The sequence below is a fragment of the Silurus meridionalis genome, chromosome 12 (genome assembly GCF_014805685.1).
Source record: "Silurus meridionalis isolate SWU-2019-XX chromosome 12, ASM1480568v1, whole genome shotgun sequence".
In the NCBI taxonomy this organism is placed as follows: Eukaryota; Metazoa; Chordata; class Actinopteri; order Siluriformes; family Siluridae; genus Silurus; species Silurus meridionalis.
Window position 1 is genome coordinate 19,121,405 of NC_060895.1, and position 144,179 is coordinate 19,265,583.

A 144,179-nucleotide genomic window follows, 5' to 3' on the forward strand; every position below is an offset into this window, starting at 1 on the left:
GACTATAATTCAGGCAACCTGAGCATACTAAGTATATTGCCTCCAGGACCTAACAGTGCTCGGTCTATTCTCGGAGTTCAACTTTTCACCCTCTATAACATACAGAAAACTCAGTATTTTTACCACAGGACCACACAAAGGTTATTCATCTCATGGATATATAGACACTTCTCTTCTTCACTAATAATATCTATAGAGGAGACTGCATCATGTTTTTAAGTGCATGAAACTTGCTTTGCAGCATTTGTCCCAAGTTTGTATAAGGAAAAGACAAGACATGACTATAATGTGAAAGATTTCTATTTTATTTTCTAGATCTGCTATTTTATAGATTATAAATATATATATATATATATATATATATATATATATATATATATATATATATATATATATATATATATATATATATATATATATATATATATATATATATATATATATATATATATATATATATATATATATATATATATATATATATATATATATATATATATATATATATATATATATATATATATATATATATATATATATATATATACACTATATTGTCAAACGTATTGGGTCACCTGACCTGACCTTTTTATGGTTCTTTTCAAAACTGTTACCACAAAGCTGGAGTCACTCAATTGTATAGGACGTCTTGTATTTAAGATGGAAACCCAAACCTGTTCCAGCATTGCAATGCCTCTGTGCACAAAATGAGTTCCTTGAAGACATGGTTTATATGCTTTTGGAGAGAAAGATCTTGAAGATATATCCAAACTCATCCCTACTGAACACCTTTAGGATGAATTGGATTGCTGACTGCACCCCAGGCCTCCTCACCTTCATCAGTACCTGCCTTTCGTAATACCTTTGTGGTTGATAAACACAAATATCCATAAGTACACTCCAGAATCTAGTGGAACATCTTCCCAGAAGAGTGGAGGTAATTATAAGAGCAAATTGGGAATAAATGTGGAATGCAATGTTAAAAAATCACATACAGTATTTATGACCAGGTGACCCAATACTTTTGGCAATATAGTGTGTGTGTGTGTGTGTGTGTGTGTGTGTATATGTCAGGGTGGCCATCATGAAACGGAAGCGGAAGTAACTCATGCTTAATTCGTCAGTTCAACCAAAACACACAAGTCGTGAAGAGTCACAAACTGAAAGTATCCGCTAGGGACCAGTAATCCACAAAGGAAAGAAATATCCAACGGAAAGGAGTCATCCCAAGCGACGGGGTCAGGAGACGGAACCAGCAGGGAATGCTGGCGGTCGAGGATCCACGAGATCACCAGCATGACCTTCTAGAACGTACAGCCTGTGACTCAAGAACGTGAGTTTATATAGTTGTATCCTTAACGAGTCACAGGTGTCGGGAATCAAAGCCGGCAGCGGCAGAGCGAAGGCAGTGTGACAGCTACCGAGGGGGGTGTATATATATATATATATATATATATATATATATATATATATATATATATATATATATTAAATTTTTTCCAAAAAATACTTCAATGTTTTTACAGTATAAAAAAATAAAGTGGCAAAAATAAAATATAAACAACACTTTAGCATCAGGCACGAATAATGCATATAAATTCAACAAAAGCACTGCTCAACACTGTGCAAAAATTCATGAAGTGTAAGGCCATTAGGGGCGTGCAAACAGTGACATCCTTTTTATGAAAGAAATCTTGTACACAGCTTTGCCTCTTCCTGAGAAAAAACAAACAATAATTAACATTAGGAACCAATTTAAACATGAAATCTAGGAATGCTAACAATATATAAACTACTGTATTTCAAAGAGGGTAGTAAATCTGCATATTTTTAAATGAACTGAATGTGAATAATTACAATGTTGATTACTTTGAATAGAATATTAATTGTATTTCAGAAAGTGTAGTGAATTTGTCATTTTATTATGAAATACAGAAAGCATTTTAAATGTAATTTAATTATTGACCAAAACACAGCAGGTTAGAACACAACAATTACTCCCAAAACTAATTGTAATAATAAATACTTACAAAGATGACTCGTCCTTTTGAGGTCGGAGAGCGCCAGGATGTTTTCTTCTGAGGTGCTCGTGCATCGCAGTTGTGCTGCCGTGGTACGAAATTTCGGTTTTGCAAAGGGAACAAAGGACCATTTTATTTGGCCTCTGTTTAAAGTATTCCCATACTTTTGGTAATCGTGGTCTATCTTTTTGTGACAGACTGGCACTTTCTCCATTCCCAGGAGCAGAAGCTGCCATTACACGAGATGAATGTAAACAGTGTGATGCGTTGACACATTTCACGCATGTGTGTGTATATTATTGAACAGTTTGTAGACACCTAACTATATTTATATATCTATATTCCCTATATGCTCTTATAGTAACCTACATTCTTCTGGGAAGATGTTCCACTACATTATTCATTACATTTGAGGTCAGAGCTCTGTAGCACGTCGCTAAGATCTTCCCCTCCAACACATGTAAACCATGACTTATTAATTTCCACCTGGTTTCTTATACAGGGGCATTAGCATGCTGGAACAGGTTTGGGTGTCGTAGTTTAGTTTTTCTTTTTTTTAAACCAGATGTTATTTGTCAGTAGATAAATACCTTTTACACAGACGCATTAATGACCAAAGAAGGCAGTGAACCTGTAAATAAAAGAATGTCGGATTCTTCCTTCAGATCTTAAACCTACGATCAATCATTACATATTAAACAAGTGGCAAGAATACTAGGTCATGTGTACCATGTACCAACATGTCCCAAAAAAGGGGTGCTGGTAGCTTAGTGGTTAAGGCGTTGGACTTTGGATCTGAAGATGATCAGTTGAAATCCTAGCAACACCAAGCTGACACCTTTGGGCCTTGCTCAGTTGAATGAATTAGCAAGTCACTCTGGATAAGTGCATCTGCCAAATGCTATAGATGTAAATATAAATCAACCAACTATAGATTCAATTATGTTCTTCCTAAAATCTGGTATTAAATTAATCAAATGTTCATTAGATGTCATAATCATTTTAAAACTGACATATCTTTCTGCTTAAAGGTGACAACCCTGTGCATGTTCTCCATCTCTAGTAAACATATTTTACTGAACTCTCCCTATTTTAATGTCACTAGGCAACACTTACTATGTACAGTACAGACCAAAAGTTTGGACCTTCTCATTCAAAGAGTTTTCTTTATTTTCATGACTATGAAAATTGTAGAGTCACACTGAAGGCATCAAGGGCTATTTGACCAAGAAGGAGAGTGATGGGGTGCTGCGCCAGATGACCTGGCCTCCACAGTCACCGGACCTGAACCCAATCGAGATGGTTTAGGGGTGAGCTGGACCGCAGAGTGAAGGCAAAAGGCCCAACAAGTGCCAAGCATCTATCGGGGAACTCTTTCAAGACTGTTGGAAGACCATTTCAGGTGACTACCTCTTGAAGTTCATCAAGAGAATGCCAAGAGTGTGCAAAGCAGTAATCAAAGCAAAAGGTGGCTACTTTGAAGAACATAGAATATGACATTTTTCAGTTGTTTCACACTTTTTTGTTATGTATATAATTCTATATATAATTCCACATGTGTTAATTCATAGTTTTGATGCCTTCAGTGTGAATCTACAATTTTCATAGTCATAAAATAAAGAAAACTCTTTGAATGAGAAGGTGTGTCCAAACTTTTGGTCTGTACTGTATATATAGTGAGCTCTCTCCAGAACTTGTTTGGGAAGATATAACCAAAAAAGTTCTGTCATATGTAAATTCAAACAGCTTGTATAACCGTTTATGCCACGAGGTCTCAAACACTGTCATGACAATAAAATCTATACTGCTACTACCACCAAGATAGTAAAGAAAATGATGTATCAGTAATAATGTATTATTACTATCTACAATTAAATGAAGCAGCCTTTACGTATTTTTGTAACAAATACCTTATAGCGGAGTAAATATTTTTCTTGTACACGGGCCAAAAAGTAACAGGTTTGGGTTGCTGGTGCTTGGACCTCTGACCCTCTGATCACTTTTCCAGAGCGTTATCCATTGAGCCACCAATTCCTGGAGCAGTGTAGCATTAACAGAGAGACTGAGGCGGATAAACCCTCATCAGACTGTATCTCGGGTACAGTGAAGCGGAACGCACTGATACTATTGCGTTGGCCCATAGCATTATATTTATTTCATTGGTAGTGGGAGAAAGTTTTTTCTGTTTAGCAAAACTTAAACATGTCTAAACCCCTGGACATACACTGGGAGTCCTCCATGAGCTTAAGGTGTCCAACATTGGGGAATGCTGGAAGCTTCTGCCTCTGTCTTTTTCTTAATTCTTCTCTCACTTATTTTATTGTATATATAAAGTTTAAACCTAAAACTCACCTCTGTGACTTACTAAGTGTCACAAACATGTTCATTTATTTATTTTTTGAATGATGAATGATTTTACAATGGGCTGCAGAATTAATATTTTTGAAACCTTGAGAGGAACTCAAAAGAGGAACCCATCCTCATTTGGGTGGTATCAACAGTGTGATTAGTCTTTAAACAATAAAAAACATCGGAACTTCCGTGAGAACTACAATGAATCCTGGAGTGTGTGATTGAGTAATGTCCTTTCTACAGTCTTATACAGTCAGTTGACTTTGTGGAACCAGGAGCTACTGAGCAACTTATGAAATAGTTCAACATTTGATCATCATAGATCCAACACCAGCTCCTCTATGCCAGAGCCTTTAAACAGGTGGGTCTCTAGAGGGTTCGGGATGTTTGCGGGGCATCTACTTCTTGGAAGGTCCATAATCTTCTTGAGGTGGGACACAACTGGAGCTGGCGCAACCTCGGGGTGCCTCAGGATGGGTAGAGAAAGAAAAGCATTAAAGAGGAATTAGTGTAGCTGCTGTTTATAATATTAACAAGCATAAGTTGATAATGTGCATTTGATCAGACAGTTGAAATCTTAGTTTACACTTGTTTTGATTTATTAGACTAAAAGTTTGTTTACAGAAGGAGAAGGTGCTGAAGATTTGGCAGGACATTTTTTTTATATTACATGAAATGAAGGTCTGCGTCAATAACATTTTTTTAATTGTTTTTTTTTATATAGCATATATGGCATGGTGGGCCAAATCAAAGTTTACCACAGGCCAAATTTGGCCTACAGGTCCTAGTTTGGGCATCTTTGTTCTAAATAATACTAATATAGTTGTTAAAATATTCTTGTTGTTATTAATAGTAGTACTACGGCTTTTCTGATCCGGTAATGGTAATCATAAAAAGCAGTAATTTCAAGCATCAAATCATAAAGCAAAGCATTTCCATTTTTTTGTTCCTCAACTAATTGACTTCCCCATCCTTAGCCTCAGTGACCTCAGACACATGTGTAAAAAGTTATGTAGGTCATTGGTTGTTCTTTTACAAAGCATCAAAGACACAATTAGAAGTAAATTATGATACAAAGCAATGGTGTGCATCTTCAGCTATTTACTTCAGGCTTGTTGAAACAGGAATGACTGCAAGATGCCAATTTTGAACTCAAACCAGATTTGCAGCTCAAATAAATGCCTCAGGTGGGGCTGATGCAGAAAAATGTTTGGAGCCTTCACCCTATCATAATGCTACTGCCAGTTCTGTCTGTAACAGTAACAGACTGTAGGGAAGTCCCTGTTGAGTTTAAAGCTAGCTATTATCAAGCTAAATACATAAGAGGTAGCTAGCACCCTTCTCTTAGCAACTGACAATAAGCTACTTTTTAGGTATATACATATTGCCACTGGGGGGGCTCTTAAGGTTATAAAGATAGAGCTGAATGAGATTGAGTTAGCATTAGTGGATATACGTTTTAGGGTTTTGTATTAGCAGTGTAAACTACATAATAAGTCAATCACCTGCTTGAAAGCCACATAATAGCATAATTATAATGTTAGAGTACTTTCACTGTCCTGCTTTTCTTTGAATTGAAAGTTTTAGGGACTGCTGCTAGTAATGGTAGCATTCTAAGCTATTTCCTAGGCTATTCAGGTTCTTGGAATACAACAGCCCTATTACCACATTAAATAAATCTTATACTGATTTATGAGAATGATTAAAAGAACCTGCTGCGCCTTTATTTTGAGAAAAAAGAAACCCAACACTGCATTGTTGTTGTGTTTTCCTTTTCATACTGCACTAGACATGCTAGCAGAGTTTTTAGACTGGTGATATTTTTGCCCCTGACCTGCATGTGGAAGTGTTTTTGATAGAATCTACAAATAACTTTTGAGAATCTTGTCTACTAAATGTAAACTTTGTAATTTTTTTTAAACATTTTTCTGGTTGTCTTTGAGTTTATGGCTTTCTGCTTTTTTTTATATTTTATTTTTGCCAAACAGACGGCAGAGTGAAGGAGCTTTGAAACGTCTTTATATCATGACTGAGCAGGAAGCACACACAAGCATTTAGGACTGGAACACAGTTTTTGCACTCGTGCTAAGGCGTCAAGAACATACATGTGCTTTGTACATCCATGCCCAGGGGCTAATTCTCACAAATTGCCACCCCTCCTCCTCCGCCCAAGATGGTTATTTTCCCAAAACAACATGCACCAAGTGTTTCAGTAGTCAAGTTGTAACATGTTGTCCGTGGGAGCTTATAACGAATACAGTGTCTTAAGAATTTTTGGCTGAATGTGTGTAGGACTTACATAATGTTCATTGTAATGAGCAGATGAACTGATTAGATTTCAGAATTGATCACAGAAACTACAAATGTCCAACGAAGTTTTTTTCATTTGTGGCATACAGATTAAAGTATAGAAGGCCTGGACATGTTGAAGGTGGAAGCCTCCTTGTTCTCCAGTATATGTTCCTCTTATAAAACAGCATTATTTTAACAATGTTCCTGACAGCATTGGGTCCAATAACAGCTGTGAGCTGTGTCCCTGCCATGTCTAGTCTCTCTTTTACACCACAAAAAAACCCCAAACATCTAAATATAAGAAAAAAAGAAAATGCATGATTTAAGAAGATGCAAACTAGAAACATGTCAAATTATCAGACAGGAGGTTTTTTTGAGGAGTTTTTGCAGAGTAGGGTGTATTTACAGTGTTCCCTGCATGGGCTGTGGATTCACTGTTACCCTGAAAGAATAAAATTACAAAGATAAATGAAAGAATGAATCATTTTAATACTTAAAAAAAAAAAAAATCAGAACAATAGTATGCACTAAGAACGATTAAGCAAGTATGATGTACAGTAATCCCCCGTTTACAGCCGCCATATACGGAAAACAGCAATAAACAGATTTTTTTTTTTATTGTTTATGTCATAAATCGTCCTCCCACACACTTTAAACACACACAAAAAACATTTGCAAGAATACAGTAATTATATATGTTTTAATAAATTTAATTATTTCAACATACACACACACACACACTTTCTTTCGGCTTCTCCCATTAGGGGTCGCCACAGCGGATCATCTGTATTCGTGTTCCGCGTGTTCGATTTGGCACATGTTTTATGCTGGATGCCCTTCCTAACGCAACCCTCCCCATTTATCCGGGCTTGGGACCGGCAATAAGAGTGCACTGGCTTAAAAATTAGTAATTAAAAATAAAAAATTTGTAAACCGGTAGAAATGTCTAGAAACAATCATGTATTTGGTTTTTAGTGATCACACAATAGGAAATAATACCTATATTTACACTAAACTAGTGTCATTTTCCAAACCTGTACTTCACCCCTATGGGAACTCGAGCGTGAACTTGTTTGACTTCTCTTTTTGTTGCACTCGCGGCGCTTGTGAGGCCTTGTGAGGCATGATCCGTCACTGCCGTGCCATAGTAGTTTTCCACATGACTGGCGCAGTAAATAATCTCTCTGCTGTACTCGGAGCTTGACGCTGAAGATGTAATAATGGAGTCGACCAGTGATCTGGTTTCTTTTTTACATGCACCATGTGAGTGTGAGACGAGATAGGCTCCAGTCTCCACAGTGTCAGCCCTGTCAAGCCAAAAGTTTTTGGACAGCCATTGGTGCTTTCTGGACATCCCAGTTTGGTGTTCTAATATTCCAATCTTCTGGGAAAGCTTTCCACTAGATTTTGGATTGTGTTTTGGGGATTTGGGATTAGGCAGTGAGTTCAGGCATTGATATTGGATCACTAGGCCATGGTTTGTTCCAGTTCATCCCACGGTGTTCCTTAGGGTTTTGGTCAGAGCTCTGCGGGTGACACTCGGTTCTCGGTTTATTATCATGCTGGAACATATTTGGGACTTTCAATTTTGTGGCAACGGTTTGGGGTAGATGTGATAGTCAGGTGTCCACGTACTAATGAACATATCATGTATCTGCAGTGTGACCTATTTGGTAGTTTACTGAATAAATTACCAGTAAGTGTAGCTACAGAGTACAGCTTGCACTGGTAGTGTTTATTTTAGTATTTAATTTTGTTTTCAGCTGAGTTGGTACTGGTACAATGCAGGATGTGAGTAAACTTTGGGTTGGTGTGGTTTTGATTTATGCATCCTGTAGTCTCATAACCTGAGGTACTGTTATGAAACTACCTAATGTTGGGGATTGATTTTGGCTATCATGTCATAAACTACAAAAATTTTTATGCATTTGGCAAGGTTGACAAGAGAGACCTTATCTCACATGTTATTTAATGTTCTAAAAAAAACAAATGAGCTAGCAGGCTGGGAAATCTGAACAGTTATATCGTATCTCTCATTTGTCTAATGCACATACTAAGCAATCTACCGTGTTCAAGTGGGGCATGACTGAAATGTCAGACGTCAAACTGAAAAGGTGGACTAGGAGTCGGCACATAGCATTCTTTTACTCGGTTTTAATGTGTTTGTATGAATAGACCACCTGTGACAAAATCTTTATCCTGGAGTCAGTGAACGCAGGAACGCAGGATCCCTAAAAGAAGAAGGGATCGAGTCAATGAAGAGAAAAAGGAACGTTTCAATGAAGGCAGGAAGGAAAGATTCAATGAAGAGAGAAGGAAATGAGTCAGTAAAGGAAGGAGGGAATGAGTTTGTGAACGGAGAAGGGAAAGTGTCAATGAAGGGAGAAAGGAACGAGTCACGATTCTTTATGAAAGTTAGTAAAAGTATTAATAAATAAAGAGAGGAACATTGAGTAAATGAGGGGATGAAAAATCTCAACAAAAAAAATCAACAAACAAAAAAAGCAAGCATAAAGAACTAATGGAGAAAATCAATGAATCAGAAACAAAAACAGTATCATACACTTGCCTATGCAAAGCTATAGTGTCTATAAAATAGACCTGGTTCCAAAAATGTATATTTAATATGCAAATGTAAAAATTTTAATTCAAATATATATTTTATAGAATTATATTTAGAATTTTTTGTATTTTTAAATGTTTGATCCCCCTCCAATATAAGGAGTACCTTGTCACGTGTGAGAGGTAAGTTTTAGCACCCTCTGCTGACTGGGGATTAAACTGTAATTCTAATAAATCATTTACGAGCTGCTCCTTGTCCCACTTGACTGCCACTTGGTTAAAAATTGGGATTTATTTCTTCTTTTTTTTTTTTTTTTTTTAAGAAAATGAGGTGGAGCCAAGCAATAATGTTCAGGCAGTGTGTTTAGAGAACTATCCACTGTAAGATAACACACATATTTCAAATTGTTTGGCCATATAGGTTCACAAACATTATAAACTGCACCTCTTTGCAGTAAATAATGCATCCTTTTTTTTTTTTTTTTACCTGCAAAACAATGACACCATTGAACAAATAAGCTAAAACGCTGATCGTGCTAATTCTTTGACTCTAATACAGTCTTCTAAAGAACATGTGCAAATGTTCAACAATCCTCTAATTCAGTCTCAATTTCCCTCTGACTGAAAAGCCTGTTGAACAGGATTGTGTGCGCTTGCTTCATTTCGGTTGTGTCAAGTTCGCTTTTTGACAGCCACTCCCTCTGTCCTGATTTACCACCAGTTCGAGTTTTAGACAGTTTTCAGTGTGGTGACAGACACCTCTTAGCGGCAGTGTCAATAACATCACGTAATGAATATGGTTTGTGTGTTGTGTCCTGTTTGTGTGGTCTCATGCAGAACCTGATATAATCAAGAATGATTCGGACCCATAACTCTTGTGGGATATATTTAGACCATTTGGTTCCTGATGAGATTTTCTATGTACATGACACCACATCATGTATGAAATGTTTGATTTTAAGGTCTAACATAATGGAACTAATGTAGTAAATAGGATTTTACCATTTAGAGAACTAAAATATAATAATGTGTAATGTTATTTACTATAACGACTCAAATGTGTAATCCGGTTGATCAGCGTTAATTAAATCATTAGCAGAGAGTATAATGGGGAGGTTAAATCATTGGACTCATTTGAAAGTTGAGTTCAAATCCCTGCCACACTTCTGGGCCCCTGAGCAAGGCCCTTTACTCTATAGCTGCTCAGTTTTATGAATGAAATAGTTGTAAGACGCTCTGAATAAGGGCTTCTGCCAAATATATAGATAGATTCAACTTTGTCATTGCATAGTGCAGGTACACAGCAACAAAATGCACTTTGGCATCTGCCAGAAGTGCAAATAGTAGCAATTGTGCAAATAGATAATGCGTAGCATATGTACAGCATGTAATATACAGTGTGTGTGTGTGTGTGTGTGTGTGTGTGTGTGTGTGTGTGTGTGTGTATATATATATATATATATATATATATATATATATATATATATATATATATATATATATACACACACACACACACACACACACACACACACACACACACACACACACACAATATTAGAATCGCACTTTATTCCATTGTATCCTCAGATAAAATTGAAGGTCTAAAATTCTTGCCAAAGGTGTGAACTGCACTTTGGCTTAAGGTTTTTTATTTATTTTTTTTATTGTAGCAAATTCCATTATTTTCCCTCCAAACACTCCCTCTTGACTCAACTCAACACTGCAGTTGACAATGACGGTCCTAACTTATCTGAAAAGCTGGAATGCAAGAAATTCCACTCTGATCAACTGATAAGATGATCAAATATGATAACTTTTTTTTCTTTTCACACCGAAAAGTGTGTATGTAGGTTTTACGATCACTGAAAAACAGGTTAAATTGTTAACCACTTAAACTTCCCACAGTGAAAGTGACATTTCCTTTTAATCAATTTATTATTATTTTTTTTATATAATCTAAATGCAATTTTAATAGCACAAGTGTATTCGAATTTGATATATTATTGTATTACTGAAAAATGTTTGGTCAAATGTCAAGTCTGTCTATCTCTTAAATTTTGACCATTTCTCTCTACCTCTCTTTCTCTTTCTCTCTCTCTCTTTCTATTTTAGTGTCAAAATGGCAATGAAAACGTCACATTTCTAGGAAAGGACTCAAAGATGCCATCGAAGCAGAAGAGGACGGGGCTGGTGGTGGGGCTTGTGCTAGGGCTGCTGGTGCTGGCGGCTGTGGCTGGTTTTCTCATATGGTGGTTTGCTGGTATGAACATTTTCTATATCTTGTGAAACAATTCAGCAATTTGGACAAATCCTCTGAACTTCTAGTCTTTAATATTTTGTCTTTAAATAAGTGATTTGTAAAGTATTTGTCAGGCATATGGGCCATGCCACCTTTACTAAGACTGGTGTAGAACACACCTAATTTACTAAGATTGACAGGCTGCTAAGCCACACCCCATTACTGAAATTAAGTAGGTATGCCTGTCAATCATAGTGAACAAGATGTGTCCTAAATGGTAGTCTTATTAAAGTAGGTGTGACCTCTGTGCCTGTAAGTCTTAATGAAGGAGATGTGTGCTATATGCCAGTCCGTCTTACTACATCAGGGTCTCCTGTGTGCCTGTCAGGCTTAGTCTTAGTAGAATAAGTGTAGCTCATCTGCCTGACAGGGTCACAGGAGACACCTTCACTAAGACTGACAATAAAGGATGTCTGCCAGTTTTATTAATATGGGTGTGTCCTATGTGCCCCTCTGTCTTTGTAAAGGAGATGTCTACTATATACCCATCAGGTTTGGCAAATAAGGTGTCTCTTAAGTGCCCCTCAGTCTTAGTAATGGAGAGGTGTCTCATATGTGCCCATTGGTCTTAGTAAATGAGATGTTTCCAGTCAGTCTTTAAAATGGAGGTGTTTCCTATGTGCTTGTCAGGCAGATAAGCTACTCCTCCTTTATACTAAGACTGACTGGCACATATGACACATCTTCATTAAGACCTTCGGGTCACAACCTCCTACTTTAACACTGACTGAACTTATTTTGGGTCAGGAATTGTTGATCCGTCCAACTCTTACATATATTTCCGCCTGCTTTCACAAACTGTCATTACCTGTCAGGTTAACAATTTGCACATTTCACTTAGTTTACAGAGAAAAACTTCTCTTCCTCCAGTCAGACCCAATCAGCTCCAGCAAGACTCGGTACCCAAAATGGGAGCCCAGCGAAATTTGGGAACGCTAGTCTTCAGCGGAGAGATGACGCTGGTAGATGCCACCTACAAGCCTGAGTACAACGATCCCAAAAGCTTGGAGTTCCGAGAAACAGCTGATGCACTGCAGGACATTGTAAGTTTTTCTAATGAACCATCATGTACACATTGAAGTCCAAAATTCAGATAAATGTCCTTAGGGGGTGGTTCTAGATTCTATAGGTTGTGGTAGGTGGATTAACCTGATAAAGAAGCAACTAACTGTAATATTCTTTAGGCTGTGGTTTTATTTTTATAAGATCAACCTGTGATCAGCGTGTGAGAAGTTTATTCAAATTCCAGCAGAGGGTGCTACAGATATTACTTAGGAACTCCAGCATCCTTTTTTTTTCATTACATATTTTATTCTGGATCACAAAACATATGGGTCAAAGACGAAAAGGGTAACATTTATGTATATTAATACTTTTCTGTAATATGAACAGGCTTTGCAAGCAAAAGAGACATGACTTTGACCCACATATACACACAGTATCAGTAAGTGTTCCACTAAAATACTAATAATAAAATAAAAATAATTCATTGTTAATGCATAGATATACTGTATACACACATACTCTACAGACAAACTTTGTGGACACCTGGATATAAGATTGAACATTTCATTCCACATGTAGTCCTCATTTGCTTTTATAATAACCTCCATTCTTCTGGGAAGATGTTCCACTAGATTTTGGGGTAGTGTTCTTATGCAGATTTGTGCTCATTAAGCCACAATAGTGTTGGTAAAGTCAGGTACTAATGTAGGTGAGATGAATTTATCCCAAAGGTGTTCAATAGGGTTGAGGTCAGAGCAGGCCGGTCAAGATCTTCCACTCAAACTCATCTAAACCATATCTTAATGAAGCTGGCTTTGTGCCCAGGGGCATTGTTATGCTGGATCAGGAAAGCAACAAATGAAATGCTACCACATTGAGAGACATCCTAAACAATTATGTGCCTTCAACCTTGAGGTAACAGTTTATGGAAGGGCCACATATGGCTGGAAAAGTAAAATGTCTCAGTATCTTTGTCTGTATAGTGTATAGTTTATCTCTAATAAGATCACAGATGAAGTCTCTACTATTTCACGTTTACTTTTCTCTGTTTTTGGTCACTGAGTGTTTCACGTCTCAAGTTAAAAACAAAACAAAAATCATTCAACCTGGGCAAAAATCATTTTAATGTTGAGCCAATTCAGATTATCCAAGTCTGATGGTATTAACTGACTTTGTAACACTATGCTCTGTGTAAGGCTAGTATTATTTTAGTGACTTCTATATCAATCTTGATTGCAAACACAACAAATTTGTTCAAAGAACTTGGGTTTTACAAATGCACTTATTTTTGTTCATAGAAGGATGAAACGCATGTTCAGTACACAAGTCGCATATTATGATTTACTGGAAGAAAGAAAATGGGTTTCCAAAGCAAAACAGGTCATGTAATTTCTGCTTTGGTTCATTGGTTCAGGTCTGTTTCACAGTAATATAAACTCAGATCTTTTGGGTTAGGTGTTATTGGACTGGATTTTAGGTCCATTTGTGATTGATTTAATACTATATAATTTTACACTAATACAATATTTATTGTACTTAAATGTAAAGCAGTATCTGTGTTTAAATGCAGTCTATGAATGTAAAATCGATAATGATCGATAATACAATTCATTGTCAACGAATGCCATTATCTTTTAGTTGGGCTGCTCGAGTTATGGGTTAGCGTGAATGTAAGATAACCGGCATTAGGAAAAATTGTGTGTCCCAATTCATGTAAGGCATGGGAGCATTTTATATTAAACACAATAAAGAAAACTGTACCTGGAAGTTATGCAAAACAGAGCTGGCGTGGCATGGAAGTACCACAGTGATGCACCAGCATGTAAAAAAGAAAACTGGTGTCACACTGGATCTGTTCTGTTGTGAATTGTGAGCATCAGGTTGCACAATCACCTCGCTTGCAACATAGTGAAGGATTCAATTATAACGGTGCGAACGAACAATAAAAAATGTTTTCACTGTTGTGATTTCAGCGAATGATTATGCATTTGTACACCAATGCATTTTTTTTTAATCAAACCTGTTAACTTCCTGTGTTTCTCTGTTCCATTCTCTTTTTATAGCATTTGTCTGCTACAACAGTAACTAATCTGTTTTCAAATGTGATTTACTGCGGCTTTACTACGTTCAAATGCTTGTTTTCAATGTTTGTCATTTTTAATTTATGCATATATCATTTAATTATTATACAAAATTTGTTATATATTTTAGATACTTATATCTTTAAAATAAACAAAATCAGTTTTTTTTAAATAAAAAATGTCAATACAATATTATAAATAAAAAAATAAAATGTATTTTATATAGGTTTTTCAAGCATAGTTGTCAACTTCCTATCTGCAAAATACAATACAAATGTTGATTTACACAAATTGCTTCAGCTTGCTTACTCATGCTGTATTTTTATTATTAATATTTTAAAAATTACAGAAGGAAACAACAAAGCATGAGTGAATTTGTTCAAAGAAAAAATCCCCTATGTACTCCTCAACAAGCAGCCACTACTGGTAGTCGTTGACTTACGACCACAATTGGGACCGACATTTGGTCGTAAGTAGAGTAGGCTATATGTACAGTACTGTGAAATGATGCCGGAAAAAGCCGTGGCGATTGGTCATGGGGATCGAGATAACCAACGTTAAGTGGCAAATTTGCTCCCCTTGTGCTCGAGATATTAGGGTTCGTCGACATAAAAGAATCGACATAACCGCTTAAAAAATGCTAAGACAAAGCGAGAATTTGGCGGTTCCACTTCAAAAACATCGACTTAATAGGGTTGGCGAGTTAACCGAGGTCAAGTGGGTTTGACTGTATATGTGTGTATGTATATATATATATATATATATATATATATATATATATATATATATATATATATATATACAGTACAGACCAAAAGTTTGGACACAACCTTTTCATTCAAAGAGTTTTCTTTATTTTCAAGACTATGAAAATTGTAGAGTCACACTGAAGGCATCAGGGGCTATTTGAGCAAGAAGGAGAGTGATGGGGTGCTGCGCCAGATGACCTGGCCTCCACAGTCACCGGACCTGAACCCAATCGAGATGGTTTAGGGGTGAGCTGGACCGCAGAGTGAAGGGCCAACAAGTGCCAAGCATCTCTCGGGGAACTCCTTCAAGACTGTTGGAAGACCATTTCAGGTGACTACCTCTTGAAGCTCATCAAGAGAATGCCAAGAGTGTGCAAAGCAGTAATCAAAGCAAAAGGTGGCTACTTTGAAGAACCTAGAATATGACATATTTTCAGTTGTTTCACACTTTTTTGTTATGTATATAATTCCATATATAATTCCACATGTGTTAATTCATAGTTTTGATGCCTTCAGTGTGACTCTACAATTTTCATAGTCATGAAAATAAAGAAAATTCTTTGAATGAGAAGGTGTGTCCAAACTTTTGGTCTGTACTGTATATATATATATATATATATATATATATATATATATATATATATATATATATATATATATAAAATACACACACACATGCATTTATATGTGTGTAAAGAGAGAGAGAAAGGAAGGTTGGATGATGAGGCTGAGACTGATGTTAAAATCATTACTTGTGTTACTTGGATGCAACTATTTTGTACATTTTCCATTTTGAATCAACACTCAACATAACAGAAAATTGCAGTATTCTTATTTATACAGTATACAGAATCATATTTCTAAGGTCTGTATTTTCTTACACTGTTTTGAAACACCATGAACATCTGTGAATTCGCAGCTCATTAAATGTGCATAAATTTGCGAAATAAAACTGCGACAACTACAAAACCTGTCAGTTAAAAAAATATAAACTACTTTCTGGAAATGTATTAGGGGCCATGAAACTGAAAAAGAAAAATGTATTTATATAATTTTTCATTAAATTCTCTGTACAGGTTTGTAGGATATGGGACAGAGAAACTGTATATGGAGTCTGACCCAGTGATCTGAACTGATCCCTAACGTTTTTTAAATGGCATGTGAAATGAATTCTGACAGCACTTAATTGCATGCATGTTATTAGCTGATCATCTAAATTAGTCACCCTTCTTAGCACCAGTGAGCACTGAAATAGCAGTAATTAGCACTCCTCTTAGTAATTATTTCCTCAGTATGAATATTTCCTCTGTTCAGAAGAACACCAAGGAGACTGTTTTCTGAAGCATTATTTAGCTAAATTGCAAGAAGTGCATTTCTCATCCTATGCTGATTTGAGAGTAATTTGACCCCTTCCATCCCCTTTACATGTCAGCATCCTTAATATTGACAAGGAAAGTGTGTATGCAACAGGTACCGTACGTATCTGTAGTGCTCGGTGATCCACTAGCTGACACACACAGCTCTGAACAGGCTCCATAATGGATCCCATTATGCTGATGTTCCATTTTTATGGCCAACTAGGATTGTGTAAAATCTTGAAGTGCCGCTGAAGAGTCAGTGGTTTGAATTATCATTGGCATGAAGGGCCTTGTTAGGAATACACCATCTTGATTTATCTGTATTTAAAGATGAAATCTTATGAAAGTGTTTAATGGCTGATTTTAAATGGTCATTTTAATAATCAAGCCTATTTTAGTACCTGTACCTATTTGAGGAAGTGGTGGGTTTTTTCTTTTTGTTTTTGTTTTTTCTTGACATCACAGTCCCAGTCATGAAGGGCCCAGATCAAGGAGAGTATTGCTTAAATACTCACTAAACCCAGCAGTTAGCTGCTCACATGAAACTAGTGTCTTTGAGCTGGGAAGTAAATAACCTAACTGTGCTAGACTCTGCTCTGTCAGCAGTGGATTTAATGACTCCACTTATAGAAACTGCAGACATTTGACTAAACATTCTGGATTATGAATAAAATATTAAATTGATGCACTCGTCTTGTTTTCGTTTAGGCGTGTACTGAAGAGAAGTGTACTACTTTGCAATCTTTCATGTTCTGTTGCCTGCTGTTTCAGTTTATTTTTTAACAGCACATGGAAATGCAGATATATCTTGCCTCTCAGATATCTTGCCAGGTTAGCTCATACTAGTCAGTTAATATCTCATGCTTGTTACAGCAGTAAAGATTCTAGACATTTTGAACCTTACAAATCCTCTCTGAACCCGTGACAGGGAGACCCATGCTAGGTAGTTAGTGATAGCAATGAAAATGATAAAGATTGTGAGTCAGGTTTCTTCCTCATACAATCTCAGGGACAAATCATGACATTTTATATTGTCAATCTGTCCCAAAGCAGCTACAGTATCTAAAAATAATGTCCATTATTAAAATGCTAAACAAATAGCATTGATTTGATTCGAATTGATTTGAATGCATTAAATATTTTATGAGTATGGCTTAATTCCCCTCAGGTTAGCCTTTGTTAGCTGGCTTGCATAACTTAGCAGTAAACAAATTAAGCTTTAATATTTCTTAGGAATCCACCCAGCTAGCATTAGTGGTTCCGATTGTGAATATTTATAAATATATCTTAGAAACTTTCACATAGTTTCAGCAGAGCTAGATCATGTCTGTCAGCTTGTGTAGCGTAGCTGGTGAAAATTGTGAACCTGTGTTGATAGCCTAAAATATTCACACAATATATATTCTGATTGCCTCATTTTAGCCTGTTAGCTAGCATAACCAGTTTTTTGTTGTTTATTTATTAAAACCTTTTAAAATTGTAATGATTATAGACATGTATTAACATGGGTTAAAAATCATCTTAAAAATCCTTTCAGATTAGCTAATGCTAGTCAGCTAGTGTTAGGGGTTACTATTGTAAATGTTTATGAATATAGCTTTTTTATTTTTTACAGAAATCCTGTCAGGTTAATTCACTGTAGCTAGATGGCATACATTTGTTAAATTACTGAAATTATTAATTACATTTCCAGTGGCTCATACATAATTTTTTTTCTCTCTCTTTTGTTCTATGGTTTCTCAAATCATAGTTTATGCACATGCATGGGAAGGGATACGATGGCTGATTTGAATCAGCCTGTCATATTTTAACACTCTTTGTTAATTATGCCATTAGCTCAAATTATGTTCACAGCGTGATGAAGAGTTGAAGCAGCTCACAGGCCTGTGCACCAGTGAGCAAACCCCACCGAAATTAAACGTTAATTTCTCTTTTCAGGTCCTGGAGCACAAAACTGCATAAAAATCTCTGCCAATTTAATCAACCTTTTCACCAGAACATTTGAAAGTGTGTATAGTCATTTTTTGCATATTAGTATAGGGTAATATTTAGAAATCAGGGCAGCTGATGGCCGATATATGGTGAAGATTTTTTTTAGCCAATATGTTTAACAGATTTTAATTTTTTCCCCTCTTCATCTGATAAGATCTAACAGTTAATTAGTAAGATGTAATACAGCAAATTGATTGACCAACACAAGCCTCTACAATCAGTGCACTTGTTACCTGGTTTTGGTAAATGTGCCTACCTGTGGCCTAAACTACAACCGGATAAAAGGCTCGCTAGCAATACAGTTAAAAAAAAGTGTGTTCCACATTGTTGGCTCTAGTCAGAAAGAGCCAGCTGTTTTTAGCAGATTCTGAGTGTCGAATTGGTGGCGGAACTCATCGGTGAGAAAGAGATCTCAGATTAGCTATTCTGCTTAGTGAATGAGCAAACGAGAAAAAAAATTAACTGAAGAGAGCTAACAATGACTGACTAAAGAGGGAACACAAACACTTGTTTCCTTTCTTGCCACGTCTCTTTGCAACTTAGCAGACAATTAAAAACAGCTACACGTATTCGTTAGTAATGATAGGTGTCATAGGTGACTACTGCCACCTGCTGGTATTGTTTTGTTCTTTCACACAAGTGCAGAACAAACACACATTGGTGTGTCAGATGCGCCTGCCTAATATTAGGCCTAATTTGCAGCACAACCGGCCCATACCGATTACATAATGCTAATTATCAGCCCGATTAAACGGCTGTCAATCAGTCGACCTTTTTAACAGTATATCTGCTAAATTGTTGATTTTTTTAAGAAGGTGTTTATGTAGGATGTTTGCAAGAAGTCACCAGTATCAGGACTTTATTTTTTACATTCAGAGTTAACCCTACGTTGTTTGACAAGGCTGATACCATTCTCATCATATTTATCTGTTGCATTGTAAGTGTAGCTTGTTCATGGACATTGAACAGCATTATATGCTATACTATAAATGGATAGAAAAACAAATCTGGTTCAATAATATGTAAAAATTGTTTGGCAAATTGTTCTGAGGAATCAAACATGCCAAGGTTTTCTGATACTGAAAATAAAGTGCTTTTGACCCCATATTGAGCACTGTTCAGTAGATATTACAAAGAGATATACTGTTATCAGTTATGGTCACTGACAGCAGCAGTATTGTTGATTTGTATTCTTTTCAGTGATTTTGGGGCTCAGCAGAATTTGACACGCGTCGCATCGCACATTTTGACATCATTACGTGCCTTCCGAATGATGTGCCCAGATTTGCTGTTGAAGTTTTACGGCTAGATCCTGCTCTCACTGCACGCTGCCATTGTGCTGCTTCAGTTCGGTTTGCTCTCTTAAACATGGACTCTTTCATCTTAAAAATGCTGAGCTTCAAACAGACTGCGCTGTAATTTGATGTGCTCTGACGTGCATTTGGAAGGAAAAAGAAACTATAAGTAGGCTTGCATTAAACCTGTCAGTGGAGATCTGATGGCTTATGTAAAATTTAAACCCGGTCTTGAAATCCATCAGTGTCAGGGTTTTTTTCTCTTCTGGTTTTAAATGAGGCAAAGGCAGGCAAGTGATGAAGCGTGAGGGTATAAGTGAACTTTGAGGTGAGCACTTGGACTTGCATCTCATTTCCTTGGGCTGAGCCTTGAGTTCAGTGCTTAAAGAACCAAAATGGTAATTTCATGAATTATGCATTACTAGTAATTCTAAAACTATAAGCCAACAAGATATATTTCTGTTTTTAAACCTTATTTGCAAAGTAAACATAGTCTACACTGTTTTTTGGAAATATTTATCATGTGTATATTCAGCAACTCGAATGATCCAATTGCTGGAGAGCTCTGTAGTATAGACTGAGCACTATCATTTTTATTATTTATTCATGTAATTGTCTAATGAGCAAATCATAATGCAGCTGATCTCCTCGACCTTTTATGACATACTGAGTTTACAGTAATTAAAATAATCCAGACACCAGCAGTTCTTCAGTTGATTTGAAAAGTCAAACTGGTTTAAACTAGCAGAAAGGCTAAGTACCTCAGGTAAACACTGTTGGTGAGCAGAAACCCATGTCCGAATGTGCAACACCACAGACCTAAAGGCAGGGGGTTACAACAGCAGAAGACTGCATTGGTTTTCAGTTCTCTCACACAAGAACAGAACTCTAAAGCTACTTGGGGTACAGGCTTGCCAAAACTAGACCGTTTAAAAACTAGAAAAAAGCAAACCTTGGTCTGATTATAATCTCATCATGCTGAGGGGCAGACATGGTAGGATCAGAATTTGGTATCAACAGCATGAATTTATGGACCCAGCACACCATGTGTAAACAGTCCATGCTGGTGGAGGTGGTGTAATGGTGAGGGGAATCTCAATCATTGCATGAAAACCATAGCCTTACGAGTACTGGTGCTGAATATGTGAATCCCGTTATGGCCGTACCCCTCTCAAACTGGGGTCATGCTCATGAAGATAAGTTCAATGTACTTTAGTGCCCTCACCAGTCAAACTAAATCCAGTCATTTGCATTTATGGCATTTGGCAGACGCTCTAGATAAGTGTCTTTCATTCATACAACCGAGCAGTACTAATCCTGCATAGCACTGATCCTGATTTTGAGCCCAGGTGAAATGCAGAAGCCCACCAATTAATGTGTTCTGGTCTAGAAACTACAATATCTAAGCATAAAATCTAGTAAATAAAAATGCTAAATAAATGACATCAACTGAGTGTAAACACGATATTAGAAATCATGTCTTAGTAAAAATGTTTAGGCAGTTCTCATAAGAAGAAAGTTTTCTACTGTTAGATGTATAAAACGTCTACACTTATTATTGTAACTTTCTTTGTTTGTTGTATTTGTCATATCTCCATCCACAGTGTGTCCCTTGTTCCCTTGAGGCATGTTGCATGAAGCGTGTGCAATCTCTCTTTAATACGTACAGAGCTTTCTGTAGGTCGAATAAGACCAGACTATGCATTTCCATATAAACCCTGTGTCAGACTTATAGTCGAGGCTCTCTTTTATCATTTTTATCACTTTAAGCGAGCCATCACTTCAAACCCACACTCAGATCGTATTATACGGCCGGGAGAAACTGCCAATGTCAGCAAAACCATTTTGATTTCATTGCTATATATGCTGTATATTTGTGTGTATGTGTGTGTGATTGTGGAGTGGAATTTTGAGTTGTCCCTGATTTCATTTAGTATCGAGTTTTACTAGCATCTTACATCGAAATGGAAAACATGAATAAAATGGTTTATAAATTTTAACCACCAGTGCCGCTGGCGTGTTTGATACAGTTCTTTATATCACTCATATATATATATATATATATATATATATATATATATATATATATATATATATATATATATATATATATATATAATATCTTTTTTTTCTTCTTCTTTTCTCTCCGTATTCAGCTGAATAAGACGATCGCCAACGACAATTTTCTCTTCAAGTACTACAATAAGTCTGTCATCTCTGCCTTCAGGTAAGACCGGTATGTGAGCAGATCTGCCAGAGACTTCTGTTAATATTTATGAGATCATCAGTGCTAAATGCTCATGTGTATTCATCAATGTAATGTTACTGTACAGCAATTACAGGCACATTATTGGTGTCAATGGATCTTTAATCTTTAGCCTCATGCATCATCTTCTTCGGTTAAATCAGATCAGTATTTAAGTTTATGGGATTATACAAAAACCCTAATAAAGGTTTACAATGAGATTTACAATGCCAAGATATCATTGTAGTGCACACAGAGAACTGTTATATAAAATTTGATACCACAGCAATCTTGATTTCTTGAATATGATAATAAACATGGTTATTCAATGGTTAAATTTAATCAGCAATATGAAATTTACATGAATACAATTTATATTTATGCAAATTTAAGCCTTTTAGCAGACAATGGCTCAGAATCCCATGCTCAATCTACAGTATCTATGTATTGTGTTCACAGGTAGTAGTGGTGTACCTGCTATTCGCTTTTTATTTTTTTTCCCCTGTTTTAGGTGGGGGAGGTCTGGGAAATTATTTAAAAAAAATTATTTTTGTTTTTTTATTTTGTAGGCAATTCAGATTTCATAATAAGTGTTTGTTATTTTGGTCCACTCTAAAACTTACCCTGGTTCAACATATTACCCTTGTTGTACGCTATCCCCAGTGTTTGTGCGTTATTTCTATATCGATCATGATACCATATACTTCATATAGGCATCTTACATCCAGCACCATGTGCCTTTTATCATGCAGTGTGGCCCCAACCCTAGATGAGCATAAGAAAAAAAACAGGCTGTCACACATTTATAAAACAGAACATTTACCAAGCAAAATGGAGCTTAATGGCTAAATAGCTTAAATGTATTCATGCAAATTTCATTCTGCTGATGAAAGTGATTACCAATGAATAACCATATTTATTATCAAATTTGAAAATCCAAGATTGCTGTGGTATAATATTTAATAATATAGCAGCTCTCTGTGTGCACTTTCATATGGTATTAGAATTATATTATAACCGAATTATCACCATTATCTAGAGCGACTCGTAAGTAAATTAGGTAAAAGTAAAAAAAAAAATGTTTTAAATAGCTAAAAAGCACAATGTGTTTATTAATCAGTTATAAATCGCCATTGTTGTCAATCGAAAAGAAATCCGATACTCTGTCTTGTTCCACTACCATACTGAAATTGGACACAGACTTCAGATATAAAAACAGACTTGAAAGTGTGTTCTGTTAGATTAATGATTAGGTCTGCAATGGTTGAGTGAGTTTGAGGTTTGAGTGATTTCCTGATTATTTTCCCAAAGCTCCACTCACAGGATCTATGGTTGCCTTTATAAAATGATTGACGGTAGGCAGATCCAAACACAAACGAGAAGTTCTGGACCGAAGTCAGTTTTCCGGGAATGTTTTTGTCATTTTTATTCATTTTTTTAATGTTATGGATGGATGGATGGATGGATGGATGGATGGAACGAACATTGTCATTGCATAGTACAGGTACGCAGCAAAGAAATGCAGTTTCACATCTACCAGAAGTGCAAATAGTAGCAATTGTGCAAATTGACAAGTGCATATAAATGTATGTTTATGTAGAGCATATAAATATATGTATGTAAACATATGTACAGTAAATAAATATAAAGTCTATGGCAGTGAAAAATGTGCAGACATATATATATATATATATATATATATATATATATATATATATATATATATATATATATATATAATACATAAATGTGAAATAATAGGCAGGTGTGTGTGTGTGTGTGTGTGTGTGTGTGTGTGTGTGTGTGTGTGTGTGTGTATACATGGATACACATAAATAAAATAGAAGTGCAGATGTATGTAAGGGACAAAATGTGTAGAGAATGAGGGGTATAACTGAAGTTATACACAGTGTTTATACAGTGTTCTAACATTGTAGTGTAGAGTTCAGTAGGGTGATGGTGGATGGAAAAAAAGCTGACCCTGAACCTGCTGGTTCTGGTGCGTATGATCCTGTATCTCCTTCTTGATGAAAGCTATCCTAGACTAGTATTTGATTGTGTCATAGAAATGAGTGAGGAACAGTACCATATTTGACCACTATGTCATAAACCATGTAAGTTAAATTTTTTGAGGCGTGTTTTACATGTAAAAACATGAAATGCAATTTGAGACTATTAAATACATAAATATGAACTGAGCACTTTGACAGCCCCCTTCCTTATGTCAAGAAACACATCTGTCTATGCTTTCTGAATTCTAGAAACGATTCATTTTGGTCCTATTGAGACCAGTAAACCGCCAAATGTATGGAGTACATGTATCAGTGTGTAGTCATGGTGCTGACACTGTTAAATGTTTCTTCACGTGTGCAGTGACGGATTGATCGCCTATCACTGGATACGTTTCGATATTCCTCCAGAGCAATCGGAGCTGATTCCCAAGCTGACAGCAGACCGGGTGCTGGAAACCCTTCGGCGAGGAGTCCGTCAGGAGGGCAAACGCAGCATTCAGGCCTTCACCATTATCAATATCACCGCCTCAAGTAACACACACACACACACACACACACACACACACACCTGCATGACTGCCATTAAACACCTCAATATTTACTGAGCACCAATATATTATGCATTATATCGCCAAAAGTATTGTGACACCTGACTTTTTCAGCCATACGTGCTTAATTCCCGAACTGTTACCACAAATCATTATAGGTTGTATAGGTGTTAATTAAATTGTGTAGGATGTATTTGGATGCGGTAGCATGTAATTAACCCTTCCTTTAACTAGGAGGCCCCATGACAATGCACCTGTGCACAAAGCCAGCTCCATGAAGATATGCTTTACATAGGTTGTAGTGTAAGAACTTGAGTGCCGTGCTGTAGAGCTCTGATCTAAACTCTATTTGGGATGAATTGAAACACTGACTGCACCTGACTGAAATGTCCATGAATGTTCTCACTAAGCACCTTGTGTATAAAGCACAAGGAGCAAATAGAGCACCTTGTCTTAGACATGAAAGTAGCTATTGAAATGGTTCCTGTTTAATATGATTGTTATTAAGTGGAATAGGAATCGACTAAAGAGGTTAGACTTTGGCATTTAAAAGTGCATAGACATGCACATCAGTGTAAAAACAGTACAGCGGCGATAATGAGAAGATGATGAACGCATGATTGAGCTGTCGACTCGTGCAGTTTACAAACGACCTTAAGTCTGGGTAATAAAAAGGTCAGGATGTATTTTCATTTTCCTGTGCCAGAATGCCTGTTTTTTCCCTCTTCTAGTGAGATGAAGTGAAATGTTTCATCAGCACATTATTCATGCATTACAACTTTACTGCTGTTGGTGAGAATTCAGCTGTGTGGGAAGTAATGAGATTGTGGTGATAATTATATTTATAAATGCTTATTAGGGCAGTTATTCTAAAACTCTAACATCCAGGATTGGTTTCATTATTTGCGTTCCCCCTCTTGCTTTGGCCAATTACGTAGTAATTTCGATTTCCAGTTGTATAAGGGATTGGAAAACCCATTAGGAAGTAACTGCACTGGTGGTTGTGGCTGACAGCACCGGTTGTTGCTGTTTGGTTTCACAGAGCACATTGTAGAAAGTACAGTATACAATAAATAATGCACTAAGCTAACACTGAATAAAATAGCATAGTACATGAAAGGATGGAAATTATGTTATTGGAAATGATCAACAATGAGGTGATATAATGCAGACATGGCAGAAACAGTTATATATATATATATATATATCTCCCAATAAATGCGAGTGTTTTATTTCTCTTCTACTACAGCATGCTTAAGTGACAAATGTATAGTACTATATAAATTAGAGGATGACCAATTAATCATTTTTGCCGTTTAATCTGCACGATAGTTGATTGCTGGAACTTTCGGCTATTTGGCAAAAGAAAAAACAGTATGATATGTTTTCCGGGTCACTTAATCCAGTATGAGAGCGGCCTCTAGAGTAGAATTACTGACACCATGTGCTGTTTATTTAAAATGTCATTTTTTATTTATTTTGGATGATTTGGAGTGTTACTTTTTGTTTCAGTTTGAATGAATGTCTTCTAGTTTCCTCAGTATTTCTTAATATTATTAATATATTCTTATTTATTTAATTTAGCAGATTTTCTATTTATTTTCTTTTTGTAATAAAGTTCGGTACTGTTTTACATGGAGTGTAAGATTTTTTTTTTTAATCCAGTATCCATTTTCAAAAACAACAATTGGTTATCGGCAAGTACAATTCAACCTAATAGCTATCGGTATCGTTAAAATAAACTATTGATCGACCTTTGATGTAAATGGTTAAGTTTATCTCATGATAGTTACCTTTAATATCATGAACTGTCAATAGAACATGTAGCTTGTTTGTGCCGTACTTGGATTTGTGGTACGACTTCATTTTAAGTTCTCAGAAAGCCATGTTGATGTGTGTCTCAGAGTTCTGACTTGCTTGCATTAGATTTACTGTGGGAGATGTTTGTTACCGTCTGTGGCAACCAGGATTTGTGTGTGTGTGTGTGTGTGTGTGTGTGTGTATTTTTGATAGTGTGTGCACCAAGGTGAGATAAGATATTAAAGGATCTGCAGTATTTTGGACACTCATATAGGTAATGTTGGACAGAATGAGTGCAAAGGTGTGATCACATCTTCTCATTCTCTCTTTTCTCAATCTCTCTCTGCAGTTACAGACCCCCGGATGGCCAGGAACCCGAGAGACTGTGAGTAAAGCATGTCCTATTTCAGTCACTGCTGCTTTGCAATTTTCCACCTGGCTTGGCAGCTTCTCTCCTGCCAGTCACTAAAAAATGGCTTCCCTTTTCCATTCTTCTGCTGCTTTCCTGCATGAACATGTAAAACACTATGCACTTGTTCAGCCCCAGCACTTATTCCTGCATGTTTTACCTTTAACCTGCACAAAAGTCATAGAGGACCAATCTAAGTTTTAGACACACCTACACTCTTCAATACAGGATCCCTTCAAGGATTCTGTGGATAGTTTTTTTTATAATTTAGTTCATGTGAAATCGAACTTCAGATCATGTGAGTGATATAAAAATGAAAGGGTTTAAGGGCGGCTGTTTTTAGACCCATCAGGCCCTCAGTCAGATTCAATTCTATTATGTGAAGTAAAAAAATATTGAAAATAATAGAAAATTCAATAAAAGTAGTCTTTTTTTTTTTAGTATTCTTAGTTTAATACCAATGTCTGTACATGAACAATAAATAGAGAGGGTGAGAGGAAATGAGGAAAGAAATGTAAGAAACGAGAAAAAGAAGGTAGGAAAGAAGAAAAGAAAGTAAGGAAAAAGGTAGAAAAGGAGAATGGAGAAAGAATGAAGAAAAGAAGGAAGGAAGGAAAAATGCAACAAAGCAACTGTACATATTAATTAAATATTTTTAAATAACTTAAATTTGATCATGATGTAATATAAAATTAATTTAATAATTTTAAATATAATTTTTTTTGAGGCCATAACACACATTTTCTCTGTATACTTTTTCTGAAAGCTTTGAATGTTAAAAGTCTTTTTTTATATATATAACTTACTTAGACATCTAGATTTAAAGTTCATCTTAATGTATTTAATATATAAATTCCCAAGTTTGACTGCAGTTTATCTCTGTCCAAGTAAACATTTCTATCCAGGGTTAGTCTTTTTTTAGTTGCATGTTTTGAAGCATCCTCTTAGCCTGCAGTTTCTCTGAGTGACAAATGTTTTTCTCTCCAGCAGCAGAATGTCTCTTTCGTTTGGATGCTACTTCCACCATCCAGAAATTCCAGTCTCCTGGTTACCCAAACGAGCATCCAGTCCAGACGCGCTGCCAGTGGCAAATCCGTGCTCCTGAGGGCAGTGCCATCATGGTCAAGTTCCCTTATTTCTACGTTCAGGACTCCTGCTCCACAGACTATGTGTTCATCTTTGACTCTCTCAGCACTGATACAGCTCACGCCATCACACAGTGAGTAGACGTTCCACAAAATGTGTTTTGCAAACAAGTATGGAAACTGTATGCCTTTTTTTTTTTTGCCATGGTCTACTTGTTGGTTTGTGTACAGATTTTAACTTGTTGCTTGTTTCTTTAGCACTTTTTTTGTAAAATGGTCGCCCTGAAGTAATGTTTCGAAGCTGCTTTATAGATATTTATTGAATCTGGTTGGTCAGAAAGTGTTTATTCATTTTACCATTAAACTTAAATTGCTTCAAGACAATGTTCATTGTGAAAATCTCTATAAACCTGACTTGACTTGACAATCAACATGGATGGATAAATCACATGTACCCAGAGATTTAAAGCTAATCACATGCTCCACTTCCCATCAATGTAGATAGGAGTGTGTGTATGTGTGTCATATCCTGGTCCTGGTTGTCCACCATCAGCTCCTTGTCTTCTCAGTGTTTAGTGCAAAATTGTTGTTGGTACACCACCTCTCGCCAGACTCTCGACCAGGTCACCAGGTAGCAGTTTAGCTTTGATGGGTGATCGTGTTTTCACGATCGAAGCTATCTTAGAAGATGTAAATTTCTTCTGGAAGGATGGTCTTGCTGGTAGGGGGTGGTGTTTCATGGTTTGTAGTTCATGATGGTATTAATGCCTGTCCACATACTCCAGGGGTATGGGTGATTTGAACGATTGATACATACATACATTCATACATAATGCACATTTCATTTGACATCAATGCACAGGTTGCAATCCTGGGACATCAATACACACCTGAAATGCTTAAAATTCTTTTGCAGGAATTGTGGTCACCGACCCCCAACCAACCCCCTGGAAGTTATATCCTCTGGCAACCTTATGCTTATTAACTTCATCACTGATAGTACGGTTCAGAGACCCGGATTTGATGCACGTTATAATGCCATCTCCGCCATTACAGGTATTATTATGAAACAATGTTCTCCCATTATGTTCTTATGCCCACACTGCATATAAATAGCTAAATGGAATCCTGCATATAAATAGCAGGAACGTAGCATGTTCCTGATCAGGCACTTACATAGAATCACCAGATATGAACACAAATGAACCTGGTCTTTATCCTGCAAGCTTCAAACCTGAGTTCTTGATTATGCTTTGAAGCAATTTTCTTTAGGTTGGATCTCATGGGTTCTCACATATGCTGTATATTAAGTGTGGCGTTGAACCTAAAGGTGATTTTAAAGTATTAAATTAGATTTTTTTATCTGGTCATGCAATATTACACTTAATAACAGAATGGCTATTCGATTGTCATGGCATTATAACTATTTTTTGGTGCTTTATTCTTTAATGTCGTGCAAAGTGAGTTGAGGTCTTTAATCTTAAGCTAATGTGGTATGATTTGTCTTCTGTAGCTGCGACGTGCGGAGGCGTTCTGAACAACCTGACCGGAAACTTCACCACCCCATTCTATCCGAGCTTCTACCCCCCCATGGTGGACTGCACATGGAACATCAATGTAACCACACTTTCTATTCTCTCATAACTTCTGTATCTGTATATTACTTTATTTGTAGTCGCTTAGCTGAGTTGTTGATGTACAAATTCAATTTCCTCATCATCAAACATATAAACCGTAATATAATTTTATCTCAAGCTATGGACTTTGTTTTACGGATACTCTGTGGCACATTGTTATCTATAAGAATTAAATACCATCATACTGTTGATGATCAATAGTGGCATTTATATAAAAACAATTTAGACAAATCAGTTTATCGTAAATATGGGTTGGTCAAGTTCTTTTTGACTGTTCAGTGAGGATGTAGCACAGAATGGTGTTTAAATCTGTCCTTTACTACACCTCCAGTGCTGACGCTGTGCTTTGTGATGTGCCCAGGTCCCAATAGGTATGAAAATCCGGGTGAAGTTTACAATGTTCCGCCTGAAGGAACCGGGCGTCAGCATCCGCGTTTGCAACAAAGACTATGTGCAGATCAATGGCACAAAGTAGGACTTGCTCTTCAGTATCTTTTAATGATTACACAAGACCATTATGTTGTTTTAAATCATAAAATATTTACATCAATGTACATTAAAGTCAGATAATCTTAATTGTGGCCTAAAATATGATCTTTTTTTTCTGAAACTCATCCAGAGTGACATCTGAGATTTTACGTTTGGTTTCAATTGATCCAAAATTTTACATCTACAGCATATGGCAGATGCCTTTATCCAGAGTGAATTACAGTTATCTAATTTATATAGCTGAGCAGTTAAAGGACCCAAAACTAGGTTCCCTGGTGGTCTAGTGGTTAGGATGTGGCGCTCTCACCGCTGTGGCCCGGGTTCGATCCTTGGTCAGGGAACCAACCCCAGCCATTAAGGTTGCACAAGCCTTAGTGCCGGTCCCAAGCCCGGATAAATGGGGAGGGTTGCGTTAGGAAGAGCATCCAGCGTAAAAACGTGCCAAATCAAACATGCGGATGATCCGCTGTGGTGACCCCTAATGGGAGAAGCCGAAAGAAAGTAGTAGTTGAAGGACCCAAAACTGACAGCTTGATGGTGCTGAGATTTGAACTCACAACCTTCCAATGAGAATTCCAACATTTCCCTTGTTTTATTGTAATACCAACAGCATTGTAATGAGTTAATAGGTCAAATTCTTCAAGGTATTTAATTATGAATGTTTTTATTAACTTTGAATTTATTGCAAAAAAGGAAAATGTTCTTTTTATAGAAACCTTCGCTTTATTTTGTTTCTCCAAGTATTGTGGCTGTTAGCTTCATGTCTATATGTTAAGTTTACATGTGCGCCCCAACTGATTAGGAATGCGCGAAGCATAATAAAGAAAGGTGGTGTTTGTTTCTGCTTGTGTGTAAGGTACTGTGGCGAAAGATCTGCTCTGACTCTGAACAGCAACTCCAACAACATGGTAATAACCTTCCATTCGGACAGCTCATACACAGACAAAGGCTTCAGCGCCCAGTACAATGCATACGACCCACAGAACCGTACGCTGCTCTGATTTCCTTTCAAAAATAATATATTATATAGATCATAAAATTTTAATGTTCATATTATTTTCAGTGAGTTGTTGAAGATTTTCAGTGCTGCTTATGTGTCAAAAAAGCGGAATGTTTCCATTTATTGGCAATGATCTAATGTGTGATCACTGTCCTTGTGTCTGTCTCTCTGTGTGAAGCTTGTCCGGGTCAGTTCAGCTGTGCCACAGGTTTCTGCATCTCCAAAGAGTTGCAGTGTGATGGCTGGAACGACTGCGGAGACATGAGCGACGAGAAAAAGTGCAGTAAGTACTAGAAGGATGTTTCTGTTTCTGTTTTTCAGTAATATTCTAACACTAATTGTTTTTTTTTTTTAACAAATTAGTTATGCATGCACACGTAGAAGCGATAGCAGACCTGCCAATATTTACGCATGTTGAGAGCACCACATTTCTTTATTTCTTCCAATTCAAAAGGCACATGAGCCAATCAGCAAATTAATCTGGAATGATTGGTAATTATGCTGATGATTTGAACTCTCAACTTCTCATTGGAATTCATCTCCATTTACCCAATCTCAATTTAGTCGTGTTGACCAACATTTAGATTCTTTTCCCACAAGAAAAAAACAGTAACACTAAACCCATGCTTTTTGTTATGCTAGAGATGGAGATTTTCCATTTTTCTCCTGATGTCAATTCAGTCAAAAAAATTTTCACTGTGGCGACCCCTAATGGGAGAAGCCGAAAGAAAGTTTATATATAAATAAACATAGTATAAAATCAGTGGCTATGAAGTTGATCAGTGGTAAGTTATGCCTGGTCGGTGTATACACAAAAGAATTATATATATTACACATCCGAGTGTATGTGTCTTCTCATTATCTTCCAGAATGTGAGGAGGGCCACTTTGTATGTGATAATGGAATTTGCAAACCTATGTACTGGGTGTGTGACCAAGTAAACGACTGTGGAGATGGCAGCGATGAACGACAATGCAGTAAGTTATTTGTTTGTTTGTTTTAAATCTGGGATGTTAATCTGTGTTGGGTTTTCTTTCTGAGCATAATTCAGCATTTCCATTATATCTGCCTCATAGTCTTCTGACTAGATTATGAATGAATGAGTGGTGGAACAAAAAGACCTAAAATAAAAACCTTGACCAAACCCTTAATATAGGAGGTCAGACATATATTTACAGTTTTTGGTGTCCATTTACACACTTTGATACAGTCAGGCACCTTGATTTGGGGAATCTGTGAAGGCCGCCTGCCTTTTTTAGAAGGTCTTTGCTAATAAAATGCAGAAAGAATGTCTGTGTATTAGGGATGTGCTTCTCCATAACTGAGGCTGATGCGATTCGCATCTCAATGCATAGCCAATAATACGATACATTAAAGATACACATGAAGTAGCTAACGATGCGATGTGTAACGATTCAAACCTATAACGATGCAGTGTAAACCGATTTTGAAAACAATGCGATGCAAAGAAAAAATATGATGCTATGCAACTTAATATGGTACAGATAGTTCGACTTTATTCCTTTGGTTTAGACAAACAGCAAATCATCAATTTACTTAAGAGCCTTCTGACTTCTAATGCATGGCCCTTTTACAACAGGCCTCTGTAGTGCAAAAAATAGTAAAAATTAGAATTAAATCCAGTATACGGTAGTATACTGTAATTTGTTAATAATACAATTTTATTTAACTATACAGGATATAGGTATGTGCCAGCGAGGCATGTGGACAAGTGCTGGTTTGCGAATGGAGGGTGGCACATAGGCTGCTACATTTGCCTGCCCCTGTGACCCGCGAAACTTAAAATATTTTTGTCCCATATGTCGTTATTTTGTTGTATTGCTGTCATCATCGCAAGATCGAAAAAGTTTAACCACTGTAACTCTGATACTTCATGTAGGTCTGTGTAGTGTTGTGATACGTCGCGATACAAATGCTAACTTGTATCCAGTTCACACTTTAAATCGATGCATCTCATCGTTGAATTTTAGTGGCAATGCACCAATGCGAATCTGTAGATTTTACCATCCCTCAAGTGTACTGTTGACAGTATCTCTCTCTCTCTCTCTCTCTCTCTCTCTTTTTCTGTAGGCTGTCAGAAGAATCAATTCCGTTGCACTGATGGCACTTGTTTGCCCAACACTGTAACTTGTAACGGGGCAAGAGACTGTGCAGACGGCAGCGACGAGGCCTCCTGTAAAGAGTGTAAGAGACATTCCTGATATCTCTATCTATTTCATCACATTTTTTTTTTTTTTTTAATGCTGGAACATCAGAATATTCACCCAGACACATCCAGATTGTTTTGCAGGCCAGAACATTTCTGTATAATATTTCAATGATTGTCCTGATTTTAAATAATTATTGCTGATGACACAAAACTTGGTTCGACACGTACCTCGGTTTTTAAGTCACAGTTCGGTTGAATTTCGGTACATTTATGGGAAAGTAATGCAAAACATAAAATTGCTTGTCGTTTTTTTTTTTTTTTATTAACGCAGTTTATTATTATTATTATTAACATTTGTAAACATCAGTTTACATTTTTAAAACGATTCTAAATAAGATGCCTATATATAATATTTTGTAATATTTTATAAAAATTAATATATAAAAATAATATAGAATCAATCAAATTAACATAATACACTTTATTATTAAATTGATTAAATTGACACATTAAATTGATTAAATACAATTAAATAAAAAAAATAATAAAATTCAAAAATTTAAACATTTAATTAAATAATTTGCATTTGTTAGACCCCATTTGAAATACAGACATGTATGTAAGTGTGTGTGTGTTTTACATTTACTATTTAATTTTGCTGTCTTTGTGCTGCCCATTTCTAAATGAGCTCATGAGCTGTTTCTGCTGGTAGGCGTATACCTGCTGCCAGTCTGAAGTTAAACTAAATACTGATTCAGCTATGTACCGCACAAACAGACAGGTGGTAAAAGCTTACTGCATTCTGAACCGAATCCTCCTGAATCATCCTTCAGTTTCTGTCCGTCTTGCACACTCCATCCTGCTCTTCAGCTTGTTTAGTGCATAATTTAAAGCTGATCAGTTGCCTCGCCCTCTATCGACCAGGAGTTGTGATTGATATCGTAGCTCTGGCTGTACTGTAAGAGAGCAGCGTCCAGTCTTTAGCTAGCTGTTCAAACCCGCACTTTATTTTAACGTGGCCTTTTGAAGCGCTCGTATCCAATGCATAATAAGTGCAGGGTTCCTTAAATCTCCACCAGCAGAATTATTCGCTTCTGCTTTGACTAATAGATTGAAGTATAAAGTATTAAAACATTGAGTTAAAAATGATCAAAAGTAGATTTTACCAGCTGTTTTGTTTTTCTTTTGCCCTGTTAAAGCTTAGCTTCAGTAGAACTTGACAAATAGATTTCAAGAAAAAAGGTAGAATTCATGATGTTTGAGAGGGAAGGGAAAAGCGGAAAAGAAAGAAGGATTAAAGGAATGAAAGATAGAAAGGATTGAAGCAGGTAAATGCACGGGGAAGAAAAGCAATAAGGAAGGAAAGTAGTAAGAAAAGGGGACGAATGGAAGAAGAAAGAAATAGGATGGAAGGGTTAAAGAAAGGCAGACAAGTAAAGTTGGAAAAGGGAAAGAACAGCAGACATGAAGGAGGATAAGGCAGAAGAGAACAAACAAAGAAAGGAAGGACAGGCAGGCAGGAACAACAAAGAAAGGAAGGAAGGAGAGGAACAAAAATTAAAGACTGAACCAAATGCAGGAAGGAAGAAACAAAGGAAAATGCAGACAGAAATTGAGTTGGAAAAGAGAAGGAAGGAAGGAAGGAAGGAAGGAAGGAAGGAAAGGACAGAAGGGACTGGAAGAAAGGAAGGAAGGAGGAAGGAAGGAAGGAAAGGACAGAAGGGACTAAAAGAAAGGAAGCAATGAAAGGCACGAAGCAACAAACAAACAAAGGAGAGAAGGAATGAAAAGCAGGAATGAACAAACAAAGTAAAGAAAGAATGAAAGGCAGGAATGAAAACAAAGAAAGGAAGGAAGGAAGGAATGAAGGAAGGAAAGTCAGGAAGGTACAAACAAAGAAAGGGAAGAAAGAATGAAAAGCAGAAAGGAAGTAAAGGAAGGAAGGAAAGGCAGGAAGGAACAAACAAAGGAAAGAAGGAAGGAAGAAGAGGCATTAAGGAACAAAAAAAGGAATGAAGAAAAAGCAAGAAAGATGGAAAATATGGTAGAAAGGAGTGCAGAAAAGAAGGGCGTCAGGGGAAAAGGGGAAAGGAATTTCATTGCCCTGGTGCTAGGTTTCTTCTTCGACATTTATCATCACTTCTCTTTCTCTTTCTCTTCTAGCTGCGGGAATGTGCACAGATTTCAGCTTCAAATGTGGAAATGACCAGTGTGTGAACAAACTCAACGCTGAGTGTGATAAAGTCACGGACTGCTTAGATGGTTCTGATGAGAAGGACTGTGGTAAGTCACTGTCTATCGCTGCTTTGCCTGTTAGCCTGGGCATCAACTTTAATGATGATTTCTGAATTAATAAACACACAGGAAAAAAAAAAAAGAATATAATGTCATTAAAGGCAGCTGACGTCACAACATTATATTCTTGTGGTAACTAATGAGCATAGAAGCCAGAAATTTGTGCTAGCTAATTAGCAAGTGTTTGTAGAGCTACAATAACAACCACAGTAGTACTGAAACAGCAGGCCAAAATAACAGCTTATTATTTAATTGACTTGACACCAATTTATTATTATTATTATATATATATATATATATATATATATATATATATATATATATATATTTTTTATTGGTTGCTTGGTTTCAGACTGTGGTGAGCGACCATATAAACACAACAGGATTGTCGGAGGGCAGAATGCTGATGTGGGGGAATGGCCATGGCAGGTCAGCCTGCACTTCCAGACCAGCGGGCATGTCTGTGGTGCCTCCATCATTGCCAACAAATGGCTGCTCAGTGCCTCTCACTGCTTTATGTCTGAAGACCTTTCGTAAGTGGAAGCACATGAAAAATCGATACTGGTTAAATTTCCACATGGTGAGATGACTGATATAATGGGGGAAAAAAAAAAAAAAACTTTGCTTGCGTGCAGAAGTGTCAATTGAAAAGGGTCATTTTCATCCTTTATCATGGGAAAAACATTTGAAATAACTAAGAACATGCTCGGGTCCGGGAGGTTTGTTTTCCAATATGTTCCTAAACACAAAATGTGAATGAAAATGCCTTCATTCGTTTTTTTTTTCTTTTGAAGAGAAAATGATTAGAAAATACATGTATTTGTTAAATGTATTTGTTTTATAGGGGTGGTTAAGTCTCTGGGTTACTGATAAGAAGGTCAGGGGCTTAAGTCCCTGTATCACCAAGCTCAAACTCTTGGGCCCTTGAGCAAGGCCCTTAACCCTCTGTGCTCCCGGGGCACTGTATCATGGTTGAACTTAAGTTCTGACCACAGCTTTTTTACATCACTGAGATATGTGAAGAAAGAATTTTACTATGCTGTAATGTGAATATGACCATATGATCAATGCCTTGACTTGTACAATATTTCCAATCTAATGAGCCTTAACCTCAAGTAAATTTCATTTGTGGGCTTCACTAAGGAAGGTTTGTCCACTCTGGAGTCCCCAAATGACAAATAATATGATCAAAAGTAGAGAAAGCTATTCCGAGACTGCACACTGCAATCACGACTAATTTTTTGATAGCTGATCAGTTATTTTACACTCAGGTTGTTTGAGTCCCACCAAACGCCTAATTATAAGATGGCAAGAAATTATACTTTTTTTTATTGTGAGAAAAAATATTGTATATTATTGTATATTGTATATTATTATTTTCATAATTAGATTTTTATATAAAAAAATTGAATGAACACAATGTACACAAACGCTCCTTACATCAAATTTCATCAGTGGTTTTGAAGGTTTTTATTATTATTATTATTATTATTATTATTATTATTATTATTATTATAATCTGTTTATTTTTTGCATAAAATAATGTCCTTAGTCCCTGCAAGTATCTCCCTGCACTGTGCATTATATGAGAATTATGAGGTACACAGCAAGTAGTTTGCTTTGTCTTGTAACAATATTTCTGTCAGGTTTTCAAGAATATCGCAAATGATCCCATACAAAGATTATCCCAAAACTTGTAATTCCCCGAACTCTCCAGCAGGTGGCGGACTAAAGCTGTATTTCCACCAAGCTTTCAGCCTTCCTGCCTTGTTATTTACCTGTTCCCAGTGCTGCTTTTCAGCTCATTACCATGCTGTGCCACAAGAGTTTTTGAGCAGAGAAGTACAGAAATATGCAGTGTAGAGGGACTCGAAAACCAGGATTGGGAAAACAATGCACTAAAGTGTGACAGTGTGAAGCGGTGTGCTAAAGTGTGAAATGCATTTAAGTGTTTCGCTTTGTTCCTGCATGGGCCTTGGAGGGAAAAAAAATGCCATGCTACAATCTATTGAAAACAAAGGTCTCAGGGGATTTTAGCAGGAAAACTTGAACATTAGCTCAGGAAAACATTTAGGATTGTACACTTGGATTAAGAGCCACTAATAATATGAATCAGTCTCGCTTTCCTTTTTTTTTCCAGTCCCATATTTTTCCATTGTATGTAAGACTAATTGCTTCTCTATGGCTCTGTAGTTACCGTGAGCCAGGGAACTGGATGACCTACAGTGGAATGAACGATCAGCAGAAGGAGGAGAAATCTGTGCAGATACGTGGGGTGAAGAATATCATCACACACACAGACTACAACCAGATGACATACGATAACGACATTGCACTACTGGAACTTACAGAGCCACTCGTGTTCTCCAGCACTGTCCATCCGGTGTGTCTTCCCTCCAATTCACATGTGTTCCCCCCTGGAATGCCCTGCTGGGTGACTGGCTGGGGTGCACTCAGGGAGGGAGGTGAGTGAAGGGATGTGTGGATGGAATAAGTTGTGTGAAGGCAGGTGCTTATGAAGGGAGGTAATTGAAGGAACGTGCTTAGAGAAGATAGGAGGTGAGTGAAGGGAGGTGCTCAGGGAAGGAGGTGAGTGAAGGGAGGTGCTCAGGGAAGGAGGTGAGTGAAGGGAGTTGCTCAGGTAGGGAGTCACGTTATAAGAGGTGCTCAGAGAGGGGCCTAGTAATAGGAGGTGCTGAGGGGAGTGAGTGAAGCAAGGTGGATATCTCAAGATGTTTAGGGTTGGAGGTGAGTGAGAGGAGATGCTCAGAGTAGTTGTTAAGTGAGAGGAGATGATCAGGATGGAACCTGAGTGAAAGTAGATGATCAGGGTAGGAAGTGAGTGAGAGGAGATGATTATGGTAGGAAGTGAGTGAGAGGAGATGATTATGGTAGGAAGTGAGTGAGAGGAGATGATTATGGTAGAAAGTAAGTGAGAAGAGATGCTCAGAGTAGAACCTGAGTAAAAGGAGATGGTTAGATTAGGAGATATTTTTATGCGGAACCTGTAGCACACACCACTGGACATATTTTTGTACATTTTCCTTTCTGTCTGTCTTTCTTTCTTTTTTTTTTACTTTCTTTCTCTCTGTCTAACTTTTTTATATTATGTCTCAGCTTATCTGCAGTCCATGTTTAGTCATCTTTATACTGGTCATACTAAAAGCTCCTTGTCGAAATATGATCAAAGCTGTGTGCATGTGTGTTTTTATGGCTTTGTTCCAGGAAATACTGCGACACTTCTTCAGAAAGCAGAGGTGAAAATCATTAATGACACAGTATGTGATACGGTGACGGAGGGTCAGGTGACCTCGCGCATGTTGTGCAGCGGCTTCCTTTCTGGAGGTGTGGATGCTTGTCAGGTATAGACGCACACATACAGTAATCTTTGTTAAAAATAGATCCATTTACTGTACACATACACACATTTCTTTCTTCCCCTCAGTCTTTTCACTTAAGCTTTGAGCTCGATTGGAAATGTCATATTAAAACTTACAAGATTCCAAAAAATCTGTGAAATGACCAGAAACACGGGTTTATAAGAAATGCCAGCTTCAGTCTGAAATAATCGAAGGACATCCATCTCTGCTACACTGCTGACACATTCTCTGCTCTTCCTCTTTTCCCCTCATGATCTGTAACTAAACTCATATCTTTCTTACTTATCTAGTTTCCCTTTTCGTCTCCCTCTGTGTTAAACTAAATGGTCATATCTATACATTTGAATGGTTGTATATGAACATTACTACTAAACACAGTCAAATGTAATTTAATCAAGACTTTCTTGATTTTGAGCCTTAATAGTGTAAGACAAATGTTATCAAATTCTAGCTAGATTTAAGACTCTGTCACACAATTTTACAAATGATTTTAAAGTCATGAGTTGCATATTTGCTTTTCTGAGATTTTGGATGTTATGGGCATTTTAATAATAATAATAAAAAATAAAAAAGAAATACCGTATTTTCCAGACTATAAGCCGCTACTTTTTTCCCACGCTTTGAACCCCACGGCTTAAACAACTAATTTATGGATTTTTCCAGGGTTTTTCTCGGTTTCACAAGCGTCATGCCAAAAAACTGAGCCCCATAACATTAGACCAATGAAATTCCTGAACGGGTTCAGGTGAACCAATGAAACTCTTTATATTAAATCAGATGCGCTCCCACTGAATCCGCACCACATCATAAATATGGACGATGTTCCTCTGACGTTTGACCTGCCGCTCACTCGGACTGTCTACAGGAAAGGAGAATCATTCGTCACGCTGAAAACAACCGGGCATGAAAACACGCACTTCACCCGTGTTCTGAGCTGCACGGCATCGGGAGAAAAGCTTCACCGATGGTGATTTTTAAACGCACAACGATGCCAAAAGATAAACTCCCGAGAGAAATAGTTGTGAAAGGAAGGAGGAAGACAGTGAACAATGACTTTCTTGGTAGGCTACTGTTTAGATACAAGCCGTGTAACAGACACTGTCTTTCGTTAAAGCCTGTGTAAAGTTCATTAGTTTCACTGTAGACATACACTGCGGTTTATAGACAGGTGCGGCTTATTTATGTTCAAAATAAAAATCTTTGTAAAATTCAGTGGGTGCGTCTTATATTTGGGTGCGCTTAATAGTCGGTAAATTACGGTAGCAATAAATTAAAATAAGTCCTAGAAATCAGTAGGGGGCAACCCAGAGGAGTCGACATTTCGATTGGAAGAGCCTGATTCGGCTACCAATCTCGCATTCACTTCTTCACAGAGGAGTTATGGGATGAGGATCCTGCCATTCTGGTGATGTGTATGTGCTCAATGTCTGATTTCACGTAGAACTATCGGTTTTTTTCTCAATAAGTTAATATGCAGTGGTGATGGACAGGTTGACGGACGAGGTCAGACAGGATTCTCTGTCGACTATGATGTTTGCGGATGATATTGTTATTTGTGGTGAGAGTAGGGAGCAGGTTGAGAAGAGCCTGGAGAGGTGGAGGTACGTGCTGGAGAGAAGGGGAATGAAAGTCAGTAGGAGTAAGACAGAGTACATGTGTGTGAATGGGAGGGAGGGCAGCGGAGTGGTGCGGTTGCAGGGAGAAGAGGTGGAGAAGGTGGAGGAGTTCAGGTACCCTACCTCCAGCTCCACCTCCTGTCTTTTACTCAATGCCACTGTCTCTAAGCCATACAACATCGCAGGTCTCACCACAGTCCTATAAACTTTCCCTTTCACTCTTGCAGATACTTTTCTATCACAAATCACTCCTGATATCACTCTTCTCCACCCACTCCACCCTGCCTGCACACTTTTCTTCATTTCTCGAACACACTCTCCATTATTTTGCACTGTTGACCCCAGTTACCTAAACTCCTTCACCTTCTCCACCTTATCTCCCTACAACTGCATGTGATGTAATGTGATACATTAAGTGTTTTAAAAAAGATCCGAAAATAGGCCACACCTCAATCAGTGGAATTGACACTAACAGAGGCCATGCCGCAATATGCTGGAATGTATGTTACAGTGAAGGAGGTGTGGCCTTCGTTTCTATACAGGCAGAAAGTCACCGAAAGATTCCACCACTGTGATAGATGGCCCCATAGGCCACACCTCCTTCCTTGTGAATAAGGTTTAGTGGTTAAAGCATTGGACTTTGGATCTGAAGGTTGTGAGTTCAAATCCCAGCCACATCAAGCTGCCATTCCAGGGCCCTTGAGCAAGCCCATAGCTGCTCAGATGTGTGAATGAGATAAAAGTAAGTCAGGATGCTGTAAATGCATTGAACATAGATGAAGCCACAGCAGAAGCCTCCATTGTGAAAGATAAACATGAAGAAACTCCTTTACTGCGACAACTGATTTTAGAAGCCACACCTTCTCCACCTGTCACAAATGAATGCAGAAGCTACACCTCCTTCACTCCATATTATATACACAGTTACCATGAAGTTTCTATTAGGACAAATAAACCCTGAGACTGCACCTCCTTCATTGGGATGGATAAACAGAAGCCACATCTCTGCTGTGACTGAGGAACATTGAAGCCACACCTACCTCCCTGAAAGTGACAAACACAGCAACCATGCCTTTTTCACTAGGGCTGATGAGAACAGAAGCCACGCCTCCTCCACTTTACCGAAAGGGGCAAAAGCCACACCTGCTTCATTGTGAGCAAGGTATAGCTTCTGTGACAAATAAACAACACCTGCACTGTGACAGATGAACACAGAAGCCACGCCTCTCTTGCTTCAAGTGATGAACACAACAGCCATGCCTTTTTCACTGTGGCTGATGAAAGTGGAAGCCACACCTCTTCTACTTTACTGAAAGGTGCTGAAGCCACACCTCTTTCATTGTCAGATTTAATATTCTGGCCTTTTTGAGAGATGAGAAATGCTTAATTGGTTGTGTTTTGTTCCTCAAATGTAAACATGACTTAGACTTTGTATCTCCTGCAGAGTGTGTTTGTGCGTGTGCTTGTTCACAGCTCATGCTGCAGGAGTATAATTGTTGTCCTCTGCTCCCTGATATGAAAATCGGACCAATTTCCATAATTCCTTTTGCTGTTGTTCATCCTTTCTTCCTCATACTTGTCTACTCTTTCCACCCCTAATCTTCTTATTTTACTCCGCTTTCCTCAGACAAACCCTTCCTGCCTTCGCCTGTCTCTTCCCATCTCTCTGTATCTCCCCAGTCGCCCTGTCTTCTCTAATTCACACTCATGTGCTGGCTCGTCCTCTCTCACGTTCTCTCATTTCAGTTTCCAATCCAAACAGGCTTTATTGCCTGCGCTGTTTACGCAGCGATATTGGCAAAGTAATTAACGGCAAAATTGTATTACGCCTAAAACAAATCATTCCGGAGTAATGGCGGCGAAATGAAATGGAACAATAAATAATACGGCTAAATTAGAAGTACGATATGATTGATGACAAGTGATCATAATAATAATTAAATTCTCTATCTGTGTCTCTCCCACCCACAGCTCCTCTCACTCATTATCGTCTCTTTCGTTATGTTTTCTTTCAGATTCTTGTCTATTATTTTCTCCCTCGTTTTCTTTCTTTATTCATTTATCTTCCTCTGTGTCCTTCTCTTTTTTTATTTAATGCAACGTCTCAAAAATCAAATGTCCACAATGTCCCCCTTAAACAGCTAATACACCTTTTGTACAACCTCTAAGTTAATTATTTTCTTACATCACCCAAAATATATTTGAATGAACATCCACCTCTAACCACATCCATTTATTTAATGCTTCCACACAGACAGGATGTAAGATGTATTAACGTCACATCAGCTGTATTGTACCTGAAACAAGCGGTCACTCCTTAGCGGACCTTTCAAGACCTTTCTTGCAGCACTAAAATCGCATTTTGGTGCGGAAAGACTGTAGGCTGTAAGGCGATGCATTAAAAGAGTTTCTGGAGCCTTTCTGTGGTTTACATCATGCACCATTATCTAGAAAAGAAGCTAATGAATTTTTTTTTATTTCCTCCAGAACGAATGCAACACTTCATTATGAAACTTTTATTGTTTTGTGGTTTTAAATAAGTATATTAAAGTATATTGTTTATCAGTGCAGGTTATTTTTTTTTTACAGATTTTTTTTTGGTGCTTTTAGACCTTTGCATTTAATGCTGTTGAGCATCTGTTAAAAAAACAAACAAAAACAAAGTTTGTCAGAAAGTGTCAAAAATTTAACTGACCCATTGCACCACTTCCAGAAATGTTAAACAATTAACAGTTAAACAATTAAGAGTTAACTGTCTTCCTACTGAAAAATTATACAAATTAATGATTATACACTATATGGGCAATACACTTAATCATACGACTATTGCTTGAACATCAATCCACCAATCCACGTTTAGTCCCCTCCACTCTTCTGGGAAGATGTTCCACAAGATTTTAATACGTGATTGTGGAGGTTTGTGGTCATTCAGCTACAAGTGTGTTAGTAAAGTCAGGTACTGATGTAGTGTGAGGAGGCCAAGGGTGCAGTCAGTGTTCCAATTCATCCCAAAAGATTTCAGTAGGGTTGAGGTCCGAGCTCTATAGCAGGTCACTCAAGATCTTAAAGTCCAACCCATATAAAAACCATATCTCCATGGAGCTGGAAAAGTCAGGTGTCCCAGTACTTCTCCAGGTTTTTCTGTTAAATAACAAATCATTTTTTAAACTGATGTATTCGTACTTTGAGGTTATGCAGATGTCATTACTATAGAAACAATGATGTATTAAAAACAAGTTAATTAATATAAATCTAATGTCAGAGCTAGATTCTAGTTTGGAATGTAGGGATATTGCAGCAGAGCAGTTTTCTGTAAATAAATAAATAATTTTAAATATACACACAGTGTGTATATACAGTGTGTATCTGTGTATGTGTGTGTATGTATATATATATATATATATATATATATATATATATATATATATATATATATATATATATATATATATATATATACACTACAGACCAAAAGTTTGGACACACCTTCTCATTCAAAGAGTTTTCTTTATTTTCATGACTATGAAAATTGGAGAGTCACACTGAAGGCATCAAGGGCTATTTGACCAAGAAGGAGAGTGATGGGGTGCTGCGCCAGATGACCTGGCCTCCACAGTCACCGGACCTGAACCCAATCGAGATGGTTTAGGGGTGAGCTGGACCGCAGAGTGAAGGCAAAAGGGCCAACAAGTGCCAAGCATCTCTCGGGGAACTCTTTCATGACTGTTGGAAGACCATTTCAGGTGACTACCTCTTGAAGTTCATCAAGAGAATGCCAAGAGTGTGCAAAGCAGTAATCAAAGCAAAAGGTGGCTACTTTGAAGAACCTAGAATATGACATTTTTCAGTTGTTTTACACTTTTTTCTTATGTATATAATTCCATATATAATTCCACATGTGTTAATTCATAGTTTTGATGCCTTCAGTGTGAATCTACAATTTTCATAGTAATGAATGAGAAGGTGTGTCCAAACATTTGGTTTGTACTGTGTATATATATATATATATATATATATATATATATATATATATATATATATATATATATATACATACACACACACACACACCCTATTTTCCGGACTATGAGCCGCTACTTTTTTCCCACGCTTTGAACTCCGCGGCTTAAACAGCGAAGCAGATAATTTATGGATTTTTCCAGGTTTTTCCCGGTTTCACAAACTTGAAGCCAAAAAACTGAGCTCCATAACATTAGACCAATGAAATTGCAGAACAGGTTCAGGTGAACCAATGAAACTCTTTATATTAAATCAGATGCACTCCCACTGAATCGGGCCGCACCACATCATAAATATGGATGCGGTTCCTCTGACGTTTGACCTGCTGTTCACTCGGACTGTCAACAGGAAATGCGAATCATTCGTCACGCTGAAAACAACCGGGCATGAAAAAACGCACTTCACCCGTGTTCTGAGCTGCACGGCATCGGGAGAAAAACTTCACCGATGGTGATTTTTAAACGCACAACGATGCCAAAAGATAAACTCCCGAGAGAAATTGTTATGAAATGAAGGAGGAAGACAGTGAACAATGACTTTCTTGGTAGGCTACTGTTTAGATACAGTAACAGACACTGTCTTTCGTTAAAGCCTGTGTAAAGTTCATTAGTTTCAGTGTAGACACCTGCGGCTTATAGATAGATAGATACTTATTTTCCTCACTGTATGTGTATGTATATATATATATATATATATATATATATATATATATATATATATATATATATATATATATATATATATATATATATATATATATACACACACTAAGGAAAATAAGTATTTGAACACCCTGCTATTTTGCAAGTTCTCCCACTTAGAAATCATGGAGGGGTCTGAACTATTTATTTGTATGATACAGCTGCAAATAAGTATTTGAACACCTGAGAAAGTCAATGTTAATATTTGGTACAGTAGCCTTTGTTTGCAATTACAGAGGTCAAACGTTTCCTGTAGTTTTTCACCAGGTTTGCACACACTGCAGGAGGGATTTTGGCCCACTCCTTCACACAGATCTTCTCTAGATCAGTCAGGTTTCTGGCCTGTCACTGAGAAACACAGAGTTTGAGCTCCCTCCAAAGATTCTCTATTGGGTTTAGGTCTGGAGACTGGCTAGGCCATGCCAGAACCTTGATATGCTTCTTACAGAGCCACTCCTTGGTTATCCTGGCTGTGTGCCTCAGGTCATTGTCATGTTGGAAGACCCAGCCTCGACCCATCTTCAATGATCTAACTGAGGGAAGGAGGTTGTTCCCCAAAATCTCGCAATACATGGCCCCAGTCATCCTCTCCTTAAAAAACAGCTCTTTGGTCTTGGCCATGTTAGTAGTTGGATTCTTACTGATTGTATGGGGTGGACAGGTGTCTTTATGCAGCTAACGACCTCAAACAGGTGCATCTAATTTAGGATAATAAATGAAGTGGAGGTGGACATTTTAAAGGCAGACTAACAGGTCTTTGAGGGTCAGAATTTTAGCTGATAGACAGGTGTTCAAATACTTATTTGCAGCTGTATCATACAAATACATAGTTTAAAAAAATCATATATTGTGATTTCTGGATTTATTTTTTTAGATTATGTCTCTCACAGTGGACATGCACCTACGATGACAATTTCAGACCCCTCCATGATTTCTATTTCTATATACACACGCACAAATATTGTTGTGCACACACACACACACACACACACATACACGTGTGTTTGTTTTTTATCGTTTTTTGTTTTCCCGAACACATTTACCTTTTTGTCCCCTTTCTCCCTTTATCTCTTAAACTAATACTTTTTTTTTTCTGTGCCTCATTTTTCTTTTTCTTTTCCTGCACTCTCTTCTTGCATATTAATTTTTCAATCTACTACCTTTCCTTTCCTCTATTAATCTTTTCCCCTTATATAGCTGTTTACTTCTCATTCTCACATTTTCATTCTTTTTGTTTATCTTATCTATTTATATTTATCTGTATCCTTTTTTTGGCTCCTCTTTTACTGGCTTCTATTAATCTTTCCAGTCTCCTGTTTTATTTATTTATCTTTTTTCCACCTTTGTTTGTCTTTTTTAACACAATTTCTAGTCTTAGCTTTGTTCCCTTAGAGTATTCTATTTTCTTATTAATTATAATGTACAGTGCAGGTCAAAAGTTTGCGAGCACCAAGTATTTTATTGTTTTTGAGACACATGCATGTTCCTTTTATATATTTAACGAACTAGTTAAAAGGCAAACACACACGATTTGGACAGTGAGTTACTAGAAAAATGTTCTGTGGATGAGTCCAAATGTGAAGTTTTTTTGCTCTAACAGAAGAACTTACTAGACAGAGAACAGAAGAGAATATGTTGGCAGACTGCCCCATCTTTATAGTTAGACATGGAAGTGGAAGCTTAATAGTTTGGGGTGGTTTTGGAGCAGGGAATGTTGGAGCATTATTCTGGGTAAAAGGAAAACGAATCCAACATAGTTACCATTCCATACTTCAACACCATTCAATTCTTTCTGTGGCTCATTGAAACCAAATTCACCGTACAACAAGACGATGACCCGAAGCCTACGTCTAAGCTCTTTAAGCGTTATATAGAAAGCAATTATCCTGAGTGTTATTTATCATGGAATGAGCTGTCCAGTCATCATACCTAAATCCTATTGAACTGCTTTGGGTCAGAATGTCAGAAAGAAATCTACAACGATTGAAGAACACATTTGGCAAGTTTTTACTAAAGGCATCACAACGTATTTCATCTGAATGTTTGTCACTGTCCAGATAACAAGAGTGTTTAGAGCTGTTGTTTATGCTAAGGTTGGGTTTTTCAATGAGAATAAACCGTAATATCTGTGCCTTTATATATTTGTTTGGTCAAAGTAAATCTTCATCGCGTTAAATGACCTGGTGTGTTGCAAATAAAAGGAAAGAGCATGTGTATCTCAAAAACCTTTAAAGTTTTTCCAAACTTTCGATAGGTTCTTAACATTATATCTTAAATGTTCTTGTGTGTTTTGTGCAGGGTGACTCAGGCGGTCCTCTGGTTTGTCTCTCCGAAGCTAATATTTGGTTCCAGTGTGGGATAGTGAGTTGGGGAGAAGGCTGTGCACGTCGCAACAAACCCGGTGTCTACACACGACTCACAAAGTTCCGTCAGTGGATACGTAAACACGCTGGAGTGTAGCAACATCAGCAGCTTCTGGATGCTTTGTGTATTATACATAAGTGTATAAGTGTAAAAGTATAAGGGTGTGTGTGTGTGTGTGTGTGTGTGTGTGTGTGTGTGTGTGTGGGTAAAGATCTCAAATATTTACCAAATGATCCTTATGGACGCTTCTATTTTTAATTTTATGTTGTTTTTTTTATAAATATATACATATATATATATATATATATATATATATATATATATATATATATATATATATATATATATATTGCTAAGCCTAAAGCTTGACCCAGCTCTAAAGTCTTGACTGTCAATTTTTTTTTATCATTATGAACTTATAAATATAAAACTTTAATAATTAAAAAATATATAATATATTAATGAATAGTGGACACCAATAGTTTTAAATAAAAAAAAAAACAATTGGAGGGATTCCAATCCAGACTCAAGACTGTTACATTTGAGCATTTATTTTTCTTCTTCTTCTTAAAAAAAAAAAAAAAAAAAAAAGCAGCATGTACATCCTGTCCAAGATCAGTTTGGAATTTATAAAAGTGTTTCTGAACTTCTTGTATTTATCATCACTGGGGACAAAACGCTTCTAGAAATTTCACCAGCTCTTCTGTGAAAACTGTTGCACTTTTTTTCTTTTTTTACTACTTTTAAACTGTGTGTTCTCAGGACTCTCAGCCAGTAGAATACAGGATTAGCCAAAAAATGGGTCATTTCACACATCCTTTTGCCCAAACACTCAAGGCCATGTTGGGTCATCTGGCTCTCTGCATGCTAACACCCTGACTAGCGAAGCCGGAGATGCTCTGAAAACAAAGTGAACTTGCGAATGAATCTGCTTCTCCTACTGCACAAGGATCGAGTACTTCATCAGACTGTTTCACACTCTTTCCCATCTTTTAAATTGATTGTTGAAACAACATTTTGGAACAATGTAATACAACTGTTCATATTTGCAGCTCCTTTCATGGTAATTGATGAACATTTCCATTTTAAGCTTTTATGATTAAATATATGCATTGCAGTTTTTTTTCTGTCTTTAAGTGTTATATAAAGTCCGTCTGTCCAATATAATCCAGTAGTTTTTTACCCAATGAATTTTACAAAACGTAGAAAATTCCAGAATCCCTCATTCAGTTATAGTACTCGCTGATGAGGCAATATATTCTCTCTCTCTCTCTCTTTCTCTCTCTCTCTCTCTCTATATATATATATATATATATATATATTTTTTTTTTTTTTTCTCCACAGTTTTATATTTATAGTGTAAGAAAGTGTAAAGGAATCCATAGTTTTTTTTTTTGTTCCCTAGATCCATTTTACATCACTACTACTAATAAAATATAATTATGATATTATGCATCCCATGTGGATTAACACTACCAGGTGTTCGCAATCTGCCTTTCATACAGTCTTATCACCTGAAGGCATATGAGACCATTATTTTATAAGTTATACTTACAGCAATGTTTAAATAAAAAGTATATGTAAGAGGTAAAACACTTGAGGGTGTACTGTTATAGGAAATTAGTCAATGTTGTGTCTGTATGTATGTATGTATGTATATATATATATATATATATATATATATATATATATATATATATATATATATATATATATAATTTTTTATTTATTTTTTTTATAAAAAAAATATTTTTTTCCATTAAAATTTTGTTAATTTGGCAAAAAAATGGTGGTAATGTACTAGCGTTGCCTTGCAGTAGGCACTACAGGTTTATGATGGAAATGCATAGCAATAACCCCATAATAACTTGAAAATATTGTAAGTCGAGATATGTAAGCCTAGACTACCAGGGGTCTTTGAGAATGGTGATCAGTATGGGGTGTATTGTTGGGTGTAAATTATTGTTATTAATTTAACAAAACAGTAATTTACAGTACAGCACCGTATAAACTTTACAGTAAATATGTATGTGGAAAAAGGCGCATGCCCAAGCAAGTGGAAGCTGGACCCTCTCTATTTCTGTATTGGGCTTTAAAACCCCAAAAACTGAAAAAAAAATTATGCTAACTAACACAGAGACAACTGAACTCTGAGGAGAGTAAGGCATTTCACAAGTTGAAAGCATCCTGGCAGCGTCCCAAGGTATGATTAAAATGCTGTTTAAAAATTCAAAGATTTTTACCTTTTTCGTTTGTTTTCAGTAATGTCATAGTAAGATTGAAAAATCACAAGTCGAACCACCGTAACACAAACTTTACTGTGATATGGTTACAGAAAATGAATTAACCCCTACTGTACAGAGCAGTCAAATATATGACGTTCAAACTAATGTGAGAAATGCCAGAGAGGGTGTCACCTAATATTCCAATTTTACACTTTCATTTCTTTCAGAAATGGGTAGCATATAAGGCTTTGGGTTATTGATTGGAAGGTTGGCAGTTCAAGCTCCAGCACATCAAGCTGCCCCTGTTGGGCTCCAGAGAAGGCCTTTAACCCTCTCTGCTCCAGGGTTAAAGTGAAAGGTTATATATAATATATATATATATATATATATATATATATATATATATATATATATATATATATATAGCTAAAGATGCCATGTTATAATAAGCTGGGATATGCAAAGAAAGAATTTGTGCTGTACTGTACATGTGACAAATAAAAGCATCTTACAGTGCATCCAGAAAGTATTCACAGCGCTTCACTTTTCACATTGTTGCAGCATTATTCCAAAATGGAATCTCAATATCTATATCCCATAATGACAACGTGAATATATATATATATATATATATATATATATATATATATATATATATATATATATATATATATATATATATATATATATATATACAGTAAGGAAAATAAGTATTTGAACACCCTGCTATTTTGCAAGTTCTCCAATTTAGAAATCATGGAGTGGTCTGAAATTGTAATCGTAGGTGCATGTCCACTGTGAGAGACATAATCTAAAAAAAAAAAAATATCCAGAAATCACAATGTATGATTTTTAAACTATTTATTTGTATGATACAGCTGCAAATAAGTATTTGAACACCTGTCTATCAGCTAGAATTCTGACCCTCAAAGACCTGTTAGTCTGCCTTTAAAATGTCCACCTCCACTACATTTATTATCCTAAATTAGATGCACCTGTTTGAGGTCGTTAGCTGCATAAAGACACCTGTCCACCCCATACAATCAGTAAGAATCCAACTAACAACATGGCCAAGACCAAAGAGCTGTCCAAAGACACTAGAGACAAAATTGTACACCTCCACAAGGCTGGAATGGGCTATGGGGAAATTGTCAAGCAGCTTGGTGAAAAAAGGTCCACTGTTGGAGCAATCATTAGAAAATGGAAGAAGCTAAACATGACTGTCAATCATACATATATATATATATATATATATATATATATATATATATATATATATATATATATATAATAAAATCACATGTACATAAGTATTCACAGCCTTGACACTCAACATTGAGCTCAGGTGCATCCTGTTTCCACTGATCAACCTTGAGATGTTTCTACAACTCCATTGCAGTCCATTTGTAGTAAATTCAGATGATTGAATATGATTTGGAACCTGTCTGTATAAAGTCCCACAGTTAACAGAGTATGTCAGAGCACAAAGCAAACCATTAAGTCCAAGGAATTAGACCTTATAAGACAGGAGTTGTTTCGAGGCACCGAAAAAAATCTCCAGCATTGAAGGTCCCAATGAGCACAGTAGCCTCCATCCTATGTAAATGGACTAAGTTCGGAACCACCAAGACTCTTTCTAGAGGGTATTAGGGCCTTAGTCAGGGGGTGAACAAGAACCAGAAGGTCTCTGTGGAGAGAGAAGAACATTTCAGAGGAACAACCATCTATGCAGCACTCCACAAATCAGATCTGTATGGTAGAGTGGCCAGACGGAAGCCACTCCTCAGTAAAAGGCACATGACAGCCCACCTGGAGTTCAAAAAGACTTGAGGCTGTAATTGGTGTCAAAGGTACTTCAACTATCAAGCAAAGGCTGTAAATACTCATGTACAGTACATGTGATTAATTAATTTTTTTTTTTTTTTTTTATCTTTAATAAAAAATCTTTTTATCCTTATTTGCAAAGATTTCAATGTATTAAAGCTCTGTGAATTCTTTCCAGATGCACTGTACACTACTTATGCTATAGCTAGCTTCACCTTAGTTCAGCTTTTAATTGGGTGGTTATTCAGGTCATTTTTGTAGCTGGTGAATGAAACATTTAAAATTTTTTGCCAATTTAAAACTCCAGTCTCAGCACACATGGCCAGTAGAATGCTTAAGCAAAACTGGTTCATTTCACTCATTTTTTTGTCCAAACACACTGGGTAAGGTTGGTTTATTTGCCTGTCTGCATGCTAACACCCTGACTAGCTAGGTGCTTTCTAAGCAAAGTGACCTTACAGATGAATCTACTTCTCCCACTGATACCTTGCAGTTTGACTGCAGTGTGAGTGATGCAGTTACAGACAAATAAATCAACCCATATCATGGTGACCAATCAGATATGTGAAATCTGAGAAATGTCAGACAGGGAGCGGCCTGATATTTTAAACCTGATTGACCACAGTCTCTCTCAGGAATAGAATTGTGACCTCCTACACTACTCCGAGGTTACTCTGATTCTTTTTGTGATTGGCAAAAAGCTTTGAGCCATATTAGCCCCGCCCACTTTTCATGTGCTAAACCAGTTTTGGCTAACCGAATTAAAAAGCAATTGGTTCCCAGGTGACCGATCCAAGACAACAAATGACATCATGCTCACTTTTTATTGTTACATTATATATATACTTACCGGCCACTTCATTAGTTACACCTTACTAGTACCGGGTTGGACCCCTTTTTGCCTTTAGAACTGCCTTAATCCTTCGTGGCATAGAGGCAACAAGGTACTGGAAACATTCCTCAGAGATTTTAGTCCATATTGACATGATAGCATCACACAGTTGCTGCAGATTTGTTGGCTGCACATCCATGATGCGAATCTCCCGTTCCACCACATCCCAAAGGTGCTCTATTGTATTGAGATCTGGTGACTGTGGAGGCCATTTGAGTACAGTGAAGTCATTGTCATCTTCAAGAAACCAGTCTGAGATGATTCGCGCTTTATGACATGGCGCGTTATCCTGCTGGAAGTAGCCATCAGAAGATGGGTACACTGTGGTCATAGAGGGGTGGACATGGTCTTCTGCTGCTGTAGCCCATCCGCCTCAAGGTTCTACGTGTTTGCGTTCAGAGATGCTCTTTGCACACCTCGGTTGTAACAAGTGGTTATTTGAGTTACTATTGCCTTTCTATCAGCTGGAACCAGACTGGCCATTCTCCTCTAACCTCTGGCATCAACAAGGCATTTGCACCCACATATTTGTCGCTTGCTGGATATTTTCCCTTTTCGGACCATTTTCTGTAAACCCTAGAGATGGTTGTGCGTGAAAATCCCAGTAGATTAGCAGTTTCTGAAATACTCAGACCAGCCCGTCTGGCACCAACAACCATGCCACGTTCAAAGTCACTTAAATCAACTTTCTTCCCCATTCTAACGTTCTAACTGCAGCAGATCATCTTGACCATGTCTACATGCCTAAATGCATTGAGTTGCTGCCATGTGATTGGCTGATTAGAATAATCAACCTAATAAAGTGGCCGATGAGTTCCATCCATTCCATCTTCCATGGTTTACTGTAATCTTATTAAATACTTGATTGATTTGACTTTATTCAAGAGATTTGTCTTTGCTAAAATGAATTATTTTATTTTTATTTTTTTTAATATGATCTCTTCAAGCCTGATATAATGTACATTTGCTCACTATTCTGGATTTTGTATCATTTTGTACAGTCATACACCCACAATACACTGAAATTGCAATTTGTCCATGTCAAAAAAATAAATAAATAAAAGCCATTTAAATATTACTGTTCTACAGATATTTCACTGAGATCTGTCTTGCTCATCTCTGGATAATGAAAATGTATTGAAATTAAATCAATACATTTTTTTTCCCCTGTTGAAACAATTCTCTCTAGAGAGTTGGATAATTAGCACATTTCTTGTATTTAGTAGTATGTGTTCTGTCTTGATCTCTAAAATGTGGAAGTTGAAAAAGATGAAACCTGATGCATGCCGTATGGACAAAAGTTTGTGGACACCTGATTATTAGATATGTATGGGCTCTTCTCATCCTGCATTTAGTCCCTATTTTCTGTTGTAATAACCTCCACTCTTCTGAGAAGCTGATCCAATAGACTTTATAGGGTGATTGTGTAGATTTGTGGTCAAGTCAGGTACCGATGTAGAGTGAGGAGGCCTGAGGTGCAGTGTTTCAGTTTCTCTTAGTATAAATGAAAGACAAGGTAATGCTCTCAGGTCCAAAGACATCCTATGCGATTGTGTTCCAACATTGTGGTAACAGTTTGAGAAGAAAAAAATCACATATGGCTGGAAAAATCAGGTGTTCAAATAGTTTTGGTTCTGTTTTAAAATCTCAGGACAACCAGCAAGTTTTACCTCATTAATCAGGTTTGTTTGTTTAGAATTGTCCAAGTTACTCAGACCAACGTCTAAACTGGTAGCTTATCGATTCCAGTATAATTATTGCTTCAGTAAACCTTTTTTTTTTTTTTTTTTTTTAATCAACAAGATGTACAAGATGGCAAATATTGTACATGCTAGTGAAGATGATTATTTATTTTGTTCAGCTCAGCCTGTGCTTGAGCATCTACTAGCTCATCAGACCATGCTGGATCTAAAGCAGTGGTAGATGACTTGCAGAAATATATATGCAAGCATCTCACTGTAGAAGAGTGTATATTTTATTGACGGTAACAAATGGCAAGCCAATATACACTCAAGACTTATTTAAGACTTGCTGCATAAAATCTCTGCTAGGGAAATAATTATCTGATGCAAATCTCTAGAATAACTTTGATGATTAACAAGAAAAAAATAAATGCATCATTCTTTTTCCTATTAAATGTACAAGCTCTGATCACTTGTACAGTGCTAAGCCAGTGTTTATTTATCACCATTTTCTTTTTCTTGCTCAGGGTTTGTTAAACTTTATTTCTAGCTTGCCAGCTCTCTCTGAGTTCTGTGGGTGTTGGCTTTTTGAACATATTGTCATTAATCAATGTCCTTGATTCAGACTGCTTTCAGAACATTAGCAACAATACTAGGGAGATTTTTAGACCTCAGACTGTTGTGCGAGTCAATAAACAAGAAATCTAACCCAAACCTGACTTCTCCGAGTTCTTCGAGTTTCCCTGAGCGAGAGCAAGTGACTTTTTCTACTTTCATACTCCTGACCTTATAATGTCACTTTTAAATCCATTAAGAAATGTTACATACTGCAGCTTTTAACTTTGAACCTGTGAGTCAGGGCATTGCATAAATCTTTATGTTTATGTTGATCTGAAGGCGACTAGAAAAAGGTTTAGTAATCACCGGTCAGCTTTTAATTACAATTATAATTAGTTGAATGTTCCAAATTAAAGAAAAGAAACAGGATCAATATCTATTAAATGTAACATGATGGTGGGACTGTACACTGTGGTTTTAAGCTTTGGTGAGTGACCCATCAACAACCCCACCCCACCCCACCACCACCAACGCCATCTTTCTTTTCCCTTTCTTTTCTTTTTTAATTGACCCTAGAGCTAAAGCAGCTATGTGACTATATGAACTGCAGCATGACAGTATGAATGTAATTTATTAGGCATTATTTATCAGACTTCAGTACTAGTAATTGTGGATTCATATACACTGTATGGCCAAAAGTTTGTTAACACATGGCTATCGCACAAATTTTTCTAAATGACAATTACAATTGTGGCATTTAGCAGACGCTGTTGTCCAGAGCGAAGTAAAGTGTTTTAAGTCTCTATTAATAGATAAATCCACACTGGTTTGCTAGATTACAACTTAAGATAAATCCGCCTACAACTCTGTTAAGATTTTTTTTTGTAATAAAGCAAACTTGGAAAGTGTTAGTTTAAGTATTTCAGGAAGAGGAAGGTCTTCACCCGTTGCTTGAAGATAGCCAGGGTCTCCGCTGCTTGGACATCTAGAGGAAGTTCATTGAACCACCTCGGTGCCAGAACAGAGAAGAGCCTTGAAGTATACTTACCTCTTATCTTGAGAGAATGTGGTACCAGTCGAGCAGTGCTAGAGGTCTCCATCTTTGGCCTTGTAGGCAAGCATCAGTGTTTTGAATCTGATATGTGCAGCTACTGGAAGCCAGTGGAGGGAGCACAACAGTGAGATGGTGTGGGAGAACTTGAGCATATTAAAGCATTTGAAGCATATGATTGTACAGAATATATTTGGAGCATTACAAACACCCATACTAGAAGACATAGTTTGTCAATAGTAAAGTGGTCCTGCACTGAGTCTTGAATTCATACCACAACTTTTGATTACATTTTACCCGATCTCACTGATGCTCTTGTTGCTAAATGAGCTCAAATAGCCACAATAATGCTTCAAAATCAAATAAAAAACCTTCCTAGGACTGTGGAGCATATTGTAACAATAAAGGGGGTACTAAATTTGAAAATTTAATTATAAGATTCACAGATTCTCATTGGGGCATCAGCATAAAAGTCTGGATTCAGCATAAAAGTCAACATTGTGATCTATTGATTTATAAAAGTGTGCATGCAAGTTGTTATTTGCATTGCTATGCATTGTTTGTAAAATATTTACATCAGGGGAAGAAACTATTTATTTATATATAACTATTAGTAGATGTGCTATACTTTTATTGTTTAGAAAGTGACCAATAATTTGTTACCAGTATTTTGTATGTAGATTGATTTCTCTTTGCTAAACTGTTTCTCACGCATATTCTCTCAGCACCACTGCTGCTACGTGAATATGACGTATCGCGACACTGCCGAGACCCGAGGCGTGTCCTGGGAGTCACATAGGATACAGATTAACATGGCAGAGGTAGAGCTGCATCTTCCTGGAGACAGAACACGAAAGAAACTGTGGGTTTATTTAATCTTTATTCTTTATTTCTTTTTTCTTCTACAAAAGCCTGTTAGTAAAAGGGTAATGGGTTAGAAGTCGGAAGGCACTTAAGTACATTTTGATTTGCTGTCTGTCTAAACCAAAGAAATAAAAGTGAACTCTTCTATATAGAATTGCATAGCATCATGTTTTTTTATTACATCGTATTGCATTGAATAACACTGTGTTGAATCAAATCGGAATCAGATCACACCGCATCGTAATGGGGGAATTGTATCACATCAGTATCTGCTTCATATGAATCTTTAACGTATTGTATTATTCGCTATGCGTCTAATTGCGAAGCCTCAGTTGGTTTTTCTTAGAGGTTGTCTATTTTTTTTCCATGTTTTTATCAAGCCTTAGTAAGTGGTCTGGTCAGGGTCTTAGGGGTTTAAATTACTGCTTAATTAGAAATATTGAACATCATGTACAAAAAACATATTTCTCTTTGAAAAAACCCTACATTTTATTCAACTTAAAGTTTAACTACAGTTAAAAATTCTAAAAAACAGTTTAATAAAATTACAATTTTGCTTTAGGTCACACCCACTTTATATTAAATCCGAATTCTGATTATGATGGATTTAGAGCCAGATACATTCAATGGCACTGAATTACACTCATAATGAATACATAATTGTATACTTCATTTTTCTTTTATTTTGTCTCTATTTTTGTACCTCTGGGCATGACTTTATAACATCCTATTCAATTATAAAGCTTCTTTGCAACACAGGAGGTCTGCAAGAATTTAGTAACCATAGAAGCAATGGTTTAGTCTTCTTGATGGATGAGCTGGTCTTCTCTAATGTTGCCCTACCGTCCACCTTTTATAAACACTTGCTTATTAGTGTAAAACATGGTTCCTGTAACTGCTGCCAGCATATAAATATTTATGTCATGGCTCCCCCTGTGTCGCTTGGGTATCGCTTTACTTGTAGATTTAAAGCATTCACTTGTAGATCTAATGTCAGTGTTTGCATTGCGAATTTGATCGTGTTGACCCACACAACACATGACATCATCTATCACTTATTATATACATTATATATATTATTATAAATGACACTATTACATATCCATCTGTGCTGTGTTTCAGGATTGCCTCGGTTTAATGTAGTTCGGAATGAAATATGAATCAAATGCAAGTGAGCTCTGGCATCGTTTTTCACTTTGCTAAACGCTGACTGTTGCTTGGTGTCAATCTCGGTCTCCACTGGAAAGCTCCAAGTTGTAGGATTAATTAGATCTAAGAGCATGAGCGAGAAGGGAGACGTTATTAAATAATGGCTGCGCTCCAGTCTGAAGACTTGGCTTCCAACTCCAGTGCACAGCAAAGCATGTAAACCAAAGCAATCCACGCAGGCATCAAGGATGCCACTTTTTATATGCCTGGAATCGGTTCAATTTGAGGTGTATAGCACTTTTAAGTGGAAACATCATCACCAAGCAACTTCATTTCAATCTGGATGTTGATTTACTTAATTTTTTCATTATATGTAGAAAAGGTTGTTCACCCCTGACCAGAAGTACCAAAATTTGCTGAGAAGAATTTTTCTTTGATTAATACCCCTATTAATGCCATGCAACTCGTCTACATACATTTTGGCAATTTAGCGAATGTATCTCTGAATGAATTCAAGCCAATTCAACCAATATTTTGGTATTTTAAAGGTAAAGATGCCTTTACTCGTCACATGTATATTACAGCACAGTGAAATTTTTTCTTTACATATCTTGGAGATGTTAGAAAGCTGGACTCAGGGTCAGCCATGATACACAGCTGGTTAAGGGCCCAAGAGCGGCAAATTCTTGATACTAGAGCTTGACCCCTGACCTTCCACTCAGTAACCCAGAGCCTTTTAGATAAATAATTTTACTTCACCTTTATTTTATAGGAATAATTTTCTTTAGAACTCATGTTTGGTTATGGTATATATATATATATAGTAAGGCGTTTTTATTCTATGCATTAAATTTCCATCACATACCTCAGAAATCTGTTGAATGTCCGATTCTGCATTTGTGTTGATCACCATAGTGCCAACTGTAACGTAACAGATTTACAACTATGCACTGTTTAAAATGTTATAATTTGTATAATAGCACATACTTGTATGATGGACAAAAGACAGAGAATAAAAGAGGCTGGTAAAGAACTGACCATTTATAGCCACTATAATGTAAGTAACAACTTGTCAGGTGGTTTTTATAACTTTAAACGTACAAGTAAATGGATTAATAGGCCCAGTATTCCCAGTATTTAGTATTCTGGGTATGTAGCTGGTGATGGAAGCTAGTGATGGAGGTAGCTGAGTGGTTATTAGACTTTGGATCAGAAGGTGAATTTATATCCCAAGCTCATCAAGCTGCAACTGCAGGGCTCTTGAGTGAGGCCCTTTATCCTCAGCTCAAATTGATAAATTAGATCTTTGTAAATCCTTCTAGATAAATGGTGTCTATCAAAATGCAATACATCTAAGTGATGACTAGTCAAAGTAAGCAACATTTTATTCTTTTTCCAGATGTATAGAGTCCAATCATTATTTTAGTGTATGTTTGATATATTTGAAGTTTGTAGGCCCAATGAGAGATGGTAAGGCTAAGCAACTAGCTAAATAAGAAGGTAGCTAGGTAAGTAGCTAGCTATTTGGAATAATTATTAGACACTTTATTTGTCAAATAAAATATAAAAAAGTTCAATACTTCTTTTTTTTCTTTCTATGATGAATATATGACATAGCCTGACATACAGTATTGACGTTTTACCAGTAATACCAGCTAATTTATTTAACATCTGCCAAAAAAAAGCCTCCAGTCCCAGCTGCTTTTTATTTGAAATGGTTTTATTTAAATATAAATATGTGTACAAAGTTACAAGCAACAATAGCTCATTTTAGCGAATAAAACCTTGATGCATAATCTTAAAAAAGAAAAGAAAAGGTGTCTAAAAAACGAACACAACCCCAAAACGATGAAGGACTCATACTTACAGTGAGAACGAAAAATGGACTAAACCACACGCTGTGTTAAAAACAAACTGAATAAACTCAAATTCAATATATATTTATATGCATTCATAATATAAATGTACTTTACAGTTGAGCAGCTTACACACTGTACATTAAGGCTTATATAAAGTATAAAAATAAAGACAAGCAATGTGTTTTTTCAGCACAGTTCACTTTGTGAATTTACTTTTCTTTTTTTCTCCCCCCTAATGGAAATCACTCAGGCCCGAAGAAAAAAAAATGGCAGTACGGAAACCCCGTCATCGGGATTACCACAATCCAATGGCATTAGGTGCAGTATAGCAATGTCTCACACAAGGAATGGACATGGAAAGAAACGCTCGATACGTTCACATAGACACGTCATCTGCATGCAACAGAGAAGAGGAGAGAGAGAAAGAGAGAGAGATAGAGAAAGAGATAGAGAAAGAGAGGGCTGAACCCCTCCCCCCAGATTTTTACACTGGTTTATCAGTAGCAGTTGTGTTCTACCTTTGTATTGTGTGTAAACATGGTGGAGATACTTTGATTGTGTCATTTTAGACAGAACATCTCTGCACTTTCTTTAGTAAAAATCACAGTCGCTAAACGTTTTTACTGCATCTCGATTTTGCAGTTTCGGATTGCCACTAGCTTCTCAATACACCCCGAGGCACCTTTCATTTGCACCCAAAAATCAGTAACATGCCATTTTGGGGTGCAAAACACGCCTCTTGTGTTTGGGTTGCATCCTACTTAGGGCTTTCTTTTGTTCTGCTAATCAGAGAAAAATGCAACTGAAGTGCATTTTTTTCTCTTCATTACATCTTTTCATTTCCAAGAAGTCCTTTCTTTATTTTCTTTTTCTTCTTGAGAAATACCCCAATAGATTTCATGAAAGAGCCGTCGTTTCCACCAGTTCATCTCAGCTTATTTGTGATTTCCTGTTGTAGTTCAGTCCTCATGTCAACGACACACAAAATGTGCTTACGATTCCTTCAGCATGCCAACACGAGACTTTTATTTTATTTTTTCCTTTTTTGATTTGATTGTGGTCAAGCGTAAGATCATTAGCTTCTCATTTACAAAAGTTAGTCCGTTTGATCTGTCTATGATTTCTAAGCGTCGTCGGGTGCCCGTCTCCATAACAAGTGAAATTACAAAAGGATGGCATTCATTCATAAGAAAGTTCTGCTAGTAGACGAAGCTAAACACAATTAAATTAGCTTGGACAATCCAGAGGTGACTCGTAAACAGGTGTTGTCCTTTCTCCGATAGCTCAAGAAGGACTAGCTGGATTTGACTCCCAAGGCGCAATTCAAACTGAAGGGGTAAAGAACACTTCGATCGAACTCTGCACCTTCCGCAGAATCTTGCACTCACACGTGAGTCTGCATGCGTTGCTGGGATGGGCGTCCATAGTCAGACTGCTGCGAGGACGCGTAGGAAAAGCGGGACGACCCGGACACCTTGCTGGCCTGGTCTGATTGCTCAAAAGTGTCCACTTTGTCAAAGGAGGTGGGTTTGACGTAGCTGGTGAAGGCACGGCTGTAGGTGTTGGGCAGGTACAGCGGGTCCTGGGGGTACATTGTTGGAGTTGTTTGCTGTTGTGGCTGCGGTTGCTGCTGTTGTTGCTGCTGCGGTTGTTGCTCATAGGTGGTGCGGGTGGCCGGAGTGGTGGCGTAGCGGTTGGAGAAGTCGTAGACACGTGGCTGAGTGCTGGTCTGGCTGTACAAAGGGCCTGGAGATGGAAGCTGGCATGGCGTGTACACGGGCCGCGAGGTTGGGATGAACTCAGAAAAGCCGGTGCGAGCGACATTGCGTTCATCATGACCCCGGACGTTGTAGTAGCCATTCGTGGGGTCCTGCATGGAGAGAAAAGAAGAATATGAACGTGAAGAACCATTCGGTAAGTAACCACAATCAACAATTCTTTACCGTAGTACATTATTCCTGAAAGACAGATTTCTATCCAAAATGTCCAACAGCACAACAAACTCTGGATTTAAACGAGAAAATAGAGGCTGCTGTTTATACATCTTTAATTTTAGCTCCAGATGCATAATTCTTGCATTAAATCATTTTACCAGAGGCAAAAAAAATGGAATTTCCAGCTGTTTGTGTCTATGTTTGGAATGACACTTTATATGGTGTGACACCCAATTACCAGAATTACAATTCCCACTTTGGTTATTTTCCAAAGCCAAAACATCAGCATTCTCAAATTTATCAGCATTTTCTGAGGCCATGCATTTCAGGCCATTTTCATCTTTCTTATTTTCTCATGATCACGACTTCATTGCCTTGCTATAACAAAAGTTGTTTTCTCATCATGACTTCATTTTCTCTTGATCTCAGCCTAAACATTGTTTCCTCGTAATTGTTACTTAATTTCTCCATGTATTCGGCAGAAGCGCATGCTCTCGAGGCAGCATCATGGATGATCGCATTTGCTTTTACCTTCAGGGACTCGCACAAACTGAAATAGCTTTATGTCTGTCTATGACTGACATCTTACTCATGAGTGTCCAACACTTGAGAAGGAGGCTGTCATTCACCTCAGGGTCGAGATTTTCTTGCAATACAATTACATTGTGAGAAAACGGGTTTTTACGTTGAGATCACGGAAAAAACCACTTGTTGTCACGAGAAAACAAAACAGAAAAAAAGATAATGCATGGCATCTAAGGACTTCTGTACCAATCAGAATTAAGAACAACACTGTACATTCATACTTTCTCTAATTCAGTGCTCGTGGAGGGATGGCTGAGAAAAACTGACCCCTTTTAGGGCCTGGGAGTTGGGGTTCCTTAATAAATGATTCATGTGGATAATAATCTTTAAAAATGTACATAAATGATTAAAAAAGGATTTGCCTGATCATTTCTTTCATTTTGATTAGCATATCTGCTGTGCTGGAATGATATCTGGTCAGCAGTGGGCCTGTACTGATCTTACCATTCACTGATGGATAGTCCAATTGTGTATAAGTCATGTACCTAGATATATATTTTAATAGAGTAGTGAAGATTTCAACAGCAATGATACCCAATCATATCACTGTTAACATCTGCGATTGCAGAACCCCACCGAGCGAGTATATTAGATTGTGAAAGATCTCTGAATAATAAAATATCATCTGGTTTCGCCTTCTACAGCTTCAGAAGTATTTTTCCCTTTTTTGTGAGGTGTCCTGTTTCTCAAGAAAAGTGTAAAATCTTGTATTGGACTGTGTATCATGCCAGAACTTTGCCATCTTCCATCGATGTGTAGGTGTTTTGTCTGAGTAGAGCAGTACTCACATCACTCAACATGACCGTGCAATACAAATTACAGTACATGAACCTTTTGTTTAAGTAACTTTTTGTTTTTTCAATCTGCACCAGACAGTTGCATCAAAGCAAAAATGTTACACTAATACATTTGTCACCTAAATAGTCAGGCATGTTACTAATAAAAGCATTTAGAAAAGCCTTACCTTAATATCTGATCTTTCATCATCTTCCTCCTCCAGCAGATCGCTGTGCTCGGTACGTGATGTCCCGGGAGACTCGCTGCTGTTGGGAGCCTGATAGAAATGAAACACGCACACATACGCAGGTTGGTTATACACTGCTACACACACACACACACACACACAAACACACACACACACACACCCTGCTGCAAGCCAGCTGAACTCTCATTAGGATGCTTATACTGTGAGTTTGCCCAAGCATAAAGTCTTCAAACAGTTAAAATGCTAAAAAACATATCATTTTTAAGTTTTGGGTAATATTTTTATGAGCTTGGAATATGTTGGAATATGCGGTACAGCCAGAAACTGGGGAACATTTTTGACATATATATATATATATATATATATATATATATATATATATATATATATATATATATATATATAAAACACGTTCTCTCAGCACTACTGTGCTACGTGAATATGATGCATCATAACTATATGGAGACCGAGGCGTGTCCTGAGAGTCACACAGAATATAGATTAACATGGCAGAGGTAGAACTGCATCTTAATAGCGACACAACAGGAAATGAACGCAAACTAGCTGGTAAATATTGAATTGCAATGCATCATATCGAATGGAAATCGGATCACACTGCATCACAATGGGGTGAATCGGATCGCATTGCATCAGTAACTGCCTTAATATGTATCTTTAATATATTGTACACATTGTTCACATCGCCCTCAGTTATGGAGATACACATCCCTATGTATATATGTGTGTGTGTGTGTGTATGTGCATGTGTGTGTGTGTATGTGTGTGTATGTTATGTACTAATTGCAAAGCTATTAGAGATGCTCACCATCGGCTCCTTCACATCCTCTTCGTCATCATTCCCACGGGCTGCGTTGTGGTCACTGTGCACGATTTGCACACGGATGTCACTCTTGGATAACCGCGTCCCCTTTTTTCCTACAAGCAGATCAAAGACATTAATGATCAGTAAATTTTTTTTACAAACAATGATATTTAGATGAGTGATCCACACTTTTACTAATGTTCATTGGTGTCAGCTGTTAAAGCTTTAATACTAACATTACAGATACATTTGCCTGCTGGGTGACATTTTGAAACACTAATCACTATTGAATCTGCTTTAATACAAAACAACCCATCAGCTTTATTCATTTCTTTTTGACTGTATTAGCATCTGTTAAACGAACCCGACTCCTGACCTGTGACCTCACCTTTAGCAGCATGTCGGCAGCAGATGGACGCCAGGGTGATGACGCAAACGATGAAAACGCAGCCGCCCCCGACAGACGATCCGATGATGATCAGCAAAGGCAATGCCTCTGTAACAGAATAAGAAGTCAATCGTAAAAAACGCGTGCTGAGACATGTGTCCGCTGACTGACAGCCGGGTCAGCGCGTACAGGCAACGCTTTTTCACGGAACTGCAAAGTCAATTTATTTCACCAGCTCGCCTTTTTAAATCTTAATTGATTTTTACACACGGCCCCACTTCTCTAAAGCCAAATCAGCCTTGAGATGTTGAAAAAATGTTAAGAATGATTGCGTTTCATTACAGATGCGTACGCAAGACCTCGAGCGAGCCTTGCCTTTTCTTTTTTTTTTCTCTCTCTGGAGCATTCGGAGTGAACTGGCCGGTTACGCTTCAAAACGGTCTGTCTTACTGTCACTGCTCGTAGCCCTCTGCTTATAGAAACTCATCCGGCATGGCATTCCCAAGCCTGGAGAATTTTCTTTAATCTGAGTTGGAAGGGGGTTAACCAGGCCTGACACGTACCAAACCACCTGACGCTAATCTAATTAGAGATTGCAGGAGATATAGCGTCGCTCGCCAGATTTCTCCTGAGACACACTTCTTCTGCCTTGATGTAAATTGCAGGCGAGGACCTGGTTTCCACCGTCTCTCACCGCTGACTGCTTAGGCACTAGATGCTCAGCCTTATTTAAACAACCCCAGGCTCCCGGTGCAGGAGGAGCGATGAGCCGAGGCCCGGCCGAGCGGTATGCAGGGACACCCAGAGGCCCCCGAATCAAATTAATCCAGGCTCAAAATCTATATCTGTGTTATGGGGCAGATGTATTCATTAAGCACTCCATCTCCTGATTAAATGATATTGATTTGCCAGAGTATAATTAAGATAAGCGCACTACTAGAGGCCCTTTTTTCCCCCTTTTTTGTTTTTTTTATTGGATCTGTTGGTCTGGAGCTGACTCTGGAGAAGGGCCTGTCACGAATCAGGCCGGGATAAAAGGCAGAGAAAGGAGCATCATGCAGATGGACATAATAAATGAAACCATTGAATTATCCCAATACACTTTGTGTATCCATCTGATAACGAATTTTTGGCTCCTCTTTCAGTACTGTACTAAAGGTTGGAATAATATGGCAGCAGTGCCATGCGAATTTATATGAGGCCAAATCATTTACGCACACACACACACACACACACACACACACACACACACACACACGCTTTTTTCTTATTTTCCTTGGGAGGGTCTGTTTCAACACATCTAGCCTCTCTCTCTCTAGGACACTTTTATCTTCTTAGTATTTTTTTTCAATAAAAGCCACAAATAAAACAAAATGTGGTTGTGGAACATATTTAAATCGTTATTTCTCCCCCATTGTTTTTATTTTTTTTGTAAAACTTTACCTCCACTATCCTGTGCAATGATTTGCATAACTTGAAGTTCATCTTTTCTCAGATGTTTAAATGATTTTACTACAACATTTACATTTTATATTGATATCGATTTCTTTGAAATGACTTTAAATCAGTCCATCCATCCATCCATCCATCCATCCATCCATCCATCCATCCATCCATCCATCCACCCATACATCCATGCATCCATCCATCCATCCATCCATCCATCCATCCATCCATCATTTTGGTCATTCCCAATTTTATATAACATATATAGATTTCTGTCATTCTTTTCAATTTCTCATTTACCCAGAGATCAAACTAAATCCATTCTTGAGTATTAAACCATACATATTAAAATACGACTGCCTTCTTTTCTCTCATATCTTAGTTCCCATTCAGTTCCCTAAACTCTTTTTTTTTTTTTTTATCACAAAGCTGATCTTCAGTTGAAAAAAGAAAAGCCTTCATAACTCCTTATCTTTTCATCGAATGCTTGCGAGTCTGCTTTAATGCTATTAGGAGCATGTGTACATCACACTGATAATCTATCAGTATTAATGAATATGCATGAGTATGCAAATCATTTTTGAAACTAAAGCTTCATGTCCTTCTGTGGCCACGTCTGCACCCCCACTCCTCACACCAACCTGAATATTTTCTTCTGAAAGTCTTTTACTACAATGAAAAGTGAAAACCCTGATCAAAAACATACGGCTGTCAGGATATTACCACCTGTGCGTTCAGAGATTTTTTTCGTTTTCTTGTCATAGTCACCTTTCGCTTTTCTTACCCCTTTGTGAGCAGGCAAATCTGAGTTTTGTTTTAAAGGCTAAAAACTTTGCATCTTTTCATCATTTCACAGACCAGAAATAATTTACCAAAAAATGCTCTGTATTAAAGTACATGTCAAGTTTTTATTTTTTAATATGCAAACTGAAAAATAAACTATTTCAGTGGCATAGGAGCATTTCTTTTTCGCTTTTATAATTAATGCAAGGACTGATGAATATGCATGAGTATTCAAATTTTAAAAGGGCCCCATGCCCTCCTGCGTCCCCATCCGTATCCCTTCCTCCCACTATGATTAACAACCGCATTTAACAACCCAGTTTTCAGTGCCACCATGTCCTTTTCTCTTCAAGCCCAGGATCAAATTAAATCCAATCTCAAGTATTAAACCTTCTTCTTTTTCTTTTGTCTGCCAAAGCGGATCATCCTTCTCCATATCACTGTGTCCTCTACATCTGCCTCTTTCAAAACAACCACCTGCATGTCTTTCTTCACCACATCCATAAACCTCCTCCTTTGCTTTCCTCTTTTCCTCATGCTTGGTGGCTTCATCCGCAGCATTCTCCTACCAATGTACCCTATGTCCCTCCTGTGCACATGACTGAACTACCTGCACGGTCCCTCTAAAAACAAAAAAACACTTTTCTAATCCAATACTAAACACTATGCCAAAATATCACCACCTCTGTTTTCAGAATCTCTTTCTATTCCTTCTCTTGGTTGCCTTCCTGAGTTCTTTCATGGAACGTGAAATAAAGATCAAGAAAGTGAAATAAGCCTGCACAAATTTACTTAAGTGATTTAATAGTACTTTTGAAAATCTAGGAAACGACTACAAATGGTGGAGGACCATCCATGTATTCACTTTTATAATTAAAGCAAGGGTTTATAAATATGTATGAGTATGCTAATTTATAAGGGGGGAAAAGGGCCTCATGTCCTCATGCAGCCTGCAATACTAATATATAACTATTACTATTCCTCCATTTCTCTATTTAGCACAGGGGAAAAAGCGAAACCTTAAGTCGTAGGTTTTCTTGCTCACCTTGTTCTTTGAGCGTGACGAGCACCGTGCCCGTTCCGAAGCGGTTCCAAGCCGTGCAGTTGTACCTCAGCTGGAAATCTTGAGCCAGCGTCTCGGATAGGACGAGGGAGGACAGGACGCCGTGGTCGCTGTTCACCGTCTGCACTGAAAAACGGCCAGAGGATCCGGAGGACAAGCTTGTGTCCCCAAATGTCCACACCTTTAGGACAGATGGCAGATAAAAAGTCAAGACTTGCCCTTTGATATGTGAACATTAAAATCAAGGGAAATGAGTTAATTAGTTTGAGTAATGGCTTTTGCTACTTCTTCTTCTTGTTCTGCTTTGGGCTAAGCATTGAACGCTTATAGTCAGGAACCCACCCCTACCTTTGGTTTTTACCTCTGCAACCTTGTCCGTTTTGATAGAGAACAGTGTCATACAATGTCAAAAACCACACAAGATGGTCGGGTTTGAGTTTGTGAACAACTTGACATTTTGACGTGAGTGTGTGATGATTTACTTATTTATTAATATGTATGTTTAGAGCTCCTGTAGCAAAAAAAAGCTCACTTCAGAAAAGTATTTGCTGATCGAATACAAAATGTGTGAATTAGATTTTATGTATACATTTTTTTTGCCAAAAAGACAGGAAACTCTAACGCATGGGATTAAACAAGACTTCCAAAGTGAGTTCTCTCTCTCTCTCTCTCTCTCTCTCTCTCTCTCTTGCTCATTCTCACTTTTATTCTCTCGTCATAGCTCCAACTTAGCCTGTAATTTTCATTTCACCCTCGGTTTGATTCTTTTCGTTCTATTGTTCCTGTTCTTGCTGTGAATCTGTTTACACATCCACTGTTCTTCCTCTTTCTGCTTATTTTCTCTCTCTCTCTTTCTCTCTCTCTCTTTCTCTCTCAATCTCTCTCTCTCTCTCTCTCTCTCTCTCTCTCTCTCTCTCTCTCTCTCACCATCTCTATCTCTCTCCACCACATACTCTAATAATTCTGCAATGGCAGGAGGTGAACTACAGAAGTGACCTCCTCCTCTAGCAGTATTATACTGAGGTGTGCGAGCACGCGGTGTGTCTGTGTATGATTGCGTGTGTGTGGGTTTGTGTGTGTGAGTGTATTGCAAAAAAGCGAATCAGAAAGAGAGAGAAAGAACACAGAAGATTTTCTCTTTAGATCGTGCCGGGAGGTTGAATCTTGCCACGTGATATACACATGGGCACACACACCTCATGCTCGCATGTACAGGAAGAAAAGTGAAATCAACTGCCGCATGGAGGAAAAGCTTGTCAAAACTGTGTGAGTGTAAGATACCTAACAAGCACACAGTGTGCACAAATTCACCCACACACACACACACACACACACACACACACACACATATTTATACACACACTGAGAGGAGAACTTACTATTTTGTCAGGAGGAGGGCTGCTGCCCACCAGACACTCCAGCTTTCCTTTGGCGTGTTTGACAGCCTGCTGTGTAGCCTCAGCCGTGATGATGGGTGGACCTGCAGAGACGGAGAGAGAGAGATGGAATGAGAGAGAGAAACAGAGTGGGAGAGGCATTGAGCGAGTAGGTAAAAGTTTGTACAAGTGGGAGTGTGTGCAAACAGATAACCACAAAAGGACTTATATGAAATTACAAGCATCTCTAAATGAATGTGCTGTAAATGAAGTCTCTAGATAGCAAAAGTGGGCGTGTCTTTGTGTCGATGGGCGTGTCAGAAAAATGGGAAAACGTCATTTGAAAATCTCCCTGCAGTTCTAAAAGTATTAGCACACTTCATGAGATGCTGATCAGGCATAACATTATGATCACCTGCCTAATTTAGTGCTCTCCCCCTTTTGCTGCCAAAACAGTCCTGACCTGTCAAACATTAACATCATTAACTTCTTCATCAGTTTGAGCTACAGAAGCTCGTCTGTTGGATCGGACCACATGGTCCAGCCTTTGCTCCCCACGTGTATCAATGATCCTTGGCCGCCCACGACCCTTTTACCGGTTCACCACTGTTCCTTCCTTGGATCACTTTTAATAGATAGTGACCACTGCAGACAGGGAACAGCCCACAAGAGCTGCAGTTTTGGAGATGCTCTGACCCAGTTGTCTAGACATCACAATTTGGCCCTCGTCAAACTCACTCAAATCCTTACACTTGTCCATTTCTCATAATATTTCCCACCCATTAACAGGTGCCATGATGGAGATATTCAGTGTTATTCAATTCACCTCTCATAAAGTTATATTGTCCTAATGTTTTGCCTGATCAGTGTATAAGGACATTTCGAGCTGGAAATAGCAACCTGGTTTTTGTACTTCTGATAAGTAGTTGTGGTAGCCCACTGTTTAAAATGTTGGACTTCTGATTAAGAGATTGTGATTTCAAATCCCATCCCTGCCAAGCTGCCATTGCTGGGCCCCTGAGCAAGGCCCTTAATGCTCAACTGCTCAGTTGTGTAAATAAGATCATTAAGTTGCTCTGAATAAGGGTGTTTGCCAAATGCCATAAATGTAAATGCGAATGATAATTCATGTGGGCAATCTTCATACATGCCTTTTCAATGACTAGCCACAAGCCAATGCATCAACAGTAAATATGTGTTGGTTGGGGGAATTAACATAGCATGCAGAGAGGGGAAAAAAGTTGATGTTGATTTTTGTTGGTTCACAAAACTTATGAGTCATATGAGCTCAGAGCGCTAACGTATCGCTAACCTGTTATGTTATATAATAGGATTTCTTCGACAGTGTCTTTAAATAGAAACTATAAGCCACTTGTTTTCAGTTTACTGTGTGTGTGAGGGTGGGTTGTGAAAGGGGGCTGGAACAAGCCAATGTGCGTCTGAAGCAGATGTTAAATAATGAGTTTGAACGAGTTTACCCGACTGAAATAGCTAGCAGAGAAAAAAGGACTTTCTGACGTCTGCATTCCTTTGCGCTCTCGAAATAGCAGTAATGAGCGGTTTGATCTGATTGATGGACAGAGGATTACCATTCACAGTGAGCGTGACGTCCCTTTCGGCCACGCCGATCCTCGGTACGATGGCTTTGCAGGTGTACGTCCCGGAGTCTTCTTGAGTCACGGCCTTTAGATGCAAAGTGTTGCTGTTGCTGAGGACCTGAAATTAAAAAAGAGCCACCATTAGCACTGCTGTAAGGATAGGTTACACTCTACAAGCTGGTAAATTATATTTAAGCTTATATTTTAAATAATCAATTTCTTTGCGTGTGTGTCTGTCAACAATTCACATATCAGATGATCACTAAGCAATGAAGCAATGTAGAGCTGTTTTATATGGATGGGAAAGACACATCCAAGGCATATGGGCCACAATTATTTCACTTGGACTGGTGGGCTCAGAAGGAATGCCTCCTTAATGTGGACTGATGGGCACAGAGCCCAAATGTACAAGGTGGTATAAAAACAATTTCAAGACCAGTTCTTGTAAATAGAGCATTCCACACCTACTACATGGGGAGTGATGGCATAGAGACCCACCCACTTCATGTTAACAGACAGGCACAAAGGCCATGCAGCCACATCTCTCTCGGGAATATTTTTACTCCTCTAAATATGGGCCAAATCTACAGCTATAAATGTTAAAATACCTCTCGAGGCTATTGTCTAATATTGTTCTAATTATCTACATGCAAAAATTCCTCCATTTGGACAATTGTTGCCCGAACATTTTCATCCCAGCATCATTATTTCCGTCGGATGTGCACGATCCAATTCCGAAAACAAATAGCCTGCTGTTTATTTCAGTCAGCAGCATAGCCCTGCGAGGCAATCGTTGCCATCATCGTCTCCTCGCTCTGGAGTTGCTAATACCAATGGGAGAGCTGCGACTGGAGCTGTAATTTTGCCTGCCGCCGTCTTAATTACAGTCTAAAGCATGCCGGCCTCAGTCCTTAGAGCCAGCACACTTCTAATTAAACCTAGTTGCGTTTTTCCAGAGTGGGCTCGGCTGCTTGCGGGCGCCCTCTCTCACCAGGCATTCTGGCCTCCGGTGTGTGTGAGCATCTCTCACCATGGTACCTCATTAAACCCCATCAGTCGTTAGCCCCCTCCCCCCATCTCATCCCTGCCCAACCCCGCTGCACTCTGATTAATCCGTTTAGAACTCCCCTTGATTTTTCACTCGCAAGGCACTCATCGAATTAGCCAATTAATCCGGATCTAGTGGCGATGAACCAAACCCACCCGAGGATGAGATGATCCTACACTTGTACGGGACAGGCAGATGGAGGAGGTGTAGCACCAAAATTAGCCCAGCGCTAGGCTGTATCCTTCTTACCCCCACCCTGCCGCCTTTTTTTTTGCTTTTCTTCCTTGGTTGCTTTCTCTAGCTCTTTGCAAAATCTTATTAGCCAGCATAAGTGTTGTTCCCAGGAGATATTTGGCTGATGTGTGATGCACAGGCTCTACAGCAGGCTCAAAATACCAGAGCTGGCTGACGATCAGCGGTCTCTCGCCTTCTGAAGACGTCGCGCTCGCGTGCGAGGATAAGGCCCAAGATAGCAGCGATTTGCCACGCGCGCTCGTATGAAAATCATCACCCTATTCTGTAGGGGATCAGCTGTCATTAGGTTAGTGTTTTTTCCAAGACTTTGCATCACGAATCGATACAGACTGTCAGCACGACCCTGTTATTAGGCATCAAACAGATGTACGTTGTTTCAGCGCTAAACCTTTCTCCAACCTTTCTCATGCCATGAGGACAAAACTAGGATAAAATAAGCAATACAAGAAGGCAGCATTACCACGCTGGATCCTTGCTTGGTCCATGCCAGGGTGAGTGGAGGGTTGCCAGTCCAGGCGCAGGTGAATGCCGCATCCATGCCGTTGTCCACCGTCTGTGGCTTTGGCTCCGCTAACAACCTGGGACCGACTGCATAGAGACAAAGTCCCCATTAAAAACACACACACATACCCGCATTTAAAGCACAAAGCATGTGTCCCTGATGACAGCGTCTCCTGAGAACGCAGCTTTTCATGCAATCTGCTTGGATGCCTATGTGCAGCTAGTGAGGCCTGGCCATTATTAAAGCCAAAGTCTGTTCAATTCAAGCTTCATTGCACAGCCATGATACATCACTTGTGCCAACAGCTATGAAATTTGAATTTCAAATCGAGAGCAATCAAGAGGATAACTGGAGATGATCTCGACTTCAAGCAGCCAGGGACAGGAAATGGCCTTATAAAAGGAATATTCGATTCTGAAAATGACATTTGCACCAATTTTTCACATGTCACGAGGCATTTGCTGTGTGAGCACCTACACTGCACATCCACCAGGGTGCTGACGTTGGTGCTTCCTACAGAGTTGGACACCTCACACGACACAGGGTCAGTGAAATAGGAGTAGTCCACAGTCACCTCCAGACTGTCCACTTTGGCCTCTGGGATGGGGACGCCACCTTTAGACCACCTAGTGGAGCAGAGACAAATGGCATCTTAGAATTAAAAAAACTATTTCTGAATTCTAGGTCCCCTGAGGGTCAGCCACATCATTGTGACCTTCAGTGTTAAACAAGGCATATTATTAGTAATCCAAATCCTCTCTATGATTTTATTCCAGTCCTGCTCCAATATGACACTAATCTGGGATTATGCACCATGTTCTATTTTTTATTGTTATTACCTGTAGCCAGTGATCTCTGGACTGGCAGAGGCTGAGCAGATGAACAACACTTTAGCACCTTCCATTACAGTCTGTGGCTGGACGGACAGCGTGACAGACGGAGGATCTGCAACATAATGACTTCACGTTACATACGGTCTCTACTGCCGTGTTCCCGGTTTTTAAAATTGGACAGAACACTTACGTTGAACGTTGATGGTGATCGAAGTCTGCCGTCCGGCTGGAGCTGCTGGGTTTAGGACCCTGCAGGTGTAGGTCCGGCCCGAATCGCGGTCATCGGGCACTAGGGGTAACAGACTAACCGCTGTCTCTCTTTTCCCGTCCTCCATCAGCGCCTAAAGGAAAACCGATGAGATGATTGGTTAGTAAACGACTCGGCCAACTCAGTGCAGGTCTGTTTTACCGGAGGTGACGCATGGCCTGTGTAACAGTTGTGTGATTGTGGTATGAGTAAATCTAACACTCTTTTCAATCAAACCCCAACACCTCAATATTACATAATGTTGAATCATAGGCCGGGTGTATTTTCTGTACTACAGAGATGACTAAGCCTCTATAAAATTTACATCACTCTTTAAAATTGAAAGATCATTTATTGTCTCGTCCGTCTCTGCTTTACTGGCGTCCCTATGATCCTCTGCAGTGTTTTGCAGGGATAAGAGCAGGCTTTCCTTTGGCATGGCAGGTGAGCGTTCGTGTTTAATGATGCCATTTTGCTGCATGCACATTTTTCCTGGTGAGCCCTAGATCAGCTCTTCCTGCTCCTCATCATCTCTTAAATCTGCTTATTGCGCTTTGCCCGATCGATTCAGCTAAGTGGGGAGAGGAGCGCAAGTTTTGGCAGGGGGGTTTCTGGGTGCGGTGTTAAGTCGGTGCATTCTGGGAAATCAGAAGGAGGGGGTTTGCAGGAGGGGGGGTTGCATTATGGGAAGCTGAGGGGCAGCAAATCGATGCATGAGCCCACTCTCTGGCAGACACACACCTCCGGCTCACTTAGAGCATTTTTACACTAGATTGAATCGCAGAGCTGCTTGTCAACACCCTTTTGCTTCATCTCCACCCCCTTTTTTTTTTTTTTAGTAATCGCTTGTGTGTTTTACCTTCCTCACATCCTGCTTACTATTTTCATCCTTCCTTCGCTTTTTTGCCTCTTTTTTGCATTTTGTCCACCAGTCCCTCTTTGTCCCTCATGCTGTAGCAGTCTTAAACAAGCATCTTTGCCTTCTTTCACCTGCTATGTCTTCTGCTCTTGCATCTGTATTTTCGTGTCTATCTTTTTTCTTTATCTCTCCTTTTGTTTCTCCTCCACTTCCCTTCAGCTCCCGCCCTCTTAAGCGTGCAGTTTAGTGTCGTTTAACGTGGTCAGAGAGCATGACAAATGTGACACTTTCATGCCCGTTCACACTCCACTGAGTTCTCCATTGTGTTACGGCATTGTCGACGCCGAATTCTCTCTCCCTCTTTCTTGCGCCCCCCCCTTGCACTTTCTCCTTCTCTCTGCCGTATCGGACGCTTATGCCTGTCTGCGCTTCAACATGCTCTATTTATGCTGGAGTGCCAGAACATCGGAGGGTGTGTGTGAGACAGAAGGATATTTATAAAGAATAAAAGGGAAGAAATGCGACTAGGGGGAGAGAAGGGTACAAGAGGGAGTCCTGATGGAGCGAGGATTGAGTGAATGCAACCGAGTGACACCTAGAAGCAAAAAAAAAAAAAAGACTAACACCTCAATGACAGAAATGCATTAAGGCAGCTGGAAAGGAAGGAAAAAAAAAAGAAAAAGTTGATCTTAGGACTTTATGGCTGGGGGTGAGAAAAGCGGAATGGACAAAAAAAATGAGGAGGGAAAAAGAAAGTCGTGATTTTTTTTTTTTTTCGCTTACCTTCGAGTAGATTGCAGTGTGCATGACCTCTCCATCCCTGTACCAGGTGATCTCAGCTGCAGGCTTGGCTCCAGATGACCGGCATGTCAGGTTATGGGGAGCGTGAGCTTTCAGACGCACCACAGGCCCTCCCTCAACGACAGGGTCTGAAGGTGGCACTGAAGGAACACATCATAAAAACAAAATGAATTTACCAAGAGGGCCAAAAACCAACCTTGTTTGTCAATGTATACAGTATATAATCAAATAGTGTGTATGATAATGTACAGTTTTCCATTTATTTCAATTGCAGACAAGCAGCCAAACCATATTCGATACTTTTTTTTCGATAAAACCAGAAACAATTTCTTTGTGCAAATTCGTTTCAATAACACCTATGATAGCTACGATATCTTTGTGTGCTCATTGCTGGATTCTGTGTTATCGGTATTTGAAAGGCCAATATGCCAGACCTGTAATAACGTTAACATGATCACCAGCCGTTTGTGAAACCTGACACGTGTGTTAAACCTCTTTAATCTTTTTAAAAATGTGCACAGTCAATACGGACTCTTTGCAACAGATGCCTTTGTATCAAACATGAGATTTTATCTGCACCTATAAAAATGTCCACCAACCCTGCGTGTAGACTGCTTTGTGTTTTGATAGTGTTGTATCAGGTCTCACGCACTGAGGCCTTTTTCCCAGCAACGCAGCCGAAACATTCATCACCGGTGGCAGATATTTGACCTATATAGAGCAGGCCGGCTCGGTAAATGGGCCGCGAGATTGAGTTCGGTGAGGAGGAAGGATAAGTCTGTGTTTGTGCCCTTTTAACGGAGTCTTGCTTTTGTTATTGTGATTGTGTTTACGGACTCTCCTCTCGTGTAGCTCATCCTGCAGTCATTAGTTTGTTTATCTTGCCACGCAAAAAAAAAGGCATCCGTAGCAAAGCAACCAGAGCATGCCATCAAGCAATACACATTGTCCCTCATTCTAGTCTTTCAGCAAAGCCTATTTCTGGCTCTACATTCACAAACTGTCAAAGGTCTCTCACCGGCTCGCGGCTGAGTGCTAATGGGATCCGCGTGCTAGGTGATTTTAATTTTCACGCGGATTCCCCTGACTGCGCCCTCGCCGCTGACTCTTTTGACTGAGCTGGATTGCTTTGGTTTTATCCGGGGTGCATTGATTAGCGCACACGTGCGAGCACATGTGCTTGCGCCATTCCTTGGTATTAATTTCCTTCTCTTGTGACTGAGAACCTTGCCAAACCGTGTAACGCGCAAAGCCTGTTGTTGCGAAGGTGCTGGAGCTCTGCATTCCACCCCCTCGTTTTTTGTTTTTTTGGACGTTTAATTTTTTTTTCAGGCAATAAGCAGCATGAAAAATGAACGCCAGCAGTCTGAACTTTTACCAAGTGTGGCAAATCGAAGCGTACGGTAAAATAAACTTGTCCAATTAGGCCTGCGTCGTATCAAGCCTGTTTTCTCCGCAGTACCTACATGTACGTCACATCACAAGTTTGATTTCTCTAGCTAGTCATATTGCTGTTTGACTATTACAGTGTACAGATGGTTTAGGAAAAAGGGGGGTGTGGGGGGAATTTCCTCGAGGTGGCCGTGTTGATGTTCCGTTGTCACCCACCAGGTGTCAGCGCTGTTGCAGTGTTGCAATCCCAAGTGAGACCCCTCTACACACAACCGCTCGCCCACCCTAGCACTAAATGATCTCTGGTGAATATGTAGATCACTCACATCGCGTTAGCGTAAAAAAAAAAAGCGCCCTGCGGTTGACAAATTTTCAGAGTCGCAGTGAAAAGTGCTAACTGTGCACACTGCAGGACTTTTAACTGTGCACGCGAATCATCGGTGACTGCAGCAATCACATTATCTTAGCCTTTCACAGTGCTGATTACTGGTAGCAGAGGGAGAGAAAGATGGAGAGAGTGTGTGTTTGTGTATATGAGAGAGATTGAAGAAAAGAGATGGAGAGAGAGTGAGAGAGAGAGAGAGAGAGAGAGAGAGAGAGAGAGAGAGAGAGAGAGAGAGAGGGTTATTTTTCTTCTAAAGCAACATCCACTCAGTTTTGCTTGGTTTTGAAAAAATAAATAAATACTGCCAGGTCACGATTTAAAAATTGCAAATAAATTATGAAGCCATGACTTATAGGCTTGACGCGAGGAAGTGTTTATTCAGGAGAAACGCAAAGTTGCAGCGTTACATATTTCAGGCAGTATTTAAAAACGCTGCTAATGAAATTGGCTAGTATGAGGGGAGCTGTAATTCCTCCTAGAGTTAATAATCAGTTGCAGGAGAGGTATACTGCAGAGTATCTCTCTCTCTCTCTCTCTCTCTCTCTCTCTCTCTCTCTCTCTCTTTTTCTTTCTCTCACACACACACATACACACACACACACACACACACACGGTTCTTACCCAGGACAGTGAGTTTGGCTCGGTGCGAACGCAGTGCTGCTTGCGTGGCCTGGCATTCGTACACAGCATCGTCGGCGAGCTCTGCCGAATCGATCACCAAGCTGTGCTCCCCTGATAGTGGATCTCCCATCAGGGAGTAACGTGTCCAACCTGGCACAAAAAAACAACACACACAAACAACAATGTCAGAGATAAGGGACGGTCACGAAACACAAATGCACACACCGAGGAAACCAGTGCAGGGCTTGGGTTTCATCTCCACAGAGAGACTATCATCTCCACACACAGTCACTCCTTTAAATGTCAGCGCTTAGCAATTGATTCTACACCTCGCTGAGACCAGACAGCTGAGATGATTAGACAAATTAAACGCTTGTTTGTGCTGTGTGCAGTTTGTTTGCCTTTTCTGCTCTTCCGCTCAATAAAGGAGTACAGAAAGGAGCCAGTGGCATGATCCGCTCGGTGTAAATAATAATAATAATCTTTATTTTATATAGTGCCTTTTAATGTTACATCTCAAAGCACTTTCCAAGCATAAAAGTAGGATTTAAAAATAAAATACAAATATATATATATCACCTGAAATCTATACAGATAAAGTAAGTTTTAAGAGTATTTTTTAAAAACACTTAAATATTCAGCCTGTCTAATCTCAACAGGGAGAGAATTCCACAGTTTTGGTGCATGGGAGGAAAAAGCCGGATCATCAATAAAACATAAACAGGTAGGCGGAACAACTAAAAGACCAGAAACACAGGAGCGAGATGACACCTTGGAGTGTAAACAGGTAAAATTTGAGACAAGTAATGAGGTGCTATACCATGTTGTGTCTTCTAGGTTCTATCTGACAGGGAGCCAATGCAATGACTCCAAACCTGGAGAAATATGCTCACCAAACCTGGTGTTTGACATCCTTGACAATTGTATAGGATGTCTTTGGATACAGTAGCAGTAAATTGTCCCTTCACATGACCCAAACCTGTTCCAGAATGCTAATGCTCCTGTGCACAAAGACAGCACCATGAAGATATAATCTACATGGGTTGGAGTGGAAGATCTTGATCGGTCTGCTGTAGAGCTCAACCCTATAAAACTCCTTTAGGATGATTTGGAATGCTGACTGCACCTAAGTCCCTGAATTACAAATCGTATGTTCAGACTTGTTCAGTACTTTTGTCCATATATAGTGTATCGGCCCATTTTTATAAGAAAATAAGCAACAGACGGATGGTGTGATGAAGTGTGACATAAAGCACAACACTGATTATTTTCATAAATTCACACCCTGAAGTTTTAGAGCAGGTTCAAATACATATATTGATTAACTTTTTATTCATTTATGGTTACACATAATGTTCAGGAATATCGGTACGGCAACTTAGCTCTTTTTATCACTTATATTAGTCTTACCAGGCACCAAAAAAAATTAAATAATAATAAAAAATGCTGCTTGTCATGTTAAATCAATAAATAAATAACAGAAATCACAAAAGTCTCAATCCTTGGTCCATGGTGGTGAAGTTAGTTACAAAGCACCGGAGATACTGGAGACTCCTTTGAAAATATAATAAAATAAATCTCTCCTTAGAGAAACCTTTTTTTTCCCCTTTTGCGATTACATGGCTCTGATTATATGGAGCATCCAGCCCACAAGTGTGAAAACTGTTACTCGGGGAATAATAACATATTAATATGAACTTATGATTCGATTCAAAGACGGTGCTAGTGTCAGAGCCGTGCTGTTATAGAAGACTGCTTCGGACTAATCAGAATTGAGAATTCAATTACACTGTAGCACAGAATTTCAGAATGACTTATTATGGAATGCCGCCGACCCAATTTATACTCAATATCCCTTTTAGTAATGGCTGTTATAAGGCTCTTACCGGGTAAATCTCGTTCTCCACCGAGCGCCAGGCCATCCTTGGTCCACTGCACCATGCCTCGATATCCCACGATGACGCACGGAAGTGTCACCGATTGACCAGCCACCACTACCTGATCCTGGGGCTGCTGGGAAAAGTAGGCTGCTTCAGTCACTGTTGGAGAAACAGGTACAATTATTAGATAGCTAGATATTACATTACATTACAATCTTGTTAAGAAGCTGGGGTCAGAGTGCAGAGTCAGCCATGATACAGCACCCCTGGAGCAGAGAGGGTTAAGGGGCCTTGTTTAAGGGCCCAACAGTGGCAGCTTGGCAATACTGGTGCTTGAACCTTTGACCTTCTGAACAGTAACCCAGAGCGCTAACCATTGAACCACCCTTATTACCATTGAACCATTGACCACCATTGAACCACCCTTACTGCCCTTATTAACTGAAAAAGTTAGAGATGACATAAGGCACCCAATTAAGGCAAAAAAGTCTATTTTAATGTACAGTGTCGCCTCTAGTATATGTCCTGTTTAAACTCATTTAAATTTAAATTTTTGTTTTAATCCACTTGCACAAAAGGTTCAGTAGCTTCATAATGCTCTAGCCCTGTTTTTTTTTTTTTTTAGCCCTTTCTCTTGTCCTGCCTGCTTCACTGATTTTGTCTTTCAGATGAGCTTGCTTGGCGATGGGTGCATCATGGGAAAGCTATGCCGATACTCCAGCTTCAGCATGATGGACTATCTGTCATGCTACTTGCACCGGCACTTTGAGGTCAGTGATTTTACAGGAGGAGAGGGACAAGCAGGCACAGAGCGCGTTACCATGTTAGAGCGGAATCAGCAAAAAACCCACACCGGCCCATCTGTATTCTCAGTCCTCTGTCGCCAGTACTGTGCTAGTATTAGCATCAGTGAAGCGCATCAGCCGAAAGACTACCATTACTCAAGGTCCGCACTACAGGCGGAAGTTGCCTTTTTACACCCAGCGAGCATCAGTTTGCCTTGTGGAAACGACTGCCTGGAGGACATAAGTGAAGCCGCAAAAGCCTGCCGTATATCATTGCGAAAAAATCACGATCTACAGGGGGCTATGTGGTTGATGCTAGCACAGCCAACGTTGCATCATTCTTTTCTGGCTCAGGCTGAGACACATTTCGGTTTCCCGTGCTGAGGACTGTGGAGGCTGGGTGTCAGCTGTTCATGACTTATTTAACTCTTTCCTCTGCCCATATGGCGGACTGATGGCGAGAGTGATGCCCTGCTGAGCAGTGGAATCTGTCACCCTGTCCGGAGCTTCGTTTGTAGGTGGGGGCGGTGCACCTTTTGTGCAAACGGATGTTAAACAATCAAAGCAGTGTTTGGTATCCCATGAGGGCTATCAGTTGTGTACAAAAAAATGGAGAGAGAGAGAGAGAGAGAGAGAGAGAGAGAGAGAGAGAGAGCGAAAGTATAGCAAAGGAAAGAAAGAGAATGGGAGGGAGTTGCACCTGCTTTCAGTGCCGCCTGTGATTCGCTCAGTTTCCATCAGCCTTTTGTATAGTCTACTCTCAAATTATAGATTTTCCCAATCCACCCGAAATCACATTATAATACATTTTCTAAACTAATTCTTATTTGCACTGAAGCGGTACTGCTTTACACTAGGATGCTAAAAGGGTTTCTTTCCTCTGAGGGGAAAAAAACACTCTATTGAATCCTGTAGCACAGGGTTTCCCTTTCTGAAATGTTCCCAAGTAGACATTTTGGAAAGCTTAGACCCATTAACCATCTGAAGAATCCTTCATGCCCAAAGGTAAACTCAACATATTGTCATTAGCTAATTTGGACTTAGAAAAGTAGTTCAGCAGACCCAATTAAATGCTTTTAAAAATGATGATAAATCGGTCAAATAAATAAATAAAGGATCTGACTGTACTCTAAACACAAACCATCTCAGCTTTTGTAGTAAATCCCTCTATGCAATTTATCCGATCACATTATTTATTTTATATGGTTTAGCTCAAGGCTAAACCATCATCAGACCCGAACCTAGCTAAAAGAGACACTTTAGGTCAGAAAGAGGAGAGGAGGTATTGGGGGTATTGGTGGGGGTATTGGTACTCTTAAAAGAAACAGCCTCCCCCCTGTTTTGTTATTCCTCTCCCTCCCTCGCTTTTTTACTGTTGTTAAATAGTAGACTGGAGGATAAAACCAAGCCCATTCACTCTCTCCCCTAAGCCCACTCAAACCCCTAGCTCTAGGGCTAGGGTGTTTAAACAGAGGGGATGAGGGGAGCAAAAAGGGGGTGAAATCAGGGCAACATACGGCGTCCAGAGCCGAGCCATTGTCCTCCTGTCCCTTGCTTTTAATAGGCCTCTTCATTTCCAATCAATCCTGCTAAATGCAAGTTTAATAGCTTTTCAATAGCGGCTTCCCCGCCCCTCTAGGGAGAACGGGATTTTCTCCCCATTCTCTCTCTATCTCGTTTTTTTTTTTCTTCTTCTTCACTCGCTCTCTTTCACTCAATCATTCCTGTGGCTTCTTTTTCTCGCCGGTGAATAGGGGCTTCCGAGCCTAGCTGACAGTGTTTGGGCCGCACTCAATTATCTACTCCATCGAAGGACGCTGCAAAGAACCCCCCCTCACTTCTACCACTGCCACCATTGCACACATACCACTATACCTCCATCTCTGTCTCTCTTTCTCTTTGTCATTCTGTTCTCTCAGTCACACATTGTCCATCTCTTTTGCTTTCTTTGTATCTCTTTCTGACACAGGCGATGGCACATCTCTCTCTCTCTCTCTCTCTCTCTCTTGCTGGTTCGATCTGGTGCACTTTTTTCAGGAGGCCTTCTTGAGCTTCTGAGATCATGTGAGTAAGAGAAAGTGTGAGAGAGAAAAAGATTGAGAGAGTGAAAGAAAGTAAGCCATCTGAGGGTAAGTAAAAGTGTGTGTATATATGTGTGTGCTAAACTGAATATTTGAAGATTACCAGTTGGTGCTTCCATGCAGAATGAAACCAGCCATGCTCATGCATTTTTGAAGGGTTCTTTCAAAAATGAATGGAAAAAAAAACACATTGTTTCCCCTCCTGTCCCACCTAGCCGTTCGCTTAACTTTTTTTTTTTTGTCTTCACGGTATTGAGTCTTTTCGTGGACTCTCTAATTGTACTGTGCTTTTGGAATTCTGTGCGTTGAACCCCAGCGCTGTATAAGCATCGATTGCAATTTAAAGTACGCTGCTCCATCTAAACATTTACAGCTTGTGATAATTCATCACAGCGGCCCAGGCTTTGAGCGGAATTCTTACATCGACTTGCTTCCTTCCGAGTAATCACCAGATCCCATTAATAAGTACGCACACATATTATCTCTCACGCTGAGCTCTCCAACATGCTCGCCGCGTCTCATCTGAACCGGGATGTTGCGCGTGCCAAGCTCGAAATATAAACTCAAAACACAGGCATGTCATCTGATCCGCCGTGACAGCAGTCCAAAAATGTAAATCCTGTAATATGCGCATACATCACAACACGAATAAGCTCGCACCGTAGGAGTGATTCACCGCAATCCAAATCTGTTTTCTGGAAAGAGCCCGACAACACATCACTGCTGGTTAATGACTCATTTCAAATTGGAATAATTCCTCTTTGCTGAATTACCCAATTCTTAGACGCTGGTTTAGCAGCTTAATTACACGAGAGCGCTCCTGACGGTGAAGAGCGCGATGAAAGAGCGATAGAAGGGACCAGGTTAGAGAGGCACCGTGCGACATTTTTGAGGCTAACAATCTCAAGAAAAATTTGAAGATCACACACACATACGAGGAGAAATCACACGCCTTAGCTTTTTGTGTGTGTGTGAATAATATATTCATACAAATACTACCAGGTATTACTATTAGTTACAAACACTATTGGAATGGTCTTAACAGCTTCCTAAAACACTTTCATAGCCTTTTTTTAAATATAGCGGCTAGTTACAACAAAGTTTACCTTTTTACTTAGCAATTAGCTAAACCAGTAGTTACCCAGCTATTTAGTAGGCAGCTAAAACAGTGTCAAACTTTTATTCTACCTAGAAGTTACCAAACAACAGTCTTACTTTTATATAGATATATAATTTAGCTGATATATGCTGATATTAGCTGATATATGGTATCTATAAAAACGATTGTAAGAGGTAACCATATCTTAGCACCTTTTGCTTAGCAGTTAGCTTAACCATATAATTGCTTTGTAGTTACCCAGACCGAATATTTAGCAGTTAGCTCAATTTTATTCATATTTTTATCTTCCTTTTTTAAATATCACTTCTTCCCTGAGTGCTAAAACTTTTCTACCACCAGTGCTACCAATGTAGAACATTCTAAGGCTGTCAAAAGAGGACATTTCAAAAGGACAGAATGTAGACATTGTATGAGATTGTCTCATGTTTGTGTGTGTGTGTGTGTGTGTGTGTGTGTGTGTGTCTGTGTCTTTCCCCTCCCCTAGTAACAAGGTCAAACACACTTGGCCTGTCAGACTTTAATCCGGATTTTTCAGAAAGGGAGATCATTTCACAGGCCTGGATGGCAGCAGGGTAGCGCATGCTTGTGTGTTTGTGTGTGTGCGTGTGTGTGTGTGTTTGCATGCGGTAGGGGGTTGTTTCATGTCGTAAATAGGGCAGGCGTGCTGTGGGGATTGCAGGGTGCATTTACCAGCTACTTTGAGTTGTGACTTTGCTTTTTTAGTCACACATGGGCTGAGGCTAAGTGCAGCAGTGGATGAGAGCATGCCATATTAAACAGCTTAGTTTTCTTCCTCCCCAGTTTCTGTGCTGTTTTTAGAGTCCGGAGTCCATCTGAAGACTTTGCTCAGAGCAAAACGGATGGACAGATGTTAGCACTGATCCCTCTCTGGCTACTATCACCAGAGACTGCACTGAAAGAGAGGCTTCATCGTGTGTGTGCGTGTGTGTGTGTGTGTGTGTGTGTGTGTGTGTGTGTGTGTGTGTGTGTGTGTGTGTGTGTGTGTGGTAATGTAAACTGTTGGCTGGTACTTGCTTCTTTCAGTCTGCTATAAATCAGAATATTCATCTCAGGTCTGACCTTATTCGGTCATGCCCTGTGTTTATTGTGTAAGTGATGATGTTAAATAGCAGAAATGTTCTTCGTCATTGCACGTCTCCAGGACGTGTGCTCACAACCAGCCATGAGCTGCTTTAAACATGCCACCTGTTTCAAAACTAAAGCTCAATCTACTTGACTCAGGTCATATATACAACTTTACTGAAAAAAATATTCTAAAGCCTTTAACTATCACAAAATCCACAGAATTCAGTATATATATTTATATATGCTATAAGGGTCAGGTGTCCCAGATTTATATATACAGTAATCCCCCCGCTTTACCGAAGTTCGAATCTCGCGCTCCAGGTTTAACGCTGAATTGCATTTGCCACATAATTCATTTGTTTGGCTGATTTTCCAGGTCTCTCACGGATAGCACGATAGAGCGAAAAACTTAGAGGGTATTGTTTTTATGGAGTTTTATGTTGTTATTTATTAATACAAATATAATTACTGTATTCTTGCAAATGTTTTCTGTGTGTTTAAAGTGTGTGGGATGATGATGCAATAAAAAAAAAAAAAAAAGATTTTTAGGCTGGCGTCCGTTTATCTCGGTTTTGGATTTAGAATTAGAACACTGACTGCACCCAGGCCTTCTCACCTCACCTACATCAGTACCTGACTTTACTATCACACTTGTGGCTGATGAACACAATGTCCACAAGCACACTCCAAAGTGTGGACATCTTCCCAGAGGACGGAAGGGAATTATAAGGGTAAATTGGGATTAAATCAGGGATGCGATGCCCAAAAAGCACAGAAACAATAAACAGACAGTTTATGAACTAACCTGTCGCATCATGCACCACAAAAAAAGAGGAAGGGGCAAATAGCACATAAACAATTTTATTTTTCCATCTATATAATGTGTTATATACTACTTCTATATTAGAGGATGTTAAAAAATAATGTATAGCTGCTGTGAAATGTAAGTGGTAGGAACTTACTTGTTTTAAAAGTTACATAATATATATAAATATATAACTATAATTGGTTAAAACCTAATTAGAATGAATGACTATATTAACAAAATTTGGTGTTATAACAATGAAACATACTTTTATACTCTTATGTATCAGAGGTGATTTATTGTGCCTTATTTAATACAGTAGAAGGTTTGTAACTATTATATGTCATCCATTAACCAAGCTGGACCTGTTATTGATGTAGAAGCACAGCGTAAAAAAGATGACATGAGAGTCAAAGTTCTGGCCCATTAAAATGTCACTGGTGACTAGTGCCTTGTTTAAATACCTCAGAATTCATTCCCTGCTTCTTTGGCTTTTACAGATTTAAAAAAAAAATACTTAAAGCAGCAACTCGACACACACACATATATACTGTAGACACACACATGGCCACCCTGAGTGCTATGAGATCTAATGGTGTGGTTAGCCAGAGAGGCTGACCCAACCTTATATCCATTACGCTTAGCCACCATGCTCTCAAGAGAACACCCTGATGCTGCCCACTGCTCGTGCTGATAATTCAACAATGTGCTAAAAAAGCAGCAGGCGCTGCCCTGCAGACCCTCGCTTTCAGCTGACCCTCTCCCTCTTTCCGCCCCTGGTCTGTGGACAGATAGCTAGAGAGTGAGATGGATGGATGCGCATAGGGGCACGAGAGGGAAAAAAATAGCTTGCTGGAAAATAAGCAGGCTGTGCTGCCTAAAAGCGATGAATTGTGTCTGCTTTAGATAAGACTGCAAAAGCCGAGCCAGAGAGAGAGCGAGCTCAATTTCGCACTGGGGAATTATTATCCTTTTGTTTCACCGTGGAAGGCCCTTTTGTCTCAGTCTCATTGTGGTAGCATGTGTGTGTGTGTGTGTGTGTGTGTGTGTGTGTGTGTGTGTGTGCGTGTGGGCGGCCGGGTGGAGTGTGTGTTAAGCTGCGATATAAAAAAGCATTTGTTAGGGTCTTTGGTGAAGAGTGCGCTGGATCTCATAAGCGCACAGTCTTGTGTTTTCTTCAGTCGTCTAAACAAGCCACCTGTGTCTACTCGTGCCCTCTCCCAACCTGGCACAACGTCATCGCTATCTTTTTCCTCCTCTGCTTTCTGTCCTCATCTCTCGCTTATTATCTCCCATTGCCTTTCTCATGCTCTCCTATTCTTTTTTTTTTCTTTCTTTTTTTATGTCTAAATTGCAGTCTAACAGCTTTTTCAGGACTGGAAGCACTGGAGTTTATTCCTTCTAGCCACTTTTCACACTCTTCTTTGTTGGTTTCCTGGCACCTACCAGACTTTTTACAATACTTCAATTTCTTCAATCCTTCCATCCTTCCATCCATCCATCCATCCACTCATCTGCACCCCTCTCTCTCCATTTGTTGAAGCTACAACCCACTGTGGTGTACTTCCACGTTCAGTTTTCTTCCACTAAATATCACCCCGGGGCTCCTTTCCCGACTTATCTACAGTGTGACTGATTTGCCTTCTCCATGCGTTTACTTACACTCCCCTTCTTTTTTTTCATCCCTCCCCTCTTTCATTCTTTCTGACTCCCATCCCAGTTTGTCTATCTATGGCCTTGGAAATTACAGGGGACAAACTAGGACTGTCAGTCTGAGAAGAAGGACATGGATAGAAAGAGAGAAAGAAGGGGGAACAAAGAAGGAGGGCAGGAAGGGATCACATGGACTAACGGACATGTGGACACGCCCACGTCAACGCCGGAGGTTTAAAGGCGTAGGACGAGAGCCCCTGACAGATTGAGGACTCGAACGACACTTTGATGGAGCTCTAATCACCATTCCTCAGCAGGATTGTCACCCTTGTGTTTGTCCCCCTCTCTATGTCTGGCTCGCTCGCTCACTCTCGTCCCTGTCGCAACACTGTTCCAATTATGTCGTCACACCGTCAGTCACACCGAATGCATCATCAGGCTACATCATCTACCCTTCTGCACTTCTTCGCACCAGACTTAGAGGACACCAGAGCGAGCAAGTAAACAGGCTTAGAAGATGGAGCAGTCATGTTAGTGCGTATGTCCTCCTGAAACACACCATCAGCATTTTACCCAGTGATATTACTTTGTCTCTTCTTCCCTCCACTTTTTGAACAAAGAGGTGAAGAAGATGGAAAAAAAAGATGAAGAAACAAATATGTGTGTGTGTATATATATATATATATATATATATACATATATATATATATATATATATATATATATATATATATATATATATATATATATATATATATAAATAAAACAGGCTAACAGGCTGAAGGAGAAGTGGAAGTGGGGGGTGGAAAAAGATTGTCTGTACACATCAGCGTGCTGTCTTGACATGATGCTGATTGAGCCCATCTTGTCATTTCGTGCCCCCTGGTGCTATCTGGACAAGCTCGCTGAAGCTCACGCTCTCTCTATTTCTCTGTCTTGCTGCTTTGGCGAGAGTCTCTCAGTATGATTTACAGCGCTTTTAGATCATTAACTCCGCGCGCTGTTTGCATAAACGCGTCTACCCTATGATCCGAAACCCAGAGCAGCGTCTACTTTCGACGCCAGGCGGATGCTGCGCGCTGTGGAGTGAAGCAAACAAATGAATAAAGGAAATGGAGGACAATAAAGAAATAAACGAATAAGCGCATGTCTTTCTGCCCGCACCCCAAACCGTTCCTCGGGTGGAGACATCGGGGTAAACAACGGCCGAGGGAAAAAAACAACAAAAGCAAGATAAACAAGACGATCCGATTAAAAATCCATAAAGACAATAGAAAGAGAACGTAATAACAGAGCCCTGTGCTACTCCCCGAGTCGATTTTGAGTCTTCTTACAGGCAGAGTGAGTAAAAACGATATAATATGCAGCTTACACAGAGTGGCTGGCATGTCAGGCTTAATGCCCTGAGGTGTCAATTAATTTAGTCTTGGGGTTTGTGGCCTCCGCTGCCTAATTGAGTCCAGTAGAGGCCCCTGTGCCTCGCCGCAACTGGATTTTTTTTTATAATTAATCCTTTTCTGCTCCTTCTCTTTCTTTAGTATTATTTTGTCTTTTTTAAGCCAGGGCAATAAGTGGTAAATGTACCCATCTCGTTACTAAACTACAATCGGCATCCGCTATTAGCTACAGTATTTGTTCCAAAACCAAGCCTCTTTTTCAATGTTTAAGCGTCTTTTAAAAATAAGTAAGGACCAGTTCAATGAACGCCGGGATGTTTTATGCGCACTCTATGGATTGTGAAGTTAAAGGTAACTTGGTGTAGTTCCTATTAAAGCTTTGTCTGATTACATGCTATTTTTCCTCCGTACTTTGTTATAAAAAAAAAAAAGAAAGGAAAGAGAACATGTTTTTGTCCCACGTATTCACCGTGCAGGTAGCCTACAATAAAACAAGCTTTTCGTTGCTCTCTTTACTCGTCCTTCTCGGCTCGTCCTTCAGCCCACCACTGTGAAGGCACCTTGAATCTTGATCGAGCAGCATCAAATCAAACAAAGCCGTCTGAGATTGCAAGCGGTCTCCATCGGCTGCTAAAAGGCCAACGCGCAAGTCTAAACATCCTTCGAGCAGTCACCGATTAATCAATGCTTGTGGTTTTCTTCATCCACCACAATGTCTGCTTTATTTTTTTTCAAAGTGTGTGTATGTGAAACGTGTAAAGAAGAGAAAGTAAAGGCATTTGTTTATTATACCTCTTTTTTTATGCACTTCTTGATTTAAAGAAGTAATTGTGATACAATCGTTTACACTTCCGGATTTTCTGTAGTAGAAAATGAAAAAAAAAAACCCTGAAAAGCCATTAATTTAGAGTTCATTAGTAAAGGTGTGTAATTTCGCTGAAACGTAGAGTCAGGGTTTTTTTTCCTTCCGAATTGTACATTTCCTGTAGAAGAATTAGGCCTTGATTAATGAACAAATGATTAATGAGAGAACTAATTAATCGATTAATTATTAAGCATGCAGTCCAGAGAAGGGGAAATAAAGGATAAAGAGAAAAGTGGAAGCAGCTGTGTTAAGGGAGGAAATCGGAACCGAGAAAAGTCATGTTCTGTTTGTTTTTCGTCGTCAGGTGGAGGCAAGACGCAACATAAATGTCAGGTCATGAACTCTTCTTCGACTACCATATGGCTCACAGGTGTCAGAAGCAAAACAAGTGAACTTTTGAGTCGGTAACCTTCTGCTAACTGCAGGCCGAATGATTTGCGGCGCTAATGCAAATCTTTGAGGTACAACCTCACCCTTTGTGAACTGTAGGTCAGTCAGTGTCCTCGCTCCCCACCTCACCTTTAAGTGGAACGATCCATCACTCTTGGCTAACCCACGACGTGGTCCGCTGTGGTGTGATGGCAACCCAACGCGACCCGGAACGATGTATGAAACGTCGGCGCACGCTGGAAGCGATGATATACTGTAGCATTTTTCCAGTCAAGATTGACCTTTTTTTCGTCTCCTGATATTATCGCTGCGCTACCACAAAACATGCATGATCTGTTTTTCCCCTAGGATCTCTATGAACTTTCAGGCACTACTGCATCCTCGCTACATCTTTACTTAGCCATTTTTTTCTTTTTTTTCCCTTTCCTCTAGAATTCTCCCGCACAACAACTCTGTTTCTGCCTTTTGTCACCATCCCTCTCCCCCCCCGTGTGCACTTCCACTCTGGGATTCATCGTGGCCCACAGTTATTTTATGATCGGTGCTAAGTTTATGGTGGCCTTTAAAAAAATGCGATGCCGCGTCCCTGGAGGAAACCCCCGGCTCGAGCTTAGGAGGAGCTGTTCCGTTATATCCACCGTTATATATCTCAGCAGTTTGGCTGTGACATTATTAGCAGAGTCTCTGACCAACGGGAAAAGCCTGAGAGCTTTGAAGGAAATCTCCAGGGGCTTTGGGAAAGCCAGAGAAGAGGAAGATGAAGAAGGAGAAATGGGAGGAAAAGTGGATAGAGAAGGGGCCTCGGGGCTGTGAGGCAGGATTGTTTTCAGCTAATGTGACAGAAAGGACTCTCTCTCTCTGTCAGTCTCTGTCTAATCTCTCCACCCCCACCCCCAACAACCCCAAACTATCTCCCCTCTTTTCTCTAGCTTCCTTTTCACGGCTTTTTGGTTGTGTGGAATTGTGCAGTTTCTCAGTCCACATGGGGTGAAAAGACCTTTGTCCTTTCGGTTGGTTTGGCCTATTGACTGCTTTTCTTGGACATATGGTTCCTGTGTGTCGGTTGCAGCCCGTCCCTGCACAAGAATGCTGTGGGAGGGACGTCTGACCCCACTTTTGCGAGCTCCCTCTTTAACACCTCAGCCGGCTTGTGTTTTGATAAAGTTAAACACTTCATTAGGAGTCTTTTTTCTGTGACCCTTTTTTGCCACCAGCTTTGACAGTTAACGGACCCTAATGTGGATAATAGACACTCTGTGTGTGTGTGTGTGTGTGTGTGTGTGTGTGTGTGTAGGTTGGTAAGTGAAACAGAACCCATACATTAACAACTGACTTGAAATATGACTGCTGATACAATCTCTCATCTACACCCTTCAAACAAAAAAAGATTCCATTACTCTTTATCTATACAGAAAAAATATTTTCTGTACAACACATATATTTTCTTCTTCATCTCTTCTTCTATAGATGCATCTTCTTTTTTATAGTATTGTCTCACACACCCACACTGTTTAGTTGGACAGAGGCTTAGGCACCAGTAATAGATGGATGCTGGGCAGTGAAGCCTGTATCTCTGATGCCCAGGCTCCTGCTGGAGTGTCTCAGCATGTCTCGCTGTGATAAGCCTTTTAATTAAGTGTCTAACAAGGATGTCTAGGGGTATCCGTTGAGGGGACACGGTCGGCCGTGTATGAACCCATTAACGAGTGAAGGAGAGATTTAGAGAGAGAGAGAGAGAGACAGAGAGAGAGAGAGAGAGAGAGAGAGAGAGAGAGAGAGAGAGAGAGCGCCTTTAATACTCCCTTGGTTATTTTGTATGAGAATGACAAAAAAAAGGACACCAAGGAAATAACCGAACCTCTTCTTGACATCTCCAGTTTGCCAGATAAGATAAAACCTTTTTTTTTTTTTTGCCTCTTTAGTCTGATAAACAGGCAGTGCAGGAAGGTCTCTTATACCATCCAATGCCACTATTGATCATTACACAGAGCGGCCGGACAACCTGGAGATTGCCTGCCTGCAGCTCAACGCCAATCCAATACTGGCTTCACAGGATATAGGGTTGAATCTCGGGAAGTCCAGATCAATCTGTATAGATTGATAACGAAAAAAGTGCCTTTTTGCTTATCTACCCCACTGCGCTGTGTGGAAGAGAAGGAATAGATAGGGTTAGAGGGTATCTCCACAACACAGAAGGGGGGAGATAGAAGAAGGAAAAAGGCACAGGAGAGAGCAAAATGGAGAAATTGTGCTTTCCTGTCTTGCTTCTGCTGTGCAATCTGTTCTGCCTGCACTTGTCCTACTTGTCTGCTCAATCCTAAAAACTGTCTTGCCGTCTTCTTTCCAAAATCCCTCAATCTTTTTTTTTTTTTTGAGGCAAGCATCTTTTAAACCTTAATTAAAACAATCTCTGAAAGCCTTTCTCCTTCCAGGGGCAAGACCTGAAATCAGCTTAAAACCATCAATGGGATTTAGGAAATGCTAGGGAGGATGGAGAAATAGAAAAAACAACAAAAAAACCTTGCATCTACTCTTAAGGAATGGTGGTAAGAGGTTTGGCTTGACCTCTTGACCTGGAGCTTCTCGCAAGATTAAGCAGCCAACAAAGCTTCTTGAGTGAGAAAACACGGTGAGCGAACAATGGCCGTCAGGCGTAAAGCATATTGGATTTTAATTAAGAGCCTAGAGAACATATTGGGGCCATGTTGAAAAAAAGGCCGTGGGAGTTGGAGGAGCTCTAGTTCTTTAAGCACTTGACCATCCAGTAATGCATTTTCTCCTCTCACGAAGTCTTTCTCTTTCCTTTTGTGTGTTTTTCTTTTCCTTACACACTCTTCTCTCCCCTTTATTTCTCCAAGCCTCAAACAAGAACTAAAAAAAAAAAAAAAACCTGTGTGCCGGGCCACTCATTCACATGTGTCTGGTGAGAATGGCAAACAAAGACTTTGCTCCCAGCTCCTTAGAGAGTTATCTGTCACCCCTTTCTCCTCTCTTTCTTCTTGTGTTATTACTTTCTCACTCTCGTTCTCGTAACAAGGTACATCGAGCCGATGCCTCTTGAGGACGAGTGAGAACGATAAGGTTCAAATGGACTGAAAATTTGTGGGGGTGATCATGTGATATCGGACCAACTGAATTATCTTGGTTGTGAAAGTGGTGGTGGAACAAAAGAAAGGATGAGAAACAAAGCAATAGAGGGTGAAATAATTATTTGTCAGCAACGCTGCCAGGAAATAGTGCCTTGTGCCATCTCAAAAAGGAAATGAACCGCCGTTAATTTAATTGCCTCTAAACCCATATATTTTTCTGGGATACTGAATCAAGCAACTAATTTGCTAGAAAGAATTGCTAGATGTGCAAACATGTAGTTTTCAGTAGGTTGAGTTGTATAACTGTTGCTCTTATCTGTCCTTTTCTGTCTTTCGTCTTTATGCATACCCGCAGCTAATAATGCCACTAGCTAATAAACAAAGAGGGTGAGCAGCAAGCTTTCGAGGGTGCTAACATGATAGAGAGAAGAAAAAAAAGAACAAATCTCACTGACACCCATACTGAAATACCAAGCGCCTGGTCAGAGACAGGTCATCGTCACCTCCACAGGCAAGAACAGCAAGTCATTAATTGGTGTGAAAACACACACCAACTTGTGCAATGGGCATTCGTGGAGGCTGGATCTTGTTAACACAATACACTAGATCATGGTGAGGTGGAGAAGACAGGGACAGAAGGAATGGGGAAAATAATGTGAGAGGGAGAAAGTGAGAAATGAGGCTTTGTTTGCTGAGGATAGTCTCAGTTCAGCATGGGCATTGCTTTGTCCCCTGCCTAGCTCGGAGGAACACTTAATGGACCTTTCCTTTTCCCACTGCTGTGCGAAACTGGCAGCAGAGCCATTGCCGAAGCCTTAGGAAATGAATAAATGTCCACAGTACTGGGAACTTTGACCCCCTCAGGACAAAAGTGCATTTTTTAACATGGCACATGAAGAGGCATTTTCTTTTTTAACACAATCACAGGCCCTTATGAAAAAGTTCCCCTTTTTTTTCCTTTTCCCAGTTTCCCTACTGAGTCAAACCTGCTCCTCTTTTACAATTAAATAAACTTGGTAATAACTTGAGCAAAACAAAGGCTGCCCTATCGGAGTCCTACAGAAGAGATGGCTTTGCCCAAACTCTCATAAAACACTACACATTTCTTTAACACCCATTTCTAAATCGAAACTAGAAGTGTATGAAAAGCTAATCAGCTACTGTGGTGAATTTGTGACCCTCCCTATGGCTCGGATGAAAAGGGCTCCAGGGCTTCCTGATTGCCCCGGTCAGTCTTCCTAAGTAGCCAGTGATTGATTGGGACTGTTAAGGGATCGTCTATCACTCCTCTTAGCTAGCTTAAGGGAAAAAAATTAACACGTGACACACCCATGAGGACCCCACACAAGCACATAAAAGCGATATTAAATTAGCGCTAGCGTAGTTCAATTACATGAGATTTACACTGGACTACATTATGCCAGCAGTTTTATTGTGTACACTGAAGCCTATAGACACTACTATGTGCTGTGTTCAATGCCACGATACACTCGAACATGTAGCAAACCTGCATGCCGCTCCTCGGGGCATCGATTTTACTACAAGCTAAACAAAGCGGTTTTCTTTCAGATCCTGTTTATTCTCGCCATTGTTTTTAGAGGGTGCTCATAAATCAGTTCTTTATATCCTCTCAGCGTGCTAGCTGAAGTTATGTGAAAGCTGAGGATGCTAGCTTCAGGCTAGTGTGATGAAGGAGAGCATTCCTCTGCCACTCTTGGCACTTCAGGACTAATGCTGAGATAGCAGGGTGTCTCTCTGTCTGTCTGTCTTTCTGCCTGTCTGTCTGCCCTTGAAACATTACAATTCTACAATTTTGTGACCAGTTCTCTCGAGAATCTGTGTCAGGTTTTTCCTAAAGCACTACACTGTTCCAGTCCCACATGCTGGGCAAGAATATTTAATATGTTGGTGGTGAAAGAGCAATGTCTCCTAAGGTGAGATGTAAGAGAACCTTCCCTGTAGTCACGCCTTTACTGGTGCCTTCACTTTTTTTTTTAAGTGCTTTATCTCTCCACTGCCTCAGAAAGCAGACCGTTCACTTTGGTCTATTTCAATCTCTCCTTCTGTTCATTCGCTTTACAAATCTGTGACCGTCTGTTTATCTATATGTCTAATTATGCTGTCTGTCTTATGTAATTTGCGCCTGGATAAATGCTTGCCTGCTAAAGACCCTTTCCTCCTCCTCCTCCTCTGTTGCTTCCATATAACAAATTAGAGAAACAATGGCTGTAAATGGGCTACTGCTTCAAACCAGATGATGGATGAGTGATGGGAGCGGCGTACAGAGGGTTGAGCTCTCATCCATTCCCACCCGCTGTTGGCGGCTCCACGCGCAGATAAAGAAACTTCTCGAGTGCCCGATTGCGTGATCTTCAAAAGCGCTTTCATCCAATTCCAATGCGTCACCTGATTGTGTCTGTTTTTTTTTTTTGCATGTGTGCCTTCCTGTCATCATGCTAATCAAGCAACTTCTCTTGCTCTTTTTCTTTGCTTTCTTGCTGTCTATCTTGCTCTGCCTTCCCACTCCTTTCCACTCTCTAATCTCTGTCATTATGTCTGAGTGACAAGCACTCCAAACCAGCAACCACAGCAAGACTGAGCTCGAGGACAGAACGTTAAGAGAAAACATCCACCATTCTGTACATTGAACCTGAGGGAGCTGTATGTGGAAATGTGTATGTGTACATTCTCACTTGCATTTCCTCCCCAGGGATCAGCAAGTGAAGATGCTTCAGTGCCACATGATTCACAGAGAAAATTCTCTTGCTCAAGAGAGGTTTTATAAACTTCTGGAAATAATCTCAGTAGAGATTCTGGCATAGGTTCAGGTAAAAAGACTGGAGATCAAATTTAAGCACCCACTCTCTCCTTCTTGCCTTTCCACTCCGAAAGAACCCGTGTGCGTCCGTGGCTACTTAGCTTCTTTTTTTGTGTTCACCCCAAGGTGCTGAAATGTTCCACCTTGTTGTCGCTCTCCTATTTCAGTCAGTTTCTACCTCAAAGGCAAAGACACTGTTGTTCCCCTTTTACCATTGAGAACACAAATGCAGGGGTTGCTTCAGTTTGGTACAAGGGTATCCATTACCTTCTAAACCAAGTCGCTGGAAGTTAATCTCTCTGAGCCCCCTTTCTAGTCTGTGATGGCACACCACTCTTTCAAGCTCCAAAGACTCTTGTATCTTTCGGCTAAGTGTGTTTTGTTTTCATTTTTCTTTCTTCCTGCGTTTCCTGTCTTTCCTTTGTTGTCTCCTTTCTCAGATTTAGCTCACTTAGTAGAAATTTTGGTACTCCACCAACTGCACACACCAGCTTTCAACATTTCTTTTATATCTCTGCAGTGTTCAATAAAATTAACATGTTTGGACTAAGAGTAAGCAAGGCTTGATCGATGGGCTTTGAGTGACACATCTTAGGCAATTGCAAAATTGGCTAACTTTCCCTCCAGCCTCCCAGAGCGGCTTACAAATCTGCACAGGGGGCTCAGAGAAACAAGGAGAGGTACAAGTGCAGAAGATACACAGAAATTGGAAGTTCTGTATGCTTTTTCTGGCATGAAATCCCAGCTGTGTGACAAGAAAGAAGAAGATCTATTCACCTCTACACAGCAAGACCGCCTCATCCAACTTTCCTCTCCAGTGCCGTGTGTTATGCTTAACGGTTGAATCACTGGAATAATATTTGCACTCACATTCCACACAAGCCTTCAGGGTGGAGAGCTCTTACTTTGTGCAGCAAGTGGGACTTGAGACGATGATAATGAGGGTCTTCCTCTTAGCTTGAGAGTGATTCAGCGCCTTCCTGACTCATGAAGAGATGGCCTAAGATTGGCCAAAAAAGATGCACTGCAGTCAAGAACCAGCCCAAATTGTATGATTTGTTCTGAGATGATGGAAAGTTCTAGAGTGTATGTGTGTGGGGTGAGGTGTGTGTGTGAGGGGGGGGTCAATGTGTCAAACTTAATCTTTGTTTTCGCATTGTTTATCTGAGTTGGGAGAAGTCGTGTTACACTGTGCAATTGTTAACGAGGCAGCCGAGCTTCGACTAATCACTCTGTAAAGGGCACATAGCCGTAACCAAGGGAAACACACGGCTTAGCTTAGCCCTTATGCACATCCCGCGTTAAAGCCAAAACAGTACTTCGCAGCCAGTCATCTGTGCATGATTCATGTATGAATATTCATCGATGACTACAACATTAATTCATCTAGTAGTAAACCGGTTCGGCCCCTGTTCTATTTAAACCTGACAGTCTTCACTGACAGAGCAGCTATAGCTAATAGTAAACAGTGGTTTCCTCTCATGATTATACAAAAGATAAATTTCAATTCACTGCCATTTTCTGTGAAATTTAATTATTTTCTTGATTGTAAACAGAAAACTGGTGTATGACCTGGTATGTTTTTACTGTATTCCCAAATATGCATTAAAACCTGACTGGACAAGTCAAGTGTGGTCTTGAACTTGTGATCTCATTGTCGCAGAGATGAAACTTTTTTTCAGAAAGCCTTCGCAAGCCCAAAGTTTCTATAGATAGTGGGATTCAGTTTAAATGTAGCTCTATCCTAAAGCATTGTATTTTAATTAGCTGTAAATTTACCCCCCTCTTGCTCAGACCTCCCTCTGTGGGTCATGGTGTACATCAAAGAGCCAACACTATTAGCTCTGTACTGGATGCAAATGGTAGGAGATAACTTTTTAATCATTTGTGTTTGCTCAGCTTCTATCTCTAATGTATCTTGTTTCCTGATATATTATGAATCAACATTGAACCAAACTTTTATTTGGCTGTCAACATAATAAGTATCGCATTGAAGGCATCATTTTAAAGGGAATTTTTCAGAAACAAGAACCTGGAAAAAAAAGGAACATAGGTTGAAGACATAGTGATATATATTTCCTGCAAATTTGAGTTTGGTGGCCAACAAGATGGTATTTTCCAGTGGCAAAAGTGCCAGTGTATTTCTCCAAAGGCTGAGCATGTATGCAAATATATCTATCAAATCCTACTGTATCTAAGAGCAAACCAGGCAATACCAGCCACGACTGCTTTTCACATTTAAATCAGTTAATTAACAGTGGAGCTATTCTCAAATCTGGATCGGACTTAAAAACGAAATAAACTAATCTTCCTTTTCAGTGCCTTGTCTTGGCTTTGGGAAAAGAAGGATCAGGATCCGGAGAGGTCTGCATTCTCTGAGTCACCAGGACACCACAGAGGAACAAACTCTCCATTTTGATCAGGCTGAATACTGAGCCAGTATGACATAATTGCCCTGGACTTGAATAAGGAAGCAAGCACAATTCAGCTTTGTCTCCATGCCTGAGCGCCAGGAAGGGAGGATGTACGAGAATGGAGAGGAGAAAAGAAAGGATGGAAGACAGGAAGTCCAAGTGCCTGTGGTTCTAGTGAGCTCAGCCGTTAGCCACGTGTCCTACAGTCGCCTGTGGCTATTAACCCAAAAGCCTTTGCAAACAATGGAAGACATTTTTATCTCTGTGTATCTGCTTAGTTCAACTGATTAGCTTCCTGTCTAATTGTCTTACTCTCCTTTTATCCACAGCATTGACCGCTGTTTGTGTAAGGGACGTGGGGGGCGCTCAACAAATATGGACCCGCTAAGTTCATTAACGTATGTTGAGGAGTTTTACAACAAAGGCATTGTGTGGAGCAAACTGTCGTCACAGAAAGCTATTGTTGTAAACTCCGTTATATGTGCTAGCATCATTATTTAATGTTAACTCAAGCTAACAAGAGCATAGAACACAGTACAGGGGGGGTGTGGAGAGTGGATAAACGATTCTGGAGCATCTTCTCCACAGGGGGTAAGACAATACTCAGAGGAGAGCTGTTTTCTGACACTGGGAATCTCGTCTGCCGTGGATGTCCGCATATGCTAAATGAGACATAACATGTAGTAGGTTTGACTGCAGGCGTCAACACGTCCGCTTGCCCTAAATTAGATCCTTTCCTCTCCGTTTATCATCACTGTTGTTAGAGGGAGATAAGAGGGCTTTATTTCGAACATGCCAAAACAAGAACAGCGCTGATCCCCTCCTATCTGGGGTGCGACAAAGAGCTCCGAGTCAAACGATGCATTAGACGTGCTCCATATAATGTGTGAGAAGGGGGAACAATAAAATGGTATGTAATGTAAACCTTTTTCGATCTACTGTATACGTGTTAGCAGCTGAGTCCAGGATGCTCGGACGTGCCTGGTAGAATGCAAGCCAATCAAAGTAGGCAGAAACACATCCATATCTGTAGCATGTGGGTATCTCCTAAATAATGCAGCAGGTTTCCAGACCAGAATTCTGCTGCATCGACGCTATTGTGGGCCCAGCATGTCACGATCGCACACACACACACACACACACACACCATCTTCCTTCGACTTATTTAGCCCTTTTCTTGCTCTCTCAGGCGACTGACAGTGAGCGACAGGAAGCACGGAAGGACACAGAGAGTGAAAGATTCCTCTGTGCCTTTCGTTACACATCCTATTATCCATCACAGTGAAAAACACACACACAAAGTCTATCGTGATTTACACCCTCCACACCATGTAAACATATGGCTAGTTACAACACACACACACACACACACACACACACACACACACATACACATACACACCTAAATCCCTACATAGGAACTAATGCCATGTATGTGGCTCCCTATTAATTACAATAGAACAGTGACAAAAATGTGTATTTATAGACAGACAGACGTCTGGAAACTTTTTTGTCTACTATTAATTAAAAAGACAAAAGTATAAATTTTAAAAGAATGCTACATATACACATACATACATATATATACATATTTATATATATTCCAATATGTTTATTCAGCTTTCCTCTGGATAACCTAATTCTAAAGTGAGCTTCCCACACAGATAAAGGCAGCAACAAAATCAGAGTAAAGCAGGAAGAGGGAGATGCCGAGCCTGATGAGATCCTTCTCCTCAGTTGATGTGTGTATGGCGACAGAGCAGGGTAGGGCAGGAAAAGGAAAGAGTGTGATCTTTGTGCACTTCCTTTGAACTTAGCCCCCTGTGAGACACATCTCCGAACTAGGGGAACACCCCTAAAAAAAAAAAACGTATGTCCAAGATTCATCAGAATACGGATGCTGGATTGAGTAGAATTCCACAGGGATGGAGAGGGACATTCCAGGAAAATAAAGTTCTGGATGCTTTGTTGAGGGTATACATATGAATGTTTGCCACAGAGGCAGTATGTGAACAGCTTGTTTTTCTCCAAGCCTCTGTCATGTTCTGCCTCACTCGCTGCTAGTTCGAGTTCTAAGCTCTAGTGCTGTCACATACTCCCCCAAGTGTGTGTGTGTGTGTGTGTGTGTGTGTGTGTGTGTTTGTGCTTGCATATGCAAGTAGAAAGAAGAAAGTGAGTGTAGGAGCTGGAGGTTGTGTGTGTATGTGTAGTGGTGAGCGAGTGTGTGTGTGTGTGTAGTGGTGAGCAAGTGTGTGTGTGTGTGTGTTTCTGAGAGAGAAAGAAAGAACTCAGGCATTAGTGTACGCTGTGCTGTGTGTCCATTAGCGGGGATTGTGCGGTATGGTGAGTCAACAGCATGATGGCTGTCACCTACGCACATTGAGGAACGCAGCACTGTGTAGATGTCAGGTGAGATGAGTAGTGGCCATCTGGGAGTGTGTGAGAACCTCAGCCCTCCTCCTGGAGCAGCTGCTGCCAGTCTGTCAACGAACAGCGCCGGTCTGCTACCAGCCAACACACACACACACAAACACATGTGCACACACACGTGGTGTCTTCTGACTGGAAAGCCACATGTGAGATGCAATGTGGGGAAACTGTTTGAAAGTGCACTTTTGTTCAGGAGCTTCTTTACACACTTTGTCAAATAAAATATAACTTACTTATTTGTTTACTTTTTTTATTCCGGCTATTTATTTATAAAAAAAAAATATTTATTCCGTCCGTCCATCCATCCATTCAACCATCTATCTATCTATCTATCTATCTATCTATCTATCTATCTATCTATCTATCTATCTATCTATCTATCTATCTATCTATCTATCTATCTATCTATATGGCTGGCTGGCTGGCTGGCTGTCTATCCATCATTCTCTCTCTGTCTGTCTATCTTTCTCTGCCTTTCTGTCTGTTTGTCTGTCTATCTCTTGCTCTGTCTATTTGTCTTTCTGTCAATCAGTCTACAACTATGTTTTATCTACATTCTGTTTGTCAGTTTGGTCAGGCAGGCTTTTTATTAACATTCCCTGCTAATATTTTTTTTTTGTTTTGCCTCACAGCCTGATGCCGCACATCCTGATTTCACATTTAAATTTAATTACTGCCTCCATCCGTGTCAATACTCTGCTCTCATTTATCAAAAAGACACAGAGAGAGGGAGAGAAAGTGCAGCTTAACAGCTAGTAAACATTTGTTTTTTGTTTTTTCATATTCATTTACCAGAGCGTTGGCCGAAAGCATTTTAATTGGTTGCACTTTTGGGAGTGATTGAGGGGATTTGAAGCCTTTATCTCTAGTTGAATCAATGCCGCCGTTAATAATACACCCGATGAATAAAACATTTGGGAATCAACAACGTAGGGAAACAAACACACAAGGCAGGTACAAAACAGAGCTCCGGAAAGATTAATGTGTCCCGAACCGTCGTATTTCCTCAGGCGTGTGAACATCGGACGATATTCAATCTCGTAATTCCAGGAGACTCCTGAAGCGATCCGTCCCACTTTGATGGCATGACGGAGATGTGTGGTCCTGTTTTTCCTTTTTAAAGGAAAATGTGCGTTTCTCGCTATTTACAGTGTGAACGTGTAAAATAGTACACTTATTGTTTAGAGGTTTGCCGACTTCCTGCTCAGACACCCTTATTAAAAGTGCTCATACGCTTTGCGCCATCACAGCTCCTACTTGCCAAGTCTTTGAAAAGAGAAGAAGTTAATACATGCTCAAAGGCGTGGTTTCCTTGGGGGTTTTTAACACACTCCTGTAGACAGCTTTTTGTAATCAAGTGGCCGCCAGCAACACAAAGGGACGCAGGGTGACAAGTGTGTGAAGTCAATTTCTCGACAGGAACACACTTGCACTTGGAGAACGACTACTGTAGCGATTCCTCAGTAGTATGTACTCTTTTCATTTACTTCAAACTCTGCGCACTCACGGTGGTGCTAACTAGCTGACATTGAAATGCAGTCATCTTGCTAACAACAGCTAGTAAGAAAAAAGTTAACACAAAGTGTGTGTACAGATCATATAACTCTGCTGAACAATTTTTTGCTTTTGCAAATGAAAACCTTAACAAGAAAACTGACATTTGAGAAAATAAAGCTAACGCAAAGGAACAGGCTACTAAGTGATGCCAGACACTCTTTTGCATTTACATACAACACTTATGCAAGTATTTACATAAAAAATATCTGCTGCACTGCTTTTTGTTATCATAGCTAAGCTAATACAATTTTTAAAGAAAACACAAATAAGTTTGTAGAAAATGTGTTGTACCTGGCTAGTGGTGAGTTTCCAAGTATTAGTGATCAGGGATTGGTCTCTAGGAATGGGGCGGTTAGTAATTGGTGGCTGTTTTGTAATGGTGAACAGTAAGTTATAAACATATTGTTTCCAAATAGTGGTGATCACTGATTGGTAGTTTTTGGACAGTGGTGATCAGTGATTGGTAGTTTTTGGACAGTGGTGATCAGTGATTGGTAGTTTTTGGACAGTGGTGATCACTGATTGGTAGTTTTTGGACAGTGATGATCAGTGATTGGTGATTTTTGGACAGTGGAAAACAGTGATTGGTAGTTACTGAGCAGAGGTGATCAGTGATTGGTGGTTGCTGGCCATGGTATTTTTAGTGATTGGAGGTTGCTGGGCACTGGTGATCAGTGATTGCGGCACAATGGTGTTCAGTCTCTGGGTTGACATGTTCAGTGATTTGTTGCTAAATAATGGTGAACAGTGATTGGTGACTGTTTGGTGGTATTGATCAGTGATTGGTTACTAAGCTGTGGTGCTCTCTGATTGGTCGCTAAAAAGTAGTGGATAGCAACCAGTGGTTACTGAGCAGTAGTTATCAGTGATTGGTGGTGGCTGGGCACTGGCGATCAGTAATTGGTTGTTGCTGGGCAGTGGTGTTTGGTGATTGGTCACCGGACAGTGTTAAACAGTGGTTACTCGGCTTGTTCCACTTAGCGACTGGTCACGAACCCCTCATACTCTCTCTGAACTCACACAAGCAGCAGCTGTTTGGGAAACTATTGCGCTGAGGCAAGCACAGAAAGTAGTTAACATCTGCTCAGAAAGTCTGTCAGTTCTGTATGCGCTTTCTGCTGATAGTCACTAAAAGTCGAACCCAAAATGCTATAAAGTTGCTAACAAAGGCCAACACAAATCAGCAAACACAACTTTGTAAGGCAAAACGTTTTACAAGGAGTCATTAGAACATTTAGATCGAACCATATAGCTTCCTGCTTAATTCTCGCTCATCTCTAAAGTCAAACAATAAAGTAATCAATGCAATATTATTTTGATCTGAATTAAACTGTCATCACAGCTTTCCCTCAGGAGGTTGCCCTCAAAGCAGGGAGAAGTGAGAAGTGTGCCACTTCCATTTGCTCCTCACAGCACACTTCTCAATATTTATTTACTGTCGCTGCATTATTCTGTTTGAAAGAGATAGAGTATTATCCCTGGCATGCCTTGGAAATTATTTGTGTGTGTGTGTGTGTGTGTGTGTGTGTGTGTGTGTGTGTGTGTGTGTATATGTGTGTTTGTGTGTCCTCTTTGTGCGTATCAAGCCCTCGGGCGTTAAGTTTAAACGTGCTTTATTTCCTCCGTGGATACATTTATAATCTACATTTTGCTCTCTCTCTCTCTCTCTCTCTCTCTCTCTCTCTCTCTTCCTCTCTCTTTATTTTGTAATACTGGGACACAGATGCAAGATGTTAAATGAACAGCTTGAGGGTTAAAAAGTTGATCGTGACCTAAATGATCTGATCTGTTTATGCACTGTAACTCACAGGGCTCATCCGTTTGCTAATTACACACACACACACACACACACACACACACACACACAGAAAAGATAGAGATACAGATACAGATAGATAGATAGATAGATAGATAGATAGATAGATAGATAGATAGATAGATAGATAGATAGATAGATAGATAGATAGATCCCTCTACTGCAGTGCCACTGTGCACTAGCTTATAAGCGGTTTTACGAGTGCACACACACACACACACACACACACACACACACACACACACACACACACACACACACACAAAGCGTCTGTTCACCAGAAACCGACTGTGATCAAATAGTCAACAACGACCAAAGTTTTCCTATTGCACCATTCATTCTGAATAATGTGGGACACACACTCGCGATAGATAGATCGATAGATAGATCGATAGATAGATAGATAGATAGATAGATAGATAGATAGATAGATAGATAGATAGATAGATAGATAGACGCAGATGCATATAAGCAGATAGTTATAAACAGTTTAAGAGTTCACACACACATACACCAAACGCACTCGTTACAACAGAAAGACGCTAAAAATGCGAGAATCGCACCGCTTCCATCAATCCATATATTTTCCCCCTTCCTAGATTTTTTTTTCCTAGAACAGATATTTTAAAGCTTTTTTAAAAGCCGATTCAAAGCTTCCAGTTGCACGTAGGACGCCACTTGCAGCTGATAAAGCGATGTCTGAACTGGGGTAAAACACTGATGGAAGACTGGTGTTACTGGTTTTGACGCAGCGCGCCGGGCAAGTAAAACAAAACCCATACAACCCTGTATGGAACGCATGCTACAACGTGCCACCATCCAGCCCTGCAGAGAAACCCAAAGCGTGATCCCTGAAGCTCTTACCTGCTCCTAAAAGGATGAGCGCGACGCAAAACTGCAGCATCTTCGCTCCAATCTTCTCGCTCCGGATTGAAAAGCTGCGCGCTCTCGACGCACCGGTTCGGTTTGGCCAGTTGTTCCTTCAGCACCTCTCCAAAGCCAAAATCAAGATCAAAACCAAAAGAAAAAAAAAGATTTTGCTTAAAGGCCAACAGTTATTCACAATGTCCTCCCTCGGTGTGTGTGTGTGTGTGAGATGGTCCGCGAGTGTTCACACAATCCCGTATTGGCTTTCCGTTGTGTCCCTTCCGAGTTGCGAACTTTTCTTTACGCTTCGCCTGGATTCCTCATGCAGGTTCTCCTGTTCTCCTCATTCACTCCTTTAGTCCAAATCGACTTGGTTTATATACTGGATTGTCCGATTAGGATCGTCGGAGCATGGATCGAGCAGAAGCGCACGCGTGTGTGTGTGTGAGTGTGAGGCTTCCCTGCACCGATGCTGAATGAAGCTCTGATCCCCTCCGCAGCTGAACGCGTTTCAGCACCAGCCTCTGCTGAAAGCGACCACTCGTATCCACACCCCCCTCTGTTCCCTCCTCCTTCTCTCTCTCAATCACCCACCCCTTTCTGCGCTTTCCTCACACTCCTCTGTGCGCTCTCACACTCCGGTACGAGCCCGCACACACCTCGGTTTTTCCTCTGAACTCTTCTTTGCACTGTTCTGAGACGTTTCACACACGCGCGGGCATTCTTGACACAGCTGTACAGCTGTTCTTACACTCCAGTGCGCACTTTCACACTATTCTCTTTGCACTGTTTTTAAAAAAATCTACTCTCCTTTATGCACTTCTCTTTGGACAGCTTTCTCTCTCTCTCTCTCTCTCTCTCTCTCTCTCTCTCTCTCCATACTGTGCTTCCTTCAGCAATCTTTCTACAATCCTTTATACGCTCCTCTGGGCATGTTTAAGACCATACTTCATCTTGCCTCTTCTTGGTTCTCTCAAAGAACACCTATGTTTTGCTTTCTGAGCCTCCATCATCCACCCTTTCCAGTGCTCTTTCTATGTGCTCACGTTTGTCTCAGGGCTCCTTGCACTTTTTTTTGCTTTCACTAGACACCTCCATATGCTCTTTCACTCCACAATTTGCTTTTACCTTCCTCCTATGGTTTAGACTCCACTACTTCTATGTTTTCTCCTCACACACACACACACACACACACACATCTGTCACCCCCACTCTTTTACTCTATGCAATATCCGACTCAATATACACTCTAGACTCTTATATGTGCTTTCATTCCTCTCTCTTCTCTCCTTGTTTCGTCTAGGCATCGGTCATAAGGTATCTTCTGGATTCGCTTTCCTCTCAGGCATGGATTAAAAGAGATGACTCCTCTCGTTTTGGGAGTTAGAACACCCATTCTTACACACTCCAATGGGCCGGAGCCCCCTAAGGACCTGTGATTAGTTAAAGAAGAAAGGGAGGAGGGGTGAGACCTGGGATACTTGAATGCTGAATCAGTGGGGGGGGTGCTTGGTTAAACACTGAAATTCAAAGTGTTGAATTAACACCTCGAGTGTTCATTTAATTCCAGCTGGGCATAAATAAATACGGTAAAGTGTTAGTTTAGCACCTGGGGGTGTGTGAAGTGTGAAGATAGTGGGGAGAAAATAGACATGGTGGAGAATTAGGAAGGGGAAAATGGTCTTATTTGAATTGGATTGACTTAATGTGTGGGATGGAGAGTATATAAATTAATTTAGAGTATAAATAGTATATAATGATTTAGAGAATTTTTGTTATTATACATGATATATATGCCTTATAATTATATCATTAGACCATAGATATATTTTAGTGTTTCATTGACATGGAAAATGTACTTAAGTTGCCAGATCTTCTCGGAAATCTTTACGATTTCAACCGATTCTGTGTGACGTGCTTTGATCAATTATTATTTTTTAAACGTTCACACACGAAGCATTCCATAAACAAATACATGATCCCTGATTAGTTATATTCCCATATACTGCCCTGATTGCAAAGACATGCTCTGGAAAATCAGATTATGTAATCCAGATAACATGTAAACCCTTACCACCAAAATGTAGCTAATATCCATTTGGTGATTAAATTTATCCCTTACACAAGTGTTATACAAAAAAAAAAATGTAAATGCTTTTCATTAACTGTGCGGCCCTGATCTGTGATGTCCCTTTTTTATGCGCTCTGTCTGTTGTTGATTGCAATCAGTGGTGTGATAGAAGATCAATGGAGTTCACCCAGGTGTGAATCACATCAGCGTTGTGGCAGGTGGCTGGATATTAAAACACAGGATGAAGTGTTTAGGACAAGCCCTGAATCCCAATTGGCTACTGGCTCTCATTACATAGGCTAGAAAATAATGGTTTGTACACCCCTATATGTCCAGTAGGGGGCTATTTGGTCTGGAGCCAAGCACTTCGTTCAAATTGTGTGCTTGCAGCAACCTGCCAATCTCAGATATTGTGGGTCTCTATAGAGTGAAGTGGTAAGTCATTTGGCCAAGACCATTTTTCCTCCATCATTGAGGTTGGAAAATTTATTATTGATGGGACTCCAGTTGTTCAGCGTGGTGTTGTCTGAGCATGATGATGAATCAAAAACGATGTGAAGAAGGCTAGTAGGGCAACGCTACCATAACTCATTACTGGAGGCAGGTGGTTTCCTGCTTCGAAAGCAATCGGAAGAGAGGCGGAGATTGGATATGAGAAACACTGGTTAAATGGGAAAGGTGATAAAGCATGTTTATCCATAGCATTTACTGTTTTAGACCTCATGCTACAATTATAGAGATGACACTTAATAGCTGTGCATTTCTGTTGTTGTTTTTTTTATAAAGCTATAGTTGCAGTCAATAAAATTCACCCTGTGGAGAAAAAAAAAACATTTCACTGAAAAGAAAAATACTGAACTTGAAAAGACTTTTACTTCTGGTTTGTGTTGGTTCTGCACGTGCCAACTTTATCTAGATGAACCTTGTCCTGTGAATGCACAAGTCTTTGTCTTGTGAGCCAAAAGAAACCAAGTGGGTGGGACTGTTTCTTGTTGGTTGGCAAAACAATCCCCTAAAACAATAGAGGGTCTGCTTATTATTATTATTATTATTATTATTATGCAGCATTCACCTCAGACTTTTGCCTCACTGTTTACTTACACTTGTTTGTCTCAGATAAAAAAAAAAATCACATTCTATCTACCAACATACGCTTGATTTGTTGTTTTTTGTAGTGAAATTTCTCTCTGCCAGCTTAGTTTTTCTTCTATTGGCATCTTTGGGTGTGAAGATATATTTTGGAGTAAAAGATAGAAAAAGAGAAGAAAAAAGATGTATAATGCATTGAGAAACAAAGAGACAGATGATGGAATAATGTAGATAAATGAGAGAGAAGAAGGCAATGAGACCTACCCTGGAGGAAAAGAAGACAATGGGGCATTTGTAGTAAAGAATTATTAGAGAAAGGCTGGATGGTACGAGATTGGCATTGGAAGAGGAAAACGGAAATGAGAGAAGAGGGAAGGAAAAAAAGAGCTGGACCTGTATGAGTGGAAGAAAAAAGCTTGGGGAAGTAGATGATAGTGGCTTGTACTTGTACTGCAATAGACAAGGGAGAACAGGATGATGGGATAAAATGGAAGAAAGAAATCCTGTAAGTGATGAGGCCACTATAATATAAAAAAGGGAGAGAAGAGCATTATGGGAAACCTGCAGTATTTCAGAAGGAGGAGTGATGGAATTGGAATATAGGACAGCTGTAGCCAGGAATTGACTGCTAGGTTCTTCCAGGCATTTTGGAGGACATGATACGAGTTCATCTGCAAGTAAAATGCCAGATATATGATCTATTACTTGAAAAGTACAGAAATAGTCGCAGTAAATCGGGAGGTGAAAATACACCTTGGATGGGTGTATGTTAATCTCATTGCACCATAAACACACTCATCACTTTCTTTCACACCAATTGGTAATTTAGCATATCCAAGCGATATATTGCGCCATGTTCCTGGGTGCTAAGAGTATACAAGAAAACTTGGAAAAAAAACCACAGAGAATATGCTCAGAAATTCGGCACAGACACTAATCTGAGTTTAAGAGTTTAAGAGAACCAGTGAACTTGGAACAATGAGGCGACAATTCTACCCACAGCAACACCATGCTGAAATATAGCATACAATCTAGGGTTCATATACACCTTTTTGCACAGACTTATACTGTATATTGAAGCAATGAAAAGGCAAAGAATGAAGATGGTGGAGGTTAAAATTGGTGAAAGAGTACAGTAGAGGGTGCACATGACGTGAAGAAAGGTGAGAGACAGGAGAAGAAGGTGACTGAGATCTATAACACAGGGATAATTGGAGATCTATATTGGACAAAGAGAAAGGGAGAAGGAAAAGTGGTAGGTGAAGGGAGATCTATACTGGAATAAAGAAAAGACTTTATAAATGGAAGGAACGGGGTTTGGGCAAAATGGTGTACAAATATTAGAACCTTCTCACTAAATATTAGCTCAATGTGGAGAAGTAAACTCAAAAACTGATTGTATAGAGTTGCAAGGTTATTACTAAACAATGGTATTTTATTTTAACTTTAAGTCAATATAGGTTAAATATTGATTCATTTTTCATTGTATCTAAGCAGACATTTTTAGGGATCCAGCCACAAAAACAATGGATAAATAACTATCTGACTTATTAGTGATGACAGATAGCTTTTTAATGCTTTAGTGATTTAAAGAGATTATGGTGTCTGCTTTGTAGTGGTACATCATGTTACCATTTTTGACAAGCGCCACTGAATCTGAACAAATGAGACACTGTTTTGCATAAAACGCATGTGACTGACCACATCAGGACGGTTTATGTTTGGAAATGGAGTCACTGCTTTGGTGTACACGGTTGTACTATTTGCAATAATACGTGTATAAAATAATCTATATTACTAAAACTTTGAGGTCTCCTAACCATCACATCACATGTGCGTATCAAACGGTACATCGGTCCTGATTTTATTTTATACATATAACAACTCTTCCTGGAAAGCATTAGACTTTGGAGCATGGCTGTAGGGATTTGTGTTCATTCAGACATAACTAGCATTAGTGAGATCAAATACTGATGATGGGTGAGGAGGTCTGGAGTGAACTTGGTGTTCCAGTTCATCCCAGTGGTGTTCAGTAGGGTTGAGGATTTTAAAAACATGGAAAATCCTGGTTTCTTTTACCTGGTTTTGTGCACAGGGATGTTATGTTTGGATTTCAGTGAAGTGAAATTTTAATACTAGCGCATTCTATGTAATCATTTGGGATGGCTATTATATAATGTTCAACTTGTATATGGGAACACATATGATATTTTTAAAATAAGCAGTCGTAAAGCTGATGGTATGTTTTTATAATTGGATAATCAAAAAACACACACACAAAAAATACCTTGTAGATTCAACGAGAAAATTGTAATAATAAAATAATAATACAAAAAATAAAACAAAATACAATGTTAAAAGAAAACGTCTTTAACCTCTTTTGAGAATTTAATGAATATTTATTATTTAAATGGCATTTTTTTCCCTGAAATGGTTTCAATACGAGGTTAATTATGATAATTTAATACTGGCAAGTTTAAATAACAGTTCCATTTTTCAGAGTGCACAACATCTAGGATGCCTCTCTCACCAAGTCTTTTAGAAGCATAAATTATTTATCTCCAAAAAATAAATAAATAAAAATAAAAGGCACGTTTTCGGTGTAGGTTTATTAATAATAAATACGGTTTGATATTTACTAAACTGTTCTGAGAAAGAAGAAGCTGACAGTATGGATGTCACTTCTAAGGTAATTGTAAGAAAAAGTAATAAATTAAGCATGAGGCGAAGTGCTATGGAAATGCGACTCCTCAAGACATGAGAATATTTTAACAAAATATTATCTCGGTCTCCGTTTGACCCCGGGGTCAATTAGAAAGAGAAACGTCAACGTTGGCGTACGCGCCGGCCCGAAATTAAAACAGGAGCTTCCTCTCCTGCTTAATTTGCAAGGCTGATGCAAAGTTAAAGTGAAGCCTGTGTGTTTTCTCCAGATTGCTGCCTAATTGCACAGGACAATGAGGAATTGATTAGGACAATTAGGGGCAAGGCAGCCTGAAATAAGACGGCTTCAGCAAACAAACACGGAAAGCGTTTTTTGCATATGAGGCAGTTTCTGTGGCATGGCTGAGTACCTGTCACATTACGGTGGATTAGATACTGATGGCTCTCATTTCAGTCTGCAGCAGTGGATTCTAGTACATCTGTAATACATCTTCCTTCTAGTGTATAATACATTTTTACATTCATCATGAACGAGTACCCTATCAGATATACTCAACCCAAATCACAATCACAAAACTTAGTATAGTGTACACACTCTTTTTTTTTTGTGGTTTGTGGACACATGACCATAAAATTCGTTCGTCCTTTTAAAAAATCCAATTCCGCATTTAGTACTCATTTGCTGTTATAATAACCTCTATTCTTCTAGGAAGATGTTCCACTAAATTTTGGAGTGTTTTTGTGTGGAAAATTGTGCTCTACAACAGCTGTCTCCAATATTTTCACGGACTGGCCTTTATGGTGTGGCGGATAAATACAACAAAATAAAACGATACAACCGGCATAAAAACTGGTATTTTAAAAATATAATAATAAACATGAATCCACAGTGTTGTTTTTTGTTCTTTTTGCTAGATTGGGGGTTTCAATTTAGCGGTAATGCATTATGTATTAGCGGCCAGATTAGCTCCTTTAAGAAGGTAGCGGATAGAGGTAAGACATGTGACCGAGGCATCAAAAGTGAGTCATAAACAGATGTGGTGGAGAGAATCCGGTAATTTTCCACAATAAAACATTCAGTATCAGATAATAAATAAAATGGAAATAATGCAAGTTATGTATTCTTTCTTTGTGGCCTGGTACCAGTTGACCCATGGACCGGTGCCGGTCTGTGGCCTGGGGGTTGAGGACCAATGCTCTACAAGATAACAGCTACAAGGGTGTTAGTAAAGTCAGATATTGATGTAGGATGAGGAGGTTGGAGTGCAGTCAGCGTTCCAAATCATCCCAAAGGTGTTCTTTCATTCCAACCCATGTAAAGCATATCTTCATTGAGTTGGCTTCATGCATGGGGGTATTGTCATGCTGGAACAGGTTTGGGTCTTCTAGTTTAAGTAAAATAAATATTTTATATCAATACTTCCACTTTGTGGTAACAGTTTTGGGAAGAACCACATAAGGCTGGAAAAGTCAAATGTCTCAATACTTGTCTATGTAGTGTAAATCATCAGCAACAGGGTGGAGTGAGGAATTTTATTCCTCATATCACAGCATTTCAACCACATGAACAATACTGTTCAATAGTGTTCTGTTAAAAGGTGATTGTAGGTTGTATTGATTTCTAGCTATAGATGTTTGTTCCTTGCATTTCAATAAGTTACAACAGTTGTTCCCTGCCTCGTTCTTTGCCTCTTTTGAAGTGAAGTTGTAAGAAAAAAAGACAAAAAGACAAACACGTTCACCAAGTCATGTTTCCAAGAAACTCCAAACCTCATATTAACCTTTTTTTTTAACGAGGTAAAAATGTAAAATCAATTAATTAATTAAAATTAAATAAAAAAATAAATAAAATCACGAGCTTGTGGTAACTGACTTCAAATCTATCCACATATAATCCAGTCAATGTCAAAATACAATTCAACCAACGATCAGAATGGTGCATTTTTGGAATGAAAACATCGACATGTATGGTAGTTTTTTTCCATTCGAAGCAATAAAGTCCATACAGTGAACAAATTAAAAACAGTACCATACAACTCTATCTTTCGTTCTGTTTTTTTACTTAAACAGGTGCAGACATGCAAGTGCAGGAGACCCAGCCTTTAACGTGTGATATTCATGTAAAATGAGATGCAGAATCAAGGACAAAATTGGAACAGGGTCCGGTGATGAGCAAACAGGATACTCTAGGCTTCGCTTGAGAAAACAGCTAAAAAGAAACCAGGTCAAGATTAAAAAAAAAAAGGAAATGATGGTATCAACAGGCTTGGTATTGTTAGGACTACAAAGACAAGAACTGAGCTTGTGGTTTACTGAGTGAAAGGGTGTTTTGTTTGCATGTGTGTAATTGAGTGTGCAGCATTAGTGAGCTTGTATTGAATGACACACTCACTCCAAAATCAGGTGGAACACTTTCCCAGAAGAGAAGAAGCGCAAAAGACGACCACATCTGAAAAAAAAAGGTTGCTCAAGGAACCTGCTTTGAGACAATGTCCATTTTTAAAAGATCTATACAAATAAAAAAGAATTAAAAAATAAATGTAATTGTAATGGTAATGATCAGGTTTCTATAAAGTTAATATAGTGTACATCAAATATGGTTGCCTAGAGGTTAAGCAAATTATCCTGTCAATTAATTTTTCATTATATTTAGGGAAATGCAGTAGCTCAGCGTGTACAGTGTAAATAAATGGCCTACAGTTACAGAGCTGTCCTCTGTATCTTTGTGATACAGAGGACAACAATACTGTAATGTCTTTTTATTGAAGAAGTATGTCATTGCGACGGTAAAAATACACCAGTGTGCCATAATTTTTTGATAATGCTTCTGCACGTTGGAGCCATCCAGCAAAACTGAAAGGCTGTATTTTATTTCCACTGAAGCTGCAACAGTCACCGGTGTACTTTTATTGTAAATATTTTATTTTATCGACATCTAAGGGGCAATTTAGGAAGAAGTGGTTTAAAATGGCTTGTCTGCATGCTACCTTTTAAAGAAATTAAGCTCTGGATTCGTTTGCTTTTGTGTTTCTTCTCAGACCAACTGCTTCGATTTCTTTTCTCCGTCTTCTCCTCGAACTCCTGTGACACCCGAGGGAATTATAAATTCATATTTGTAGGCCTCAGCCGCTTGAAGTTCGGAGTAAATAATAAAAGTGTGGAGTTGCTGGACTCCCAAAGGAACAGATTTGGGGATCCTGGACCTGCTCGCTGCTACTGACATTCTACAGATCATTGGAAAATACAGAATGAGTGATATCTCGGCATCCAAATAGGTCGGAGAGATCACTGTGGAAAATTTGACAGTGAAAGTTTGTCACGCTTTTGAAAATGTCAGAATGAATTATTAATCGCAGTTCGTATTTGCATGTTGTTTTATTCGGGTTGTATTTGAAGAGCCTAGCTCTGTCCTGTTGGAAAGTAGGCACTACAGCGCTCTCACCTTGTAGGATCATATGAATTGCATGCGGACTCAGACCAGCTGTTGGTCCCCGTTTGGCGTCATTCTGAAAACACAGCAGGTTTCTCTGTCCGGTGCAGTGTGTCCTGGTCTAATCCCAGAGAGAGCTTTCCCAGATGGGCTGCCAGATTTAGACTAGCCTCTCAGACACATTCACAAGCCTCAGCAGACCTCAGAACCTAGCTGGATCTCGACCGAATTATATCGATTACTCAGATAAAGTTATATTCGAAAAGGAGACATATTGTCACTGTCACAAGGTGACAGGTTTAAACTGATTTGGAAGATGAGGCATCGTTCCCATGGGCTCCTAGAACACTTCATTAATCTCGTAACACATATAGCACTGCGCTCTTTATTTTAGGGGAAACAAAGTCATTTTTTTAAATAATGCAAGCACTTAGATATTACACTATGATGCAGTTTAAATTTCATATGCTTATGTGGTGTTCAGAAACCAAACGTTACATTCATTTTATTTTAATTCAGCATTTTATTAACAACACCTGGAAGATTAAAAAAAATATATTTTTATTTCTAAATATAGGTGAAGTCAGAGTTAATAAGATGAGAGGAACATTAAGAAATATTGGGATGCTGAATTTTACGTTTATGGCATTTGGCATAAACGCTTATCCAGTCTGACTTAACATAATCTCATTTGTACAACTTAAACAGTTGAGGGTTAAGGCCTTGCCTAAGACCCCAGTAGTTGGTGGTGCAGAAGTCTAACACTTTATCCACTGAGCTCCGACTTCCCACAAATTCACTCCATTTGCATCAGGTTTAGTGTGTTTTACTTCATCATGTTGTATTAAGAAAAACATCTTACTCTTTATGGCAAAAGAACGCTATATTGCCAAAAGTTTGCGGACACCTGATCATAATTATGGTATGGGCTTTTTGAACATGTCATTCCACATTTAGTCCCAATTTGCGCTTATATTTAGCTCCACTCTTCTGGCAAGATGTTCCACTATAATTTGTAGTGTGCTTGTGAACATTTGTGTTCATTAGCCACAAGGGTTTTAGTAAAGTCAGGTACTGATGTAGGGTGAGGAGGCCTGGGGTGAAATCAGTGTTCCAATTTATCCAAAGGTGTTTAGTAGGATTGAGATCAGAGCTCTATAGCAGGCCACTCAAGATCTTTCTCTCCAAACCATGTAAACCAAATCTTTATGGAGCTCGCTTTGTGCACAGCACCATTGCCATGCTGGAACGTTTGGGTTTACAAGTTCAAATCTTCTTCTTCTTTTGGCTGCTCCCATTAGGGGTCACCACAGCGGATCATCCGTCTTCATACCCCCCTGTCCTCTACATCTGCCTCTTTCATACCAACTACCTGCATGTCCTCGCTCACCATATCCGGAAACCTCCTCCTTGGTCTTCCTCTTTTCCTGCTTCTTGGAGGCTCCATCCTCAGCATTCTCCTACTGATATACCCCATGTCCCTCCTCTGCACATGTCCAAACAATCTCAATCGGGCCTCTCTCACTTTGTCCCTAAAATGTCCTACATACGCTGTCCCTCTAATAAACTTATTTCTAATCCTGTCCATCCTCGTCACTCCCAACGAAACCTCAACATCTTCAGCTCTGCTACCTCCAGCTCCACCTCCTGTCTTTTACTCAATGCCACTGTCTCTAAGCCATACAACATCATAGCTCTCACCACAGTCATATAAACTTTCCTTTCACTCTTGCAGATACTCTTCTATCACAAATCACTCCTGCCACTCTTCTCCACCCACTCCACCCTGCCTGCACTCTTTTCTTCACTTCTCTAACACACTCACCACTGTTGTACCTAAACTCCAGGTACATTCTCCACCTCTTCTTCCACACCACTCCACTGCCCTCTCTCTCACTCACATACATGTACTCTGTCTTACTCCTACTGACTTGAGCATGACACTGTCTTTGTGCAAAAAGCCAGCTTCATAAAGATATGATTTACATGAGTTGGAGTGGAAGATCTCAAGTGGCCTGCTGTAGAGCTCTGACCTCAACCCTCCACAATCACACGCTATAATCTAGTGAAACATCCTCCCAGAAGAGTGGAGGTTATTATAAAAGCAAATGGGGACTAAATGTGAAATGGGATGTTCAAAAACGCACATTTAGAATTCAGTAACAATGGATTCACTCATTCCAGGGAACAACAGGACCAAAAAGGGATTATGCGAAGATCCAACACAGGCCACCCTGCATAACCTGTATACACACACTCCCACCCAGGGTTACTTTAGTGTCATGCTGCAACAACTACCGTGTTTTTGATAAGTGAATTGAAATCTGAGAACCTAGAATAAACTTACACTGAGAACATGCAGAGAAATTTCCCACAGAGAGTAACTCAAGTTCAGGATTGACTGGGAACCCTGGAGCATGCTGCTCTGTTATGACAAAATATTGTTGATTTTTTTTTTCCTCAGTGTAATGCAATTTGGGGATTCCTACTAGCCTGCAAGCCCTCTTGTTAATGTGACTAGGGAATTACAAGGAGACAGTTACTTTTGTTAGTGAGTGAGTATATTTTTCAGCATTTAATTCTCTAGGTAAACAAATGAAAGTTGTGAGGAAACAGTGACAAATGCTAGACGATACCTGCTTAATAACACAATGAGCAAGAGTGCTGTAATTCAGTAATGGGCCACAGAAAAATCGCAGCTATTCCAATATTCTGTATTTTACAATTAGTCCAACAATTGTATCAAGTTTCCCTGGTGGTCTAGTGGTTAGGATGCTACGCTCTCACCGCTGCGGCCCGGGTTCGATCTCCAGTCAGGAACCCAACCCCAGCCATTAGGGTTGCACAAGCCTTAGTGCCGGCCCCAAGCCCGGATAAATGGGGAGGGTTGCGTTAGGAAGGGCATCCAGCATAAAAACATGTGCCAAATCAAACATGCGGATAATCCGCTGTGGTGACCCCTAATGGGAGAAGCTGAAAAAAAGTTAGTAAAAAAACGCATATTTTAGACACAATTTAATATACTTATATCATGTTATTATGTAAAAATGCCATAAAAATATGATATACCGTATAAATATACCGTATTTTGTTTAATTTTTATGTCTACTAATAGAAATTGGTTTGGCGGAACCCATACTTAATGACAGCCCATGATCTAGATGGCTTCCTTGCTTCTCTTTGGTCCCATATTGATCTATTCCTGCTATAGTGCATTCTATAACAAAATGAAGTGACTTGAAGTGAAATTTCCTTCTTCCTTTTCATCTGACAAGCTTTAAATGCAAACATTCAAATTGCTGTTCATGAATTATGTATCATTTGCCACGTCTACTGATACCGTCTCTGACTCTAGTAACTGTTCTGATGTACTTAGATTTGAATTAAAAAAAGCAGACAATGTACTAAACATCAATTTGTTGGGTATGGTTCCATTTTAGTTGCTTATTTAAGTATGAACTTTGCATTGAAGTGCTCGGTTATCGCCATTGTCTCGGATTTCTTCAATGATACTGAAAAATAATTGCCGTTCCGTTTACTTTGAAGAGCTGCTATAACACCTGTTCATTCAGCAACCTGTCCTGTTGAGAGTAGCTTACATCAGGCGTTACTCGGGATAACAGCAGATTGTTTGCTCAAGTAATTAAAGCTGCTGCAGGCCAAAACAGCAGGGAAACACAGCTGGGAATTCCCTGGCCATTGCATGGCTACTTAATTATCCAGACAACGCTGAACCAAAAATTGAGACGCTCCACCTCATGGGATGTCCCTTAATTTTTTTTTATTATTATTCATATAAATGAATTAATTAATCATTTTTTCTAATATGGTATATAATTGGAGGAAAGTCAGTCATTAGACCAAGATATTCATAAGCAAGGACATTTTAGTCTTGTCAGACAGTCATGCGACGCATTCTTAATGTATTCTTTTTTTACTCATACAGAGTATAGGAATGTACGCATTTTAAAGACAGAGATTTTTTATTTAATTAACTATTCGTATTAGTGTGCCTAACATATAACCTAGCCTAACCATTGAGTTTCCTGCTTGGCTGGCATAGTACTGTAGAGCTGTTTTAATGCTTTTGGTTCTGAAACTAGCTATGAATTAGTCTGTGGAATCCCATTCAAGATGCATTTCTGCCTTGTTTAGAAAATTCCTGTAATAACATTGGATCCATGATGGCCCTGAGCCAGATAAAGCGTGTTATTGAGCATGAAGAATAGCTGAATAAAGGCATCAGTTAAGTGTCTTTTAAATTTTTTAATTATAATGTAGGGACTGTAGAGTAACTTGTAGCTCAGGTTTGAATGTAAGCAATACTGCTCAAGTGGTGCAATTCCTTACTGTTTTCCTCACATAAGGTCAAACCAAAAATGTATCTCTGTCAAAGCTTGTTGGAACTCACAATAAAAACGACAAAACCTGCACTTTTACCCGTTCCGATGCTACTACCATGCCTGGTTAGATGGTCAGCCTGCAAATAACTAAGATCATCCTACTCTATTGATAAAAACAATTCTTCCAGGATTTCAGAAGTTGATTCTCAGAAGCCTTTCTGACAAAACTTACACCAACCTTCAGGAGAGTGAGCCGAAAAAAAAAGCATTCTCTATTGTTTGCATCCCTAAGGCCTGATGCATCTAGCATGCTGCCAATGATAGCCTCCTCGTTTTTCCTGCTATCTCCAGATGGTTTTATGAACAGCTAGAGCCTTGTTATTTTTTGGCATGGTTTCAGGGGGTTTGCCCCCCGGCATTATAATTGAGGAGAGACAGGCAGACAGCGGCAGCCGCCCACTTGCACAGCTCTTGCTAACGTTAGCATTAGCAGCAGGGCTAGCTGACAGTCAAGAGAATGGGCTGTGACTGGCTGCTTGTTTTGTGCCACGATTCCTCAGCACTCACCTGCCCTGAAAAGAAAAATTCCTCTAGCTTGAAGGCTATAAATAATGAATGACTTGTCCGCTGTCACTTTACATCTAGCATCCAGCCCTGGCTTGGGCATTATTAGGGCCTTCTCTTTCTCCTTCAATCTTTCTCACACTCTCACACCTTTGTTTCAGTTCTGCTTAAATTCATCACACACCTTTCCTCCAGTTTCGTTGTCAGTTCTCCTTCAATTCATGGACAGATTTTTAGGCCATGACAGCAAAATAAGACAACATTTCTTCATCGCGTTTTCTTCATTTAGTTTTTATGACTTTGTTTTTGGTTCCTTCTCTCTTGTTTAGTAAGTGCTTTGATGTGTGGAGCAGCTCTGGTCCTGCATTTGATTCCATGCGCCTGATTGCTGGAGGGCCTGTTCCTTGTACGTTGACCCTGTCATGGTGATGCACTCATCTGGACACGATCTCCGAGTGTTGCGTCTACAGAAGAGCCGGCTTGTTAAACACTGAGTGAAGTCTGGTGAAATTCCGCCTGAGGGTGATGAGACAGAGCCCAGGCACACCCTTTCAACAGAAGACATCATGGATTATTCACATTTGCAGCTGCGCTGGTGAGAAAAATTGATGAAGAACAGCTGGCCGGAGCAGGATGTGTGGGGGGTCTGGGATGGCAATGCTGCTCCACCTTCAATCCTTTAGGAGAGAAGCTCAGCTACCATGAGGCCCTGCTGTTCACTCTGAGCTAAATAAATAACTGCAGCAAAGACAGAAAAACCAAGAAGCATTGCTAACTTTCCCAGGCTGATGTATCGGCCTTCAGGGCAAAAGCGACTGTAGAGATGGGGGTTCGAGCAGCACTGGTGACTTGGACAGAACCTCAATGCTCTTTAATCAGAAATTCTTTCAGAGGCTAAGTAGGACTTGTTGGAAAACCTCGAGCCACACTCACTCTAACTTTAAGTCTGAGCCCATTTGGTCACTACATAGCGACTATCAGATATCAGATAAGGGTATCCTATCAGATAAGGCTCTTAATTTTATTCATAAACTATATATTTTTAAAAAATAATTTATTTTTAATCTTTGATGGTCTTGAACAGATACTTGTAGTTTCAAGATATTATTATAATATACAGATTTTCTTTAGTTTTCACGAATAAATCAAAGCAAATGAGTCTATTATAAGCACAGACTTTCAAAGTAGAGTTTTGCCCAAATAAAATTGACAGATTACTTGTTTTCAGTGACAGTGAAATCAATAAGAATATAAAATTAAAAATAATAAACGATCATGATGATAAAAATATTTGTTTTCATTTACATAAAAGATACAAATGTAGCCAATTGGCCACAGTCACGAATGATCTCAACGTTTTATGATGTGAATAAACCAATTTAATCAGATTAAACATCGCATTCATTGAATTTCCCTCACAACACTAATCCAGTGGTTAGGGCTGACCTACCAAAAAAAAATCTATTTTTAAAAAAGGTTTGTGACTGTATGAGAGTTTTCAAGCATAAAAATTGTTAACAAAATAAAAGTGGAAAATTATGCCACAAATGTCACTAATAAGGTGTTGATTCTTTTTCTATAACAGTGGCTCCTATATTCTTCATCTGTTAGGCCATTCACAGTGTAACATCCATGTGAATATACTCATATGAATATGTGATCTTTGATGGATTCATAAAATAAAATGCTTATTATTAACTTGTTGTTAATAACAAGTGATAGAAAAAAGAGATGTTGGTGATGGAAGAACTATTTATAGCAGCTAGAATATAAGTGATAACAGGAAATTTCGTATTTCCGTCCATTCTTAACATAAAAGTAACTGTAAATTTAACTGGATTTAAAAAATTTGGGACCTCATGCTTTAATTAATAATAATATATGGATAAAAGTATTGGGACTCATGAATTTTCCAGGCATGTGTGGTTCTACATAGTTTTCCCACAAAAGTGGAGGCACACAATTATACAGGATGTCTTAGGATGCTGTAACTTTTCCCTTCACTTGAACTAGGAGACCCAAACCTAATTCAGCATGACAATACAAGAGTGGAAAATCTTAAATGGCCTGCTATAGAGCTCTGACCTCAACCATAATGTACACCTTTAGGATGAATTGGAACACTGACTGCACCCCAGGCATCCTTACTCTTGTCCACAAACACACTCCAAAATCTAGTGGAACGGCTTCCCAGATGAGTGGAGGTTATTATAAGAGCAAAATGAGACTAAATGTGGAAATGGGAAAAAGCACATACCATGCTTATGGACTAGTGTGCACAAATGGTGACCGTATAGAATTAGTTTTTCTATGAAATAAGAGGTATATAACACATTCGGGATGTGCTGTCATTGAAAAATAACTTTAACTACACACCAGGCTATCGCTGTTTATTGTCCGTTTAACAGTAAACCCTAATGTGTAAGTAAATCCTTGCTTGCTTAATGAAATTCCTTCCACACTCATAAAAAATATAAATTGTGCCCAAATAGAATTTATATTATTTTATTTTACCATTCAGCATGTAGGGGTGAGACACAATATATATCTGACTCAGCTGCAATTGAACAAACATCAGCTGAACAAAGTTCTGGAAATGGGTTATAGTGTTTCAGAAGGTTAGTAAGATTTAGAGCATGATACTCTGTTAGCAAAACTGTAGTAAACACAAAATGTTATAGTCATAAATAAAACTGGAGTAATGTGATCAGAGTCTAGTCTGTAATCCACTCATTTAAAATTGTTGTCAATCATTTTCCATTGACCAGATGCCAAAAGGGAATCTAAAACAGTTTGGCACTTTGCCATCAACAAAGAGCTGCTTCCCCGCCCAGAAATATCAGTTAATGCACAAAAAGTGGTCTGATTCTGTACCTTCTCAAGCAAGCTCTGCAGTTTGCATGATCTTCATAAAATAAGACAAAGAGAAACTTTTTATTGGATTACTAATGGAATTATTATTGGAATCTTTTCATTGGATTATGATATATATATATATATATATATATATATATATATATATATATATATATATATACTAAAAAAAAAGGTTTGTTGGATTTCTGTGTTGGAACTGATTTCATTAGTGTCTGTGAATAATCAGTATTGGTATAAGCAAGAGAAGAAGTGGAGGATGGTGATGGCTGTGGGTGGTGAAGGAGCTCCAGGGAAGGGGGGAGGGCTGTTTTTAAATTAAGGTCTTGCGATGCCGCATTTAATTTTTCATCTGTCTACTAAATTAAAAATGTGAACGGTCATCACTTATTTGTCAAGCTGTCTCAGCGCAAAAGGTGGATGTGACAGAAAGGTTTACATAAGGCTCAGAGAACTAGTGGCTAAGAAACAGAGATGGACCAGAGTAATTAGAGAAATAGAAAGTAAAATAGAAGGCTTGTAGGAGAGAAAACACAAGGGGAAAAAACCAACATGAATGTTTTCATGGCTGTGGGTCTCAGTGTTCCATATAGAGGAATAATCATAAATTACATAGAAAGACCTGGATATGGATATAGTTAACATTGAAGTATAAATTGTGAGAAATCCAAAAGCTTCATAATCAGTAAAAGAGAGGAAGCCTATCTGAAAGGGAATTTGTTCCAATGTTAAAAGTGCCATACAAATTGAATTGAATTGAATTGAAGGCTTTAACACGTATCCATTGCGGCTTTGGTTATTATATTGTAATAAAATATTAATCATTTTTTTGGCATTGGCTCCAAAAGTACACTATATTGCAAAAGTTAGTGAAAACCTGACCATAATATTGATATGCTTTTAGAACATCTCATTCCACATGTAGTCATGATTTGCTGTTAATAGGGAAGATGTTCTACTAGATATTTAAGTGGAGCTTGTGGAGATTTGTGTTTATTAATTTACAAGGGTGTTGATACTGATGTAGGGTGAGGAATGATCCCAAAGGTGTTCAGTAGGGTTGAGGTCAGAACTCTACAGCAGGCCACTGTATTATAAGGAACAAACTTATAGGCACAAAGCTTCTATATTCTAACTTTATAACCCCTTTATCTCTGTAAAGCTCCTTCGGGACAGTGTCCATTGTTAAAATTGAAATGAATTGAATAGATCTTCCACAACAACTGTATCTTCAAGGAGCTGGCTTTGTGCACAGGGACGTTGTCATGCTGGAACCGGTTTGGACCTTCTTGCTCCCTTTTAGTGAAGAGAAAAGTTGAATGCTCACACATGCAAAGACATCCTATACAATTGGTGCCTCAAACTCTGTGGTAACAGTTCAGGAAGAACTATTAAAGCTGTGTTTCAATATTGAAAGTTAAAAATTTTTTTGCTAATAGTCATAAACTTCCTCTGAACAATATTTATTTATTTCCAGATCCCCATTTTCCACACAAAGGTGTTGTTTTTAAGCTGAAAGGAGACACCAGGGCAATCAGGTTTTATCTAATTAAAAAAATCTTTTTCAAATAAAATAATGATGGTAGTCAGATATGCACTGAAAAAACATTTTGGTCGGTTGTTATATATGAATAAAATGATAAACAAGTCTTTTCTTTAATGAGGCATAAATTCCGTAAATGATGTTGATTTTGCTCTGAGGGTGTTTGTGTGTTTATTTTTGGATGTTTCTCGTTGGCTTGTTTTGCCTCCTTTTGCTTTTGGCCTCATGCTGGCTTGCTTTTCCTCTGGAGGTGGTGGCCGTCTGTTCAAGGGTCAGGAGAGGGCTGCAAAACACACACGCACACACACACACACACACACACACACACACACACACACACACACACACACAATGTTCCCTTGCGACATCCCGTCACACACTCCAACAGGTGATGTGCCAGACCTGAAAGCAATGGCAGAATGACACACACACACAAACAGAGCCTCTGATAAGTGCCTGTCTCTACAATTGACTGGTTAGTAATTCAGCTGCCAAATGAGGTGCTGCTTGGCAACACTGCCCCTCTAAAAAAAGTGTTTTCTGTTTTTCATCACCTGTTCCAGAAGGTCAAAGGGCATTTTCCATTTGACCATACTGCCAGCTCTGTATTCTTTAGAAACAACACACACACACACACACACACACACACACACACACACACACACACACACACACACACACACAAAACACAGCTACAGATGTTCCAGAACATGTTACATCCCAGGCGTCAGAGCCTGCAATTGTCTTCAGTTCCTCTAATCATCCTCTTTGAAGATCCGGTTCTCTATTTAGAAAACATGTCAGTTCCAAAATTTGACCCACCCCAACCAAAGTGCCCTTTTCAAGCGACAGGAAGCTGATTAAACCATCACAAACACAACCTAGCAGAATCCAGATCGATCCTATATAGATGATGCTTGAAAGCAGCTTCGCTTTATTACCTTGCATCTGGAATGAATGGACATCTAAAGCGCTTACAGGAACCTGGGGCTGTGTCGAGTTTCCGCGTAAAGGATGTGCACGTGCTCCTGAGCCTGTTGGTAGGAAAAGGGAGAAAGCTGACAGGATAACATTTCAGCATGACATTCCAAGGTGGCTTTTATTCCAGAGGAAGACGCTACTCATCAGAGAAGGACTTCCTTCTCTGTTCCTTGACCCTGGTGGAGCAGGCCAGCCGTCTTGAGTATTCACAGGAAAAGAATGGGGCAGGCAAGATAACCTACATTGTTCATCATCTGACTAAAAAAAGGAGAAGATGATTCATGAGACACTTCACTTTCCTTCGCATGACAATTTATATTTAGACTAATCTACATGAACGTATGAAACGTACACAGAAATTATATTTAGTACTATATTTGGTATCCATGCTAACTGACTAGTATAGTATGATATAGTATAGTAATAGTATAGTATGTTTTAAAATAGTATAGTGTAGCATAATACAATATAGCTTCCATCCATCCATGTATATACATATATTTTCACATATATTTTTCATATATTTTATCATTTTTATACTTTTTATTTTTATCCTTAAATTCTATTCCTTTTATGCTTAAATGCCAGACAGTCGTAAAAAGCATTTCACTGCATGTCGTACTCTGTATGTATGTGTATGTGACAAATAAAATTTGATTTGATTTGATAGCTTAGTTTAGTATATGATGACAATATATGATAGTTGAGTATAGCGTAGTATAGGATAGTACAGTAAAACCCTGTTAGATGAGCATAATTTGTTCTTGAAAATTGATCATAGGTCCATTTGCTCGTACGTTCAAACTGATTTTCCCCGTAGGAATGAATGTAAAAGTGATTTAATCCGTTCCGAGACCTCATTCGATCGCTTATTTCTGCACTTAAAAAGTATTTGTAGCCTATTTTAACAAACAAATACACCGCAAATTACCGTAATGTAAACATAATTTAACACTTACCCATGTGGTAGTGGTTGATTGCGAGTGTGAGACACACAACACGCTCGTAACCTTCTTGGTTTCAATGGTAATTCTAATTCTAATTCTAATTCTAATTCTAATTTTTGGGAGACCTTGTTCAAGATTTCTAGTGAAATAAAAATATAACACTAAAAAAAGTAACGTTTTTGCTGCACTGAACAACGAGAGCGACCGAGCGATACGTCATCAACTAAGCGTCTGATGCTTCCCTCGCCCGAAAGTGGGGAACCAGCAGTGTGGGTTTGCTCGTGCCTTCGAAATTTGTTTGTGAAATAGGGTACAATTTTGCGAGCAAGGTATCTCCGCTTGCTCGTATTATTAGTTGCTCGTACAACAGGGTTTTACTTTATGGCAAATCATGACTTTAATAAAGTATACAGTAGTATAGTACAGTGTAGTATAGCCAGTGGTGTAGACTATTCAATAAAATGTACTTTGTTACTGTACTTTTTGGCTGCTTTCTAGTTTTGCTGAGTATTAAAGATATAAGCAACTTTTACTCTCTACTCAAATACATTTATGATTCAATATATGTACTTTTTACTTTACTACACTTTAACTGACAATGGCTGTTACCAATTACATTTTGCACCTCTGTTGAAAATGTGATTAAGGTTCAACATTCCCTACCCGCATGTGATGCCTGCGAGCGACTTTTTAGCATCGCTGACCTCATTTTCAGTCCAGAAAGAGCTCGAATAAATTCCAAAAACTTTGCTAAAGTTGAATAAAAAATATTGCCCTTCTCTAAAAGGTGCATCAAATCACAGTCAGCTGTAAATATTTGCTTTTACTTTTACTCCACTTACGTTATTTACTTCTACTTTGTGACATGACACTGTGATTTTATTTGTAATTTAAGATCATTTAAAGATTGCACTCCACCTTTTTTTCTTCTCATCTTTGTTTCATTTTGGTATGAATGCAGTGTTCAGGTGTACAATTTGATTTGTATTTTAGGAACTAAAACCTCACAAATCAGCTGTTTTTGGATTTTCACTAACATGTGATCAATATGACTAAAAATACTGAAGTACTATACAAATTAGATACTTTAAGACTTTTACTCGTCATATCGGAATTGATTACTTTTAACATGGGGTACGTTTTGCAGTAACGTATCTATACTTTTACTATAATTTTTAGGTACTCTTTACAACTCTGAGTATATCATAGAATACTGTGGCATAGTAAAATGTAGCATAAAATTATAGAATCGAGTGGTATGGTATAGTATAGTGTAGTGTATAATAGCATAGTATGGCATAATATTGCTTAGTATAGTATGGTATGGCATATAATAGTTTAGTACGATATCACACCAAGCAATACTGTAGCCGAAATGATCAACAAATAAAACTAAAAATACTAGATGTACTTTAAAGACTGCATTTTGTTTTAACATGAACCATCTCAGCTTCTGTAGCAGATCCTCTGTAGCCAATCACATAAATCATATTCATTTAAATTATTCAGCGTAAGACAACTCATCAAGAGAGGAAAAAAGACTCAGACTTTTTAAATTGCGTTTACATTTACGATATAACCACGTAGCTTTTTAAAAAAAACTATATATAATTTAAAACAAGTTGATGATGAAAACAGAATATTTAAAGACAAATCAAGGGATGGGTATTTATTCTCCAGTTCAAAACCCAATGTCTCCTGCGTTTAAGGTCCCTCGTGTTTGCCAAAACATTTCATGTGAGCAGCAGTAAAAAACAAAATCTCATCCCTTGAAACTGGTTCTAGGCATGACGTTGTTAAAAAGTAATAGCCAACTTTTGTTGCCATTCAGTCATGATTACGGCATTGGAAAATGTCTCAAAATAAGATGAATACCTGCTGATATAGTGTGTAATGAGCCTTGTGGAATAATTAGACATTTTGGACAAAAGTCTTTTTATTAGCTGTGTAAGCAAAGTGCTTTGGAGGCTGCAGGAGGTGAAACCAGTTGAGTATTGATATTCAATATAACTATTTGCCATTATTATTGTAGTGAATTTAAATACCATATCCCCTAAAGTGCTTTTAATAAATACATAAAGTTTGATTTGTTTCATTTTTTTTGGGGCAGTCACTGAAACATAGCTAATAGGCCAAAGTTTCAGAAACATAGTGACGCATGTTCTTGGCACCTGTGATCTGCTATAGTTATTCATTGGCTGAGCAAATCATTTATTTCCCCCTTCCATTTGACTTGTGTTACCATCAACTTAAATATAATTGCACTTTTACTCTGTTGGTGATTTTTCATTCTAGGAAATCCAAACCCCTGCCCCTGTTACAAAATACGCACATACATGTATTGCAGTAGTAAATGTTTTCATTAGTATGAGGTGAGCTCCACATACATTTCTTTTACTGCTGTATTTTTAGTGTAGGGTCCAAGCCTTATATGTGCACACACTTAATTCATTCCGATCTCTGACACACCTACACACACACACACACACACACACACACAATTTCCTCCTCAACATTGTGGTCTGTGTGGTGTATGCGATGGGCCTGGAGCAGCCAGAGCCATCTTTGGCTTTGGCCCTTTCTCCACAGAGACATGCTCCATTTACAACCTCCACTTAATTACACTTCACACTGCTGAGCTACGTTTCACTCCACCACTGCAACCGCCGTCAATAAAGAGGACACGCGGCGCATCGGCAGCCAGACGCGTTCATTTTTCTGTTTCACAAATTGCCACACACACACACACACACACACACACACACACACACACGCAAGAACCGCACACACTCCACAGTCTGCGAAGAGGTCATTCCAGCAGCCGAATATTGACATTCGGATTGCCGCATTTGGCTTGGGGCTCTCGTTCTTTTTCTGTGGCTCTGAAATGTTGCAGCATTTCGGTGCAATTAAGCGAAAACCATGTGCAGGTACAGACACAAGATCAGTTCTGGAGAAAAATCAGGCCGTGCATTAAGGCGCATGTACAAATGAAGTGATCTGAGCGAAGGTTATAATACTAAAAATCTGGGGAGGGTTAAAATAAGGCCAAAGGGAGATCAGAGTTTGATAAACGATCATGTGAAAAATGTGCTGATGTGAATAAGTGAATGTTGACCGCTCTCTTTGAAAAACTCGATTGATTTCAGCAGCCGGTCCTCATGAGCTGAAGCAGGGATGCACAATTTATCAGGAAAGACCGGGCTCATTGAAAAGCCCTGTGTTACGTGAACTGGAAAATGGTGAAAGTGGGAGCATATGTGGGGTAAAAAAAAAAATTCAATTAGCAGCGCTCATTTTGGGCACGCTATCGTGTTTCCTGGTTCGAGACTGAAGCCAGTTGTGTCTGATCGTGACTTAACATAAATCAGCCACTTTATGGTCGTGCATGGTGGGGAAAAAAAGTTAAGCATTGCTCAGGTTGTAATTATAACAGATGACCTTTGTTGCTGCATGTGTGTCTGCATGCGTATATACACCCAGCATCCCCCCTAAGACTAACACACTAATTATTTCATACCAGCAGTTCGGACCTGAGGGTTTCCTTTTGTCAACAATTGCTCTGATTCATTAGTGTGCGCTGTCTGACCGTGAGGCCTCGGGGGAGGATTTGAGGGAAGGTAGTGGAAGAGTGGAGGAGGCATGGAATCAGTGGTTTGCCTTGTTCACTCAAAGAAACTAAAATGATTGATGAGTGTAATGCAGAGATGACATGTCTCAGCCCCAGCTGTATCGTGTTAACTAGACGTTTGCTGGGTGCCGGATGGGGGGGACTGAAATCTGTTGCAACTCAGACGCTGTGCTGCAGAGAGGAGGATGGAGGGTGAACGAAAGGAGGAGATAATGGAGAGTGACAGGAACCGGGGATTCTGCAAGCATCCTCATGCATAGGTTTAAACGAGTATGAAGTCGGATTATTTCCCTCATCAGTCTCGCAGCATGGATGCCACATGAGATATATGAGATGGACTGAGCTGATGATTTAGTGTATGGATATATATGTGTGTGTGTGTGTTTGCATGTGTGTGTTTCGCAGCATATATTCTAATTAAAGCTAGCGTTGTGTCTGCAATTTCAAAGAATATGTCATTTAAAAAAACCTGCTTTTAAACAAAATTGCCTTTTTCTACAATCGCGTTTTAATGCCATGTTAAAAAAATTACAAGAATAAAGTCGTATTTTACGGAAAAAGGCAAACTTAACGTCAAAAAGTCGAGAATAAAGACAATATATTTTGAGGATAAAGTCATAATATTTTAAGGAAAAAGTCAAACTTATAAGAATAAAGTTGTAGCAGTACGAGAATAAAGTTGAAATTTGGAGAGAAAAGTCTAAATCTATTGAAAATAAAGGCATAGCAATACAAGATTAAAGTGATAATTGTAACATTTCCCTGTTTTCCATCAAAATATTGTGGAGGATTTAGTTAAATCCTACTTTAGGTTAGGATTTAGCAAGAAAATGTTGATCTTTCGGAGGAGTGCTAAATTAATAAACAGACTGCAGCAGTTATGCAGAAAACTTAATTTATTAAAAATATAAATAAATATCAGACATACATTGAGGAAATTGATTCTGTTGTGCAGTCTGAAATGGTGACCAGCAGTGGTGGATGATGGTTACACTGCTATTCGAAGAGGATATGTTGTTTCTCAAGAGACTATGAGGATGATGATTAAAGAAATCAACCTAAAGGACTTAAATAGTGGTGCACTGCCTCTCCGACGTCGGCAGTACTTCAGCTTGGGGTCCTATTGCCTTGTGGCATACGGATTCATATGATAAGCTCGTAATTTTTACTTTTCTCAAAATATTTAGATTTTTTCTCATACTGCTTTGACTTTATTATCGTATTCTTAAATTTAAACAAAAAAGTTTACGTGGCACTAAAAATGCTTGGTGAAAAATGTCACCCTTGCTGTTTCACTCTCTATGCACCCTGGTCCGTAGTAACGACATTTCGTTCTTTTGTATACTGTGTATGTGCAGGAATGACAATAAAGCTTCAGTTGAGTTTAGTGGACAATACAAGATACACAAAAGACAATAGTGCCACCCAGTATACCTACTTTATAATGTGTTATAAAGAGCATTGTACAAAAAAGAGAACTGTAAACAAGTGTACTTGTAAACATGAACACAATGTTGTACAGAAACAGCAACATGTATAATCTGACCACCCATATTATTCATATTATTTATTATTAATATTATTGAACATTAGCAGCAATAATAAACCTGGGATGAACACACAAATGAGTCATTGTGCTTAGACTTTTAACGTGTATGTGTTTGTGTGCGCTTCAACTTTTATGTCTCTCTTAAGTATGAGCATGCATGAGTGCTTTAATAATGTCTATAAAAAAAAAAATGCCAGCAATGCAATAAAATGTATTTGTGTGTTTTAGACTCAAAATGCAGTCTGAAAGTGTCTCTCACGCTTTATGAGTTTACGCCTGATCTCTCCTCTGTCGTTAATCCTGGGACGGACTAATACGAATTTGTCTGGGCTCCCATGAGGACCCTGATTAAATCGAGCTTCTGAAAGCTCGAGTCTCTCTCCTGCTCACTCTCCATCTCTCTATCTCTCTCTGCGGGCCGATAGAGGAGAAGAGGCCCAGCATCGAGTGGGGAAGTGGCACTGTCACTTGCCTGTCTGTCATCAGCGATTAGCGGTCAGATCAAAGCCCTGATGCAATCGCTGCCCCATCAGAGAGTGCTATTATCAGGCCCTTAGAGACTCCCAGCTATGTGTGTATGTGTTTGTCTACATAACGACCTCTAGAAACCTCATACCCCCCCTTCACCTACCCCCTAATGCCAAGGCTTTGCTTATCCAGCCTCTTCAGGCACTCTCAGTCCCCGAATAAACACCTTTTCTTTTCACTAATTAGGACACAATGCGGCAAAGATAGAATAAAAAACGTGAGCTTCAAATGTCACATGTGGTGGTGGGTAAATAGGCTCTGCTTCCTGTTGGCAAGCGACTCTGTGATATGCTAATGCTAATTAATGGGATCTTGTCATGGTGAAATGGGTTGTTCACAATCAAACAGGTCTGACGGTCTGTATTTCACTTAATGTCTCTCAGGCGTGGAGATTGTCTCTTAACATTGTTAACCTTTATTCGGACGCATAGGACGGAGACAATGGCTGCGACAATTGTGTTTGATCAAGGCCAGTCGGTTTCAAAACCCTCTTTCTTTTGTCTCTAAAAATGTCAAAATGAATGAACACGGTTGCCCAACGTTTTTATCTTTGCACAGTGTGTCCAGTGTTTCTTTGAATAAAGAAATATAAAAATAGTGGATTTGTTTGGAATAGTAAAGGTTTTATTATAAATAAAAATACAACATGATGATAATTAGATCTTTTACAGCATTTGGCAGACACCTTCTCCAGAGCAACTTACAATTATTTTATTTATTTAGCTGAGCAGTAGAGGGTTACGTTCCTTGCTCAAGGGCCAAGGAGTGGGAGCTTGGTGGTGCTTGGATTTAAACTCATGATCTTTCAATCCATAGTCCAACATCCTAACCAACAAGCTAATACTTTCCCTCTAGATATTTCTAGTACCCTTGAGCAAGGGCCCAGCAGTGGCCCGCAAACCCTCAACTGTTTAGCTGTATAACTGAGATAATTGTGAGTTGCTGTGGATACGGGAGTCTGCCAAATGTTATAAATGTATATGCCAATTAATTTATCAATGAGTAATTCAAAAGCAAACAAATGTAGCTGGTATGGAAATAATGTTTATAACAATTATTGAAACTCATCTGCTGACAACCCCTATAGCTCTTTCTTGCACATCTGCACATTCACTAGTCGACTGGTTCTCAAGCCTGGGGAACTTGAAATTTTCCCTGCTCCCAACACACCTGATTCAACTAATTATCAATTAATCAGAAATTCCTTAGGCCATGTCCACACTAATAAGTTTTAGTTAGAAATGCATATTTCTCTCTTTATTTTGGCTTTCCATCCCCACTGAAAAAGCGTTTTTAGTCAATTAAAACAAGGCTCTCCAAAGCAGATGAAAATGGCATTTTCAAACGCACTGTGAAAACAGAGGCTATATACTTGTCACATGTACATTACAGCACAGTGGAAATCTTTCTTTGCATATCCCAGCAATGTTAGGAAGCTGGGGTCAGCCATGGTACAGAACCTCCGGAGCACAGAGGTTTAAAGGCCTTGCTCAAGGTCTCTAAAAATACCAGCTTGGTGATACTACAGCTTGAACCCCCAACCCTTCCGATTAGTAACCTGGAGCCTTAACCGCTGAGCTACCACCCTAGTCCATAGTGTGGACATGAGGTGCATTTAGACACAAATGCCGTTTTCAAATTTATCCAGATTAATGTAGACATATACTAAGTTTATTTAGGTGGGCTAGTAAAGATAAACCACTTATTTAAAAATACTTTTTTTTCTCCAGATAGCAACCTGTTATAATATCTATATGTGACCAGTGGAGACTTGCAAGTCAACAATCATGACTTTAAATGACAATCCCTAAAAGCCACAGTTCAACAAATATGAGTAAACCTAGTCTCTTAATAAAGTAATGTGGAACCATTCATTTACATTTAGGGCATTTATCAGACACCCTTTTCCAGAGCAACTTACAACTGAGCAGTTGAGGATTAAGGGCCTTGCTCAAAGGCCAAACAGTAGCAGAAGGGGGGTGCTCAGATTTGAACATACGACCTTCCGATCTTGAGACCAATGCCTTAACCACTGAGCTACAACCTCCCCATTCACACTATTCATACTATTATTTATAAGTTCCTCTTATAGAATATTGGATATTGCATTTAGAAAGGCACTGGCTCATCTGTACAGCTGGAGTATAAAGGTAAGGTATGGTTCCTATTGTGGTCAGTGGAGAGTGAGAAAAGTGTGTGTGCTGCGAGACTTGTGTCCAAAGAGGTTTTCCATGCAGCTGAAGACAGTGATCACTGTAATCTTCACCATGGCAGGGGACGAGGCAGCTCACCCGGGATGTGACATGGCTGTCACCAGAGTCCACGCTTGACAGAACTCTGGCCTGACAAGTCCCACTGCTGTGAGGCAACCATCCCTCTTGTTCCACACCCCTTTCCAATACTTCCACTTTCACAATCACTTTCCCCCTCCCTCAGTCATGGAATAGACTGCACAGCAACTCTTCTCTCACCTATTTAATCCCAAGCTTGACTGACAACATTGTGCTGGTTGAATTCTTTCTTGTACACCTTGTAAGGTCATAGAGTGTGTACCAGTGTGCTCCGATTGTCTTTTGCTAGGTTATCGCATGTACAGGTTGAGATGACTGTGTCCTAGTGCCAGAGGACACATTCAACCAGTCATCTTGTTTTCAACACCCTCTCCCCTTAGTCACTTCACATGGTGATGGAAGACTTCTCCTGTCCTTTTCAACTAATAAAGCTCATCATTTATGCTGAGGAGTCAAAGTTCCTAAAGGAGACACTGGACATGACAGTGGCCTTGATATGTCATGTCTTGTTACTTCTCCTAGTGTCTTTTCCTTCATCGCATATAAAGCAGAACTTAGTTTATTATTTCACCTTGTTTTTTAGCTTAACAGTTGAGCTCTTTTGCCTTTCCTGTTCAAGCTGTAGTCTAGCTCATTATGGCCTGTGAGTGGGCTGAACTTGTTCCACCTCGGGCATTCTTCCCCTTCAAATCAGCCTCATTATCCCTCACTAGTTTCAGCAAAGGGTCAAAGAGTCATGGTCACCCCGCCGTGATTGCCAAGGCAACCAGGTCTCCAACCGAAATTCACGGGCAGCTTTTGGAGGACAAAATTCAATCGTTTTCCCCATCAGCCAAGACTTACAAGAGAAAGAGTGAGTGAGTGATCTAGGACCTGGCCTGTCCTCTGTGATTGATATATGCATTTCATCAGACCAGGGTGTCTAAACCATGAGCTGTGCAGTTTTAAAGGTGTTTACCCCCGCTGGTCATGGCCCTGTTATGTCTTTTTCAGGGTCAGTTCACGAACAGACCGGAGCGAAAAACAACTTGAACGATGACGTTTGAAAGCACGCTCTCACTTTAGACACTGCTCATCAATCAAAGCCAGACCCCGGGCTCAAGTCTATGATAGGACACCTTGATGGCTGACACCTACTTTTACAGAACTGTAGACAAAGTTAGCTCACTGGTAAATGATTGATATCAACCAGACAACAAATGTTCTTCACGGCTATTTTGAGAAAAACCCACTTTAGAGGAAAAACAAAGTCTTCTCAGTATTGTACTTTACTGTTGTTCATTGCATGCTCTCATATTGATTTAATGGTTCTCAGTATTATATTTAAGAAATGATGTCTTTTATGTTTTCCATTATTGTATTGTCATTATTGTAAAAAAAAATCAGATCAATAAAAATACAAAAGAACTATTTTTAAAGAGACAAATTATAAACTCAATCAGTTTTAAAAATCATGGAAAAGACTTGCTTTGTTTTTCATGTGAATTGGAAATACATGTTTAAAGCCGATATAACACAAACAGTTTCTCATGTTAATCTTGAGTATATTTAGAGTTTTCCATCCTTCATATCGCTGAATTATAATAGAAAGTTACAGTTTTACGCTTCTCTCCGAACTGCCGAGCTCTTGGAAGAATGCAGAGTGGGCAGAGCTAAAGAGTCGTGACCATGCACAGCTTTTGTGTAGCGATCGTCTGCAAGCTTTGACATCACTGTAAATAGAACATGAAAAATAAATATATAGTCTTAAATGAACTATGGATAACAATCAGATCCAGCCATACATATTTAAACCAGAACCGGTCTGAATTTAAACAAAAATAGAACAACAGCAGCAACAATGATTACAGCAGGACGTCTTTATATGGTAAGTTCTGAACAAGGTTCTCCTTCCTTTACATCTGAAAACACACTTCTTTGGAAACATTCTTCTTGAGCAAGTCCCATGCAGCGTTGTTGATGACTTCCGTAACCAAACGAAGCATGGTGATGGGCGTGCTCCTGCTTTCTTTCTGGTTGCTTTTCTAGGAGAAGTGCCCATGCAACTCATGACATCATGAAAAAAAATCTGAAACGTATACAAAGCCGGAAGGAGTGGAACAGAAATACTCCAAATCTTTTTTTTTTTTTTTTACTTGGCCATGTTTAGCATTTAGCATGTTTAAACTTGAATCGGACTACACATGTCAGCCTCACTCCAGACATGAATCACAAAATCTTGGCCACCAAGGACCCTGATGCCGGTTAGATAATACTGACCACTGCAGACTGGGAACAGCCTGCAAGAGCGGCAGTTTTGGAGATGCTCTAACCCAGTCGTCTAGCCATCACAATTTGGCCCTTGTCAAACTCAAATCCTTACGCTTGCCCATTTTTCCTGCTTCTAACACATCAGGTTTAAGAACAAAATGTTCACTTGCTGTCTAATATATCCCACCCAATAACAGGTGCCTCAATGAATAGATCAGGGGTGGCCAACTCGCGGCTCGCGAGCCGCATGCGGCTCTTTGGCTGGTTTCATGCGGCTCTTACGTTCATATCGATTTTTGTGTGTTTGATTTTTAATGTGCGTGTTCGCTTTGCTTAAGTTCAATACGGTATTTTTAAAACTTAAATGAGCTTGCCCCTACTGGGAAACGTTGCGGTATATCAGACCTTGGCATGAGGCCAATCATAAATTACAGGGATGCACCGAGAATTTTCGGAAATACCTAAATCACCGAAACAACACGGCAGAAACACAATTGTAATGACGCAATAAAAAAGCGCAGCAGCACACGGTTATCTGGATAAGAGCAACATGTCTGCGGTGTGTGGAGAGCGATTTGCCAAACATGCAATGCTGAAACTTCAAGAGGGGGTTTATCTGCAAAGAGTTTCTCCAAGTCGGGTTTAATTTATCACCTGAAATCCAAACATCCCGATTGCCATTCTAAATATGAGAAGAACGCGGCGCAGAAAAGTAAAGTCAATCCGAGCATGCGCACTCCGTCTGTAGAGGACGTTTTTGAAAAGGCAGGAAAGTTTTCCAGTGATGGTGCCGAGGCAAAAGGCATAACACAAAAAAATTATGGATTTCATTGACTTTTGAATTGAATTTTCATTTCGGTGCATCCCTAAAATATTATCGTTGGTGTGGCCCTCTGACACAATTCAGGTTTCTCATGTGGCCCCTTGTAAAAATTAAATGCCCACCCCTGCGGTATATTCATCTCACTCACATGCGCATTTGACGAAAATACCGTATTGAACTCACGCGAAGTGAACACGCACATAAAAAAAACAAAGTCTGTGTTTTCTACCCTGAAACACGTGAAATCAAAGCATCGATCTGTTCTGACTGACACCCATGTGAAAGAATTGCTTCGAGTGGCAACAACGAAATACGAGGCAGATTTGAAGGGGATTGTTTAAGGCAAGGAATGCCAAAATTCCCACTAAGTAACATGCATAGTAAAAGAAAAACGCTATTGTAAATTATTATATTTTTGTTTGTGGACTTGGTTAAACTAAGAGTTTGTGTGTGTGAGACAGTGCACACAATGTTCATTGTTGAAAATGACTGTCCTGTGGTCTTAGAACTGTAGGAGTCAATTTCTGTCATTATGTTGGTGTGTGACATTTACAATAAATCTGGCTGAGCAGAGGTGTGTGTGTGTGTGTGTGTGTGTGTGTGTGTGTAAAAGCAAGGGATGGGTGATGTTTATACGTGCCCATGTGTATGATGTGGCTCTTTGCGGTAACACAGTAAAAAATGTGGCTCTCGGTCTCTGACTGGTTGGCCACCCCTGGAATAGATAATACGTGTTATTTACTTCACAGGTCATAAACTTATAATGTCATAATATTATGTCTGGTCGTTGTACACATATATTTATTATTATACTATATTTATTGCTCCTGTGCACAATGTGAGCTCCTTGAAGATATGGTTTACATGCTTTAGAGAAGAAGATCTTGAGTGGCCTGCTATAGAGCTCTGATCTCATCCCTACTGAACACCTTTGGGATCAATTGGAACACTGACTGCACCCCAGGTCTCCTCACCTATATCAGTACCTGCCTTTCATAACACCCTTGTGGCTGATGAACACCAAAATCCATAATCACAATTAAAAATCTGGTGGAACATCTTCCCGGAAAAGTGGAGGGAATTACAAGAACACATTGGGACTAAATGTGGAATGCAATGCTTTTACTCTTACTGTGCCCAATACTTTTGGCAATATAGTGTACATAAATTCCCAACTTGATTCATCTTTTTCCAACAGTATCTATTAGTTGTGCTAGATTCTGATGAGCCATTATTTATTTTAGTAACCTGATATATTTTTGTGAACTTTGAATAATTTAAGTAATATCATAAACAATTAATTCGTATAACATCAAGCAGAAACCTTGTTGAGCAGTTTATTGGGAACAGTTTAATTTTTACTCCCTGAATGCAGACAGAAGTAGAGATATAAAGTTGTAATGGATGTTTCTGGCTGCTGATGAACATTGTAGCTAAATAAACAATGTGATTCTTTAGTTTGTTTAAGGTGTAAACAGAGAATATAGTGATAAAAGAAGAATAAATAAAATGGAGATACACTTTTTCCATATGGCAGCAATGATACAATGTTGAGCTGCATTCATTAGTTTTCTCCTACCTTCCAGGAACATTGAAGTAGGTGGTGGAAAGTGTCCAAGGTTCAAATAATTGTGTGAATTTGTATGTGCACTGTGCTCCAAAAAGGACTGGGGTCCCATCAGGGCAGTATTCCCACCTCATACACACATCTGTACACTCCAGATCCGCCATGCCCTGACCAGATTAGTGCTCTTACTGAAGATAAATAATGTCTGCCGCAAGTTGAAATTCAGGGGAAAAAATATGCGCATGCTGTTAATGCCTTCGATACCTAGCAACAACGAACCAATTTTAATCTCCAAAGCAAGCTTTTATCACTACACTAATAACTAGCAGAAGCTTATTTTTGCCTCCTGTTTCTAAACTTAATGCACTTGCACAAACATCCATTTGCAGGCTTCTGCTAAAGCTAGCGCCCTCTTGCTAATGCCACTCCTTTATGTAGGCTGAACAGCACTGACGTTTGACCTTATGCTTCTGAAGCAGACTGAAACTGTTTCTGATAAGCCTTCACATTTGTTCTTAATGATCTTCAGGGCAGACAAATATAGCAGGATTCTTTTGCAGTTATACATAAATGCTTCACATTTACCCCACGGGCGTGGCATTAAGGAGGCCTAAGCTGATATTTCCTATTGTGCATGTGTGCAGGAGATTGCATGCAGGGGAAGCCACAGGGGCCTGTCAGATTCGTTAGCTCTTCCAGTAAGGAAATGGGGCAACTGGTCATTCATTGTCCAGACAAAGACTGCAGGAGTCTACAATTGCCCAAGAAAGCATCAGGATTCAGAAGACAGTGCCAGGCAGTGTTGCTTGCTTGGGCATAGATCATGGGGGACAGTTAGTGTGTCACTTACTGTGACCAGCTTGATGGAGAAGAGCTGCCAGGTCAACTTATGCCATAAAGAGAACATATTGCAAGAGCTTTATAATAAAGATGAAGTGGGAACAATAAAGAAACTGTCAATTGTGAAACTTCTTTTTTTTATTATTATTTTTAATCTCTGAACACAGGCAAAAGCATGGTATAGTGCAGAAGTGTAAAGAGTAAAAATGTAAACAAGAGTAAAATGTAAAGAGTTAAAGTATAGATACTGCAAACCTTGTTAAAAGTCAGCATGTTAAAAGTTTTTAAAAGTTAAAAGTGTTAAAAGTCAGCAATTCATGTTAAAAGTCAGCAACTCAAATATGACTTGAGTAAAAGTTTTAGAGTATTTAATTTGAACAGTACTCGAGTATTTTACTCATATTGACCGGCGGCTCAAAGATGCACTAGTCTTCAATGCATGTTAGTGAAAAGCCAAAAACAATTGGATTTGTAAGGTTTTATTTGATAAAATACACCTCAAATTGTACACCTCAACACTGCATTAACTAAAATCAACCTGGCAGAATGAAACAAAGATCAAGAAATTTGGTCAAAAAGAAAAAGCAATATTTAAAAAGGTATATTTAATTAACAAATAAAACTACATTAATATGTCACAAAGTAAAAAATAAAATGTCGAAAGAGGAAAATATCTTAAGAGTACAGGCATAAACGAATATGAATACATTATTTCAAATAAGCACAATAGATTGCATAATAGAAAAATTCGACATTTTTATGAAAGCATCTGCTTCAGACTATTTTTCTGACTATTTTTCTGATTTTTCGCCCTGGGAAAAAACCCCCACTGTGGACACAAACAAATAAAATTAGACTGTTAACATTTAAACAAATGTGCATCAATATTTGAGAGGAATAAGGAAGTTGAGTGATGTAGGTGAGGATGAGGAATTGTTGAATCCAGTATTCACAGAGCATGACACCACTGGAATTTGTACCATATTTTTTGCAGTGATTTCCACAGTGGTAGGATACATATTTAATAAAAATAAATCTTTTCAGTTTAGACCACACTTATGTCCACTTGAAATCGAAATATGTTTGGATCAGAAATTTGGAAAAATTCCACATGGGCTTCTTTTCTGTCACCTGTAAGATAAAGTCTTAGAATTATGATATTTATGAGTTGGTGACTTTCGCAGCTTTCCTCACCTGGAACTAACACTAAGAATTCAAAATAAATCCACTGGACTTGATTTCGTTGGTAAGTACCCAACAAAATGTGATAAGAACTTTCTAGCAGACAGCTTTAAAAAAAAAATAATAATAATCTGCCTAAAATTTCAATTACTCCTCCTTCCTCCACTCCTGACCAATCAGTCAGCTTGTTTATCGGCACTTTACGAAGTCGTATAAATCACGTTGGACTCCATCGACCAGCATCTCACTCATGATCAGTAGCTCAGAACAACTAATGGATTTGCTGCTTGCTTTGATCAATAGCAAGTTCAGAATTGGAAGAAGCGAGATAGTTTTGTTGTTTGTTCCTTTTTTTCTGTAGATTTTTTTTTAAGGTCTTCGAGAAGGTTGCCATTTCTAGTTATGTTTCTCAGTAGTTGCACTTGTCCTGCATGGAGGGAGAGAGAGTGCTAGACCCTGGCATTAAACCAGTGAAGAGACTGCGAGCGAAAACAAGCCATAGCCAGCCTACGGAAAATAAATACGGATGGCGGAGGGAGAGATGAGCCGCTGATCATCTGTTTTGCCATCTGCTCTTGCGAGTGTGTGGACAGATCTGCGGCAATGGTTGCTTGGTCCTCTGAGGACTGTTGTTTTTAGGGCATAGGATCACCAAGCATACATAGACAAGCTCGCAAGCAAAGGTTAGATGCTCTGATTGAACGAATGGCGCATATGAATATGCTAAATACGTCCATGGACACATACATATCCATATATGTGATATGTTATTCCCCAAACACACACACACACACAATTCTAATGCACACATTCTCATACACATCGAAATGGGCAGCCAATCATTACTATGCTGATCTACAAATCAGAACCGTGTGTATGTATAGGTGTGTGTGGTCAGATTTTCTATGCCTTTTTGACAGTTTTGATCTTTTGGAAATTTTTGTCTTGTTATTCTGTGCAACACTTTTTAAAAAGAAAAAAATCTACTTATAATTAATGCCACAGAAGGTTGGGAATAGGTTTTGGTGGAGCAATGCATTAATTAGATGCATTAATAATGATGCCAGTGGCAGGTCCTCACAAGGATAGTATGACAAATGTGTGTGTGCTTGACTCTAGCCTGCTTTTTTTTTTTCTTTTTTTTTTCGAGCAGCTGGGTTGCTGCTGACATCAGGAGCAGTTGGGATAGTCCAGTGCCAGGCTGCAATGGGATGGATGATCACTCAGTTGGCAGTGTCCTGCAATGTGACGGTCTGCTACTCTCTCTCTGCAATCATAACTTCAAATTCAGTGTTCTCAATAGGGTAGAAGACACACATAGAGAACAAAAAGAATGACTCTAAACGCTCCCAGTTCTCTCTTTGGGGGTGATTTTGCTCTGCTGCCCGGTAATAGTGCGAGTGGGCATTTATGAGAGAAGGAAAAAAAACCCAAAACAAAAAAAAACCCAATGCCTGCTGAATAATACATATTCCTTATGGGAAAAAGAGAGGACTGAAGCACAGTAAGAGCTCTCAAAATCAATTTAGCTGCACGGATGGAAGCTGCAGAGCAAAAAAAAGCAAATGGCAAACATCTCCATGGTTGGATGCCTTCATATGCTCATAAATGTCTTTTTATACCGGGACATTTGTAGCATGCGAGTGTCAGAGAGAAAAAAAGGGCCAAGGCTTGCGCATGTGCAAGCAGGCCATTTTCTGAGTAATAAAGTCGTGTGTGTTGGCCCGATGAAGCATAATGCTTCATATAGGGAGTCATAAAGCACTTTTAATTTAATTAGCTGCACCGTTCGAGGATCGATAGCTTGTCAGTGGCGATTTAGTGACCGGCAAGGGATCTGTGATCAAACAGAGGCGGAATGCTTTTATTCACCGTGGCAGGAGGGGATAGGATCTGTCTTTTACTGTTTACATTCTCAGTTTATGACTTTGTTAAATGTCAGCCATGACTCTTGTTGATGAGTAACTCCTGTTTGCTTACCACAATCCGACTGCAATCCCCCTTCCTCCCCCTACCCCACAGACCCATTGGCTAATGATGCATTCGGACTCCTCAGTTGGCCGCTGGGTGACATGCTGGAAACTCCAAAGAGCATAGGAAAAAAAAGAGGGAGGAGTAGAGAGTGACTCAAAAGGCTCTGTCCATCATGGTCTGAATGAGAAGAACCTCAGGGGGGGTGAAGAAGGACACACACAAGCCCCTTCACTACACTAAGCGCTTTCTTCTCATCCAAATGCTGCCTTTATTTCAAATGTTGAAGCCAAGTAAGTGCAAGAAAGAAAAGAAGGCCAGAAGCAGAAATGCAGCCAGTGTTAAAGGGGATTTGTCCCTCATCTCAGCCCAGTAGCTTCAGTGTGTGGCTGGCTGTTCTCTTTGATACAAGACGCCTCAGTAATACACAAACCCATTTTTTTTCCCTGGGTGCCGTTGCATTGCCCCATGTGCTGGAGAGATACCCACTATTTCAAGAAAAAAAGCGACGGATTTGCCATTTCCCTCCTGCAGACACGCTGTGGTCTTCAGTCTGTTTGAAGCGCCACCAAGCACTGACAGCCTCTGTCATTGGAAATAGCTCTGGCACTGAGCTACTAAGGTGGAGGACTGTGAAAAGCATCCTGGCCATGTGCTGAATCTCCTCGATGGGGTACCGCGAGTGCTCCTGTGGTTGATCCGAGCTGCTAAAACTTGTTTAACAACCCAAAATATTCTTTGGTTTTGTTTTAAAACCCATGGAACAACGCATTCTTTTTTACCAGCTAGGAACAAGCACTCTCTGCAGAAGACACCCACTCAGCTACCTCATACACAACTGAAAGGTTAAACTCTGAAGGAGTCCATTTGCCATGCTGAGCGAGAGAGTGGAACAGCAATGAGTATTGCTGATCACATTTCTCACAACACATGCTCCAACAACACTGCAACATGCACTCTATAACACACACACACACACACACACACACACACACACACACACACACACACACATATACACACACACCTGAGTGTTTGGGGCTTTGGATGGAGTGCAGCTTGCTGTAAATCAGAAGAACATAACAGGCTGTGATTGAGGGCAGAGACACTGCTCTTCTGAGGATCGTAAATAGTCCCTGAGCTTGTCAACTCCTAAGGATATGACAGTATACCTGGCAAAGACAATCTGGCATAATATTAACACTAACATTGTTATTTTAGAACAGCATATGGAATATGAATATATTATTTAAAATGAGAAAATAATGCATACAAAAAAAACAATACACAAAAATGTATAAGGGGACACCCTGGTGTTTAGCATCTTTACAGTATTTGTACAAATATTTTACATTTCACACGGCAGGCAAACGTAGCAGGTTATGCTCCGCCCTCCACTCGCATTTGTCTATGTGCCTGGTGCCACATACATATATACTGTATAGTTTATACTCTAAGGTACTGTAAATTGCTCTGTTGTGCTAAATTATGAATTCTATACCGATCACCATTCTTTAAGACTTCTAGGCCATGTCTCGACTTACGATTTTTTCAAGTTACGATTGTGTCAACGAAAGGCATCTAAAAAAAAAAAACATCCAAATTAAAGGTTAAAACAAATACTTATTTCAAGCTGAGACCAGTTATAAAACTAATAATTGTAGTTTCAAAGTAAAGCAAAACATCCAGAGGTAGGGAAGATCCACTTATTAGCCTCATCATGTGCTGATCTTCATCTAGATGCTTCTTGTTCTTTGTTCAGTTTTTTTGTTTGTTTTGTTTTTAGTTTTCAATTAATTTATTTAAAACCAAATAAACAAATAAATCAGTTTACCCACCTCCTTATGCAACACCCAACACTAATTTATCTTAGCTGAGACTGATCATTTTCCTATAACAGCATATCCTGATGTGGTTTCGTTTTGTTGTGTTCTTAAATATAGTATCTAAGGTAAAAGTGTATATGCTCAGAAATCCAACGATCTACACATACACATATAAGTAAATTTTCAAGCAAAAGTTGACTCCTATTTTTTGGTAAAGCACACACACACACACACACACACACACACACACACACACACACACACACGATTCCTTGGATCCATTTCGAGGAGGGTGACAGGGTCAGATTATCAGCGTGCACGATGATGAGATGATGAGCTCTAATCCCTGCCTGC

General features: G+C 39.2%; 2 protein-coding genes across 4 annotated transcripts in view; one reads left to right on the top strand and one right to left on the bottom strand.

The window, feature by feature from the left end:
- The window catches only part of zmp:0000001114 (suppressor of tumorigenicity 14 protein), a 59,470-nt gene extending 10,097 nt beyond the window's left edge, over window positions 1–49,373 (top strand). For 2 of the 3 annotated variants that reach the window (XM_046862224.1, XM_046862226.1), the window contains exons 2-19: window positions 11,343–11,490; window positions 12,400–12,572; window positions 22,166–22,236; window positions 24,628–24,797; window positions 26,964–26,999; window positions 28,011–28,242; window positions 29,025–29,164; window positions 29,622–29,725; window positions 30,107–30,216; window positions 31,091–31,221; window positions 31,413–31,517; window positions 32,104–32,211; window positions 33,326–33,439; window positions 35,568–35,687; window positions 36,052–36,232; window positions 37,893–38,164; window positions 38,925–39,061; window positions 47,715–49,373. In XM_046862224.1, the coding sequence (XP_046718180.1) occupies window positions 11,343–11,490; window positions 12,400–12,572; window positions 22,166–22,236; window positions 24,628–24,797; window positions 26,964–26,999; window positions 28,011–28,242; window positions 29,025–29,164; window positions 29,622–29,725; window positions 30,107–30,216; window positions 31,091–31,221; window positions 31,413–31,517; window positions 32,104–32,211; window positions 33,326–33,439; window positions 35,568–35,687; window positions 36,052–36,232; window positions 37,893–38,164; window positions 38,925–39,061; window positions 47,715–47,876 (2,514 nt within the window). In that variant the 3' untranslated portion in view covers window positions 47,877–49,373. The remainder of the gene's footprint in view (window positions 1–11,342; window positions 11,491–12,399; window positions 12,573–22,165; window positions 22,237–24,627; window positions 24,798–26,963; window positions 27,000–28,010; window positions 28,243–29,024; window positions 29,165–29,621; window positions 29,726–30,106; window positions 30,217–31,090; window positions 31,222–31,412; window positions 31,518–32,103; window positions 32,212–33,325; window positions 33,440–35,567; window positions 35,688–36,051; window positions 36,233–37,892; window positions 38,165–38,924; window positions 39,062–47,714) is intronic. The other variant, XM_046862225.1, reaches the window with a different exon arrangement.
- Window positions 49,374–59,724: 10,351 nt separating this feature from the next.
- Window positions 59,725–105,381, bottom strand: kirrel3l (kirre like nephrin family adhesion molecule 3, like). Its single transcript, XM_046862227.1, has 15 exons — window positions 104,859–105,381; window positions 79,695–79,847; window positions 77,809–77,958; window positions 75,393–75,550; window positions 73,694–73,844; window positions 73,510–73,615; window positions 73,148–73,296; window positions 72,629–72,756; window positions 70,857–70,983; window positions 69,271–69,371; window positions 67,874–68,072; window positions 64,600–64,707; window positions 64,215–64,324; window positions 63,368–63,457; window positions 59,725–61,754 (listed from the first exon to the last, which is right to left on the bottom strand). Exons 1-15 carry the CDS (start codon window positions 104,896–104,898, stop codon window positions 61,269–61,271), a joined length of 2,256 nt encoding a protein of 751 aa, XP_046718183.1. The 5' UTR covers window positions 104,899–105,381; the 3' UTR covers window positions 59,725–61,268.
- Window positions 105,382–144,179: the final 38,798 nt, after the last annotated feature.

Bases quoted from the DNA above. Each gene is read 5' to 3' on its own strand.
- kirrel3l (XM_046862227.1), bottom strand. From the start codon at position 104,898: ATGCTGCAGTTTTGCGTCGCGCTCATCCTTTTAGGAGCAG. The intron at 79,848-104,858 runs GTAAGAGCTTCA...TTTCTCCAACAG, and splicing joins GCTCATCCTTTTAGGAGCAG to TGACTGAAGCAGCCTACTTT. The intron at 77,959-79,694 runs GTAAGAGCCTTA...TTTTTGTGCCAG, and splicing joins TGGAGAACGAGATTTACCCG to GTTGGACACGTTACTCCCTG.